At 35.6% G+C, this 144,179-nt stretch overlaps 3 protein-coding genes across 3 annotated transcripts; 2 read left to right on the forward strand and 1 right to left on the reverse strand.

Moving 5' to 3' along the window:
• Positions 1–15,837: 15,837 nt before the first annotated feature.
• Positions 15,838–17,373, reverse strand: LOC133304643 (dof zinc finger protein DOF5.1-like). The gene is made up of 2 exons (XM_061504689.1): positions 17,255–17,373; positions 15,838–17,052 (listed from the first exon to the last, which is right to left on the reverse strand). Exons 1-2 carry the CDS (start codon positions 17,309–17,311, stop codon positions 16,111–16,113), a joined length of 999 nt encoding a protein of 332 aa, XP_061360673.1. The 5' UTR covers positions 17,312–17,373; the 3' UTR covers positions 15,838–16,110.
• Positions 17,374–27,588: 10,215 nt separating this feature from the next.
• LOC133304636 (sterol 3-beta-glucosyltransferase UGT80A2) lies at positions 27,589–83,375 on the forward strand. Its single transcript, XM_061504680.1, has 14 exons — positions 27,589–27,916; positions 32,945–33,156; positions 45,268–45,504; positions 53,021–53,132; positions 65,904–66,074; positions 66,713–66,776; positions 66,931–66,988; positions 67,081–67,258; positions 72,736–72,866; positions 75,987–76,089; positions 76,172–76,248; positions 80,858–80,905; positions 81,018–81,167; positions 82,880–83,375. Exons 1-14 carry the CDS (start codon positions 27,730–27,732, stop codon positions 83,045–83,047), a joined length of 1,896 nt encoding a protein of 631 aa, XP_061360664.1. The 5' UTR covers positions 27,589–27,729; the 3' UTR covers positions 83,048–83,375.
• Positions 83,376–126,300: 42,925 nt separating this feature from the next.
• Positions 126,301–134,553, forward strand: LOC133304641 (beta-glucuronosyltransferase GlcAT14C). The gene is made up of 4 exons (XM_061504688.1): positions 126,301–127,048; positions 132,495–132,570; positions 132,682–132,797; positions 133,978–134,553. The coding sequence occupies exons 1-4, from the start codon at positions 126,514–126,516 to the stop codon at positions 134,490–134,492; spliced, it is 1,242 nt and encodes a 413-aa protein (XP_061360672.1). The 5' UTR covers positions 126,301–126,513; the 3' UTR covers positions 134,493–134,553.
• The last annotated feature ends 9,626 nt before the right edge of the window (positions 134,554–144,179 follow it).

Here is a 144,179-nt window from a genome sequence, read left to right on the forward strand (position 1 = left end):
CCACAGACGGCGCCAATGTTTTGCCTGAGGCAGATATGTTCGACCGAAGGTCGGGTGTTTGATGTTGGATCTAGGGCTTTCTCTCTATATACCTATGAACTAGGTATCTTGGGGACAGCTGATCACTACACACTATATGATGGCGTTAGCCAGAAGGGGTGTGTGTGTGCACTGTCGTGTCTTAATGAAATAGGGTTAGAGAGATCTGTCATACCTGTGGTCCTTAGTCCCTATTTATAGAGATTACCTCTGGCCTGATTCGGGTTGGGCTTCTCGCTATCGTGGGCCTTCCTCTGATCCATAACAAAAAGTAGAAGCATTTAAAATATTGATAAAATAATTTTATGAAAAAAAAATCGTAAAAGAGACCCGAAATAGTGAAATACAAAATAAAAGAATAATTTCATTTAACAGAATAATTTCAAGTATAAAAAAAGATCAAGTAACAAGTTAAATAAAAAAGAATGATTTAAACCAATAATTTCATTTAACATAGCTACACAAATAATATCTTAAGATTAATTTATAATTTTAGTAGACATCAAACATATAAATATTTGCAAAAGAACACATCATTACATCGTAACTAGAATTTCATAAGCATTAATTTGATTTGTATAGATACTAGCATGTAAATTCAAAAACAAACTTAATTTTTTTTTTGTCAATCTAAATCACAAGTGAATGAAAAATAACATTTGCAGTAATATAATAAAATTATGACCCTAAAAGAAAATATTTTGTCTCACGTAATAGCCATTCATATAAAGTAATCAAGCTATAATTTAATATTTAATAATATGTAAAAAAATTTAAATATTATATATTTTTTAAAAATTACATGTGGGTTGACATGTCTCGTCCCGTATAAGGCGGGTTATTCGGGTTGGTAGGTTAAAATACACAAACCAACAAGCCTTGTTTTGGTAGGTTGACCCGTTAGGTTCAACCCAAGGAACAAAAATTGAAAAGAAAAAGAAACAAATATTTTTCTTCATTAATGGACATATTATTTAGAGTAAAATACTTTTTGAGTCCTCAAAAAAAATCATGAGGCCCATTTTAATCCCCTAAAAAAATTGAACTGTAGTTCCTCTGAAATTCAAAATAGACTTAATTAGTCGAAATCATGATCCCTCTGAAATTCAAAGAAGACCCACGTTAGTTTCTCAAAAGAACTAACATGGGTCTATTTTGAATTTCAAGGAGACTACGAGTCATTTTTTATTTTCCTTAAGGAATTAAATTGGCCCCCTTGATATTTGTTGAGGACTCAAAAGATGCTTTACTCTATTATTTATTAAGTATACATAATAAAACACATTTTTCTATTCAAACTTTTTCGCTAAACACAGAAATGAAAAAAATACTTCAGAAACAAGGCCATAAAACAAAATGGTTCTCATACACATCATTAAATCTTTGAATAAATGATGAATTGCTGAAATCAATAATTAATTATTCATTGAAGGGAATCTTTTTGGTATTCGGGTGGATTTAATAATTGATTACACAATGCAACAAAAAAACTAATTTTTTTTTATAAATAACATTGATGTGGATGTGCATAACCCCCCAAATAATAATACCAAAATGTGTAACTTATATGGATTTATGAGAATGAATCATGTAACTCCTATGAGTTATTATATGCAATTCGGGGGATTAAATTTTGTCATTCTTCAGTATTTATAGGTGAAAGGATCCTTAAAGGTGCTGTCTTGGCCATTGATTTAATCAATGGTGCAGATATCGTCAGTGCTCCCACCAATCAGTGACGTCGTTCCTGACAGATCAACGCTACAACCTTTTTTTTTGCTGAATTTTGGTGATGTAGTGCTGCAAAAAATGTTCCCTGCCTTCCCTTTCTGCAATCGCTGATATTTCCTCTTCTAGTTAGTTGTTTTCTGCTCCAAGGACGCTGGTACATTGCTGTTGTCTGCTACTTTTTGCTTTTTCTGCTCTCTTTTTCTTTATTGTCTCCCTTTTCTCTTTCTTCTTTCTCTCCAAGTTTGCTTTATTTATGAGTTGGGCCTCTTTTAAATGGACATTAGGCCTCCTGAAAATGCAAAATAATTCCTTAAGCCCAAAAGTTATAAAAATAAATCATTTTACATTCAGTTGCTCCCTAATTTTCAGAACTACGTTTTGCTCCAGCCCTATTTTTAATAAACTGCTCCGGGGAATGAACTTGGAGTAAAGCAATAATTTTATAGTAAAAATTTGGATTTAAGGAGCAATTAAACAATCAATGGTTCTCAATTTTTTAGGACCATCAATTCCCCAGTTAGATACTCCATAGTTGGGATATTTTCTAAGCAGATCTTTGTGTCACTCCTATGCTTCATATAAATTCTCTACATCATGCATGTGAAATGAAGCGATGTCAGATCTGGATTGAGCTTGTTTTGCATAAGAGGAGAACCTTGCAACAAATTGCTACGTGAGTTTCTCTCAGTTCATAATTGAATTTGGGGGCAAGGTCCTTAACCATTCTTTAGCTTTTCATTCCAAAGAAAAGGAAAATAATCTCATTCGCATATTTTCATTAGAAATGCTTTCAACTCTAAAGTTATCAACCATGTCAGTAAAGTTTTCCAAATGATCATGGGGGTCCTCTAATGGCAATCCATGAAACTGTCCAACATTCATGATCATCTGAAACATCACAGGTTTAATCTTAAAATTTGGTACACCAAGAGGAGGTGGAACGTATCCTCTGTTTGGACCATTTCTAAATGATAAGGCCATGTCATTTAAATTTGGTCCTCTGTTATCATTTGGTCTGTCATTCCCTTCAATGTTATTGTTATTGTCATTCTCATTCTCACCATTGTTTAAAACCTCAGCCATTATGTTTCTCCTATGTCTTAGGACTCTTAATCTATCTCTATATGTCTTCTCGGGTTCTGGATCAAACAATATCAGTTCTAATCCAAGATCATCAGGTTCAATGTTGATATAATGATGGTGAAATAGGGTCAATATAGCATCAACAAGATAAAAATATAAATGCAAACTTCACAAAAGAAAATAAGAAAACACTTCTTTTCAAACGTCTCTTTTGCCATATGATCCCCGACAACAACGCCAATTACTTGTTGATCCGAGATGTGCTCAGTTAAATGTGGGAGCAAAAGTAGTGTGGATCAAATATTCTTTTTGAGGAACAATTATTCATATAAAAAGAAAATCTATCGAAACTAAGCAAGTGTACACATCAAGTAATATAGGGTTTCATGTCAGCCCCAGATTATCGTTCTCAAGGAACAAAGTGTAAAAGTAACGTTTAAAGAGATGTTGATAAAAATATTAACTAACTACAAATACCAATTGCATTCTAAACTAAGGTCAACCAATGAGCACTTGTCATCAGCTAATTGAACAAAGTCAAGAAATCTGAAATGACAACATATTAGGTTATCCTTTTTGTTTCATCGAACTTGATCTTGATAGAAAACTCTAAAGTAATTAGTAACAGCAAATTAAATCAGCAAATAATAAAAATAAAGTAAAAGCAGTATCAGAACAGAAGTTCAAATATGGAATTAATTGTGACATCTTTTTATCATCAAATTCTAACAAGAGATAGATAAAAAATAACGTAATTCAAATGGAGAGAACCGTATGCATTGGGATTGATATTTTCACCCTATTGATCATTCCTACAATGTCATAAGTTTGAATTAAAAAAATGCTCTCAGCAGCTACACTATGTATGTGGTCCTTAGATAACTTGAAGTAAAATGGCCACATCTATTCCAATTTATCCTTAAAGATTCGGTTAAAAAGGATTCAAGAGAGGTTGTGTTTTCCTCCTTCGAAGAAGTATGGCTAAAGGGATCACTAGCAAAAGTGATTTACACACAACTGTCCTCCTCCTTTCGAGTATTCCTCTATCTCGGAGCAAATACCCTAAGACTTCTAAATTGCTCCATACTTTCTTGTGAAGGTCTCATCTTACCAAGTGGTCCCAGGATGAAGTTATAAACCAAGAGATATTGCAATATTAGAACATTAGTTCAAGAAACACACAAGTTCAATATAAGACAAAGAGGGCTAGTTTTATCTCACCCTTAGCCTACCAAAGAAACTTAGCTCATGCTTGGAACCATGATAAAAACAAAAGGAAAAATGAAGAAATACAGAAAGCTTAAAGTGTGAAAATGGCATCTAGTACAACAGAATGTCTCTACAGAAGGGTCTGCTCTCTTTTAATTGCAGGTGCTTTAGCCTTTTGATGGTTGCTTACTATTGTTGATTCAATCAAAGGCTCTCAATCCTTCAAATCCTCTTTAAGAGTTCTCCTTTCTGCCAAGTCAGCCTTATATATTGCAGCAATTGTTATTACACTAACGTTGAGGTACTGCTACATTCTTTCCCTGCTACCGGTGACGTGGCGCTTCAGGATTGGTTCACGTCTGCTCCAAAGACACTGCAACAATTGCTTTTGTCTTTTTCTAATTGCTTCACTCCCAAGTTTTCCTTTAACAATTGTTGGGTTTTCTTCTAATGGAAAATGGGTTCCTGCAAAGAGAAATTTTAGCCCATTAAGCCCAATGATAAAAATTAAGCTAAAATGCTCTAAGTACTACTCAAATTCCATATTTGCAATTGCTCCAACCCAATCTAATCATAAATTGCTCCTGAAGACAGACTTGGAATAAAACACTAAAAGTTAATAGTAAAGAGAATAAATTCAGAACATATAAACACTAAATGGATCTCAATTTTTGAGAACCATCAGAGATATCTTATAAAAAACCATTAATGGGCATTCATTTCTCAGCTTGAGCTATTGGTTGAGATGGTTGTTTTACATGGTTAGTAATCATGAGGTCTTGAGTTCGATCTTCACCTCCCTCCAACTTTATAGTGGAATTATGTCAACACAAGCCCAACCCTAAATTTTGAATTATTTTGTTATATATATAATGGTATTTTGGTAATGTTAATAGGTTAAAAGGAAACCCCACTTTTAAACTAATTTTTTTTAAGGAAAACCCTATCCCCACCCAACTACCCATTGTTTCTTTCATTCTCTGGCTTTTGTTTCTTTCTTTTTTTCCTTTAAATAAAAGTGTGGTAGAAATATTATTTCCTTTGCTTAAGAAACCGATTTCTCTTGGTCGTTGCATCATAAAGCTTGTACTCTATAGCGGCACAAGCTAAAAAGTTTTAGCTATGTTCTAATCTTAAATTATTCTATTAGAAATTAAAGGAAAACAATTTCCGTCTTGAAAAAAAACAAAATGATAGAAAAATATATATCTTGATATTTTTCAATCATTTGGCGTCGTCATGAATGGATTCATAGCTTCTTAATGTGAAATAGTAATGCAATAATTTGAATTCATAACTACTTGGTAATCATAACTTTAATGCTTTGTAATACAGTAACTATTTAAACTCATTCTCCCAGGTTATAATGCAATTACTAAAAGAGCTTTCTCGACCATTAAGAGAATCAAGAGAAAATTTCAAAAATCGAATGGAAGACGAATTTCTTGATAATTCTTTGATTATATATATCAACAAAGAAATTTTTTAAAATTTCAACATAAATTCAATTATAAAAGAGTTTAACAATATGAAAAAACATAGAACAAGAGTTACGTGAAATTACCTTGATTTCTGTAATAAAATGCTTTTAAGTTTTTTTATATTAGATTTATATTTTATTGTAATTACTTTTATTTATAATATAAAAAAATTTATTTTCGCCCTCCACCGTAAAAAAATCCTAGGTACGCCATCTATACAGCTTTGAGTCAATTCTCATTTCTGTTTTTGTCCGTAGTGCTAACAGACATTAAAAAAAGTCCGTCGATAAACTTAATTTTTTAGTAGCGAATTAGTGTTTTAGTGGCGAAAGGACTTTTTAGTTAGGGGTCTAGAGGCTTCACACGGTACCACATTCTCACATAAAAAGGGAAAACGTGACAAATAATCTCTTTGGTCAATAATTTCTCCCTCTTTTTGGTGTACATGTCGATTTCTCTATCAACACAGTACCTAAGGCCAATTAAACACAATGGAAATGTATATGGTTGTGATTGAAAACAATGGATTCGAATTAAAGCTATAAAATAGTATTATTTACTATATTATGCTTATATTTCAATCCGAAATTCATAAACTATATTAATATAGTTTCGTTAAATTAGTATTGACAATGGAAGACCTAAGCCAATTCTTTTTCCCTATATAAAATATGATAAGACGTAATTATATCGGAGGTTATAAGAGTGTTGTTGTAGCAATGTTGGGAGATATATAGAAAGCACCAATGTTAGGAACATAATTACAGATATAGAGAGATATATAGGAGATAGAAAAGATTTAGAGAACAATAAAACTAGCGAGGGTATAGAAATATTGAGAGAGAAGCTTAAACTTTTTTTTCCCTCTTCCCTTGTGTGATTTTCCCTATTTTTTATTAACGAAATTGGTTTACATAACTGATCAGACCAATACTATACGGCAGGGCAATATGTATCGGGCCTAATCACACACGGTGGATGAGAAAAGATTTTGGGTTGGGTTATCTACTTCTTGGGCTATTGATGGCCGTTGATGGAGAGATTGATATGATTCTTCTTTGGCGCGATGACTCCAATTGGAGTGGGTACCTACAATGACACTCCGACGCTCAAGTCGGTATCAAAGTTAGGCTTATGTTGTATTTTTACTGAATTAGATAATCATACATGGATATGTACCCTTTGTTTATATAGTGAATCGGATGCCGCCTTTGGGAGGCGGTATGTCTTCTGATTGGTTGTTTATGGGCTGCAGGTTTAGCTGGTGCCTTTCTGGCCTTATCTCTTTATGTCAAGCTATCTTGGTAGAGTGAAGGCAAGCTGGAGTTGTCCTTCATGTATTGGTTCTATGACGTGGTTGCTCCTTATTCGTATTTTTGATCAGTTCCAAAACTCTGAAGTCATGTTAAAGGCGGTTTAGGCGCGATGAAGCCATCGCGCCCCTAATTCTTTATGCGCATCGATGGAGATATCACGCATTGTTCGGGCCCTATGTTTTTTAGCCTTATCTTTGAGTTTTAGCTCTTGGTGGGCCTATTGTATTCTATCCAGATCAATAACTGATTTCAATTAAAATCTTAATTTGTATTAAAAACTATTAATAAAATAACGTAATTAACTTTATATATTTAAGATAAAGATAAATTAATTTATATACGACAATAAAATAATGATGAATTACGATTGCTACAATTATGCTAAGACATTTTGTTCAGACAATTTTTTTATTTCGGGTATTTTTCCTTATCCTATCTTCTTTTTTCTTCTAAGTAGGGCTTACTCTAGGAAAGTAACAAGAAATTGAGTAGGGGACCTTATGCTGAACCATCAAGAAAAGCAACCTATAAGGAGGTGGTAGTGGCATATATATGTTACTTCTCAGTGGATATGGGGTCCAGTACAGTGGGGTCATCTTGCCAATTATTATTTTCTTTCGTATAGGATAGGAAATGAATAAACTCAATTTAATTTATTAATAAGAATGGGGGAATCTAAATTGTAGCGATATGGGCATGATTGAGAACACGTGGGAGAACGTGAGGACTTAAAACAGCTTGGTAATCTCAGTTTCTTTCCTTCTTTCTCCATCTTTTCTTTAAGATCACCACACAGATCACACACACAAGGAGAGAGAGAGAGAGAAGCATTTATAACAAAGACGCAATAAAAGTGAAAGCTGCTGTACATAATGTAGTGAGAAAATGAAAGAGAAAGAGCATCATATCTAGTCATGCCCAAACTTGTGCATGTGGGTATCAAACGAGTAAAAATAAGAAAAATTGCGCCTAAACGAGTAAAAACAAGAAAAACTACGCGCACACACACGAATATAAGAAGGGAGAGAGAGAGCAATGATAGATTTGTGGCTTGGAATTCCGAGCCCTTGGAATTCCATCCAATGCTTTTTCCTCTGGTACAAATTTTTTTTTTTTTTTTTGCCTCTTGGTTTATGGTCCAAATACTTTCAGCATATGAGAATGTGAAAAGAGAATGATACCCGAATTTCAAAATCGAAAATTTCGGGATCAACTGTGCAAGTTCTAACACCATATTCCCATTGATTGCTCAATGAAATTCCCATACACTCGAGAGCTAAATAATAGAATTGAAAAATATTATTGCTCAAGGAAATATATATTTATACTATAACGTGCTGATTCAAGGACCGACCAACCATGAGTGAGGGTGAGATATTATCTCGTCCCGGGTTTTGAATATGCTTTATTCATTCTTGGTTACTTATCCTTGGGTCTAGCAAAAGCAAATCCAAAACACCCTAACAAAGATTCCTTTCTTCCAACACGGTAAATCCCATTTTAAATTTTTAAGCCTAAAAAGTATATTTTTTATTTTAAATCGATATATACTCGCAGTACTATATGTCTTTTGGCATTATTTACAACATGGGTGGATCAAGAGGAACTATCTAAGAGATTGAGATTCTCCTGCAGCCACCATTTTATACTTCAGCATATTATTCTTGAGTATTAATGTTTCTAGTACTTCGATACTATAATAGAATACAAATATTCAACGGTTGATTATATATATGGGGTTAATGGTTTTTATGTTGTAAGAGATAATTTTATCTCATACGTACACATAAAAGTGTGTGGGTCTCATGTTATCTTTTTCTCTCTTTTCTCTTCATATGGCTTCACATCGCCTCCACACATGTGTAGGAGATAGAATTATCTCTTACAACATAAAAATAATAATAACTATATATCTATATATGTGTGTGTGTGATTTATGAATTCTGCACTGCAATCTTCTTGTAAAAATAATGGAGCAACCGAATACATAATTACAACTAATTATTTAAACATTTACTCACATAGAGGTTATTTCCTTGCATTTATTTCAAAATATATAACCACAATGTGAGTGAGTTATAATACAATCTAGTGAGCAAATAACAATAACTATAACAATCAAAATTTAGCAACATATAAAAATATATTTAAATCAAACAATAAAGTTGATGAATCTCTCAGATCATGATTTGTACAAAATTAATTTATATGTATGACACAACAACTATTTTTTTTATCAAAATAATAGTATATGAAATCAAATAGTAAATATGAGAAATAAACTTCCAATTTCAAATCAATTTATATGCACAAATCATAAATTAATACTTTACTAAAATAATATAAGTATTTAAGAGGGGTATGCTCTGACATAACTACAACGTATAAATCCCAGGCTCCGTACTTGTAAATATAATGTGATCTCAATACGAGGCTCCTTGCCTAAAAATATAATCATAACAATGTCAGGCTTTGTGCTTGCAATAAATCAATAGTAGGCTTGCTACCTATACAGAAGTCATGGTTCACTCAGGCTAAAACCTAATGTTGTCAGCTTATTTGAATAAGTCATTCCTCCAAAACTGATTTCAAAAACATAAACCATAATATATGCATTCCTTAAGGCAAAACCAATCATAGATACATCATAGTTTCATATTCATCAATATTGCTATATTTCTCAAGTATTCAAACACAAAATTATAATTAATTCACAAGATCTATACTATCATTCTATAGCATATTTCAATACCATCAAAACCAAGATATTTATGAAATATGATCATAACTAATATAATTGTTATAAAAACCATTAAATAAAGCAAGTCTCCTAACCAGTGGCGTAGCCACGATCTCCTTAGATGGGGCCTGGGCCCCTACTATTTTTAAAAAAAAAAACATTATTATTATATATAATTTTATAATTAATTATTATTTGATCCCTTCTAAAGTTAAAATTTGGCTCCATCTATGCTCTCTCTCAGCTAATAGCCTAGTACATTCTGAGTGGAGTTGGAAACCCCAACAGTGTCTTCGTATTTGCTTGTTGTTCTCTGAAAGTTAGAAATCCCAACGGTATTTGCTCTTAAATTGGTGCTTTTTTATTATGAAATTTTTTCAGTTTTCCCTGTGATTGATTTTATTTTGTGAAGATATGCTTGTTAGAGTGGAGTGCCTTTGAGTGTTTTGGTCTTTTATGTTTCCTTAAATATTTGAATTGTCTTTATGACTTTATACACTCTCTCTTGATAAATTATGAAATTATGCAGCACCTCCATAGCTTTTTTCAGAGCGACAAAGCCTATTGCATTTTATGTCGTTGCTCTTTAAAACAAAATATTAATTTCCTTTTTTTTTCTTTCTCACAATAACTATTTTATAACTAATTAGGAAATCGCAAGCAATTACTTAATACTTATACGATCTAGCGTGCAATTGTATAAATTAATTCATGATAGCTTAGTGACTTACAACATGACCTTTATTTTAATATCAAGTAAAAGTAAAAAATGTGAATTCTAAAGATATATGCAACTTGATATTGGTTTATGATTTTCAAAGACCAGTATAGAGATCCCTCATATATGAAATAAATAAATAATAACTTTCATCTCAAAGACCATTACTTATTATGCCGTGGGAAAAGTGTGATTCTTTTGTTTGGAATGCTTGCCGGAAAGGTTAGTGTTTTTTTATATGTTTGCTTTGATATATAATAGTTGGCTATTATTTAGTAAATAATTTAGATAAATATGCTAGAATTCATGGTAAATTATTTTCCTAATAGGTTTGTGTAATTACAATAAATATTTTGATAATTTGATGTGTCAAATTTTTTGACCCCGGCTAAAATAAAATCTTGGCTCCGGCACTGCTCCTAACTTCATTTCGTGTTACCTCATCTCTTTAAAATGGATAAGTACATATCTTTGCACCTTTTCATTCGTAAAACCATTGGATAAGAAAAAAATTTAAAATAAATATTCATAATAGAATTTAAATAAAGTTTAGACTTATTACTATAATCCCCACCATTCACTCACCTAAATATTGAGTCAAAGTAAGTGTCAAGACTAACAATTTATGTGAAGATGATAAATACTTATTTGCTAAGATATTGTTTCCATTGTCATAAGTGTCCTTCTTTTTCTATCCTTTTATTTATGCCCACTCTTACCATTTTCTAACCTAGTATTTAAAACGAAGAAAAAGGAAAGCCGTAATATTTGCTAAACAATGAAGTGCATTGAGATCCTTCGTTCTTTTTTTTTGAATACATACTTCGCTCTTTTATCAGACCCAAACCAGTAAAAAAGGAACAGTATCACACCCCCATGCGAATAAAAGGCATGCATATCTGAATTTAGAATGTTCAAAGCTACAAATTCCAATGCTGCATCGAAGCGCGTGCAGGAAGGATCCAATTACTGGGACCGAGGTGCTGCGCCAATGGTCCAACATATACACTGACAAAGCACTGGCTTGTCTTCTTTTGCGAGTAGCAAACTGAGACGCGCTTACGCGCGTGACACCTGCGAAATGGTCAGAGTCTAAGACAGACATTCTATTATATAGCTAGCATTGCAGTTTGTGTCCCTGTTTTGTGGCAGTAACACTGTTAACTGATAGATTGCTAAAATCTCTGTGCTTTGACTATGTTGCCAGTGACAAACATTCTTTGACAAAGTTAGGAAACCAATCATTCTTTGTTTTTGTACTTTATATATTCTTCGGAAATTATGTATCAAGAAATCTTGCATTTGCACATGGGATTTTGTACACACTTGAAGTTCATTTAGGCCGTCACTAGATTAAGGATGAGTTTCCTTGAACAAATATACAACTAGTTTGATTGTTTAATTTAAATAATTAATAAAAGAAAAAAGTGTTTGTCATTTTAAATGGCAGAAAGTTATGTCATTTTAAAAGAGATACAGGCACAGAAAATTTGAATTTTAAATTAAAAAAAATCACTAACTTTCTTTTTCCCATGATTTCCTTTTTTCTGTGTCTATCTCTCTCCTAAAATGACATAACTTATGTCATTTAAAATGACAAACACCAAACCCTTAATAAAATTAAGGACTAAATCTCATACTTAAGTGAAAAACTTAAATCTGTTAAAAGTTTAACTCTTCCTAGAAAATCCCACATTAATACGAAAAAGGAAGAGAAACTTAACGATTAAGAAATGACAATAAATTATTTAAAATATAGTAGAAATATGAAACTCTTTTAAAATAAATTTGTATTGAACAATAGTCAAATTATTGAGCACACAACAATTATTTTTTCTGCTGAGCAGAAACTCTTATGATCTGGAGCTTTTGAAAATGATAGTCGTTTAGCTATAAGAGCATGATAGTTCAAAGGGTTTAACCCTATCATATATAGACCGAATAAATGCCGAAAGTCCAATTGATCATAATAACAATGGGCTCATCATAAATTAATTAAAATGAAATATTTATTGACTTGATTAATTTAAAATTCAAAACTCTTAAATAATATTACCCGCGTATAAGAATATTTCTAACATATACTTATGTGAATGCCTGAAGGGGGGGAAAATGACATAATTTCACACATTATGTAGAGATTAAATAAGTACGTGAAAGATGTAATAAAATACAGCACCTCACTAGCTAGCATTATAAAACTATAGTACTTACTATATTGGATACGATAAATAGTTGGATATTATTGCATAACCAAACAATTTAGTGATGCGCGCTGTCGTAAGAAATTATTGCACTTAAAATTTTTTGTTTTACCATTCTGTACTTACATTTCACTACTATTAATATTACCCATATTTTGTATTTGTTGCTATGCATAAATTCTTTAACGTATAAATAACTTTGTTTATTATTCAAATTAGAAAAAAAATTAGAGTGGCATGTAATACCGGTGAAATTAGGAGTTCTCTTTATTGGGTTTAGCATCCAATTTCGAAAATTTTGACAACCAAAAGACTATCTCACTATCCAAGCCATCATGTACATGATGATGATGATGCTAATCTCGAAGATTACTATGATCTTTAGTTTTCTATTTCTATGGATTGGGGTGGCCATTTTGTCTTCTTTTGATGCTTTTTCTCCACCAAAATTTGGCAAAGTCTTCAGAGTTCCTTGTAGTCTTACATAACAAAAAGTACATTGACATATTATTACTATATCATTCTTTCTTTCTCTCTCTCACACACACACAGAGACACTCACACACCAGTGTGTCATTGGTAAGACCAGTTACTCCTTTTTCAATTTTTGAGATATTTTAATCGGTTCATCACTTCGACATTAGTCTGATTCGGGGGGTGTCTCGGTATAAAGACTTTAAACCTGTATTAGGAGGATTGAACACATGCTCTCACCCTCACCTGCTCAGTTTTCTAACGCTAACTGAGCTATCATTATTTGGTAACCAATTACTCCTTTTAAAGAACAGACTTTGCTCCAATGCAAAAAACCAGGATCAATATTTACAATGATATTAACAACTAATTTACATTTTCTATGGGGAGTTAAAAGTCACTAAAGTCAAGGTGGATATGTTTTCTAAGCTTATAATATTTAAAATTTCGCAAATGATGGTAGTTCAGTTGGTAACAAGGGAGTCAAGTACGTGAAAAGGAAAAGGTCTCTATTCGATCCCCACATGCCACCTTTGGGAGAGGTTTAAATATCTTCATCCTGACCCACCCGCATTTCGGATTAGTCTCATAGTTGACTCAAAGAGTTGAAGTTTGTTGGGATATCGACGGAAGCCAACTCGCCTTAAAGAGGTAATTATGGTTGGGTTAACTCCAAAAAAAAAATATTTACAATTTTAAACATAAAATTGGAAGTGAAATTTGTATCTTCATTGGCATTATATATTTAATCAATGTGAATAATATAACAACTAGAATTTATTGAGGTACGACAATTTTCTCAGTGAAGCTATCTCTAGCGAGGTTTGGCTGCGCAAGATGCAACTTAACAATATATTTTTTTTGACAAAAAACAACATCCTGCTCGTAGAGCTATAGGAATTGTCCTCTAATTTGTTCGTTAATAGAATTGAAAAAGGTCGTAGTTTTTTTATCACATTCGTAACAATATAGCAATCACAACCTTTTTAAGTGGTAGCTAGACTTTGTCCTCTGCTGGGGTCGCTCTATACAGTTCTATCACTTATAGTTCAAGAAATTGGCTGTGGCTAATTGCCTCTTAATAAGTAATCGTTAAACCAAGCAACATCTAATTTAAACTGGATTTTTGGTTATTGAAAGAAGACCATATTATAGGTTTACCATCTAAAATTACTATTTTAATCCCTCGCTCTCACTCCAAATGAAGTAAAATGATGCAATCACTTATATGTGTTCCATTTCAAGAATACATTTGCATTAGTCAACGTAGTTTACATTCGGTTGCTGTAAGAAAATATGTTAAATAGTTGAGTACAAGCTTCACTGATTAACATCCAAAGATTTTTGTTGTGGAAAGGTAATTAAGGTTATATATATATATATATATATATATATATATATATATATATATATATATATATATATATAGGACATGTTATATTTACAAACTTTTTTGTTTATAAACTCTTACAAACTACACTATGTTCTCCCGGGAGAACACTTGTTATACTATGTTCTCCCGAGAGAACATAGTGTAATTTGTAAAAAATTTCAAAAAAAGTTTGTAAACGGAACCGTCCCATAGTATCCATGGTAACTTATATATATATATATATATATATATATATATATATATATATATATATATATATATATAGGGATAGTATCCAGGTAACTTATATATATATATATCGGGATAGTATCGATGGTAACTTCTAAACAATGTCCGTAGTTGCCAAAGGAAAACAAAAAAAACTCAGTCTAAGACTAGGTATTGTATAATGAGAAATTAAGGTGGTTTTGCAAATTAATAATTTTGATTAAAATAACTGTTAACTTGTAAGGCAGATTTTTTTAGAGCCGAATATAAAAGATGGCATAATGGTATTAACGTCGAGTAAAAGACTCTCCGGTCAGTGGCGGAGTCAGGGAGAAGATCCAGCTAGTGCCAAAAGATTCAATTAGTAAAATCTAGCTAGTATTAATGTTGTATTATTTTTAAAAACCTAACCAATATTAAGGCTATATCATAATTTTTTTTAAAAAATATGTAGCATTTTTTAAAATTAGCCAGTGCCAAGGCACCACCTAAAAGCCAAGTGGCTCCGCCACTGTCTACAGTTGTTAGATTATCTTTATACAAGGAAAAAAAACACAGAAAATTTAATTTTTTTTTTTTTGGATATTATCTATTGGTTAATCAAATACTCAATTAGTCTATTTCGAACCGAGTAGAATCACATGAGTGGCAAAGCTCTCCGTATCAAATTTTTTTTTCCATATCAAATTTTAAAGCAGCTAAGTTCTTATGAACTCAAGCTCGAGATCACTGATTAAACTTAAACAATTCCATATTAGTTGATCCACGTGCTTAGTGATAAAAAAAAATCTAATTTTTAACGGCAGAAAATCACATTTTTCCAGTAGTTATACTTAAGAATTTATACCATAAGAAAGACGTTTACTAAGCTCTCTTTAACACCAACTTGCTTTACTCTTTGTCCAAGCGGGAATTCCTGAAACTCTTAAAAAACAGTTAATCAAAGCTGAATTTGACTGAAAACTGAACTCTTTATAGCAAGTGATTTATGCAGATATCACATCCCACGACAAAACTTGATAAAAAAAGGTGCATTGAAATCAGTTGTTCAGAATCTATTATCTTGGGAGATTGTGATTATCAGTGCAGCACATATCGTCCAAATTATTGTGTGAAACCTTCCACCAAATAAAGTGCAAACAACCTTTACCATAAGTAAAGAGTTTCTATTACAAATGTATGGTAACCATTGAAGAGACATATAGATAATATTCATTCTATTGAACTCATAATGTTCCTATTTTCAACATTCTCATACAAAGCAACCTAAACCTATTAAAAGGAAAATAAAGAAAAAACATTGAAGAACTTATAACGATTAAAAGAAAAAGAGCTAACATATCCTAGGGTTTTCATTTGATTTTTTTTAAAAAAAAAAAAACAAAGCACTCATCCATCCTCAACGCTCTTTATATTGGGCTAATTAAGGAGTTGGATTAAAGTTTATCAGATAGGTTAATGTAATAGAAGCCACACTAACCAAAACCTGAAACTTCTTCACATGATCTGAAATTTCTATGGCTGGTTACTAGTAGTGGAAGATGAACTAAAACCCGAAATATCTGTCCATAATTGAGGATTACCAGTAGTCCAATATTGTTCACTTGCTTGATTATTGCTTCCCAAGAACTGGTTTGACAAATTATGTTGCTTACTATCTTCCATTTTCACTGAAGCAAGCTGAGATATAACCGCAGAAGTTGAAACCTTTGGCCTGAGATGACTCAACCCACCAACACCATATCCATTAGCACTATCTTCAAAAGGGTACAAACCAGCTTGTGAACTTTCCAAACCAGCCAAGAAGGGAAATTGTTGTGTTTGCGCCATCCTCCATTGCTCAAAACCATTTGGTCCACCTAAAGCATTTCCTATATGGAAACTTAAGTCCCCTACTCCTCCCATTGAACCTGAAATAGTGCTGTAATTTGGGCCATAGTTTAAGCCCATATCTCCAACTCCAAAATCAGTGAATTGATGCATTGGAGTCATAAACCTCGGTGGTGGCATCTGGGGTGCAAAGCCTATTATATCAGCTGCAGTAGCAGAAGAGATTGAGTTGGTAGAACAAGCACTTCCAGTTTGACGATCCGAACTCGCCGGGGACTTGGAGCTGCTGCTTCCTTTACTTCTCTTGTTCCTCCGGCAGCCGCCGCCCACGGGGACGCTCCTTAGGGCACCGCCTCTAGTCCAGTACCTTCTACAGGTCTTGCAGAAGTGGCGTGGCTGAGAGAGACTGTAGTTGTTGAAATAGCAAAATTTGGTGTTGGATGATTCACATCGTGGACACTTCAGTGCAGCCTCCGGCATAGGTATGTTGGCCATCCTTGCCCTATCAGCCATTGACCCCGGCCTGATCGAGCTGGAGCCGCCGGCTGCATGAGGCTGAGCTGGTGGCGGCGGCGGAAGCACCTGCTGAGAGGTTGAACCACCGTTTCCCGGTTGATGATTTTGTTGCTACAATAAATTTAGAAAGGAAACAAATGAGAAGTGAAAAAGAAAAGAAATCAAATATCTGGTATATTCAAGAAGATCTACAAGCAAAAGTAACAAGAATATTTTTATCTTTTGATTTATTTAATCATTTATTCATTTTTGCCTTTTGCATAAAGAAACAATAGGAAGAACAAAAAAAATTGAAGAAACCCTTATTAATTACCTGTTGCTGCCAGTTGGCTGCATCCAGATAAGTTGCTGGTATGGATGTAAAAACCATGGTTCCGTCTTGGAGCTTTCTCTTTTGTAAAGGTTTTGGTAGATAATAGTGGAGAGAATCACATCAACAAGCTATAAAGAGAGAGTGTGTGTGTATTGCGGGAGAGCTGTGGATAGAGGAGAGAAAGCAAGAAAGAAAGAAGAGGGCGAAGGTTGGGAAGTGGAAATGAGAGCAAAAATAAAGGAAGGGCCTTTTAAGTATATATAAGGACTTTTGACCGAAACAATGAAAAAAAAAACATATTGTCATTTAATTCTTTTCGACAAACTATTTACTTATATATTGCGATTGAAATGCGCACGGAGAATGTGCGAGTTTAAGTCGCGCATCACCGCTGTATACGACTTATGCAAAAAAAATTACACATACAATACTCGTATCCTGGCAATGTGTGTTCAAGTCACACACACTTTCCATGCGCGTCTTGTAGAATGGGACACGTGACATGTACATTTTGACTTTTGTACAAGTCGCGCATGAAAGTGATGAGCAACTTGAATGCACATACTATACATATCACTAGCATAATGGAGAAAATATTTTTTCAGCTACATTTATATAAAAGTGAATGAATCTCATTATGAAGTAAAAAGAGAAAAAATAATTAATAGAATCCCTTCATTTTTACGAGTGTCTAATAAAAATAAAAATATTAAATCTATATATAATTTAAGTATCTTGTTTATTCACTCTATAACACAATTTTTATTTTATTTTTTTGCTTTCTAGGTTTTTGAGAAGGTGATGTTCCTTAACTCATAAGCTTCTTTTTTATGCTCTGAAAGACTGTAGGTACAGCGCTAGGAGCCTGGGACAGACACATCAGTGCTGCTGAGCAGATTAAATATGTTGGCAACTAATTTCCTGTGGATATTGGCCATCTCAAACTTTAATTATGAAGTGATTATATTCTAAAATTATTTATTTAATGAATGATGGATTAAGGTAAAGAATGTGATGGATGTGTATGTATTAATGTTTTATATTGAATAAAAAAGTTGTCTATCGATGCTTTAGTTATGGACAATGGTAGAACTATACCGACCGAATGAAACTTTTCTTGGTCCGGTCTGTTCCCTTCCCCACTATTCTTTCTTTTTGCAACGGAATATCTATGGCTGCCACTCTCACGCGCTATTACATGATTCTAGCGGCCGAGTCAAATTCATATATGCTAGCAACTATATATATATATATATATATATATATATATATATATATATATATATATACATGAGACAGGATCCTTTGACACCGGTGTCAAAAAAAGAGTTTGACACCTCATCTGAGAGCTGTTAGATTACAAAAAATCAACGATTCTGATTTGTAAGCATGTGACACCATTGATTTTTTTTAATCTAACGGCTCTCAGATGAGGTGTCAAACTTTTCCTTTGACACCGGTGTCAAAGGATCCTGCCTCTATATATATATATATAAAATGTTTGTCATTTTAAATGACACAAAGTTATGTCATTTTTAATGAAACTACGTCGTTTTGGTGTATTTTTACATTCTCTCTCCTCCATTTTCTTTTTATTTCTAATTTTATAAAAAGGGTTGAAACTTGTGACGTAAAGAGACCATTTGATGTTTAAATGGCTTTGGAACTGGGGACTATTGTAATTGATGCATGGATTAATGATTATGCATGATGGAAGGGCCTAGAGTCTACATTAATTCTTGTGTAAGTTGTGTAATTAGTATTGGAGAGTTAGGAGTAGATTACATGTTCCTTTTTATAAAGAAAATGTTGTCATCTGTCATTTTTGCAGTAGGGTAATCGATTACCTTAAGTGTATGTTAATTGATTACTTGAAACAGGGGACGCAAAAATTGAGTCACTGTGATCTTAGTAATCGATTACTTTTGCATAGGTAATCGATTACCTAGTTCAGTAATCGATTACCTGTGTCAAGGTAATCGATTACCCAAAACAGGGGAGCCCAAATTGAGCTACTGCCTCATTCTGGAACTTTTGGTAATCGATTACCTCAAGAATAGTAATCGATTACCACTGTGTAAATTTTGAAAATAAGTGATTTTATAACCTAGAGTTAATGGTATTGCTTGGTAGAGTTATAATAAGTAAGTTTTATGCTTCCGCAAGTTTTGCATTTACAATTACGGTGTTGTCTTAATTAGTTACGGAAAGGGTTAATGTTTAACAATAAGGATTTAATAAAAGAAAAAATTTACCCGTAATTTAATTAACTCAATTATTGTGATTGTAACTGCGCTTAATACCATATGTAATGATAACAGTACCGGTACGTAACGGGCTGTTACATTGCCAAAAGGGGGAGAAATATGTTGAGATTGAGAAATGGTCTCTTTGTTTTTAAAATTGATTAAAAATGGAGAAATATGATTTCCTAAAAATGTATATGATGAATCACGTATTAAGGGGGAGAACACATTTTTAGGGGGAGCATATTGTTAATGGGAGTTTAATTCTGATTTCATGTGCAACTAACCTCATTTCTCAATGAAGTATTTGTCATCATCAAAAAAGGGGAGATTGTTGAATCATAGGTCACTAAGACCAAGATGTATAGTTTTGATGATTAACAAAGCATCAACTAGCTCAACAAGCTTTCACAACAAGAAAGACAGTGCAACAAATCCTAAGTGAAGCTAGAAGGCCAACACAACATGCAAAAGCGAAGAAATAAATTCAAAGTGAAAAGTCAACTCTAAAGTCAAAGATTCAAGTTTTGAAAGGAGCTAGAAGACTTAAAACATGAAGACCAAAGAAAATTTCTAAAGACTCAAGCTTATACAGTTTATAAAGTCATTTTAGAGTCTATAAAGTTTAGAGAGTTGAGTTTATTGAGTATATCTCATGGATGCATTATAAAAGCCTTAAACTCATGCATTAAATGAACCCTACATACATGATCTATACATACATGACTCACACACATGGAACATTATAAGATCAATGCTAAAAGCATTAGTACATGTGTGAGAAGTGAGTAAAAATCAATTGGATCAAAATCTGGATTGTTGTGTTCAAATATTCGGATATGGATATTTGAATATCTGGATATGGGATATCTGGATGTTGAAACCCAGAATATTCGAATATGTGCCCAATAAATATTCGGATATTGCATTAGTCACGTGAGTTATTTTAAAATAAGTGGTGTAACAGCTATAAATGTCTATCTAATCTTTTCTACACTTATATAAACGACCAATGTGGGTTCACAAATAAGGATTAATACAAAAATGCATCAGAACTCAGAATTTGAGAGAATTAACACCAATTTGGCTATGTAGTGACATCATAAGGGAAAAGCTCAATATCTCTTTCATCTTTCGATCTTTTTCAGATCTTTCTTTTTATGTTGAACAAGGAGAGATTTCTCTTTTACTGTTTGAACGATTTGGATTAATGTAATTCGTTCTTGATTGATTATAGAGACCCTATAGGTAATAGGTTGAGAGTGATCAAATGTTAGATCATAATTCTTGTAAAAACTCTTTGTAGAATGGTTTTTCTGGCACCGGTTAGAAGCTAAAACATAGTGGAGTGGTTAGAGAGTAAACCAGGATAAATCGTGGTGTGATTCTTCCTTTCCCTTCATCTCTTTCAATACCGTTGGATAATCTTTGTTATTGGACATCATTTGGTATATTTTAATTATGTTTTTACATAAGGGAAGGTTTGATTTCTATTTAATTTCATTTTGGGTTGATTTCTTGGAAAATAAGTTATTGCACAATTCAACCCCCTTGTGCTTGTGCATTAGCCATCTATTCTTTACACTTTTCTCTTCTTTTTCTTTTTTCTATATATGTATTTTTTTCAACATTTTTTTTATAATAATAATTCAACAATTAACTATTTATGCAAACACAATGACCAAACCCAATGCAATGCCTCACCTCACACATAAAATGTTGCACGTCCCGGGCAACCCCTACACTTAAACACAATACTAAGGTGAAACTATTGCCCAATAAATTTCCAGAGTGCGGGATCAAATGTATTTACATTTGGGCTTGTAATGTGGTCAAGACAAAAATAATATAAAAAGGCACAAAAGGGCTAACCAATGGAAATATAATGCAAGGGATGACTATCTGGCCAAAGTGGAAAAATACAACGAAGAAGGCCTATATCATGTTTATGCATGCAAGTGAAAAATAAAGCTTCAAAAAGAAAAGGAGCAAGTTCTAGAGAGCAAAAATCCGGAACAGAAGCACACAAGAAAGAAACAATGGAAGATAAATTTTATTCATACAGGCCCAAAAATCTCACAAGGGTTAATGCCAAATCACGCAATTAGCATAATAAATTCAACTAACAAGTCAAATAATCCAAGAACAAAGATTTTTCCTGTAACACCCCAATTTGAAAATTGGATTGTTGACTAACATATGGTAATAAGAACGCATAGAACTTGATTATAGTAGCGGAAGACTTAATGAAAATTTCACAATTAAGCAATGTAATTTCATGAGATGACTTTTTTATTATTTCCTACACATTGCTATATCTATATTATATGACTTGTTTCGATAAACTATACAATCTCATACTTGTACAAAATCATAGAAACTTGAATAAAGTTAGGTTTTCTTACCATAAAACTCAAGAGAGTGATGAGAAAAACACTTTACAACCTTCAAAGAGTTGTATCTCTCGTACAACACCAAAAACCAAAAACCTCAAAACTTTGAAATAGAATTTCTTCCTCTACAAATCCTCTCAATAGAAACCAATTAGTTAGTTTTTCTCCTAGTGAAAATCTAAGCAACTTTCATCAAAGAAGCTAAGCATTTCCTTCACTTTAGCTCAATTAAATTTTCAAGCTCTCTAACAATGGCCAAAATCGGTTTTGGAGAAGACAATGCCGATGGAGATGGAAATTTGTAACTTAAAGGTGGTGTTTAATTCACTTAAGTCTTGGTTGACAAAAGTCAACATTTTCAACATGGTTGATTACTTAATTAACCTTCCTTTCATACTTCTTTTTCTAGCCAAAGACTTAACCTCTTTATCATGTGTTCTAACTCATCCACATCATAAATTAGTCTTTCACTAATTAATTCATAAGTTTCAGGTAACTTTTGCATATTTGTATTTTTACCTTAAAGCTTTCACTAATTGCTCTTTTACCCCGAAAAGTGACTTAAATCTCATAATTAGATTTTTTATCTAATTAATCTCTTTTAAATATAGAAAATTCCTAATTTCTCATTATACTGGTTCAGGTTATTATAGAAATCCTAATTACAAACATAAAAACTAAGAAGAAGAACGAAATACAGAGTTGAACACTAAAGAAGGTGATGAGTTCTTGCCAAAAGATTGTGAGAGTGATGTCTTCTACTCTATTTATAAGTGACACATCCTCTCTAGGGTTGATCTTGGCCATTGGGTTGAATTCAACGGTCCAGATTACTCTTTGACTATCTGATAATGGACTCAATCTAGTTTATTTTCGTAGCTTTTCATTGTTAATGGTTAGTTTCTAATGGCAGATAAATGACAATCTAAGAGACTCGTTTCAGAGAGGCGTACGAAGAACCACCATGATGGATCCTCATCGTCTAGGTTGATTGATCCTGACCCGGTGGACATGCGATATGGGTATTTGTTCGAAAATAATGAGACTTAGAATACTCATTTTTTATTAGGTTATCTTCCAAGAAACACAGTGAAGGAGAAGTCTTTGGATTCAACATTTTCCATGGTACAAGATTGTTTTATGTTTATATTGTCATTTTATCGGGTTGATGTATTTTGATTTAGACATTGTATGGTTTGTGCCTATGTCTATGTACTTAACTTAAGTCCCTTAGGATCACTCCAATTGTCTCACCAACAATTATAGCAATACAAAACATCCAAACAGATGTAGGGCAACCTCCCTACGTTCAAAATTATCAAAAAAATTAGAAAAAGATTAAGAAACGAGAGAGTGATTGAGATTCTCTTCAAGGATATGCAGAACTAGCTTAAATAGGGTTAATTTTTGAATTCTACATGTTCTGATGTTTTCCAATGTCAATTCTTATTCAGAAACCCTTGTAATATGTTTATATAGGTGTTTTATCAAATTAATAGTTATTTATAGCCGCTGGACATCTAAAAATTCGAATTACTTAAGCTTTAAATCACTTATGACAGGGAGTAATCGATTACTTTTCGTGGGGTAATCGATTACTTCTTCAAAGAACCCCGGTCATCGATTACTTTCAAAAAGCATTCGATTACTTCATATCAAAAACTTAGTTTTCATCTGATTTTTCGAATTTAGTGAATCTAACTAACTTCTAAATGATTCCTAGGGACATCTAGTATATGTATGATCATGTTCCACACTTATATAACAACTCTTGATGTGTGTGTGATCTTGTATGCATGATCAAAGTGTATGTGTCACTAATGCATAAGTTTATGACCTATTAATGCAATCTTCAAGATAAAACTCAATAAACTCATTTTTATAAGTTCTAAGACTTTAAGATAACAATTACAAACAAAAATGACTAACTCTTATTTGGTCTTCACTTTGTCTTCAATCTTTAAGCCTTCATGTCCTTGCATAAGCTTTAGAACTTTGACTCCAAGTTGACTTTGCACATTTAAGTATCGTTATTAATTTTGCACTTTGCTTTGGTCTTCTAGTACCATTTGTGACTTGTTGCCATGCCTTCCATTGAGTGCATCCATGTTGAGGTATCTTGGTCCTTTGTAGGTGCTTTGTAATCATCAAAACTTCAATATCATAGTCTTTATAACCTATGGTTCAACATTCTACCCCCTAACTTCTCCTTCCTTCTTCTTATCTTATCTTATATTTGATTATTTAATTATTACTTTTTACCATAGTTATATTATGTCAAATGCCTAATATGTAAAAATGTAGGATCAAAAATATAATTTCTAACTCTATTGGGGACAATATATAATTTCTTCATTATGCTTCTATTCTGGAATTGGAAAAATATAATAGGATTATCTTGAAACTCCTATTAATATTACACATCCGAATTAATGGTATACTTCGTAAATCCATCAAAATTAAATTGATGGCCAACTTTGGGATATTATAGTTCCTGCATGTGTTACATTGCTATGGATGGTGAGAATAGTTCCAAGCTTATAGGGTAGTGTTATTTCAATGATGAGAGTCTAGGTGTATTGAATAACTGGTTTAGAGAAGGGAGGAGAAAAGATATAATGGACAGATTTATGAAGTTTTAACTTAATTAAGTTAAAATATTTTAGGCTAAATTTCATAAAATCATCTTGTAGTTAGGGTCATTTTTAAAACACCACCTTACACTTTCAATTTAAACAATTAACCCCCATATAATATTAAATTAGAACAATTAAACATATTTAATAATCATATGACGAAAATATCCTTCTCCTACACCATCCCATCACCAATATAGTCAAAGAAACTTGATTAATTTGTATTACATAAATCTTCTTTTAAAGGAAATATATGCAACTTGAGTTTGGCTTAGAAACAATGGCACGATTAATGTGTTTGGAATAAGAAGGTTGGCGAGCTATGATGAATCTTCAGTTTGCCCCTTCATTTTGAAGCAAGTTCTCTGTGTTCATTTAAAAGGGTTTGGAAGAAATCACGATGTCAGAATTTTGAGTAAAATGTATGATTTTGTTTCTTTCCTTTGGTATATTTCGTTATAGCAAAATGCCCACATTTGCAATGGCTTACTTTGGGACAGGATCCAAAACCATTCTAATTAATGCAACACAAGAAAAGACTGAGGTCATAGGAAATGTTAATTCAATATATGAAACAATTTTTTTTTTTTGGTAATCAATATATGAAACAATTTAGTTCCTCTCCAAGATGCAACATGTTCAGTGTACTTTCTCCGAAACAAATTAAAGATATCTTATCATCTTTCTAGTTTGCAATAGTTATCAATCGCAGTATTTTGCAGCACTATTGTGCCGTCATATTGCCCAGCGTAGAAGGCGCTGGTTGATTACAGGGAACTGTGGTTAAAGCAAGAGGGGATGGTGTTGGGATGGGAGCTATGTAGCACCGATACTGACATGGGATACGTGACACGATACGACACGACACTCCGACACGTTAATTCTAAAAAATATTAGATTTCGACACGTTAGGACACGTTTTGATATTAAATAATATTTTTAATTTATGTAGTATATAATTTTTAATATTCAATAATTAAACAAAAAAATGAATCTAAACTTATAATATTCATAAATTTTGCAAAAAAATATAAGATATCCCAAATATTTATATTAAACTCAATAAAATGGTAATCGTAATCCAACGATCTAATAGTTGGAACTAAAAACTCAACGCAACATAATCTTTGAACCTTTTTTTGAATTTTTATAACGCGTGTTGGAGTGTCGGGAGTGTCGGAGTGTCCGAGAGTGTCGGGAAGTGTCAGACACGACACGTCAAGATTTTTGAAGTGTCGGTGCTTCATAGGATGGGAGTAAGGGTATTTTTATCTTAAATTTATTAAATATGTTTATTTGTTATCATTTAATAGTTAAAGGGAGTTAATTGTTGGAATTGAAAATGTAAGGTGGTTTTCTAAAAATCACCCTAAGTAGAAGGTGGTTCAATGTAATTTGTCCAATTTTTTATGGGTTTAATGTATCTCTGGTCAATGCATATAACTTATCTCCAGTGAGCCTAAAACGATGTCATTTTGAGGTTGAGAAAAATATGTTTTTGTAATTTTAATTTATTCTAAGGTTATATTAGTCTTTGTCATTATAATTTGTTAATTTTTTAACTCTAAAACGACTTCATTTTGAGTTTACCGAAGATAACTTTAATTCCAGTGACTATAGAAACATTAAACCCTATTTTATTTTAAAATTTTAAATAATGCTGTGCAAAATGTTAAAAATCTTTTTCATAATTATCCAAAGGAAGTATTTTGGCATGAAACATTTTAAATACTCTTTAACTCCTTTAAAATTATTTATTCAAACATAGTTTGAAAGATGTCATTCATAAAAAAAATCCAAACATGAAAAAAATAAAAATAAAAACGAAATAAAATGAATTACAAAAGTATAAACTCTTACCCTTTCATTGTATGTAATTAAATAGAAAAAGAAAATGTATGCCTAACATTTCGTTAGTTTTTACGATGCTTAATTTTGTCTATTATGAGCATTTATTCAATTGATTTTTTAAATACACTCCTAAGTGCTTGTTTATGAGATCTTTATTTTAGCTTCTATTCTCTTTATAAGTTGAAGCTAGACCAGCACATATTTGAATAGAAGCTTTTATAATAAAAAAACTTTTTTCTAATAAAAAAGCCAAAACCCAAAATTTCCTAGAAAAATCTTTTTTTTAATTGTATCAGTTTTTTTTTTAAATATTTTTTTTTTGAAATGAATAGCTTTTAAATAATTTTTAAGCTAAAAGTTTATATAATCATCAAATACCTTGTAACTTTGTTTTTAAAGCTATTACTTTTAGTTTAAAAAAGAAAGGTTCAATACAGGCTCTAAATGGTATAAAAATTGAATGGCTTAAGCCTTAGTCTATTAGGATTGGTCTAATGATAAAAAATTTGAGTAATTTATATTAAGTTGTGTATTCAATTTCTATTGTATGATTGTATCTCAAAAAAAAAAAAATTGAATGATTTTTAAAAAAAAAATTAAAAAACAAATCCAAATGACAAAGAAAACGAATTTCTAGATTTTTTCCCCACTTTGCGCGCACTTATTTCTCCGGAAAGTTGTCCAAAAAGAGAAAAATATCCAAATTGGAATCGAATGCCGCAGCCTGTAAAGATGGGTCTAAATAAAGAAATTAAAGAGTAAATATTTTTTTTAGTCTCTAATAAAAAATACGGTTCTTACTTTAGTTTTTTATAAAAATAAATTAGTCAGTTAGTCTCTAACAAATTCAAAGTAGATCCATTTAGTTGAAATTGTGGTTTCTCACAAATTCAAAAAGAGCCATATTAGTTCCTCGAAAGGACTAAAATGGGTCCACCTTGAATTTGTTAAGGACTAACTGACTAATTTATTTTTGTAATGAACTAAAGCGGGATCATATTTTTATTAGAGATTAAAAATGGTGTTTATTCAAAAATAAAATTTCCTTGCACCGCAACGACGCTCGGGTACACGTGTCCCTTTCGCCTCTTAGCTCCTTACAAACGCAAGGTTTCTGAAACCGGTTCAAGAAGCGATCCGATTCGGTCCGGTTCTACTTTTACAATTGATTGATTCATTACAGCGTTGGCACCTTCTTAGCCCAACTCTATTCCTACGCTCCCTCGCTCTCTCTGTTTCTCAATTCTCGTTTATTCAATTCATTTCAATTTCTACTCTTTCTCTCTCTTAACCGTGCGGCGGATCTAGGTCACCGCCGTCGCGATCTCGAGTTGGATACGGTGGCGGCAATGGCGGAGTTGCCGGAAAATCGCCGGCACTCTTCTTCCAGTTCATCCAGTTCGAGCAATCTCTCTGTCGGAGTGGATCGTGAATTAGATGCCGGAAACAGAAGCACTGGCAAGCACGTGGAGGACAGTACAGATGCTGTTGCCAATGGAGGCTCCCTTGATAACGGTGGTAGCTCTTCAGCCTCAGGTTACTGCTACTCTCTCTCTCTCTCTCTCTCTCTGTCGAGTATTCTCTTTTATTCTTCTATTGAGCTCATGTTTTTGTAGACTAAGCAACTGTTATACGAAACAGAGAAAAAGAAGTTGAAACATAAAGGATACAAAAAAAAGAAAAGAAAAAAGAAAAAGAAAGGAGAGAAAATCAATTTATGGAGTTTAGTTTTTGTGGGAGTGGGATTGCGAGAATCATCTTTTCTTTGGAAGTTGATTTTTTTTTTTTTTTTTTTCTTGATTTGGCTTTAGCTTTGGGTGTTTTGTGCAGTTTGTTCGTTCGCTCGTTTTTTATTTATTTTTTTCCCGGGAAATAAAGTGAACTGAAAATATGGACCAAAAAACTAATCATTAGGATTTCGAGTAGGACTAATGTATTTGAGCCCATAAAGTCGCGTATGCACCGTAGCGTGTAAGTTACTATGGAAGGTGAGAATTTGGCATGGGTACGAGGTGTAGTGATCTAATTCTGACATGACGTGGCACCCTTTGACAAGAGCAACCAACACAACCAAAACCGCAAATTGATGCAGCGTTGGGCATTCTTGGCTTCATTCTGCACAAGTCCATACCTTTGCAAAGCGCAGCAATGCATGGATGAACTCTCCACCTCACATTCCTACGTTACCTGACCATATGGTTTTTCAAAGTGTAACACTATTTTCAGTATTATAACATGCACCCAGACTATCGATTGCTGCTGACTGCAATGCAGCTTGATGCACCTGAAGCCTGGCAGCCTTTCCTTGTCCGATCCCTTGAAAGACAACTTCTTATCAAATGCTTTAACTTTGATGAGAAGTTCATCAACGGGTATCGATGCAAAAGCCCGGCTACGTGGAGGACGACTCACTACTGCCTAAGCCCATCAAATTGGATCTACCTGAGTCATTCATATGCCTTGTCTCGAGTTGAGGACAAGCCTTGTCTCAATTGAGGAAGGAATTTTACGTACCAAGGTCTTTGTGTGATATCAGTTAGCATTTACTTGCTTCCAATATTAGAAAGATGATATCAATTAGTCTTGATTAGTATCTATTAACATTAACATTTGTTCTCTTTTACCTTTTTAGTATGCATTAGAATTTATTGGGTTTACATTTTAGTATTTCAATTCCTTGCTATAAAGGTCACAATGGCTGAATGGAATAAACAAAATTAATTCCTTCCAATCATTCTCTCAATCTTTTATCTCTCTCCCAATCAATCTCTCACTCCTGTCTTTCTTGCCCTTCTCTGTCATTTATCTGCAATTTTGTCCCCCGTTTAGAAATTCACTTAACACTTGCCATAAACGTTGTTGAAGAGAACCCTAACACATTTGATGGTCCTGGTGCATGCTAGCCCCTTCAGCTTGAAGAAAATGAGATTGCTTCTCTCTGATCTTTGCTTTTATTGTGCCTTGTTTCTCCACTCTCTGGTTGCTCTGGTACCTTGTTCTGATTTGCAAAACAAGACTGGGGTGTGCAACTTATCTTTTGCTTTCGCTTTGTTCTAGTGTGTCCCATCTTCTGCTGTTGTTGTAGCACTTCTTTGTTTCTTTTTAGCAACGTGCTAGACCACCCTGCACTAGAGTATACTCTAGGAGGGGGCACACAACACACTTTAGCATGACCAAAGAAGAGGTGGGAAAATCAGTTGAGGCAACAAACGAAAGGCACGAAGTATTTAAGAAAAGGGAGGAAAAAAGGAAGGTTAAGAAAGGATTGAGTAATAGTGAATATAGGAGAGTCCAGGTCTCTCCAGCGCTTGCATTATCATGTCCATTTCTATTTTTGCATACTATTTCCTTTCTCTATATTTTGCTATACCCAATGACTTGTGTTTACTACTGCTAGCCGAAGTTTAATACCAAAACTCCCTTTTTCCTCTTAATTTTACTGTTTCAGTGCTTGAGACCTTCCATAACGTTTCTGTTGTAGCAACGTTTTTGTTTCTCTGCTTTTCTCTGTTTGGATGGCTTGTAGCACTATTATCTGTTGAAGAAAAAGTTTCTGGTTTTTGAAAAAAATGTCTCTGTTCTATGTTTGTGTTTGGATGGACAATAGTAACCCGATAATTAAGGCAGACTAGATGACGTGCAGGATTTATGAAACGAGGAATATAGGAGAGTTGGCACCAGTTAATATGAATTAAAACTGCTTCAAATTGGTGAGTTAGCACCAACTAATATGAACCAAAGCCAGAGAAAATACCTGCAAATGTCAAGGCTTATGTTATGGCATTGTTTCTGGAATTAAAAATAAATAAATATAATGGCTGGTTGAGTGTGTGGGTAAGATGAGGGAATAAACTTGTTAGTTTTGGATCTGTGTGAGGAGAAATTCATCTATCTATCTGTTTTTTTGTTTCTTCTGGTGTGTTATTTGTAATATTAGAATACCTCTCTCCATTAGAGATTATTCTATTCAGTAAAGCAACATTGTTCAGTGTGAGACTCTTGGGGAATTCTATCTTGAGGGAGAGCTTGCCCAATCAGCGTCGGTGTAATCGCAAATTTCTACATGCCCTTTTTTTTTATATATATAAAAGTCCTTTGCCAGGAGTTCCTTTGATGTATGGGAGAATCATGATAGCTGCATCTCAATGAGAGTCACATGGGGAATCAAGAAATTGGTTCAGTATGTTCATTACAAATGAAATATCTAATCTTGTTACGTTACGGTAAAATAATTTAACTTCCCAATTAGCTTGAGGTCGGGGCTTTGCCTTGTCAAATACCCACTTTTGACACTAAGGGGCAACCTTTCTACCATAGTTATCAAATGCGGATTGTGGCATGTCGCGGCCAACTCCGAAAAACGCTATAGCGTTATAGCGGGTTGCGGTTGTGGAAACAGCGAAATAGATATATGACAGAAATAATGACAAAAAGAAACATTTTTAAAGGCACAGATAGTAGAAGTGACAGAGAGACGCGAATAGACTAAAAAACCCTTAAATTTTTGTTACACATTTAAATTTAGAACAAAATTGACATTTTGCCTTATGACAACAATATGGCAGCAAATGCGATCGCAATGGCCGCTATTGCGTTCCGGTGTGGCGCGACGCGTTTCTTGCGGCGAGGCACCGCAACGCCCATACAACGCGGCGCTATTACGGCGCAATTAACTACTATGCTTTCTACGCACTCCTCACTACTCTCACCACCAGAACTTCCCCCACAACTCATTCTCAAAAGAAAAAGCAAGAAGCAATTGAACGGAAATGGAGGTACCTTGCAGATGAAATCATCAAAGAAAAGGAGGACGAGATGGTGGCAGGGAAGTCGCAAAACTTGAGACACCTGTGGAAAGAGGATCAAAGAAGGGAATATGCATGATAATATCGATATCAGAGACCTGTGTGGCTGAAGCAGAGAAAGGTTGATCAACAAATGTGACATAATCAGATACAATATAACATTGGAGGTTTGGAGAGTAGCAACAATATCCCTTCTAAAGATGAGCATAACCAGCAAAGAGGAACTTGAAAGCTTTAGCCGTAAGCTTGCCTTTCCCTGGAGTAAGATCATGAACAAAAAGTGTATAACCAAAGACACGAGGAGGCACCAGATTCATAGTAGCATCAGGGGTCTAGATATGGGAGGAACTTCTTTATTTAACACAGAGGAAGACACGTGGTTTGTAAGATAACATGATGTAAACATAGCTTCTCCCCAAAAGTGAAGAGGAACATTTATATGCAGGAGTAGAGTTTTTGTTGTTTCAACTAGTTGCCAATTTTTACGTTCAACATTGCTATTCTATTACAGAGTATGAGGGAAAGTAGTTTGATGTAAGGTACCCTATTGAGACAAGAATTCCTACAGGTCAGAGGCATATATTCCAACGCATTGTCGCTATGCATAACATGAATCTTGGTTCTAAATTGGCTATGAACTTCAACATAAAATTTCTGATAAATAGAGAACAATTCAGAATGATTTTTCATCAAGAAGACCTGTAGGAAAAGTAGTCATCAATAAAGGTCTCAAATATAGGAATCCTATACTGAACCTAACCCGACTTGGATCCCAAATATCTGAGTGAGAAAGACAAAAAGGAGCCTCTACCCTTTTGTTGTCACGACGTGCAAAGGAAGAGCGTGTGTGTTTGCCCTTATTAACCAAACTCACAATCAAATGATTGTAAACGAGACAGATGATAGACCATCTTCTAAAGTTTGGATAGACTTGGATGTTCAAGATTGTGAATGAGGTCAGGAGCATCTCTCATCGTATGTGTCATTTAGGGACTAGGTACAATATGATGGTAAAGGCCGCATGACTCACTATCAAATTCAATTGTCATCCCTAAACTCGAATCTTGTCACAGAAATTTTGTAGAAAAGATTACGGAACAATGAAGAGAACAAATGAGTCAACTGACAGATATTAAATTGGAAGGGAAACCAGGAACATGAAGAACTGAGGTCAAAGGTAAAAAGGAACACGGTTGTGCTTGTCCAATGCCAACAACTATCTTGGAACCTTCAGCAAGGGTAGTTGGAAGTAAATTGTCTGAATAGATAAGAGATGTGAGAAGATCCTTATAACCACAATGATGATTATGATGATCATGACTTGAATTATTTGCTTGATTATTGTTGTACTGTTCACACACACACACATGTTTGAAGCTTTGAATATAATTTTGTATCTTAGTTAGGATCTTACTACCTGCATTACAATCTCACGATTTACGAGTTTCCTCCCCCTTCCAATCCAAGGTAGGATCTCAAATTTGACTACCTTTGATAAGATATCCTCCTAAAGAAACCAATGAAAAATAGAAACCAATGAAACCAGAAAAACTTGTTAAGTAAGCAAGGCTTGTTAGTGTCGTGTATATTTGACAAGAAAACCCTCTTATCTTCTTAATGTTGATTCTGTGTAGGATTTCATAACATTTTGAAATAGTACATCTATTTTCTCTGAACCTTCTATTAAGTACATTATTTGTTTAGTTTTATTGCTCATTTAGCTATATCTTTCATTTGTCTTGTTTTCCTCTTTATTCAGGCTTTCCTGGCGGGGAGTTGTCTAAAGCGACCACACTGCCAGCGGACATATCACTTGGAGATAAATTGGAGTTGGACATATCACATGGAGATAAATTGGAGTCAAGTTCAAGTAAGTTTAAATTGGAAAGGTCTAAAACAGAGAGACAAAAACATCTAAGGCCTGAAGATGCAGCACAGATTTTTGATGACAAAATTCCTGTCCAGGAGAAGGTATGTCATTGTGATCTATAATGTTTTTTGCATTTTCCGTTTCCCCTTATGTCAGAGGCAGCATATCTATTTTGTGGCATTGGTTCTCCAGAAGTTGATAAATATTTTCATGTATATGGGTAAAAGAGAAACTTTTTTGTCCGCAAAAGAAAGAAGAAACTCTCATGCTATGTTTGGATGGAGGATTTGGTAAGAAAAATGAGGGCGGGAAAGATTTCAAGTAAATCTCACTCTTGCCTGAGTTTCTTAAATTAAGGGAAAATAGGGGATTATAATGTAATGCCCAAAACTCTTCCTTTTTAATTTTTATGAACATTTTAAAGTAATCGAATTTGGAGGATTTTAAACCTCCAAAATAGGAGAAAAAACTTATTAGCCACCATTCTCGTATGTTCCGTTCCCCTTTATTTCCTTTGGATCACCTCCCCTCCTAACTTTCATGCATAGCCATAGAGACAGTTTGATATCCCTTGAAGACTGGGGTAAAATAATAAGGGATGGGGTTTTACTACAATTTTTCTTATAAAGCTCACCGTGGAAATTTCCACCCTCATTTTTTAAGTAGATACTACTAGGATTCTTAAATACCTATATTAGTAGTAACCAAAGTATAAGTGTTTTATTTTAGAGTTTAGTAGTTAAAACCATTCAATATCAATATCAACATCAACAATACCTTTATTCCAAACTAGTTGGCATTGGCAGTAGATAAACCCAAATAAAAAGTAAGAAAAGATTGAGGGAAAAGAAGGGAAAATCAACATCAACAACACCTTTATCTTAATCTAGTTGGGGTCGGTGGTAGATGAACACAAATGAAATATACGAAAAATTTGAGAACAAGATAAAAAAAATAAATAAAAAAATTAAGTGTATATATATATATATATATATATATATAACATCCATAAAAAGTAGTAGACACTTAGAAGGAAAAATAAACTAAAATAAACTAAAAATAAAGATATATAGGAAGACAAAAAAGAATAAGAGTAAGAAATAAAAAAAATGAAAATAAAAGGAATATAGGGAAAAAAAGAAAAAGAAAAAGAAAAACACATAAGTAAATAAATAAGAGAAAGTAGATTGAAAGGAAAAATGAAATAAAATAAAAAGAAGGAAAAAAGAAAGAAAGAGAGGTAGATGAAGAGGAAAAGGACTAGAAATGGATCATCTGAAACATAGCAATAAAAACGGATGTAATCCTCCACTATGCTTATAGTTTTTCTTCAATCCGTCATAAGACACACCTTTCGCCAATCTATCCTACTCGATTAAATCTTGTTTTACTACCTTCCCTCAAGTAAGTTTTGGTCTACCTCTACCTCTCTTTGTATCAAACTCTTGGTAACACACTTTTGTTCTTACGGGAGCATCTATGGGTCTTCTCATTACGTGCCCAAACCACCTCAGTTTATATTCTCTCATTTTTTCAGCTACCGTTACTACTCCTATCTTTCGTCTAATATCTTCATTTCTTATTTTATCCATCCTCGTATAACCACATATCCATCTTCACATCCTCATTTTCGCTACTCCCATTTTATGCTCATGTTGCCTATGTGCTGACCAACATTCAGCTCCATATAATATTGCAGGCTTTACTGTTGTTTTATAGAATTTTCTTTTTAGCCTTAGGAGGATTTTGCGGTCACACAAAAATCAGATGCACCACGCTATTTCATCCATTCTGCTCTGATTTTATGAAGCTAGTGCAAAATTGATCTCTCCACTTTTTGCAAAATTTATCTCGGATATCTAAAAGCATTTTTCTTGAGTACCTCTTATCCAAGCAGATGCATGAAATCTTGATCTCTGTCTTTTACCAGAGAGAACTCATACTTCATATATTCAATCTTGCTCCGGTTTAATGTAAATCCTTTAGACTCCAAGGCGAAAAGCACAATATCATCTGCAAAAAGTATACACCAAGGAACTTCTTTTGAATATCTTTTGTTGGTTCATCCATAACTAGGGCAAAAAGATAAGGACTTAGAGCAGAATCTTGGTGTACACTTACCGTGATAGGAAAATAACTTGATATTCCATTACAAGCTTTCACACATGTCGTAACACCATCATACATATCATTGATTGCATCTATTTGATGGTACTTTTTCTTACCAAGAACCCACCATAAAACTTTTCTTGGAAGTCTATTCTATGCCTGCTCAAGATCATATAAGTCCTTTTTCTTTTCTCGATATCTTTTTATTAATTGTCGCATCAAGAAAATGGCTTCCATGGTACATTTTCCTAGCATAAACCCAAATTGATTTACATAGACCTTGGTCTCTCTTCTCAAGCGATGTTTAATGACTCTCTCTCACAACTTCATAGTATGGCTCATAAACTTAATGCCTCTATAGTTAAAACAATTTGAATATCTCCTTTGTTTTGGTAAATAGGCACAAGAATACTTTCCTCCATACATCAAGCATCTTATTTATTTGAAGAATCTTATTGAAAAGATTGGTCAACCATTTTATTGCCACATCCCCCAAGTCTCTCCACACTTCAATAGGGACACTATTGGGTCCCAAAGCTTTACTAGTCTTCATCTTCTTTAAAGCCTCCTTAACTTCCTGTGCTTTGATTCTGCGCACAAATCTTCTATTCAAATCATCATATGCGTCCTCCAAGTCCACCTTGCTTTTATCTCCATCCCCATTAAAAAACTTATTAATGTAGTTCATCCACCTTTCTCTTATCTCTATATCTCTTACCAAAAGTTTTTGATTTCATCCTTGATGCATCTAACCTGGGTGAGGTCTTTATTTTTCTTATCTCTCATTTGTGCAAGCTTATATATACTTTTTTCACCACTCTTGCTCCCAAAATTTTTATACAAATTGGCGAAAACCTTGCCTCTAGTTTCTCGCACTACTTTCTTGGCATTTTTTCTAGCCAATCTAACCTTTTGCAAGTTCTCATCATCAAGAATTTTATGCAAACATCTGAAGCATTCCTTCTTCTGTTTAATTGCCTCATGCACCTTTTCATTCCACCACCACATTTCCTTTGTTTGAAATCCATTCTCTTTGCTTTCTCCTAACACCCTCCTTCCCACATTTTGGATACACAAAGCCATCTTATTTCACATCTCATTTGCTGCTCCATCAAACTCCCATGGTCTTTTATGAAACATTATTTCCTTGAACTCTTTCGGTTTTTCCTCTTTTAGCTTCCAGAATCTTATCCTTGGGTTTTGAGCACTCTTCCTCATTTTATATACTTTGTTTAACTGAACCTCTAGGACAACCAATTAAAAAATTGATAAATAAATAAAAATTATAATTTAAAAAAAGAATAAACAAAAAGGGGAAAATGTAGATAGATAAGAAAAAAATAAGTAAGAGGAAAAAATAGTAAAATTAAAATAGATAAATAAAAGCAAAAAATAAGTTATAGTGGAAAATAATTAAATAAATAAATAAAGCAATGAAGGGAATGTAGGGCAAAAAAGGACTAATGCAAGGTGTTTTGGGAAAATTCATGTTGCAAGGAAAAAGCCAAATTTCCAAAATGCACTATATTTCTTCCCAAACCCTAATATGAATTCGTTTTGGGGTTGCAGGAGATTATTTATTTCTTGTGACAGAAGAAATACTTTTCATAATCATTGAAGTATTAGTTGCAAGTCTGTTGATGTATATCTAGAAAATATTTCGTACTTCTTTTCATTATTTCTTAAAAAGAAGAAGATTAAAGCTAGATATTAATGTCCTTTTAAATTTTAATTTTCTTTTTATGGTCGTCTACATCAAAATTTGTTACATCCTTAAGTTTCACAATTTTAAGTGTAGGGTTTATCAACATATAGTTATTTCAATGATATATATTTTGAGTTTCTTAATTACAATAGCTTTGGTTAAATATCTGGACTAGAGAGGTATTTATTTGAATCTGGGGGTCTTAATTACGCAGCGGAGGCTTTATTAATAAATGAATAAAAAAGAATTACAAAGGAATAATACAAAATGTGAGACTTTGTCACTTGTGCTAAACTATTCTATTTACAATATTCTGAATGCTCCTCTTCAAGATGGAATGCAGTCATATGTGCCAATTTTGTTACATATGTTATCTATTCGAGGACCTCTCAAAGACTTAGTGAAATCATCTATCAATTAATCATTTGAGTTAACAAAACGAGCGATGATCTTTCTTGAGAGGACCTTTTCTTTGATGAAGTGACAATTTATTTCAATGTGCTTCGTCCTTTCATAAAACATTGGGTTAGAAGCAATATACAAAGCAACTTGATTATCGCAAATTAGTGTTGTTGGTCCAACGTATCCAAACTTGAGTTCTTTAAGCATGTTTTAGTCAGATGAGTTCCTAAATGGCTATGGGCAACTCAATCTAGAAACAACACTTTTTCTTACTTTTTCAGAAAATCAAGTTATCCCGACTCTTTTAACAGAGTTGTTTCCTCAAGAATATTCTTAACATATATTCTCTGGATATTGTTAATACTATCTTTGGATTGATTCACCTTTATACCTAAAATTTGTTGAAGTTCTCCAAGACTCTTAGTGTGAAGTGACTGTAGAGATGTTTTACCTGAGTCATGCCATGATGATCATTACTTGTAATGATCATATTATCATCGATCAACATATGCAACCAAATAAATGCTTCTCACAATTCAATGGTGATAAAGCTCGAGTGATCAACTTCACTCTAAGGTAGCCAAATTGTTGGATTGTCATACTAAATCTTCCAAATCAAGCTTGTTGAGATTGTTTGAGTCCATAAAGAGTCTTGGGGAAACGATAAACTGGGATAGAATACTCCCCTTGCACAATGAATCTAAGATGTTGCTCCATATAGACTTACTCATATAGATCACCATGAAAAAAAAAAAAATTCTTGATTTTGACAAAGTGAACAATGATGAATTATATCTTTAGACAAAAAGATATTAACCAATGCCATTTTGGCCGCGAGAGTTATTTCTCCATAACTCGTCTCCTTTGTGATGCGACCTACTCCAAACATTTGTTGGCCCTTAACTGAACGTACATTTATCTTTCCACTACTACCATGCGGTGATCTCATCTCTTTCTCCATGTCCCTAGCCAAATCCATTGCTTCTATGATTGTACAATGCTCATCTCCTTTTGCAACCTGCCTTCCGTGATACCACCAATTGGACAAACATCTCTTTTCAACAACAAAGACTCACTCAATCTTGTTGCATTTCCACTTTTTTCCTCCGCCGCAAACTTCTCAATCTCTTCGGTCCCAAGCATCTCTACCACTGTGTCAAGCTTTGGTTTAGTTTCTTCATGCTTTGGCTTTTGGTGTATTTCTCTTTTCAAATTCTCAATCATATTTATTCTGCCTTCAATCTCATTTTCCTTTTTCTCACATGTTCTTTGATCTTTCCATTCCTTCTTTGGTTAAGTGTTTTGTTTTTGGACCGCAAGCATCCATAACAACCAAAACCTCCTTCTCTTCCAAAGATTTCACCTTGTTTTCAAAAGGTAACTCTCTAGCCTTTTAATTGAAAGAAATATTTCTGTATTATGAAATTGTGAATTATCTGTACAAGAGTTCTCTATTTAAAGAGAATAAAGAAACCTAATGGGTTAGGCCCAAATACTGACTATTACAGAATTACAAAATAATAAAAAATAATTCTATATAATTCTAGAATTTACAATACTCCCCCTCAAGTTGAGGAATGGATATTTATCATTCCTAGCTTGCTAGTAAGCTCTTGAAACCTATCATTAGGAAGACCCTTAGTCAAGACATCAGCCAATTGACAACTAGATGGAATATATGGAGTAGTGATCAGTCCACTATCCAGTTTCTCCTCGATGAAGTGGCGATCAATCTCAATATGTTTGGTGCGGTCATGTTGGACTGGATTGTGGGCTATACAGATGGCTGACTTGTTATCACAGAGTAACTTCATAGGCCCTTCACACCTCACATTTAGATCATCTAGAATGATTTTCAGCCATAATAACTCACAAATACCTTGAGCCATGGCTCGAAATTCTGCTTCTGCACTCGACCTAGCAACCACATTTTGCTTTTTACTTCTCCATGTTATGAGATTTCCACAGAGAAACATACAATAGCCTGAGGTAGATGATGCTCTCTGGCAAGTATACCGATCGCACAAGTAATATAGAAAGTAAGTAGAGTATCGTCTCCACAAGGATTGGGTCGAATATCAATTAATATTCCTTTTAAGAATGGAAAAGTTCACAAGAGTTTGTTTGTGACAAATATTGTCGAGTTGTGTAAAATTGAGAACTGAAATAAAGACTTGTTTTTGTAATTTTGTTTATGAAAAATAGAACAATAAATTGAGAATTGATTTTTGTAAATGTGAGAAAAGCATTGTAGCTAGAGCGCACTCACCTTATGATCCCCACTTATTACTTTGGATTGATTTAAAAATATTCAATTATATAAATACTCAGATAATTATCATCTAAAATTAATTAGTTAAATTCCAATCCCTTGGCAATTTAACCCTTTAATCTCAATTGGAATCCTAATTCCTTAGCAACCCCTCATGAGAATTAAGCAATGAACACGATAATTCAAACATCTGCAATTCAATACACATCTATTCCTAGCATGCATACGAACCGTTATCCTACCCCCTTTCAGGATGAAAACCCCAATATTCCTATCTAGGGTTCTAACCTTCAAACTATCCTCAACTATCAGATTGATCAATTCTAATAAAGAGAATATAAATTTCGCACACGGTAAAGATAAAGAATTTTATATAAACGAGTAGAAATAAACCAATCCGTCGTAACAAGGGTTCACATAGGGTTTGTGACCCTAACTACAATAAAAAGTAAACTAGCCAAACATAATCATGGCTAAAAATTCAATATTCATAAAAACAATAAGTAAAAGAGAAAGAAGAAGAAGAAGAACAAGAATTTCTCTCCGGAGCTCTCCTTCTGACGCACGACGGTCTCCTTAGATCCAAAATACCTAATTCTGTGCTGAGCCTCCTTTTTATAATCTTCTTTTTCATCTTCCAAAATTGCCCTCTTGAAAAGCACGGGCTGTGATTTCCGCAAACTGGCGCTCTTAGCGTCAATTTCACGCTAAGAGCGTGGCTGCCTCTGAATGCTGACGCCACTAGCGTGGGTTCCACGCTATCAGCGTGGGAGCAAGAATGGTTTCACGCCATCAGCGTGAGTTCCACGCTATGAATGTGGAGGTCTCTGATTCTTCACACCATCAGCGTGACATCCACGCTATGAGCATGGATCTTCATTTTGGCAAATCTCCATTTGGCTCCAGTTTTATCTGCTTTTCCTACAGAATTAGGAGGAAATCAGTTGCACAATCTTTGATTGAGATTTATCAAATTTAATAGTAATTCTAGCCCTTTTTCTCCAAGATTAATCAAGATTTCTTTCTCATTCTGGCTAAAAATCATATATATGCTAGAGGCATATCAAATAATTCCCAGATTTAAACGTTGCTGTCCCCAGCAATGTACAAGACTCAATTCAGGACATATTCAATTAATCCAACATAACAATCCATAGACACTCTCAGACACAATATGCCATGCATGCCTGACCCAATATCATAAACTCCCAACAATGTCATCAGCTTCTTTAAAGATACAAGTCTACATTGATTACCCCTCACACAGATAAATAATGTCCACTCAACACTCAGTGTTTAAGGGTATCATGAGCACTCAATCAATCACAGCTATAACACTACCATAGGCTTGATCATATTCTCAACAGTGAGGTCTCTCAACAAGAAAATTCAGTGTTTAAGCTCAAACCTCACAGCTATGGTATCAATATAGACTCAAGAAAATTGACCTCAGACATTATCAGAATTTCACAACATCAGTTCAGACAAACGAGCAATCATGTAATCTAATTATACCTATGCAATGTTATGCCAGAAAGTCATACAATATACTTCCAAGAATTTAGTCAAGCACATTAACTAGATAAACACATTTAAACCTGAGAATTACTTGAAAAACAGATCATTTTTTTTTTTAAATCAAGGGCATACAAAATACTACAAAAATAACTAAGAAAATTAAAAGAGTTAGAATATCTCCCCTGATAGAAGAATTGCAGTAGTTCTAAGATGCAAGCCTATCATTCCCAGATTTAGAGAATTGCTGTCCTTAGCAATAATTAAACCACAAGAAAGAAGAAAAACCTGCACAATGGAACAAACAGTGGCATATAGGATAAACTATAATGCGCACATTAAAACATTAGAAAGAGATATACCAACACAAAATAACCAAAAAAAATACGAAACAAAAAAATAAACTAATATACAAAATCTCCGTCAGCAAGGAGATATAATCAACCCTCCATGTCATCCCCTTCAGCAGCGTGGGATGACTCAGCAAATGGAGGATCTGGTGGTACTGGATGCCTTGGTGTATGAGACCACTATTCCCAGATTTGATTCAGACCATGAATCCATGTGAGGAACTCTTTGAAGCATTGATTTTTCCGAGAGATAGAGTCTCGGTGTCTCTTGTCAAACTTCAGCTCCCGGTGTCTCTTCCAACTCGTATCAAAGAGTTTCACCACTTCCTTTCTCATTGCCTTCTTCTTTGTAGGATTACGCCTCCTTTGAAGCGTCCTCACCTCTTTGACATCATCTTTTAGAGTTTGAGGAAGATCCTTCAATTTCACTTTTGAGGTACCATCTTCTTTGTAATCATCTGCTTTTTCAGGAACTTGAAACACTATATTCTTTTTTTCCTTAGCAGGAACAATCTTATGCGCCTCAAGTTCTTCATTAAGTTCTTGACTAGAAGATTTTTCTTCCTTCCCCAGTTGCTCGAGTCTAAAACAATCGCCTTTGCCAGAAGATTGTTTCATAGAGTCAAAGACATTGATGGTAATGACTCATGATTCATCCTTAACTCTAGCTTCCCATTCTCAACGTCAATCATGGCACGAGATGTAGCTAAGAAAGGTCTACCCAGCAAAAGAGGCATCTCAGCTCCCCCTTCCATGTCCAGCACCACAAAATCAGCAGGGAAGATGAACTTGTCCATCTTCACAAGAACATCTTCTATTATTCCACTAGGCTTCCTTACAGACTTATCAGCAAGTTAAAGAGATGCCAAAGTAGGCTTCAACTCGGTGATCCCCAAGGAATTACAAACAGAAAGGGGCATCAAATTAATGCTAGCCCCTAGATCACATAATGCCCTGCCAATTTTGGTGTTACCAATTTCAACAGAAATATTGAAGCTCCCTGGATCATGACGCTTAGGAGGAAACTTCTTTGTAATGATAGCGCTACACTCCTCAGTGAGTGTCACCGTTTGGCATTCCTGCAGCTTGTGTTTTCTTGACAACAGGTCCTTCATAAACTTGGCATAATTGGGCATATTAGCCAAGGCTTCAACCAATGAAAGATTGACATGCAACTTATTGAATATATCAAGAAACCTTCCATACTGTTGCTTCTGATCGTCCTTCTTGAATCTTTCAGGATAAGGTGCCATGGCTCTCACATATTCGGGACTCTGCTCAAATTTCTTCTTTTCAGCAACAATAGGTGGCTCTTTTTCTTCACCTTTCTGAAGAGGTGTCTTAACATCAGAAGGAATCACCTCCTCTTTTTCTGGCTCCTCAACCGCCTTAAGCTTCTCATTAGCTTTCACCTTTGTGCTCAGCTTTTCTGGAGCTGCTACCACCTTACCACTTCTAGTTGTGACAAACATACAATCCTCCTTGGGATTTGTAACTGTGTTACTAGGGAAAGTGCCTGGAGTTCTATCAGCAACTTGCTTAGCCAGCTGGCCAATTTGATTCTCCAAATTTTTGATAGAAGCACTCATGTTTTTAGTATTGGCCTTAGTCTCTTCCATGAAGGCATTGGAGTGTTAAGCCATTTGTCCAACTAACCTCTCCAAATCAGAAGGTTCCTTGGGTTGGATTGGTGGAGGCTGCAGGTAATTGTTAGAACTATAATCAAGACCACCTCCTTGACCTCTCCTCTAAAAATTGCTACTTCTAGAAGGAAAATTCTGATTTCTTGGAGTATTTTGTGGCGGAGGTCTTTGATCATACCAAACGCCATTCACCTGTACTTGTTGAGGTGAATCAGAAGGCATCAAAGGACATTTATTAGACTCATGATTGTCCTGGCAATATTCACACACACAACAGCAGCTTTAGTCTGAACACTAGCAAGCTGCATCTTGTCAAGCCTTGATGTTAAGTTTGCTACTTGCTGAGATAACAAATTGTTTTCAGCCAGCACCGCATCATTACCTTCCAGTTGAAGGATATCTCTCTTAGGCTTTGTTGACAACACTTGGTTTTCGTTGACAGCCATCCTCTCAATCAGCTCAAAAGTCTCGTTTGCTCTCAGAGTTTTTAATCTTCATCCTTTTTTGCAACATTTCTTTAATTTCTAAGTAGTGGATATGCATTGGTCATATTCACTGGTCTTGTTCTTCAAGATTATTGTAGAATTCTCCAAAGCTCCAAAAACTGGTGTCCATGGAAGCCTCGTTCAAGATCTGGTGGTTGGCAATTCCTCCAGAAGGTGAGCCAGTCATTAGCATTTTGACCCATTTTGGATTATCCACAATTTTATAAGATCACGTGTCTTATCCAACCCTTTCAAAATTTTGGGTATTGAAGCAATGTTTGCGCTGTTTTTTTGCCGCAACAGTTCCAATGATTTTTCCACATCGCCTTCCTTTAAGTGCTCCATGAGATCTAGCAAGTTAAACCAATTTGATACGATTCTAATCTAGGAATTCAAGAATTGACCTCTGGAATTAAGAAAAATAAGAGGAAGGGAGATTTTCTTTATTATAGTAAATAAAGGATACAAGAGCACACTCTTGCCAAGGGACTAGCCCTTAAATCTGAGAAAGATTCTCAGCCAAACACTCACAAAACAAATTGCCTGCCTATCTTCTAAGAGGTTCCTCCTTATATCTTTAGATATATTTCATAACAGCTGCCATAACTCAACTCTCACTGCCTCTTTTTTATTTCATAAAGGCTGCCATAACTCTAATAACCTCTCTTTAATTGCTGTTGGGATAACTTCCTACAGGAGTAGACCTTCCATATGACTGGTTCTGTGACAGTTTCAGCAAGAATTTAATAAGCTAAGCCTTAGATTAATATTGGTTTATGTCTTTAAAGTATGGCTTTTGAGAATGATGAATAAGTCTTAGGTTGTGATTACTTTGAGTTTTGAGCATTATATTTGTGTATCAGCTTTAATACAGGTTATTTTTCTTTTGATCTATCTTTTCAATATTTTATTCTTAATAGGCTGCTTTAACTGTATATCGTGTTATGTACGACTTTGCATTGAGGCAATCTTTGTGTGATCTTACTTATCCTTTAAGAAATAAAAAAAAAAAAGTGCAAAAAGAAAAAAAAATGGAAAATCTTTCAAGACTAAAATGCTAAACAAGACTCGATGTTAGTGTATTTGGAATACATTCCCATGTATTTCTTGATTGTAGTTTATGCTTATCGATTTCTGGATGAAAAGTTAAATAAAATTATACCTTTGTACTCTCACCATTTGATAATTTTGTTTTTCTGTCTCATTGTTTTGTCAAAATCATCCGTTTTGTTGTCTTCCACTATATGTTCAAGCTGCTTCTAACCTGTTAAAGTTACCCATTGAAAGAAAATATCATTCCTGACTTATTATATAACTTTTGTGCGAAACTTTGTGATTATATGTTTTGGGTGGTTATTGATCTATGTAATTAGTAAGAAGCTGTAATTAGGTGATCTTATATTTCAAATAGATTGTAAGTAGAGTATTATGTTACCATAAGTTATATTAAATCATGTTAGAAAAATTAAGAAATAATCTCTTTTGATGAGTGTCCCTTTGTAGATACTAGTAAAAGAAGAACAGGAGCAATGTGTAAAAGGTGGAGGTAGGGTCCTCCAACCACATATCTTGTGGAATTGCCTTATTAAGTAGGACTAAATCATGGTTCCTGTATTATATTCAATCATGCATTATTTTGCTTCTTCTGATCATCATTGACATCGTTTTTTATTTCTTTTTGTTTTTAATCATATATGGCTTGCACTTCAGTTGATTTTTGCCATTGTTCAGCTAAAATTGTTGAACAGAATAGCTACTGTAAAAGATGATGGAACTGTAGAATTTGAAGTTCCAGGAGATGTTGAACCTGAAGCTCTTGGTGCTCGATCTAAATATGTAAATAATGTAGTTGATGATTCACTTGACGCAACGGACTTTCATTACATTCCACCGTTGAATATAGTGATGCTTATTGTTGGTACTCGAGGAGATGTGCAACCATTTGTTGCAATAGGCAAACGCTTGCAGGTATAGAGGCATTTTCTCATTCTCAAATTTCTCTTTCATTGCCTTTATATCATATATATCTGTATATATATATATATCTATATGTGTGTATGTGTGTATGATACTAATCGTTGGTACATTTGGATATGTGCAGTCTTTTGTTAGGTATAAAACCTTAGCTTTTGGGTGAGTTGGTCCTTAAAATTTTGATGTGTCATCTTACTGGCTTCCTTCTCTCAGTTTTCCACTACTGCTTCCCGTTTTTCATTCTAGCTGTCTCGCAGATCTCCTCTGCCCCCTGTGATGGGATCTCCTTTCTACATTAGTAAATCAGCAATTGCTTTGATCCTGAGTAGATATTTAGGGATCGTTCTTCCACCTTTCTTCATGCTTCATAACTCTGATTGAAGTTGTCTCAACTTCACTCGCAATGTTGGTGGAAGTAATTGCGTACCTCGGCCCAAACTTGTCATGAGTGAACACAGCCAACTACTCTGCTAAGTATCAACTCTGAGAGGGAAGAGTGGAGCCTGGAAAACAACATTTGATCCTTCTGTTCCCATTCCCTATAATCATCCTTGATTCTTCCCATAGCTCGATCATCTTCAGACACAAAACGAAGAGGAATTTCCTGATTCACAATGAAATGATGGAGACGGTGCGCTTTGATTACTGCCTTAACCCTCTGCTTCCATAACAGGAAGCTCTTTTCATTGAAACATACTGAGATTGAGTGTGAAAACAACACTGGAGCAGAGTTTTGGTTTGTGGTGGAAGATCCTCCAATAACAGGTGAAGGAGGTTTAGAGGATTGATTCTGTTTGTGTGGAGGAGGCATTGAATCTAGGTTAGGCCCTAGATAGGGCTCTGATACCATAATAAAAACAACAAAAAGTGATAGAAAGTAGAACAGAGCAAACGAGACTGAGAGAGAAACTTGTCTTTGAAGGTTTTGATTGTTATTACTGAAAGTTACCTTGTTCTGTTACATGCATCGGTGTTTATAATGAGTGTAGAGCGTAACTGTTGTAACTAGCGCTGCAAGAGTGTAAGTACTAAACTGCAATATAACTCTTGTAATTGACGTCTAAGTAAAGAACTAATAGATTGTGTACACCAAACAAAGTACAGAATATGATTAATGTTAGAAATAATATTATTTTATTATTATTAGAATAGTCTAGAATAGTCTAGATTGTGGGCTTGGCCCATTAGGTCATCCCATTAGGTCTTTTTAGTCTCTATAAATAGAGAGCCTCCTTGTACAGACTTATACACTTGAATATACAATATATTTCAGATTCAATTTGGTATCAGAGCTCTCGATCTGAGGGCTCTGCTTCCGCATATATATTTTTTTTTCCTTTCGTTGTACTGCCGTGCATCATACCGGCAAACCTTTTTACCGCCGTGCATCATACCGGCAACCTTTTTCAACCCTCCGAACATTGTTAGACCCTTTTTCGATCTCAGATCGTCATCCTCCTTCATTATTTGACCAGAAAACACTGTTCACATCGCAAGAAACACTGTTCCGTCACTGTTCATCACTGTTCCGGCCACCTTTCCGGCGAGAAACCACGCGATCAGGATCCCCTCACGCCGGCGACCATTTCTGTCCAAGACCCGTCCCAAACGGCCGCCGCACGCGCCTCCACGCGCCACCACAGCTGTCTGCGCGTGGGCCTCACGCGCCACCTCTCTTCGGCGCGTGTGCACTGTTCCGGCCACCTTTTCCGACCAAACCAAGGCAGACAGGCTCGCCTCTGCCTCCTCCTTCCAGATCCAGTGACCGATCGTTGTGGGTCTCTTCCGTTCGAGGGTTTCTAGTGCAAAAGTCGCTACTTTGTTCCTTTTTCGCGTAATTTTTACAGTTTTTTGGTTGTCTGATCGCTGTTCCTGATGGAAGGAACCAGTAAACATTCTTCCGGCATCATTTCAAGTGCTATTCCATCTATCACAACTCTGAAATTGACCGGATCTGCCACTTACAAGACCTGGTCTACCTCCGTTAAGATCTGGTTTACCGGTCAAGGCCATGACAAACATCTCACCACTAAGAAGACTGATATTTCCCAAGATCAGATGACTGAATGGGAGAAAGTTGATGCTCAGCTCCTCAGTATTCTTTGGCAATCCATTGATTCATCTCTTCTCAATATTTTCATTCCTTTTGAGACCTGCTATGTTGTGTGGACGGAAGCCAAAAACCTCTACACCAATGATATTCAACAACTTTATTCCATTGTCTCCCAGATGATGGATTTGCGCAAATCACCCGAAGCTCGTATGGAAGTTTATGTTGGTAAGATTCGTTCTTTGATGCAGGAATTTTTGGCTATGTTACCTCATGCTGCGGATGCTACAGTGTACAGGACGCAAGTGGAGCGTCTCTTTACGGTTGTGACTCTCTCTGGTCTCCCTGACGGATTAGAAAGTGTTCGTGATAACATTCTAACCAGTACTGCGATTCCCAGCATATCCCAGACCTTTCAGCGCCTTCTGAACCTTCAAGATAAGGTGGCTCCCGCACACGTCACAGCTACTGACTCTACTGCTCTCTTGTCTGATTCTGCTGCTTTAGTCTCTCGTGGTAATTGGAACAATGGTGGTCGCGGTCGTGGTCGTGGCCGCAGACAAGGCGGTCGTGGGCCCATGACTTCATATGGCCCAGGCGGGCGCGGACAGACGATGTCGTATGGACAGGGTGGCCGAGGACAAAGGCCTCGGTGTAATTATTGCCAATATCTGGGCCACATTGAAGAACGTTGTTATAGAAAGTACCCTCACTTGAAGCCACCACATATGAACTTTGCTCAAACAGATGTTGTGCCGCCCTCTACCGGATCGGTGACTATTTCCGCTGCAGACTATGAGGCCCTTCTCCAGAAGAGTTCTTCTCAGCCACCTGCTCCAGATACTGGTAATCATGTTGCTTGTTTTTCTCAATCGTCTCTTGGACCCTGGATAATAGACTCAGGTGCTACTGATCATCTTTGTGGTAATAAGGATCTTTTTACTTCCCTTACCTTTTCTAATAATCTTCCCTCTGTTACTCTTGCTGATGGCACCAAGGCTCCTGCTCGTGGCATTGGGCAAGCCAAACCAACTCCCTTCTTGACTTTAACCTTTGTTTATTACATCCCTGGCATTCCTTTTAATTTAATTTCTGTTAGTCAATTGACCCATTCTCTTTCTTGCTCTATCACCTTTTCTAAACAGTCTTTTTCTATGCCAGATTCGAGTACGGGGAAGACGATTGGAGCGGGCGGTGAGTCACGAGGTCTCTACTATCTGCATGCACCCTCTGCTCCAGTTGCATGCTCTCTCACAGAGTCTCCTGAGCTTCTCCATAGCCGTCTGGGTCATCCAAGTCTCTCGAAGCTTCAGCATATGGTTCCTTTTTTGTCAGGTCTTAAGTCTTTGAATTGTCAGTCTTGTCAGTCTTGTCAGCAGGGAAAGCATACTCGTTCTTCCTTTGCTAGTAGAGTCAATAAAAGAGCTGCTGCTCCCTTTTCTATTGTTCATTCTGATATTTGGGGTCCGAGTCGGACTATGTCAGTTTTGGGTTTTCAGTATTTTGTAACCTTTATTGATGATTTCTCCCGTTGCACTTGGGTTTATTTAATGAAAAATCGTTCTGAGTTATTTTCAATTTATCAAAAGTTTTGTGCAGAAATAAAAACTCAATTTGGTGCTTCTATTCAAATCTTGCGCAGTGATAATGCAAAAGAGTATGTGTCTCTTGAATTTTCTAAATTTTTGGATACACATGGGACTATACACCAGACTACTTGTCCCCACACTCCACAACAAAATGGAGTCGCTGAACGTAAAAATAGACATCTAGTTGAAACTGCACGTACTCTTTTCATTCATATGAACGTCCCACTTCGTTTTTGGGCAGATGCTATTATCATCTCATGTTTCCTTATCAACCGCATGCCCTCTTCTGTGCTAAATAATGATGTTCCCCACAGTATTTTGTTTTCCGGAGCACCTTCTTATCCTCTGCCTTTACATAATTTTGGCTGTACTTGTTTTGTTCATGATCTTACTCCAGGTAAAGACAAGTTGACATCCAAGGCCTTCAAATGTATTTTCCTTGGGTATATCCGTTTTCAAAAAGGGTATCGTTGCTATTCACCTGATCTCAAGCGTTATATCGTTTCTGCTGATGTCACTTTCCTTGATCAGCAGCCTTTTCACTCTACTCCGTCTCCAGTGTCACAAGTTGATCAGGTCCTTCCTGTTCCTTTTCTTGACTTGTCTTTACCAGCTGCAGGTGCCCCTATTCCAGAGGAGCAACCAATTACCTCCATACCTGCAGATCTTCCTCTCCTCACATACCAGCGTCGTCAGCCTGCACCTCCTCCGACTTTGCCTCTTGATGACTCATCGCCTTTTCCCGTCGGCTCTTCTCCTCCGGATCCTCCATCAGAGACTCCTCCCATTGCCCTTCGGAAAGGTATTCGATCCACTCGAAATCCTCATCCCCTTTATTCTTTCTTGAGTTATGACAGACTTGCTTCACAACAGTTTACTTTTGTTTCTAGTCTCTCTTCTGTTTCCATCCCTAAAACCACAGGTGAAGCACTATCTCATCCAGGGTGGCGCCAGGCGATGCTTGATGAAATGCAGGCACTTCACTCTAATGGCACTTGGGATCTTGTTCGTGCTCCTCCCGGGAAGTCTGTTGTTGGTTGTCGATGGGTGTTCACAGTTAAAGTTGGTCCTGATGGCACTGTTGATCGCCTTAAAGCTCGCTTAGTGGCCAAGGGATACACACAGATCTTTGGTCTTGATTATGGGGATACCTTTTCTCCTGTTGCTAAGATGGCTTCTGTTCGCCTGTTTCTTGCCCTTGTCGCCATTCATCACTGGCCTCTTCTCCAACTTGATATTAAGAATGCTTTTCTACATGGTGACTTGCAGGAAGAAGTTTATATGGAGCAACCACCAGGTTTTGTTGCTCAGGGGGAGAATTCTGGAATGATATGTAAACTTCGGAAATCTTTATATGGCCTGAAGCAATCTCCTCGGGCCTGGTTTAGCCGCTTTAGTTCAGTTGTTGAATCCTTTGGCTTAATCAGAAGCAAAGCCGATCATTCTGTCTTTTACCGGCATAGCTCTTCTGGCCAGTGCGTTTATCTCCTGGTCTATGTTGATGACATTATCATTACAGGCAGTGATCAGATCGGGATTGATCAGTTGAAAGAGCATTTATTCAATCAATTTCAAACCAAAGATCTTGGCAGACTTCGATATTTCTTGGGGATCGAAGTTGCACAGTCTAGGCGGGGCATTTCCATCTGTCAGAGGAAGTATGCACTGGATATCCTAGATGAGACTGGAATGTTAGGCTGTAAACCCATTGATACACCTATGGACCCCAATGTTAAGTTATTACCAGGACAGGGGGAGCCACTGCCAGATCCTAGTCGCTACCGCCGACTAGTTGGAAAATTGAATTATCTTACTGTGACAAGGCCAGATATCTCCTTCGCAGTGAGTGTTGCAAGTCAATTTCTTGATTCTCCCTGTGACTCCCATTGGGATGCAGTTATTAGAATTCTCCGATATATTAAAAAGGCGCCAGGAAGAGGTTTATTATATACAAATAAAGGGAGTTCAGAGATCTCTAGTTATTCAGATGCTGACTGGGCAGGTTCTCCTTCAGATAGACGATCCACCTTAGGGTATTGTGTTCTTTTCGGAGGAAATTTGATCTCTTGGAAGAGTAAGAAGCAAACTGTGGTCGCCAGATCCAGTGCGGAGGCAGAATATCGGGCAATGGCAAATGCAACCTGTGAGCTCATCTGGCTGAGACAATTGCTGAAGGAACTCCATCTCTGTGAACAAAGGCCTATGAAGCTCATTTGTGACAACCAAGCCGCTTTGCATATATCCTCTAACCCAGTCTTTCATGAGAGGACCAAGCATATAGAAATTGACTGTCATTTTGTTAGAGAAAAGATCCAGTCAAGGGAGATCGAGACAGCATTTGTCAATTCCAATGATCAACTTGCGGATGTATTCACTAAAGCTCTTAGAGGTCCCCGAATAGATCATATTTGTAACAAGCTGGGAGCTTTTGATATATACGCACCAGCTTGAGGGGGAGTGTTAGAAATAATATTATTTTATTATTATTAGAATAGTCTAGAATAGTCTAGATTGTGGGCTTGGCCCATTAGGTCATCCCATTAGGTCTTTTTAGTCTCTATAAATAGAGAGCCTCCTTGTACAGACTTATACACTTGAATATACAATATATTTCAGATTCAATTATTAATATACAGATAACACTGATATACATAACACTCTAATAGTCAACTCCTCGATTCACCTTGTACCGAGCATTGGCATGTTGATTCACATCTTAAATGGTGCTCAAGGAAAATGCCTTATGTATGAAGAAAAAGGTCACACTCAGATTTTTGAATATTCAAATACTGATTGGGTAGGTTCTTGTACTGATAGAAGGTACACTTTTGGTTACTGTATATTCATGGGGGTTAATCTGGTATATTGGAAATGTAAAAGGAAAAAATGTGGTTGCAAGATCGAGTGTGGCCCCAACTGCTTTCATACTTATCCAGCCAAAACAACGTATTATAGGGCTCCAGTTTGAAGAGGTTATGAAAATGTCACTAGTTTCTGATAACCATGCTGCATTACATTTCTTTTTTTTCTTTTTTTTTTTTTTTTAAAAAAAACTGGTCCTACAAAATATATAGCCAAACATAAAGCTAAAAGAAACAAAAAATAATGAGCAATCCCTAGAAACTAGGAAAAAAGGGAAAAGTTGGGTACAATTCCTATAATTTTCAGATTCTGTATATCCCATAATTTTAGAGATTGTTTCCTGCTGTATATCCCGTAATTTCAGATATTGCTTTCCTGTCATATATTCTATACTTTCAGGTATTGCTTTCAGCTGTATATCCCATAACTTCAGGGATTGTTTTCCAACACAAACAAATGAAGAGAACGGAGATATTACAAACATGAGAATCCGTGTTGGGAGTAGATCCTCTCATGTGTTAGCTAATATCATCATGTCATGTGAGGGAATGTGAGGGACTCATAACTATACAAAAGTGAATCAATGGTGATGAGGGAAGAGTGGGAAAAATTATTGGGATAGGTAGTTACGAAATCATCACCGTTAATTCCTTGTATGATTATGATCCTCCCAGATGATACGATCATGTTAACTAACGCATGAGAGGATCCATTCCCATCCATGTTTGGTATTGCTTTTTCACTTGTCTTTGATATCTGGAGTTGCTGTATCTTCGGTTATATGTTTAGTTTCTTTGTGGCTTCCCGTTCCTTCGTCATACAAAAGTTCTTACTACTCACACTGTTCTGACTTCTGTAGTAAATATCATTGAATTATTACATTGTTGAGTTTGGTTATCTTAGGAGGAAAAATATATGAAATATGAACTGAGATTATTATCTGCTAATAATTTTTGTCATGTTATTATTGTCTACAGAAGTGAGTTTTTTTATATGCATTTATGTGCAGGACTATGGCCATCGTGTTAGATTAGCAACACATTCAAATTTTAAGGAGTTTGTTTTGACAGCCGGGTTGGAGTTTTATCCATTAGGCGGTGATCCAAAAGTCCTTGCTGGTTGTATGTACTATGTACCCATTTACAAATATCTTCTTCTAGTGTCTGACCTGACTTGTGCATACATTTCTAAATTTCTTCTGTCCCATAATCCCTTCCATTGTGTTTTAATTTTGGAAAGTCATAGAAGAATTTTTGGTAAAATTATTTGGAGTTTATAAATAATTTATCACTGAAGTGGTTAACTATGTCAATATTTTGCCATTATTTTCTTAACCAGTAAGTGATTGAAAATGGTTGGAAATTATTTTCTGCATAACACTTAACTCTTTATACTAATTCAAATTGTGTTTCTGGAGGTGCATTGGTGTCATGGAATCTTATGGTTTGTTATGATGGTTTTAGTGTATTTTGATAGCATTGCATGCTTGTTCAAACTTACCACCCTTTTTTTTTTTAAATTTTTATTTTTATTTTTATTTTGGGGGATGGGATGGGGGGTTCTAGTGTTTGTCTGTGTGTGCCCATTTGCATGTCTTTGTATATGCTGTGAACTCATTTTTTATTTTTGGTGAAGTATATTGTTAAACCCCAGTCCGGACTAGTTTGTTATCATGAGAATGATATTAAACGCAGTATATTTAATTAAATAAATGCGGAAGCTAAACTAATTGATTTTAACAATTAGATTTATAAAAAAACGTGAATAAATTTTTTCCTTCTTAAGATGTATTGCATTGTATCCCAAAAATAACTTGTGTGCCAAGCAACCTCTGCTAACATTGCTCGCTGAAGCGAGCATGTTAGTGAGGAAACCACTTCAGCTCGCTAAACTGCTTTCTTGTGTGATTTATTTTCTGACAGTAACAAGGGCTGTCCATTGGATTTGCTCGCTAAGCTACTCGCTTAAGCAAGCAAGCTAGCGAGCAATTTAATTTTGATGCAGTAGCTACTTCCATCTTCCAATTCTGCTCGCTTGAGCGAGCAGAGTCCAATCCAGACAGTGTCCACTGTCTCGCTCGCAGAACTGCTCCCTAGACTGAAGCGAGCAGAACCTGAATGGCAAAAAGAATAGCCTCTTGCTGGATTTTAGCATTCAAGGTGTCTTATGACACTTACTCACCTGATAGACAATTTCATATAGGTGTGATTACCACAATGCTTTCATTAAATTGACCACACATCAAGGGATAACACAACTAGCTTTCATCAACTAGCATGTGTCTTGGCACTATGCCATAATTCATATCTCACTTGATCTCCAAGCTATCAAAATTTACAATGTTTACATGTCCCATAGATTTCATACATTGCATAATCATGTTGCCTAGCAATCCATAGTTCATATCCCAAAATGACATATCCAGCATAATCATTTACATCATTACGTGTACATATTCCCATTGTCTATACAAATTACAAAAGATGCTCAATAATTTACTTTAACATAGTATTGTAAATATTAGAATTAATATTGTAATTATTTACTTATTATTTGTATTAGCTAGAATACTCTAGAAGTGTCTTTGGGCTTAGCCCATTAGGTTTTTTAATATCTTTAAATAGAGAACCCTTGTACAGATATTATACAGTTCAATAATATACAATTCTTTCCTTTCAATTTGGTATCAGATGGTGAGGGCTTTGCTTCCGCATCTATTGCCTTTAAAGAGGAATCCTTATATTTTGCATTGCCCTGCCACTAGCCGCCATCGGAAAATATTTCCGAGGACCTTTTGGATCGAGAGGACCACTGATTGACGCTCCAATCACTGTTATTGTTGAAACACCACCGTTGAACACCGTCTGGTGAGTTTTCTGGCGATCCACCCATGGTTGTGATCGCCAGGACGAGGCGACCTCTTCTATCCAAGACCCACCTCGAGATTCCTTCTGATGCTCTCTCATGTGCGTGGAGCAGATGCACTGCCTCCGGATCTGCAGAGGCGGTGAGACACCCCCTTCACGCGCTACTAGTACAGACCAGCTCACCTCCTTCTTTTGAGTTTGGATCTGTGATTATCTTGTGGTTTTGCCTCTGTTGCAGCCTTCCTATAGCCTGTTTGTTACTGTTCCGGTCTCCTTGTTACTATTCCGGTGACGTTGGACCTTTACCGTTCTGATCAAATAGTTTTTCAGTGAACTTTATGTCTGACATTGAAGATAATCCGATCAATTAGCCATCTGTTACACCGTCTATGGCTTCTCTTAGTCCAAATGATCTGCCTGCTCTCCGTCAGAATTATCGTCTTAATGGAAAAAATTATTTGCAGTGGTCTCAGCTAGTTTGTACGATTCTCAAAGGGCATCGTAAGATTGCTCATCTTGAAGGACCTGTTCCTGCCAAAGCATATCCAACTTTTGCTGATTGGGATGATGAAGACTCTCTTATTATGACGTGGCTAAAGAACTCTATGACTCCTGAGGTTAGTCAACATTGCATGTTCTTACCTACTGCTCTTGAGATATGGAATGTTCTTCTTCAGACCTATTCAATGAAACAAGATGCTGACACCTGCTATGATCTGAGGAATAGGATTTTTTCTACCAAACAGGGCTCTTTCTCTGTAACAGAGTATTATGACAATCTGAATAGATTATGGACTGAGCTAGATCAATATCAGAGTTTGAAGATGGAGTGCAGCAAGGATGCAGCCACTCTAGCCTCCTCCGTTGAACGAAATTGGATCTTTAACTTTCTTTGTGGCCTCAATTAAGAATATGACCCTATTCGGGTTCAAATCATTGGTAAGGAAAAATTACCTTCTCTTTCTGAAGTTTTTCATACTGTCAGGGTTGAAGAAATTCGTAGGAGTGTCATGATGGATACTAAGTTGTCTGAAGGATTTGTCATAATCTCGTCTAAAGTCATTACTTCAACTCTTTCTGACGAGTCTGCTATGATGTCGGCTAAGCCACCTCAGGGGTCTCCTTTTATTAAGTGACCTCAAGGGTCCTCTTCCTTTAAGCCCAACAAAGAGGGATGTTGGTGCAATTATTGTAAAAGACCAGGTCATACAAAAGAGGTTTGCTACCATCTTCATAGGAGGCAGTAAGTTCTGGAGAAGCTTGGTAAGTCACCTTCACGTGGTCAATCTTTTTTGGCCCCTTCAAACAATCCTCCTGTGAATGAGACCTCACAAATACCTGGTGAGTTTACTACTATTCGTTGTGAGGAATTGGAACGACTTAGGTCAGTATTTGAATCTCTCAATAAGCCTTATGGTATTGGTACTTTGGCTGTGACTGGTAAGAACTCATGCACTCATTCTTTCTCAGTTTATGTTAATCAACATCTTTCTCAGTTTATTAAAGACAAAGGAATGATTCATGAACTCACACGCGTGGATACCCCTCACAAAATGGGGTTGCTGAAAGAAAAAAACATTTGCTTGAAGTCACCAGAGCATTATTGTTTCAGACATCTGTACCCAACTCTTACTGAGGAGAAGCTGTATTAACTGCAACCTATTTGATTAACCGTTTACCTTCCAGAATCCTTGGCCATGTAAGTCCTGTTGATCTCATGATCTCTTTTTTGCCTTCTGTTCCAATTATACAGAGTCTTCAGTCTCGTGTCTTTGGATGCGTTGTCTTTGTCCATGTCCATAAACAACATCGGAGTAAATTAGAGCCTCGAGCCCTTAAGTGTGTCTTCCTTGGTTATGCTCCCAACAAGAAAGGATACAAATGTTATCACCCTCCGAGTCGTAAATTCTTTATGTCTATGGATGTTAGCTTCCATGAATATGAGTCCTACTTTCTACCTCCTCAGCTTTAGGGGGAGAACAATATTGAAGCTCCTTCCATTTTCTTTGAGTCTGAGTCTCCCCTTTCGTTTCCTACATCATCTCCTACCCCAGTAGTTACACTACATGACAATGAGAAGGAAGACTTTGTTGATGAAGCTGAAAATTCATCTGATTCCTCTTGTGACATGCCTCTAATTGATCGACAAAAAGTACGCAAAGCTGGGACACCTGAACTATTTTACGAAAGGAAGAGACAATCCACACTGCCCCACCAGCAGCTGCAATAGCCTGAACCGTTGGTAAGTACTGAATACACTACCTTTTTTATTCCTGAGCCTGATAATAATTCTGTTGACTTACCCATTGCTGTAAGAAAAGGGAAAAAGTCTTGTATCTGACACCCTATTTCTCATTTTGTCTCCTCTAAGAATCTCTCTATGCAACATAAAAGTTTTATTACAGCACTTGACTCCATTTCAATCCTGACATCAGTACATGAAGCATTAAAGGATGACAATTGGGTTCAAGCCATGCATGACGAGATGAATGCATTGGAGAAAAATAATACATGAGAAGTCGTTGACAGGCCAAATGGAAAATGGGCAGTAGGATGCTGATGGGTTTATACTTCGAAATATAATTCTGATGGGACTCTTGAAAGGTATAAAGCTCGACTGGTTGCCAAGGGGTACACACAGACCTATGACATTGATTACGAAGAAAAGTTTGCTCCAATGGCCAAAATGAACACTGTAAGAGTTCTATTGTCCCTTGGTGCTCATTTTAATTGGGATTTGAGACAATTTGATGTGAAAAATGCCTTCCTCTATGGCGAATTGAAGAAGAGGTTACATGGAGATCCCACCAGGATTTAACTCTACAAATGGAGAAAACAAAGTTTGCAGGTTAAAGAAGACATTGTATGGTTTGAAGCAACCCCCGCGTGCTTGATTTGGAAGATTTACAAAAGTTATGCTTTCATTGGGGTACAAACAAAGTCAAGGATCGTACACTTTTCTTTAAACATTCTCAGGAAGGTAAGCTCACTATCCTTCTAGTTTATGTTGATGACATTATTATAAAGGGGATGATATAAATGAGAAGCATGCTCTGCAAGAAATATTGATTGCTGAATTTGAAGTTAAAGACCTTGGAAAACTGAGATATTTTCTTGGAATAGAAGTTGCTTATTCAAAGCAAGGGGGATCTTTATTTTTCAACAGAAGTATGTTCTTGATCTTCTTAATGAAGCAGGAAAACTTGGGTGTAAACTAAACCTTCCAGTACTCCAATTGAGCAGAATCACAAACTAGGAAGTGAAAATGAGAGTTCTCCAGTTGACAAAGGACAATATCAACGAATTGTGGGAAGATTGATATTCGTGGCTCATGCTAGACCTGATCTAGCTTATGCAGTTGGTATTGTTAGTCAATTCATGCATGATCCGAGGGAAAAACACCTGCGAGCTGTGGATAGGATTCTCCAATATCTAAAAGGCACACTAGGCAGAGGACTAAGAGAGGAGGAAACTTATCCTTAGAAGATGATCTCCAGGTGAGATGTGAAGGGTCTATGAAGTTACTCTGTGATAACAAGTCAGCCATCTGTATAGCCCTTAATCCAGTCCAACACGACCGAACCAAACATATTGAGATTGATCGTCACTTCATCAAAGAGAAACTAGATAGCGAACTGATCACTACGCCATATATTTTGTCTAGTTGTCAATTGGCTGATGTCTTGACTAAGAGTCTTCCTAATGATAGGTTTCAAGAGCTTACTAGCAAGCTGGCCTCAGCTTGGAGGGGAGTATTGTAAATATTAGAAATAATGTTGTAATTATTTACTTATTATTTGTATTAGCTAGAATACTCTAGAAGTGTCTTTGGGCTTAGCCCATTAGGTTTTTTAATATCTTTAAATAGAGAACCCTTGTACAGATATTATACAATTCTTTCCTTTCAATTCATAGAATTACACATGACCATCAAATATACAATCCTTGTACAATTGTTCCAAAATAATCATATCATGTGAATCTCTATCCAAAATGGCTAAAGCATCATGCAATAGATATTCGTCCCTATTCAGGCCTCTTGTCAAGGGAGGGTCCAACTCCATCAGTACCTATACCTGAATATGGTCCCCACATGGGGTTAGATAACAATCTCAGTAAACTAAGGGACCTTGGAGGATTCCTCCACCCCTAAGTTCACTTCAGGTGTAAAAGCAGTAACATAGAGATAATACATCATATACATATCCATGCAATGTATCATGATCTCGATATCAATCAATCAATCAATTCTACTGGCCAGAGAACACATAAAGTATGCATTACGCAAGGAAATCATCTTGCAACAAAGTATAAGGAAACCATCTTATGCCTCACACAAGGAAACCACCTTGTGTGGCACACAAAGCAAAAACATATACCATGCATTATATCACATTCTAGTGCAATTACATATACCACATATAAACCACTACTCTCTCGGAGCATGATGGAACAAACAGGCGATTAACCCTAAGGACCAAAAGCTTACCTCTTGAAGCTTCCTAGCCAAAGATTCCTTATGTCAATAGAATTGATGAGCAGAATATTTGGCATTATTTGTGCAGATTTGTAATTATATCCTTAATTAATTAGCCAGCTGCAGGTTATGATTTGTAATTATATCCTTAATTAATTAGCCAGCTGTAGGTTATGATTGTGTAATTATATCCTTAATTAATTAGCTAGCTGTAGGTTATGATTGTATAGTTATGATTGTGTAATTATATCATACTATTTAAATGAGAATTCTCCAAAGGAGAACATAAGGTTTTATCCCAATTTCTCTAAGTTTAACATGGTATCAGTCTAGGTTTCGTTACTAAATTTTTCGCTGTGCTCACAGTCTCTGAGTTCCCAAGTTCTAGTCTTTTGCGCGTACTGTTCACGTCGCGTTTCTTGTTTTTTTTTTTCCTCTCGCGACTTTTCTCAGCATCATGTCTACTGAAAAATATGATGTTCTTTTTGTTCGTCTTAATGGAAAGAACTACTCCACCTGGGCATTTCAGTTCCAGATCTTTGTCAAAGGCAAGGAGCTTTGGGGTCATGTTGACGGAACTAATTCTGCTCCTGACAAAACTACGCACCAAGCGGCACATGCCCATTGGGAGGCCAAAGATGCACAGGTAATGACTTGGATCATAGGCTCTGTTGAGCCTAGTATTGTCCTCAATCTCAGTCCCTTCACAATGGCAGCAAAGATGTGGGACTATTTGAAGAAAATTTATAACCAAACAAACACTGCTCGCAGGTTCCAGCTTGAACATGAAATTTCTCTTTTTCAACAGGATAGTCTCTCAATTTCTGAATTCTATTCTCATTTCATGAATCTTTGGGCTGAATATACTGACATTGTCTATAAAGATTTGTCGACTGAAGGACAAACTGCAGTCCAAAATGTTCATGACACCACAAAACGAGATCAATTTCTTATGAAATTGAGATCTACTTTTGAGGGCATTATGCACCAACCTAATGAACAGGGCTCCTGTTCCCTCCTTGGATGAATGTCTAAATGAATTGCTTCGTGAAGAACAACGTCTCCTTACTCAGACAAACATGGAACACCAGAAATCTGCCTCCCTTCCTGTAGCGTATGCAGTACAAGCCAAACCACGAGGTCGAGACATGAGTACTGTCCAATGTTTCTGCTGCAAAGGCCATGGACATTTTGCTTCAAACTGTCCTTAAAAGTTCTGTAATTACTGCAAAAAAGGTCACATCATCAAAGAATGTCAAATCAGACCACCACGGAGAAATGCAACAGCCTTCACTGCCACTGTTGGCTCTTCTACTACTCCTGTTTTTGTGGATCAGAATCCGCCTGTTTCTGTGCCAACTTTAACCCCTGAAATGGTTCAACAAATGATTGTTTCTGCATTTTCTGCTTTGGGTCTTTCAGGTAAAGTTTCTTTATCCAGCTCTCCTTGGTACTTTGACTCTGGCGCATCCAATCATATGACCAACAATGTTGCTTCTCTTACCAATGTTACAAATTACTCTGGTAATTTACAAATACACACTGCGGATGGAAACAATTTACCTATCACAGCAATTGGTGATATTTCTTCATCTCTTACCAATGTTTATGTTTCCCCTGATCTCACCAGTAACATTATTTCAGTTGGTCAATTAGTTGACAGTGATTGCAAAGTTGAATTCTCAAAGTCTGGTTGTCATGTGCAGGATCAACACTCAGGGAAGGTGATCGCGAAGGGGCCTAAAGTTGGACGTCTTTTTCCTCTTTATTCATTGTTGTCACCATGTTCTTTTCAGCCTTTTATTTCTTGTAATTCTGCAACTGTTAATTTTCAATTATGGCATAAGCGTCTTGGTCACCCAAATTCGAATGTACTTCATGCCTTAATGAAATCTGGAGTTCTTGGCAATAAACATTTCCCATCTTTTAGTGCTGTTCAATTTGATTGCAATTCTTGTAAACTTGGTAAAAGTAAAATTCTACCATTTCCAGTTCATCAATCAAATGTAAATCAGCCTTTTGACATAATTCACAGTGATTTATGGGGCATCACACCTGTAATATCTCATGCACATTACAAATATTTTATCACTTTTATTGATGACTATAGTCGTTTCACATGGGTCTATTTTTTGCGATCTAAAGCTGAAGCTTTCTCTGCATTCCAATTTTTTCATTCCTATGTTCAAACTCAGTTTGCATCAAAAATTAAAACTCTGCGTTCTGACAATGGGGGGGAATACACATCTCATTTGTTTCAAGAGTTCTTGCAGAAAAATCGTATATTATCTCAAAGGTCGTGTCCTTCCACACCCCAACAAAATGGGATAGCTGAAAGAAAAAACCGTCATCTTCTTGATGTTGTCCGTACCTTAATGTTGGACTCTTTAGTACCCTCCCATTTTTGGTGTGAAGCTCTCTCAACTGCTGTCCACCTTATTAATCGGCTGCCTTCTCCAGTCTTGCACAATGATTCCCTTTCTTAAGGTTATTTGGTAAGCAACCCAATTATTCAACTCTTTGCACCTTTGGTTGTGTCTGTTATGTTCATCTTCAGCCACCAGAACGCACCAAACTCACAGCTCAATCTGTTAAATGTGCTTTTCTTGGTTACTCAGCCCATCAAAAAGGTTTTTTATGCTATGATCCTCACTTACATAGGATTCGGGTTTCTAGAAATGTCATCTTTCAAGAAGATACATATTTTTTTGCTACTAACCAAGACACTCAATCTTCTACATCCAAATCTGTCTTGCCATTGTTTCCTAACAGTTTTGCAGAAGACCAAGCTCGTCCTCCTGTCATTGTCTACCAAAGACGTCCGACTGTTCCACCAATTCAGACTTCAATCCCTTCAAGGCCCCCTTCTGATCATTCTCTGGCTGCTGATCCAGTGCATGCACTAGAACCTGCCCCTTTACGTCGCAGTACTCGCATTCGTAAACCACCAGAAAAGTATGGTGTTTCTGAATCTTTATCTTTGACAGCAACTTTAACATCTATTCCTATTCCTTCTTCATATAAACACGCAATGGAGCATAAATGTTGGCAGGATGCTATAGAGACTGAACTTCTTGCACTAGAGGAAAATCAAACATGGGACATTGTTCCATGTCCTTCATCGGTTAAACCTCTTGGCAGTAAATTTGTATTCACTATAAAGTTGCGTTCAGATGGATCCATCGATCGATACAAGGCTAGATTGGTTGTTCTTGGAAATAAGCAAGAATATGGCCTAGACTATGAAGAGACCTTTGCGCCGGTGGCCAAGATGACTACTGTGCGGACTATTATTGCCATTGCTGCATCTGAATCTTGGCCAATTCACCAGCTAGATGTCAAAAATGCCTTCCTTCATGGTGACCTCAAAGAAGAAGTTTACATCAAACTTCCTACGGGTATGCCCTCACTATTACCTAATACTGTTTGTAAGCTAAAACGTTCTTTGTATGGATTAAAACAGGCACCAAGAGTGTGGTTTGAAAAGTGTAGCACAACATTACTTGGTTTTTCCTTCATCCAAAGTAGCTATGATCCATCTCTTTTTCTACAAAGGACCTCCAAAGGAATTGTGATTCTCCTTGTTTATGTGGATGACATTATCGTCACCGGCTCAGATCAATAGACTATCACTACAATCAAACAATTGATGCATACAACTTTCCACATGAAAGATCTTGGACAGCTCACTTATTTCTTGGGATTAGAAGTACAATTCCAACAAAAAGGCATCTTTGTCACTCAGCACAAATATACTCTGGATCTAATTTAGCTAGCTGGTCTCACCACTGCAACTATGGTTGACATTCCCATGGAAGTTAATGTAAAGTTAAGACGGGATGAAGGTGACCTTCTATAAGACCCAACTTTATATCGAAAGTTGGTAGGAAGTCTCATCTACCTCACCATCACAAGACCTGATATCTCTTTTGCTGTCCACACAGTCATCAAATTCATGCAAAATCCTAGACACTTGCATCTTACAGCAGTACAACGAATCATTAAATATTTGTTGGCCACTCCCAGCCGTGGTATCTTCTTTCCGACAAATGCAACAATACAACTTCAAGCATACAGCGATGCTGATTGGGCTGGATGTCCCGACACAAGGAAGTCTACTACTGGCTGGTGTATGTTTTTAGGAGATGCCCCTATCTCCTGGAAATGCAAGAAACAAGAATCTGTCTCTAAATCCTCCACTGAAGCAGAATATCGGTCTATGTCTGCAGCATGCTCTGAGATTATTTGGTTACGGGGCCTTCTTTCAGAACTTGGTTATTCACAAGCAACACCAACTCCGTTGTATGCTGATAATACAAGTGCCATACAGATTGCAGCAAATCCTGTATACCATGAAAGAACAAAGCACATAGAGGTCGATTGTCATTCAATCAGGGAAGCTTATGGCCGTAGAATTATCACTCTACCTCATGTCTCAACATCTGTTCAACTAGCTGACATCCTCACCAAGTCTTTGACACGTCAACGACATAATTTCCTCGTCAGCAAATTGATGCTTGTAGATTCACCAGCATCAATTTGAGGGGGGATGTCAATAGAATTGATGAGCAGAATATTTGGCATTATTTGTGCAGATTTGTAATTATATCCTTAATTAATTAGCCAGCTGTAGGTTATGATTTGTAATTATATCCTTAATTAATTAGCCAGCTGTAGGTTATGATTGTGTAATTATATCCTTAATTAATTAGCTAGCTGTAGGTTATGATTGTATAGTTATGATTGTGTAATTATATCATACTATTTAAATGAGAATTCTCCAAAGGAGAACATAAGGTTTTATCCCAATTTCTCTAAGTTTAACACCTTCAAACACAAGAAATCTAAGCAATACTTGCTTTATGTTTAAAGCACCAACAAAATAGCTTTGCTAATATGAGCACCTATTTCCAAGGTGAAAATACAATCACTTGCACATATATACAAACATAGCAAACTAGGCAATTTCCATTCCTAAGTCACAAGGTTAGAAATTTACCTAAATCTTGATTCATTTAAGATTCCAAATCAAGATCCATTGATTCACCCAATGCTTGGTCTTTCACCAATAACTCCCTTGATTCAACCCTATAAATCAAATGAATACAATCACCATCAATATCCCAACGCACTTTACTTGTAATACAAGAAACCTATAGTTGTTCATAGGCAAAATTCCAAAGTGTGCCAAATGATGTTTTAATTATTTTTTCACCGTTTATTTCATCTCCTAAACACTTCTTCCAACATAACCGATGTCAAATAACATACTCAAAATCCCACAACATACAACATTTTTCCAAAGAACCTTGGTTACTCAATCATCATGAAACTTCCAATAAAGTTAGGATTTCATACCACCAAAGTCTCCAAGCTCTAATGTAACCAAACACCTCTCCTAGCTTCAAGACACCAAAAATGGCGCCACCTTCCAAGAGAGTTTTCTCTCAACTCCAAGCTTTTCTAAGGGATTTGTGTGGAAGGTTTTGAGCACCAAGTGATTCTAAACATCTTTCATGCCTAAGCTTTTATGATTTAGTGGCTAAATCAAAGTTGATGTTTTAAGCTCTATCAATGGCTTCCTCTCGGTTTTAGGGAGAAAAATCAAAGAGAAGATGAGATAATGAAGGCTTAAGTGTGTTTAACTCTTTTAATGAAAGTTTGACTTTAGTCAATTGTCCCAAAATATCTAACTTTGCATATTACACATTTAACCCTCATGTTAAATCCTTTATGATTCATAACTTATCCAATTTTACATTATTCTACCATCCACCAAAATGATTTAATAGTTTCACACTACATTATTTTCAAATTTCGGAAATTTTAACTATTTGCACTTTTGCCCAATAGTGACTTTATTTTATTTAATTAGTTATCTTTCTAATTAATCTATAGTAATTATGATTAAATTCTTAATTAACTTACAAATTCACAATTCATAAGTTAGGGTTATTATATATATGTTGTGAACTTAAGTTATAAAATATTGGAGTCTTTTCCGTTAAACCTTCATTAGAAAATATATGTGAATTTGGTTCCATGGGCATGGCTTAAATTGTGTTTGAGGCCTTTATTATTGTTCTTCTTTTGATAGAAAGTGCATGAGAGCATGTTAATATTTGTTTAACACATAAGCCATTGGGACAATTTCTCCAGCTTAGAATGTTTGGTCAAGCAATTCGAATCGCGGTGCTAGCTTTAGATTATTTGTTCAGTTTTCTCCCCACCTTTTACCTGTCCTGCTTTATGTTGTGTCTTTGTGTCTTATGAATTGGGCATACGTTTTGAATATATTAATCCTGCTGTCATGTATTTTTCGATATGATTTTGCGACAATGTGAAAGTTATTTGTTATGCATACATGAATAAAGACACTTACACATACACTTAACACATAAGATGATCCAAAAAATATAGCATATTGATTTGATTCGTGTCATGAATGAAGTGTTTACCAAGTTCAGATCATGAAATTTTATAACTGTCTTCTTTACGGTTGTGTTATATTATCTTACTTTATACTTTTAAATTCTTTTCTGGAGCAGATATGGTTAAAAATAAGGGCTTTCTTCCATCGGGACCTTCTGAGATACCTATTCAGCGAAATCAAATGAAGGATATTATTAATTCTCTCCTTCCAGCTTGTAAAGAACCTGATATTGATTCCGGTGTCCCCTTTAAAGCAGATGCAATCATTGCCAATCCCCCAGCATATGGTATAGTTCATTATCAGTTGCAATTTGATGAAATGGTTGATTTTGTGAATTTATGGTACTGGGACCACCATATTCAAGCATTATGGCTACTTGACACACACGTGACATATTTTTGAGCTAAAATGTTATCGTTTATTTTACAAAGTATCAACGAATTGAAGGGGAGAAGTATTGGGAGATACTAGAGCCTCTCAAATGTTCTAGACTATATTTTCTTTTCCATTTTATTTTCTGTAATACATACATCATCCCGACAATCAATTGATATCAGAGTTATAGTGAATATATACCCGATTTTATCTTCTTTGTGTTTCTGTTCTTGCTCTGTTCCTTACAGAATATCATAACAGATTGCGTAAATATGTTTAAGAGTATCATAGATGATTATGGTAAGATATTATGTATTTACTATAGAATCAATGAGGATTATGTATATATGGAAAGTAAGTAATTGTAAATAATACCCTCACCAATATATATTGAGTGTGTGTGGTCTGTTTTGGACATGGAGAATTCACTCAATCAGATGTTCATGTTTAGTTAATCCTTTCTACCTTTCTGATCAGATTAGCATATCCTACTGTTTGATTCATATCTTTGTTATACTTTTCGACTGACATTGTAATATAAATCTTTAGGGCATACCCATGTGGCAGAGGCACTTAAAATTCCAATTCATATTTTTTTCACAATGCCATGGACGTAAGTTTCATCTTGGTAATCTTAATCTTAGCATATTTTTCTAAGTTATATTCTCGTTTACTATTTTTTCATTTTAGTTCTTTAACAATTGTTTGTGTTTTAGTCTTCCTAGAGATTGAAATCTGCATTTTATGTACTTTGCCTTTTCCCCCAGGCCAACCAGTGAATTTCCACATCCTTTGTCCCGTGTAAAGCAACAGGCTGGATATAGGGTGAGTTCTCTGATTCATGCTGGTCCATCTTCCCTCCTAAATTTGTTGCCTCCGTGATTAACTAATTATTGGTCATTTATAACTCTCCTCAGCTTTCATATCAAATAGTTGACTCATTGATATGGCTGGGAATAAGAGACATGATTAATGATCTTAGGAAGAAAAAGTTGAAGCTACGACCGGTCACATATTTAAGTGGCTCACAAGGTTCTGATACTGATGTTCCACATGCATATATATGGAGTCCTCATCTTGTTCCTAAACCAAAAGGTGCTTTCTTTAGATCCCAATCTTAAGATTTTGTATTTATAGTCACTGTTACATTTGGCTCACTTGTGTTGTTCTCATAATATATCGGAGTACTTTACCTTGATTTTTATATTCTGTGCTTTGTCCTCATGTGCTTGCCCTTTTTAGTAAGAACTAATAACTCTTGTCTATACTCGTTATTTTTCATTGATCTCTGTGGATAATGAAAATAATAATAAATTATTTCATTCATCAAATAAAATCTTGGGGGAAAAATCTTATCAGTTCTGGAACAGCTCTCCTCCTTTTCCTTTTAGAGAAGAAAGGTTCTAAACTTTCTTGACTCATGGTAGTTTAATCAATGTGTAATTGTTATTGGTCTGGATACAAGCTTATGTTCTCTTTTCACAATTTCTTTTTGGATTGTTAAGGGTGTGCATGACAATCTTCCCGGAATTAATTTTTTTTTTTCATTTCTGTTCCCGAGAACAGAAATGGATAGAAAACTCGTTTGGTAAAACTGGTTTATTTTTTTGTTCCCGGGATGAACCGATTTAATTTTTGTGTTGGGGAACAGAAAAAAGAACAAAATTATTTTTGCTTTTTTGTTCCCGGGCACAAAATGAGAAACACTTGTCTCTCTCCATCACTTTCCACCACTACCATCATCATCACCACGACCACCATCATCCCGACACGACCATCACCACCATCATCGCCGTACCACCAGTGCCGTCGTCACCACCACCACCACGATGCCACACCACAATCACCACCATCATCTCGACACGACTACCGCCACCATCGTTGTCGCCGTACCACCAGTGCCGTCGTCACCACAATGACGATGTCACGACCTCCATCCACTGCCATCACCACCACCATTACCATCACCGTCACCACCACAACCATTACCATCACCGTCACCAGCACCATCATTATCGCAATCACTGTTGTCACCATCACCACGCCATTGCCATCGCCACGCCACCACCATCGTCGCTGCTACCGACGTCACCACCGCCACGCCACCACCGCCACCAACCACCAACACCGTCGCAACCACCGCCACCATTGCCACCACTACCACCGCCGCCACCGCCACCATCATTGTCACTATTACCACCACCATCGTTGCAGCCACTGTCGTCACCACCGCCGCCGCCGCCACCACCACCACCACACCATACCATATGAAAAGGAAAGTGATGATCCGAAATTTTTTTATGCTTAACAGGAATTATTTTTTATTGTATTATTTGTTGTGTTATCAGACGCAATTTTCATTCTCGGAATAAAAATAGAACATATTATCAAACACATTTTTTTCTCAAAAACTATTCCAAGGCACATAAATAGAAAAGAACAGTGTCAGGGAACAGAATGGTTGTCATGCACACCCTAACTATGACAGAATTGGATCAATGCGTAATTACTATTGAAAGAAAAATGAGAAATACAACTTAGATTGATTCAAAAACAAATTGCCGAAATGAAAATACAGGGACACTTCTAATTACAAAAGAAATGACTCTAAAAAACGAAACTATAATTCAGTACATTCGAAAGGTACTGATTTCTTCCAACCCAAGATTCCCAAAGTCCAAAGCCCTTACCATTCTTTGCCTTCTTCTATTTCTACTATCGTTTCTTTTCCTCTAACAGAATTATCCTTCCACCCATTGCAAAATATTATCCCTCTAACTAACTTGGTGACTTAGCATGAGTTCCTTGAGTGGTTCTGGTCCAATGTCAGGATAACGGCTCTTGTCAGGTGCCCTCGATAAGGACTTTGATCTAGAACCAAAATACCAAATAATTGGAAGAGGAAACACGATATATTGTATTAATGTGATTGAATTCTCAAAACCCAGCCAAAATTACTGAATAGATTAAGGGAAAACTCTCATTACATTGATAAAAGAGGAAGTAAAAACAAGGAATGAAAAGCAAAATACAAGAAACTCCTAGAAGAATAAAGTGCTCCTCGTCTCTCCCAAATTGCCTAAATCCAGTCCCAAGGTGTCTTTCTTGCTCTACAGACCCTCCTCATATACCAAGTACCATATGCTCTCCCCTAAACGTTTCCTTGAACAGAATTGTCCTCATTAACTGAATCTGCCATTAAGTGTGATTCCCTACATCTCTTCATATGGTACACCTGCATCTTAGGAGGAGTTGGATCAATATTCCCTCCCAATATAAGCACCTTGTCCCTGTGGTGGAAGGAGGGGAATTGCTAATCTAGCATGTAAGAGTCTTCCCATGAGTTTTCAAAAGGGGTAGATTCTTCCACTTGATCAAGACCTCAACTGAACCAATCACTGGCTTTCTCCACTTGCAACATCTTCAGGTTCCACTCTCAGCTCAAGGTCTTCCGTTAGCATTGGCGATAAAGGTTGAACAAAATCTTTGGCAAAAATAAAAATACATGGACCCTAAAAGTTAAAAAAGAAATTATTATGAAAGAATAAACTGAAGTTCAATACATTCGAGAGGTATTGATCTCTCCCAACCCAAATTCCCAAATTTCAGCCTCCTCATTCTTTGCCTTATTCTATTTATACAATCATTTCCTTGCCTTTAACAGGATTTCCTTTCCACTCATTGCAGAATATTCTTCTTCTAATTGCCTTGGTGACTAACATGAATGTCCTAAGTGGCTGATTCTCTGCATCTGTTCCTAGAATGCACCTTAAGAGGTGGTTTCCTATCAATACTCCCCCCCCCCCCCCCCTCCAAAAAAAAAAAAAAAATTCACTTCGTCCTCAAGGTGAATGTCAATTCTCGGACACCATCCTTTAGGATCCCATTGCTTGTGGTGTCGGGGTCCATTTATGCAAAAACCAAAAAGCATAATAACTACAAAATAAAATAAAAAATAATAACTTCCCCTGAAATCCCAATTTTCTTCTTCTACTTCCACTGGTTGAAGATTATAATTTTGCAACATTGAGATTGTCTAAGTAGAAGCCTATATGCATGTCTCATAAAGCCAAGCATCTTGATTTTCACCATCACTCTCTTCTTCATTGACCTGTACTGTGAACTACTCCTAGAAGGATTCGTAGCATGTTGAACGTAATCAAACATTGGAAACATGGCAAACTTATATTCTGTTTCCCATAAGGGTAGTGAAAAGAGATGGCCATGGTTGTGTAAGGTTTCAAATTGAACTTAACATGTTTTTCCTGTTCACGGGTCTTGGGTCAAAACTAAGCTCAAATATACCTCATCATCCACCGTTGTAGTGACTCCCATGAACATATTCCAACATGATTAGGCATTGTTGACATGGGATAAAACCATTTGGGCAAGACCTCTGATAATTAGTTCTCTTTTTACTACTGCAGTACTCTTTCTCACAACAATGACAAAAAACTTCATCAATTCAATTTGAAAATTATAATTAACCAACTCTTCTCACTCCAGCAATTTCGTTGACGACTTATGCCAAGGGATGAAATTGTGTCAGAGAAACAGGATATCCTTCGGAGGAGTAGCATTTAGAGATGAAAAGCCATAATCATCATAATATGAAACGGGATTTAAATGCGAATAATGGTAATAGTTGGCATGAGATTGGGTTGCTGCTACTGATCACCTTGCTTTGGTCTTTAAGTTCACTTGATGGAAGGCATATAGCATTTGGTGAAAACAAAACTATATGAATTTATTCTCCAACACAAACTTGAGTATCTCTAAACATTCACCACATTTCAGCTGATGACATTTTCTTTCAAGAAGGAGAAATTCCTCAGGCAGCTGCAACAACTTAACCATTTATGACAAGTGAAAATAGTAACGATACCAGCTACTGGTTTGCAATGTTGCAGGTTTTGTTTCTCCCTCAAATATTTCCTTGTTGGGGAGGCATATGCCTCTGATCATCAGCTTTTGTTTTACGGTGATTGGGATTAGGTTTTCTTGGTCAATTTAGTTTGGGACTAATTGTGAATTTCCATGTCCGTTCTTCATACATAACATAATTAATATTAGGTAGAGCTTGGAACTTTTTGCCCTGATTCAGCACTAACCCAATTTCTCTAATCCTAACCTATAATGTTCCTCTCCCCTTTTCTAAGATTTTCACGGCAGTTGTTGCCTCTCATAGTTGCACTGCAATTTGTCTTCCTTTTTCTCGATCAACTTCAAGTCTGGTGGCTTGGATAATGGAGGTGGGTCGACACCCTCTGCTGGCGATGATAACCACACTGGCATTCGTGCAACCTTCAACAACTTTTCTGCCTCCTTCAGTTTTCCCAGAGGTTTCTTTTGTGTATCTGAAACATCTCCTGCCATATGCATTCTTTCCATGACTTTATCCTTTATAGTTTTCCCTTTCTTTCTCGTGAATTCCATCCTTTGGGTTTCTAACTCTTCCTCTACTACCATGAGCTTCCTCTCTTGCAATTCAGATTCTGATTTTGGGGCGTCCTATTCTGCATCATTGTCTACCAAACAAATCTCAAGTAGGTATTTCTATATCAACACCTTAGTAAAGTTCCACCAGCTTGCCTTAGGTTTGTGCCAACTACAACATTTATACCACTTAAGCACAGGTCCTCAAAGCCCCCTTTCAACCTCTATCAACTTCTAATCATTATGGGTTCTCTTTGCCTGAAAATATTGTTCTAGATGAATTAGCCATCCCCAAACGTCATCTGTGTCTCCATAAAATTTTGGAATCAACATTTTTTTAACTAATACCATAACGTCTAGATCTGAGCTCTGATATCAATTGATAGAACTGGATCAGATTTAATCAAAGAAAATAACTCGGGGACTTTTTGCCGAAAAGAGATGTGGATTTTCCGTATTACTATTGAAAGGAAAATGGAAAATACAACTCAGATTGATTCAAAGACAAATTGCAGATGTGAAAATACATGGATACTTCTAATTACAAAAGAAATGACTTTGAAAGAAGAAACAATAATTCAGTACATTCAAGAGGTATCAATCTCTCCCAATCCAAGATTCCTAACTTCCAGCCTCCTCCCCATTCATTGCCTTCTATTTATTCTAACATTTTATTGCCTCTAACAGAATTTCCCTTCTACCCATTGCACAATATTCTCCCTCTAACTGTCTTGGTGATTCAACATGAGTGTCTTGAGCGGCTGATTTTCTACTTTTCTTTCTAGAATGCACCTTAATAGGTGGTATCCTATCAAATTGTTGTAGATAATGCTATGCCGAGTGCTTAAATTAACCACCTATGCTATCTTATCTTATGTTTCATATAACCCTTTTTTCGTCCTTCTTCCCTATATTTATTTTTTATTTAATTGTTCTATTTACTTTTCTCTTTAATTTACTTTTTATTTATTTATTGTTGTCACTTATTTTTTTTTTTTATTTACTATTATTATTATTATTATTTTTCTTCTTTTTCCTAATTCTTTTTTGCTTTTTATTTGGGTTTATTATCGACCACCTATGTCAACTAATTTGGGATAAAAGTGTTATTGATGTTGGAATGTTGATATTTGCAGATTGGGGACCAAAAATTGATGTAGTAGGGTTTTGCTTTCTTGATCTTGCATCAAACTATGAACCTCCAGAATCCCTTGTAAAATGGCTCAAAGATGGTGACAAGCCTATTTACATTGGATTTGGTAGCCTTGTGAGTGTATTTATTTCCTTTATTCGATTGTTATTGATATGTGATTTTTGTGCGCTAAAGCTTGCTGTAGTAACTTTGCTTTGACTCTTTGGCCTGGCAATTTTACACTGCACAACTAAATAATTATTGATGACGTGGTAATTGCATGAAGGATATTTTATGTATTCTCAAACTTTCATCTTTCGTGGCTTAGATCAAGGTTCTATAAGATTTATCTTTCCCCTATGCAATATCTGAAAAACCTTTTATTGATAATGTAAATTAGAATCAAGTGATTGGTTAGTTCATATCTATGTTGACCTCTTAATGACAATGTAAATGAGAATCAAATGATTGGTTAGTTTGTATCTATGGTTATAGCTGTTTCATATAGAACTACTATGAGCACGGATGTCAAGATCAATCTTACCTAAGATGAGAAGGGGGTGACAGGATTGTAAGTTGTGATATTGACACAGATTGTAAGATCTTACATTCTTAATTTTAATTATAAAAAATAATATTTATATCTATAAAATAACATTTAATCACAACTTCAATCATAAAAGATAGCAAATATAAAAGGAAAAATAAAGATAACTAGAAAAATTCAAACAAAACAAAAATGGACATTAACTTTTCAACGTCAAGGACCAAAAGAGTGAAAAACAATTATGACCATATAATTGAAAGCATAAAGCAACTTTAGTGGAATAACAAATCTAACAAAAATGTAAATGCATCAACACAAAAAACCACTCCCCGTTAAACCCGACTAGCGAGTGTGGGGTGGAGGAAATCCTTGTACGCAGCCTTACCCTTGCATCAACACACCAACAATAAAAATAAAATAAAATTTACTAAGGGGAAGTTTGATGCCTTGTACATATTGGATATCCATATTACTTGGTTCCACTTTATTGTCCAATACTAACCGGTCGTAAAAATGTAGTGGTTGATGCCTTATAACGACAGATGCAATATTCTTCAATTTCTATGTTCCTGTTGCCTTTATTGATGGAGATTCAAGAGAAACAACAAACTAATTCACAGGTGAAAAGTGTAATTCAGGACCTGTTAATAGACCCAGCCAAACACCATGGGTTCCACTTGCAAGGGGGAAGTTACGAGAGGGATATGTGATATCAAAAGAGCTGCTGCAGCAGTTACTTATGGCACAGAACAGGATGATCTGTAAAGAATCTTGGGATACACCACCCCAAAAGCTAGCTCTAAGGATGGGAGTGCCCAAGACCTTATAAACTCCACATTAGTTGCACATACAACCAATGTGGGACTATATATCTCAACACGCCCCTCACACGAGAGCCCATTGGGCTTGAAGAGTGGACAATGCAACAGGCCCAGCCTACCTGTGCTAAGAAACTCCACAAGAAAAAGTGGGGGACGGCGAGGCTCTGATACTATGTAAAGAACCTTGGGATACACCACTCCAAAAGCTAGCTCTAAGGGTGGGAGTGCCCAAGACCTTATAAACTCCATATTAGTTGCACATACAACCAATGTGGGACTATATATCTCAACATGATCAACACAGAAGGAATATTCATTTTAGTGTCAATGATACAGTGTATTTAAGTATTCAACCTTAGAGATTATGATCTTTAGCTAGGAAGGTTAACAAAAAACTTAGCCCTTGTTTTTATGGTCCATACGAAGTTTTAGAGAAGATTGGAGCATCTACATATGGTTTGGTTCTACCACAGCCGTGCTTAATATATTCAGTCTTCCATATTTCTGTGCATTAAAAGTCCATTGCAGCCTCCAAAAAATGTCCAACCTTTGCCCCCAATGCTGATTGAAGAATTAGAATTGGCAGTGGAGCCAAAAGAGGTCTTGAAGTGGAGGACGACGCTGCAGGTTTTGTTGAAGTCTCAATTAAATGGAGATACCTGTTCACTTTTGTAAATACTTGGGAGGACTTTTAAATCCTAGGGAATATTGATACCAATCAAGTTGAAGGCTATGTTGCACTGACACTTCAAAAAATTTGAATTGTTGTGTCCGACACTCTCCGATACTCCGACACTCCCTGTCACTCTGACACGCTCCGACATTTATAATATTTAAAATTTCGTTACATATTATGAAAATATTGATCGATGTTTACTAAACTGATATAATAAAAATTAAAAATGGATACCGAATAAATTTTACTCGAGTGTATAAGAGATTTTCAATGTTAAAATATAATAGTATGTATTTACATCTTATGTTTCTTTGCAAAATTGATGGGTATTATAAGTTTAGTTTCATTTTTTTGTTAAATTATTGAATATTAAATATAATATACATTACATAAATTAAAAATATTATTTGATATCAAAACGTGTTGAAATCTAATATTTTTTAGAATTAACATGTTGTCATGTCGTGTCCCATGTCGGCGTCGGTGCAATATAGGTTGAAGGTATATGGTAGGAAGTGTTTGAGGGAATCATCCACTTTGGTTACGTAAACAGTTAGGAGAGGATGGTGGCCGGAGTGTGGAGTAGCATTGTTATACTTTAAATCGAGAAACTGTGTGTATTGTGACCACACAGGGATTATATTATATCAATAATTATATGGGCTTGTTTAGTCAAAATATCTGTTTCTGTCAAATACCAGACATGTTTGTAATTCCTTTTGGGTTAATTTTAGTCCTGATATTCAATAACATTTGCTAAGTTCCTTCACAAGACTTGATTATTGTGGTTGGTTGTTACACCCTACAAAAAAAGGTTCAAAGGATTTGGAAAAAGAAAAGAAGTCAAGATTGTGTAGAACTATTTTTCGCTATTGTGTTGCATCTGGTTAGAGAGGAGTGCTTGGATTTTTCAAGATGTCCTGTTGTCTTTGGCAATTTTCTGGGAATTAAAAAGGTTTTTGGCTTCTCTTTGGTGCTCAGCTAATGCTCTTTTTAATGGGATGTGCATAGAAATTGGATTGCCATTTGCATTTTCTTGAGTTTTTTATGGTTCTTTTTAATTTTTTCTTTCAGTAGTTTTCTTGTATTCTTCTATATTTGTGTATCTCGTCTTTCTCATTGAATTTTTTTTCTATAAAATAAATAATATTGTCTATACTACTAGTCTTACTGCTTTCTCTCTCTCTCTCTCTCTCATATTCCTATTACAGCCTGTTCAAGAACCAAAAAAGATGACACAAATAATTGTAGAAGCACTGGAGAAAACTGGACAGAGGGGCATCATCAATAAAGGATGGGGAGGTCTGGGGCATTGTAAGAATATTGCTTATTCTTGCCTTTCTATTGTAGAAGTTTATTAGTTTTATGCTTTTTAACTAAATACGCTTCTTTCCAGTGGCAGAACCAAAGGACTCTATATACTTGTTGGATAATATCCCTCATGATTGGCTATTCTTACATTGCAAGGCCGTGGTGAGATCATCTAGTTCAATACTCTTGGTTTTGCAGTTTGTGTAACATTCACTTTGAAAAATCACTATAAAATTTCATAATTCTATCAAATTTGTAAATTCTGTAAATTGAAGTGGCAGCCTAGTAGGACTGTCATGGCCAGCCAGCTAAAGCTTGCTGGTTAAAATATGGCAAGAGTATTCCGGTACATGGCTCAAACAGCCTTGCAGTTCACTGGACTTTATTATGGGCTAATATCATGCTTCAATGTCATTGGAGAGCGTCATTTGATGCTTTGTTAAGAGGAGAAAACAAGAGACATATGATGAAATTCATGTTTGAATTATACAGCAGGTGTCTTTAGACTAAACCAAAACGGTGACAAATGGGTGAGCTGGGTTCAATTTTTTTATGATACGATCTACCGTATCTGTACGCACATTACCTCTATTATAAGCTCAATATAGGCATGATCTCCCTATGTTACCTAAAGGGAAATACAATTCCATCAGTAGTAGGAGGGCTCAATAAAATGTAGTCAAAAGGGTTGCTATCTTGGAAGAGTTGAAATCAGATTTAAATCATGCTCAGGATGGAATTTGGGCCCAATTTGATAAGTACAGGGGGTGATATGAACCCAAATGATGTGAATCTCTGCTGGTCACCTACACGACACCCACACGAAACTCGTACGAATAAGATCTACCAAGTCAGATCTACCAAATCATATGGGAGTTAACATTTCTATCTTAGACTGAATTTTCTCTCGAACAAAAGGGCAACCAATCTCAATGTATGTGGGAAGTTGAACCAATTGTATCATAGAAAATTGTATCATAAAATATATAGTGGAGCACTAGTAATAATTTGGTATAGTGGATACAACAACCTAGATAGTGGGTCTTGTAAATAGAACCTCAATTAAATTCTGTATGTATAAATAATAACATTCAGCTGAGTGCAATTCACTCAGACACAAAACACATAATAGCTTCTTATTTTCTCACAATAACAGTACTAATATGGGACTGCTCTGACCACCGCCTCTGCAGCCCTTTTAGTTTTTGCACTATCTACTAAACCTTTGATAGATTCTCTCCAGCTTATAAAGCCTATCTACTACATCTCTCCATAACCATTCCTGCCAAAGTATTAGAAGCTTTACCTCGAGAAATGGCGACATGCCATGAATGCCGAAATGGAAGCATTAGAGAATAATATAACATGGGAGCTTGTAACTCCTTTGAAAGGGAAGAAAATTGTTTGCTACAAGTGGGTCTACAATGTGAAGTATAAAGCAAACAGGTCCATTGAAAGGTATAAGGCTAGGTTATTAGTTAAGGTACACCCAAACTTATGGTATTGACTATCAAGAAACATTTGCTCCAGTCTCGAAAATGAATATTATCAAAGTGTTGTTAACACTTACAGCAAGTTATGGATGGGATTTGCAACATTTTGATGTTAAAAATGCCTTCTTACATTGAGATCTGTAGTATAAGTTTATATCATGTGCCACCTGGATACGAGGACAAGTTTCGAAAAAGCAAAGTTTGCAAGTAGAAATTGTACTCTATGAGCTACAACAATCTCCAAAGGCCTGGTTTGTAAGGTTCATAAAAGCAATTTTGGAGAAAGGATATTGTTAGAGCCAAAGAGATCACACCTTGTTTATCAAAGAGTTACGGTCCTATTAGTGTACATTGATGATATATAATTGTGAATGGGATGATAATAAAGAAAGACAAGCCTTGAGCAAACACTCTGCCAAAGAGTTTGATATTAAAACCTTGGGAAAATTGAAGTACTTTCTAGTGAAGTTGCGCACTTCAAACTAGGAATTTTCATTTCTCAGCAAAAGTATAGTATGTTAGAGATATATAAAACCATTAAAGTAACCTCACCCAACAACTTAAGTTTTTGGGTTGAATTGGTTCTTTACATGGTATCAGATTCTCGGTGTCACGGGTTCGATCTTCATCGCCCCTATTTAATTAATAATTAATTACGTCTTGTAGAGTTTCTTAGCACAAGTAGGCTGGACCTGATGTATCATCCACCCTTCAAGTCCAGTGGGCTCTCGTGTGAAGAGTCGTGTTAGAGATATATAAAACCATTAAAATAACTTCGCCCAACAACTTAAGCTTTTGGTTTAAATTGGTTCTTTACATAATATATTACTAACCTTCTTAGGGAGACATGAAACAATGCATGTAAACCAGCCAATACTCCAATTGATCCAAATTTGAAGATAGGCCTTGCCAATACCCACTAATTGTTTATATAGATCATCATAATTTTCCTCTAAATCCACCTGACTTTTGTCACTATCCTCATTAAAATGCTTGTTAAAGTTGTTCATCTGCTTTTCTTTGACTTTTGTATTTCTTACCAAAAGGTTTTTATTTTCGTCCTTGATGCATCCAACTTAGGTCAAGTATTTAACTTTTAATATCACTCATCTTTGTAAGTCTATAGATACCTTTTTCACTTTCTTTAATCGCAAGGTTTGTGCAAATCTGAGAAAACTTTGCTTTTAGCCTCTCGCACTGTTTTCTTACCATTTTTTCTAGCCAATCTAAAATTTTGCTAGTTCTCCTCACTAGGACATTTAAGCAAATATCTAAAACAGTTCTTCTTTTTAAAACTCTAATGCACCTCTTCATTCCACCCATAGTAGTTAATTGCGTCGCAATAGTGTCGCGAGCCGCGCCGTATGGGCGTTGCGGTGCCTCGCCTCAAGAAACCGCGTCGCGCCGCACCGGAATGCAATAGCGGCCATTGCGATTGTATTTGCAGCCATATTGTTGTCGTAAGGCAAAATGTCAATTTTGTCCTAAATTTAAATGTGTAACAGACAAAATTTAAGGGTTTTTAGTCTATCCGCGTCTCTCTTTGTCACTTTTGCTATCTCTGCCTTTAAAAAATGTTTCATTTTGTCATTATTTCTGTCATATATCTATTCTGTTATTTTCGCAATCGCAACCCGCTATAATGCTATTTTGTTTTTCGGGGTTGGCCGCAACATGCCGCAATCCGCATTTGATAACTATGATTCCACCACCAAGTTTCTTTTATTTGAAATCTTTTCCCTTTACTTTCTCCCAAGACTTTCTTTCCCACTTTTTGGATACAATTAGTCATCTTGTTCCTCATTTCTTTTGTTTTTCCATCTAACTGCCATGATTTTTCTTGAAGCATTCTTTCCTTCAACTATGTTTGTTTATCCTCCTTTAGCTTCCATCATCTTATTCGTGGGTTCTCAGCATTCTTATGCATTTTTTGTACTTTGTTTAACCTAATCTCTAAAACCACCAACTTATGTTACGTAGTTACATATTTTCCAGGGTAAACGTTACGGTCTACACTTGAGGTTTTATCTTTTCTTCTAGCCAGAACGAAATCAATCTGGCTATAATTTTGGTTGTTGTGATAAATGATTAAATATTACTCTTTTTTATAAAAAAATGTTTTCACTAGCATCAAATCATAAGCTAGTGCAAGGTTCAGGATATCTTCTCCAGCATTATTTCTAGTTCCGTAACCAATATCTCCACTACTCTGTTCAACATGCCCATTTAGATATACTCCTATAAAAATATTGCCCTTGCATGGTATGACTTGTAAAACTCCCTCCAAATCTTCCCAAATTTGGTTCTTATTGGATACTTGTAGTGCAACTTGGGGGGCATACACTCAAGATATTGAAAGTTAAATCACCTACTAAAAGCTTAACCAAAACAATCCCGCCACATTTTCTTCTGACATTAGCAACCCTATCTCCTAAACTTTTATCGATCATAATCCCCATCCCATTTTTACTCGTCTATACTTGTGTACCACAATATAAAACTGGTTCTTTCCACTTCCTTAGCCTTTATCCAAACCACTTAGTTTCTTGCAAACAAGCAATATTCACTCTCTTAGCAAAAGCATTTGCTAACTCCCTCAACTTACCCGTTACGGTTCCTACGTTCCAGCTTCCCAATCGCATCTCTATCCCTTGGGCATTTCTTGTTCGTCACCCTCAACCATAAATGTGTTGGGACCCAGGCATATTTGTCACCAAATCCATGTGAAGATGTGGCGCCTTGTCTTAGAGTAAGGACCCTAGCCCATTTTTCACTACACCCGAGGTCCAATGCAAAGTGTGGCTAAGAAAGGTATACTCCAATGAAAAATCATGAGGGATCATCTTATATAGGTTGTTGTTTTCTTTTATGACCAACTCGTTACGCCTGATGCCATCCCTCCTCCTTTATCTTAGCTTGGGACAAGCTATACATGCATGCATACATACATACATAAACGGAGTTAATAAGAATAAACAGTAATTAAATTTAAAAAAACACAGCATACTTGAAAGATAACTGCATTGTTTCCTACAAAACAAATACATAGGAGCTTATTTATTTTGCTTTTGATATGGTCATGAAGTTGACGTCTAGTGGGAGAGTATCTTTCATTGAACTAGTGTTTGGATTAGGATTAATTTAGTTTGTGATTTTTGGAAAAACTCATCAATATTTTGAGTACTACCTTCTTTTAGTCTTGCGTTTGAATAAAAGTTTCATTCATCGATCACTTTTTTGCAATTTTTTATACTTTTTCTTTTACCCGTGGTTTGCAGGTGCATCATGGAGGTGCAGGAACGACAGCTGCTGGGCTGAAAGCTGCTGTAAGAAGTTTGCAGTTTTTTTTTCCTCTAATTTAAATTTGTAGCTTTTGAATCCTTAATAATTATTATATCATCTGGTTCTGCTTTTAATGATTGGTATTTTTTGTTGTAGTGCCCAACGACCGTAGTTCCATTTTTTGGTGATCAACCATTTTGGGGTGAGAGAATACATGCTAGAGGAGTTGGTCCCCCACCTATCCCTGTTGATGAGTTTACGCTTCCCAAGTTGGTTTATGCAATAAATTTTATGCTAGATCCCAAGGTAAATATAATTTTCCTGATATATTTATAATTTATATAAAAGCCAGGAGAGAGGAGCTTACTTCTTTCAGAAGTAAATAATGAGGCTAGATTCTTTGTGTAGTCAATATGGATCTGCAAATCGTCACTGCATCTTATTAAATATGTTGAATGTTCCTGCTAAAGCTAAGCTTATGAGTAACATACACAACTATGTTATCTTACTTAAACTTGAGTAATTTCTCCACCCTAAATACATGTTTGACAGGGTTTAACGGACTGTTTTACTATGTTCTTTTGGTCATAATGAACAACATACAAGCTGGGGTTTGAACCTACATTTCCAGCTTTGGTGGGGACTCACACGGCACTGAACCAAAGATCAAGTGGTGACACTTGAACCTGTTACCTTACAACTTACATGTGTGGTTAATAATAACTCCAAAACCTTGTACTGACAGCAAATGGATCATGGTTTCCTAATGTCCTGGTTTTGTGCAATGTGCTAACCATGTTCAAGAGTAAGGGAACTTAGATCTTGATGAAGAAAACTATTATTTTAGTAGTTGATATTATATTCACTAGACTCATAGTTTTATGCATAGATAAAAAATAGGGAGGGCGGATCGGACTGGAAAACAGGTGAAGTGGCTGGTATCTGATTAATTCAGCCCGCAAAACAGTATGAGCTAAGAACGGTGAAAAACTGGTCCATAAACAGTGAACTGATTTGATCCTATTAGAATATATGAAAAATATGTCATGATATCTTGAGTATATGTTAGTATAGTTTTGAAGATCTTAGATGGATTTTCTTATTTAATTAGGTTTTGGATTCTAATTTATTATAAATAGGAATTAGTGCTTTGTAGTTTGCGTTACATTATAACACATGAAATCAATACCCATTTCAGATTATTTAGTCTTTTTTATCCTTTTCTTTCTTCCCTATCTAATTCTGTCTCATCAAGACTCCGCTGTTGTGTTTCCTAAAATCAGAAACTCAATTGGAACGATGTCATTACCTCCATGATTTTTCTCAGCAATCGTACACAAATTTGTTCATTCATTGGTTGCCGGCGCCACCGGGCAGCAGCTAACCGTGGCGGAAAATCAAAGGAAATCGATGGATATTTAATAAAGGAAAACCAAAGGGCAGTTGGTTGAAAACTTAGGGATGACAAATATACAAAATTGTCTTAGTTTTGTCCTTGCTTGGTCATTAAACAGAGTATGTACCAGAGTTGTTTGAGACTGAGGTGCTTACCTACATTCCCAAGGAGTGTTGACCTAATGTAGGCACTTGCTGTTGTCACTTTACTTTTCTGTCTCCTTTAAAATCACTTCGAATGGCAGAGAGACACCAGGGAAAACATGGGTTGTTATATGTAAGGTTTCATGAGCTGCCAGAGAGACTCTAGGAGTTTTAGTTAATATGCTTTCATGGACATGTTGAAGGTGCAATATATTGGACCATTATGAGTTTCTGACATTCAGTTTCATGCTCAACTTATTTTCTGGTTTATATTTGTTGGATGGGCTGATGGGGAGATGGGTTATATCATATTATGTATATTGACTGTACCTATTAAAAGATAGTCAGCCCCCTGACGAGGTAAACTCCGCGTTAAATTTTTGAAGTGTAGTGAAAAGCAATCCAATTTTTGTGGAATTCTTTTGGGTGTGTTCTATTTAAAATAACCATTACATTTAATTGCTTAAATACAATTCCAGGTAAAGGAGCGTGCAATTGAACTTGCCAAGGCCATGGAAAATGAGGATGGAGTGACAGGAGCTGTGAAAGCATTTTTAAAGCAGCTTCCTCAAAAGAAAACAGAACCTGATTCAGAGCCGCTGCCGTCTAGCATTTTCTCTATAAGTAGATGCTTTGGTTGTTCGTGATTCAATGCAAGTAGGTCAAACCTCACCTTTTGTCAATCTATTGTGTAAATCACGAAATTGTTACTGCGTCTATGAGATGCGCTCGACTTAACCCTGTCCATGTGGTTACATATTTCCGTGGATCATACTATTCAGCTTCAATATGTATGTAAGTTCTGTTTGTATTTAATTCATATTCATTAAGATCAAGTGAGGCTAATGGCTTTTTGTTCTTTACTTTTGTTTTTCACTACAGTATATCCGTTTGTGACCATGACCCGATATTTTTTCTCATTTTTGTCCAAATTCTTCTCTATTGTATAAAATTAACTGTACGCTATATGAAATAGCATTATTTACAATTGTGTGGCAGGTATCATTTGTCTATAGTTCAGTTGCCCAGAAAAATTAAGGGTGTACAACTAAAGTGTTATATCACAACTCAATTAGCTTTTATTATACTTGTTTTTATTATTTGTCGTCAGTTTTTTATTTTTTATTTTTTATTTTTTATTTTTTTTGGTGTTACTCTATTCGTAAAGTAGTTGTGTCTGACATTTGCAGTTTATTTACTGGTCAAGTACATAATACACATCCACATCTCTTCTATCAAGAGGAGCATGGCATGATTATTTATATGATTTATGAAAATAAAAATTACAAAATAATACCGGAATTATTTGGGCCATTAAAAAAGTTCTAATGGGATATTGTTTTCCAATGGTTAACTAAGGATTATGCGAAAATTATGAATTTTTTTAGTACCATGCTAGTTTTCAATTTTCCCTACCCTACTGTGTTTTTCCTGAGGATAAATATTTTTACTTGTGTGGTGTTGTTTCTAAGGGAAATATAAAATGTGTATTATTTTGTTCACTATAATTATGAAAATTAGAGAGAGAGAAGAAGGGGGGGTGTTGTTTACTTAAGGTTATCATTAGTCTTTAAGATACTTTACTTAAGTTTTGTTGTTTTACATTATTTCAGGTGGATAATTGAGAGATTTTTGTGAACATTATGCTACTTCCATTGTCATTTGGGTGGAACAGTATTAAGTGCGTGTATAATAAATGCTTTTTTGGTAAAAGAATATTGTTTTTTTTTACTTTTTAAGAACCTTTTGATTAAAAACTTGTTTAACTTTAAAACATTCTATTTAAAACACACTAATCATAAAGCTTAAATTATATTGCTTATACAAATATTTTCCACATTTAACATCTAGGATTGTGGAAGTATGATTCTTAAGGATAATGCAATGAAAATTTGCAATAAAATTAAAATGTTATCAATGGTGTAGATTATTGACATTTACTAATAACTCTTAGGTAGTGTTTGTTTCAGAAGTTTTGTAGATATTTCTAGGAAAGTGATTCTGACTTTATCATTTTTTCGTGTTTGGTTCACGGTATCATGATTTTTGCCCATCAGTATTAGATGCATAGCTATCTCAAATTGCACTTAAGAAAGGAAGAAAAGACTCTTCAAGAATCCAACAAATCAGGTAGGATTGCATCTAAAAATCAGATAAGTTAACACGGTACAAAACAGTGACACTACTATCCCTTAATGCAGTGGGACAATTGGTTGTATAATTTTGTAAAGGATAATTTTGTAATTTCAATAAGTTTTCCCATCAATATTTTATATTCAACCAAACACACATTCAAGAATTTCACTCAATTTTTCTAGTAAAATTTTGCCCAACCAAACAACTTTTTAAAATTTTCCTATCTAACTCACTTTCCCTGCAAATCCCTAGTATTTACATTTCCCTAATATTACAAAATTTCTCCTCAACCAAATACTACCTTAGGTGCTGTTTAAGAGGATAAAAAATATTTAAAAAAGTAAAATATTGTCTATGTTTCAAGATAACGGTCGTCTAAAACTTTTGTAAAATTATTAAAAAAATAAATACACTTTTGTAAAAGAACCAAGAAAGTCATTAAATATCTCTTATTTTAAAAAATTAGAATATTTTTTTAAAATTTTTGTCTCACTCCGTTAATGCTCTGTATTTTCCATTTTTTTTTGTGTGTTGGTAAACATCTGTATTTCCCACTTAATAAGACAATAACAAGTAAAGAAGAAGTTCATAAAAAATAATTATTGTCTTTAGTTTTTTAAAGTGATAGATTAAATGAAAAAATATTTCTTCTCTAAAATGAGTGACACTTTGGAAGATAGAGAGTATTAAACATATTGAAAACTTAAAAACTCTAGAATAATTATTTCTAAAGTGAGTTTTGTTTATATATATATATATATATATATATATATATATATATATATATATATAACAGGTTATATTTACAAACTTTTTTGTTTACAAACTACACTATCTTCTCCCGGGAGAACACTGGTTACACTATGTTCTCCCGGGAGCACATAGTGTAATTTGTAAAAAATTTCAAAAAAAGTTTGTAAACGGAAACTTTCCTATATATATATGTGTGTGTGTGAGAAATATTATACTTACAATTTATTTTCATTTACAACCTTATAATCATATTTTAATCGACGATTTTCGTCAATCAACGGTTATTATTTTTGTAAATCAAACTCATTAACTAATTATTAATTCACAATAAATGATAATTATTGATTGACGTAAGTCAACTGTTAAGATATGGTTGTAAGAGGAGAGAAAAAATTAAAGGTGGGGCCCACCATTCTTTTTTGTGTGTAAAAAATTTGTTTCTCTTATGCAACATAAGAGAAATATAACCCTATATATGTATATTTGGTGACAAAGGAGTGCTAAGCGCAAAGCAAAAGAAAATAGAGAACATCAAAGCAAAAAGAAACAAGACCAAGACGAAATCATCTCAAAGTAAAATCTCTAAGTCTGGAGACCCCTGCTACATCAACATGCAAGAGCAAAGCAAGAGCTGCAGGCAGTCTGATGAATTCCCAAAAATTATCCAACTCTGAGTGATCCAAGAGGTAATTAGCCTACCAGGCCGCACAGTAGTTTGCTTCCTGGAAGGCATGCACCAGACGAATCTTCCAGTCACGCTCCAACCATTCATGTACCCAAGTCAACAAATGCGACTCACAGGCATAATCATTAGGCTTGGTGAGCAAGGAAATAATCGTTACCGCATCATATTCAATAATCAGTCTTTTCCACCACATGTTCCAGGCAAATTCCAAAACTCTTAACCCCCCTCCAGTTCTACTTGTATCACTGAACACTATCCTATTCTGTAGGAGAAACCACCTTGCTAACTTCCTTACGAGTCCCGCAAGATCACCACAAGCTACAGTAACTGGATTTCCTCTCGTAGCACCATCTTTATTAAGTTTCACCACATCAACTCCCGGTGGCTGCCAACAGATTGCCCTGCTCAAGACTCTTCCCCTCACAATCCTTCGATTAACCAATTGTAAAGTATCACGTATCTTCATAACCTTGCCTCTTACCGTCTGTGCAGAATTGAAATTCAGCATTGTCCTACTATTATGAATCATATCATTCCTGCAACCCCAGATCATTCAGCAGGTGATCATAAAGGTAGAATACCTTGGAATGTCCCTACCAACTAATTGCTGGCAATGCATATTCATAACTAGCCAATCTTCCAAAGAAGCGGAGAAGAAGTCCGCCCCCCATGCAGAGGGCCAAAGATCTTTCCAGACTTGTTGGCCAAGAGAGAAGTCACGCAAAGCATGCAACAACTTTTCATTCTCAATCCCACAAATAGGACAAAGTGGACTACCTTCATCCCACTCCACAGTTATTGCCTTCGTCGGAAGATCATGCACCACCTTCCACATGAATAATTTGATTCTTTGTGACCCCTTCCACTTCCAAAGTAACTTCCAAATTTTCTCCTTCACCTTCAAAGATGCAATCTCCTTGTTCGCTGTAAAAGATTGATACAGAGCTTTAACCAAAACTTGAGAACCACCTTCTAATAGCCATAATTTCCTATCCAATACATCACCTGTTTTTGGAGGAAGTATGCTCTAGATGCACTAGATAACCTCTTCAGGAAGAACATCTCTCAACAAACCCAATTTCCAATTGCCATTTCCATCAACAAACCTATCTAGTTTGTCATCAAACGTATCTATAGGAATAGAGCAAAAAGTAAGCTGAATAAGAGGTGGTAATCCTCCTACCTAACTGTCCAACTAAAAGAAAACATATCTCCCATCTCCTATTTCCCACACTAACTTGTCCACCAATTCACGCCACACCTTACATAAAGCTGCCCAAAGCCTTGAGCAACCTGCCTTTACCGGCAAAGGCTTATTATCACTAACCAACCCACCATACTTACCCCTTAGCACTTGAGCCCAAAGACTTTTCTTGTCATTCTCTAGTCTTCATTTCGCTTTTGCCATGAAAGTATAATTCATCTCCACCAGTTTTTTGATTCCAGTCCTCCGTTTTCTTCAGGGAGTGTCGTGTATTCCAGCCAGTGGCATGCTACTGCCATTGCCCCTCTTTGTCACCCTAAATGAACTTTCGTTGAATCTGCTCGATTTCTGCACAAACTGTGAGTGGAATTCGATCATGCTGCAAATAGAAGAAAGGAATAAATGAAATAACATATTGTGCAAGAGTGATACGACCAGCTTGTGAGAGGCACTGCTCTTGAAAACCAGAAAGCTTATCTCGGATTCTATCAATAATGTATTATTCTGCTTTGTTGCACGACCATGAATAATTCAAGCACCTAGATAGCGCCCCACATTTCAAACTAGTAGAAATTTAGTATCACATGTAAAAGAGAAATATCAAGGAGTTATTATCACATAATATGAGGATCCTCAAGAAATTAAAGATCCACCATCTAACCCATTCCGGGATCTACATATAAATACACAAGATCTAGTGCAGTATATTCGTGGTGGGAGAGAATCTTGTTAACCGTCAAGTTATCTCTTGTTGAGTGACATTGATCCCACTAGTTACGATAATGCACTAGAAGATGTTGTTGATCAAGTGTTCCTCAAAGCTATGAACCATAAAATGGGATACTTATATTTCAACTATGTTCGGTCCCTAGTAAAGGCATCAAGGGGTGTAAGACCCACTAGGTGTATATGGATCTACAAGGCAAAGAGAGGATAGACAGGAAGGTGAAAACTTCAAAACTAGTTTGGAGGAAAAATTTTGCTAGACGTCATGCTTGAGTCTATCCAGATTCTCCTAGGTGCTGCCACAAGTCTCAATCATGATATTTTATTTTGGGAGATGGATGTCATATTAACCTTTTTGAATGAAAATTTAGAAAAGAATATCTACTTGCAACAACCAAAAAGGTTTATAGCTAATGTGCAGGAACACACACTATGCAAGTTATGAAAGTCCATTCTATGGACTTAAACAAGCATCCAGGTCATGAAACATCAGGTTTGATAAGGTTATCAAAAAAATTGATTTTGAGAAAACCTTGATGAATGGTGTGTATTTGTATGTAAAGGATCCAATGGGAGACAGTAGCTTTTTTGAAAAATTATGTAGATGATATGCTCTTTATTGGAAATAATATGGAGGTAATATCAAGCATAAAGAGTTGGCTAAGTAAGCGTTTTGATATAAAAATCCTAGGAAAGCCAATTATATTCTTGGTATAAAAATCTTATGAGACTGCAAGAATAAGTTATTGGAATCACCTTAGGATATTCACATTGACAAAACTCTTGCCAAAATCTGACATGAGAATTCTAAGAGTGGAATCATAACTTTCAGATGTGAAATTCTTCTTCCTAAGGAGTAAACCTCTAAAGAATCTTGAGAAGGAAGAATGCATGAGTAGGATACCTTATGCTTAGGCAATAGGTAGTCTCATGTATACAATGTTGGACATTAAACTAAACATCTGTCACACAGTGAGAGTAGTAAGACGGTACCATTCTGATCCTAGAGGAATACTAGATTGTTGCGGGAGTCTTGAAAAGCTGAGCTTTTACAGATTCAATTTTTTAAGTGGATATTGACTCAAGAAAATTGACCTTGATCTATGAGCTTTTCACTAAACTAAGATAGCATTAGAAGATCCAGCTCTTAAGAGTTTGTGTGAACTTGTGTTTGAGAGGCAAGTTACTTCTTTGGGTCTTGCGAGGATCTCAAACTCGCATTAAGCGAGTGAGAGATATAGTGTTCATTGTGCTCTTAGAGTAAGACATGAAACAATGTAATCATTTCTGAATTTTATAAATGAGGTATTATTCATTGTTTTGTGCACACAATCTACAAACATTAAGGTTCAGATCAATTTTAGAGTATACGTTCGTGGAGGACATAATCATAGGTTCTCACGATTGATGAATTAGTTCACAACTATTAAATAAAATTGAGTGTTTTATTTAGGCTGCAATATTTTATGAAATGGTTTTGTCTAAATCATTGTAAAATATTAGTGTGAATTAACATTCACATTGAAAGGATCAAGGAGAGATTTGATTAAGGTTATTTTTTTTGTCATAAGGTATCAAATTTGCAGTTAACTATAATTATGTAATTGCTCTCAATCCTGAAATAGGTAATTGAAAAGTTTTCATTCTTTGATTTACCAAAAGGTGAGGTCCAATCTTTTGATGGCCAATAACTCAGTATTTTGAGAATGAGATTATTTGATTATCAATATTTATGAGATAAACAACATGAAATTTGTAGGATATGTCCTATTGATATGTTTCGATACTTGGATATTGAAAACACTTACCAATGTATGTAATCCATTAGAGAAACTATCATAGTCAAGGGAATAATTAATTAATTGAGTAATAAAAAACTCATCAATCAATTATTGACATTCTACAAAAGAACGATGCATATTCATGATATAAATGTGTTATTAATCTTGGAATTCAAGTTTGGGCTTTTAGTAGAGTAGCACCGAATTAGATACTCGTTCATTGATTATAGGAGCCTTGATTAATAACATATGGTAGATCCCCAAACTAGCTTGAGATAAGAGATGTGGTGGTTTTTAGTTAACGATGACTTGTGGGTTACATTATAACACCTCGCAATTCTAAATTATATATATTAAAATATTAAATGAGGATTAAAGGGAAGGATTAGTGAAAATTCTGAAAATTAGGCCAAAATACAAAGAAAGGGCAAAACGGTAAATTAGCTATGCACACAACCCTAGGAAGGAAATTGAGTAAGAGGTTTCAAATGATAAAAATAACCCTAGAAATGGATTCAGAACGAAAAATTAAGTGGATAGACAAGTTTCAGAAAATTCAGTGAATAGTGTTTTTACCAGGTAAAAATATCACTGTACGATTGCACCGTAAAACGTGCTGATTGAGTTTTGAGCTCTAGGTTTTGAATACAAGTTATAATAAATGGTTTATATAACTAGGGAATATGATTTTTGATGAAATTTGACGGAAATTAGTAAGTTTGGGGAAGCGTGCCTACGGCGCGCGTAACAGCTTAAAACAACATTTTCTCCGAACGGCAGGAAAACTCAGGATTCATCTGATCAAGGGTAATTAAAGGACAATGGTTAATATTAAAAATTAGAGTTTCTAAATAGGTTGTGAATTTATGGACGTTTAGCGAAATCGGAGAGAAAATTCAAGTTATTTTGAAATCGCGTGAGGTGGCGGTGGGGCCCACCTCACTTAAAAATCCTTTAAGCCACCTAAGCTAAACACTAGTCACCATTTTCTCTCTCCTTTCCCCTTGCCCAAACCGTGCAGCCCCCCTGGACTCCATTGTTGAGTTTGATTTTCTTCATCTCATAACTTCCTCAAATCTTAACTGAATCGAGTGATTCTTGTCTTGAAATTCGATGGAAATCATCACCCGAACCCGTTCCACCGATTAGTTTCCCTTGAAACCCTCTCTATTGTGAGAAAAAGGGCATATACAGCCACAAAATTATTGGAAGTTTTGTGATTTTGGGGTTGATTTCTTAAGTCATTGCTTGTGGAGTTCTAGGAGGAGTCTTGTGACGTAATTGTGGGTAAGTTTCAACACCTCCCATGGATTTATTTGAGGATTTATTTTCATGAACCCTAAAGGGGCTTTTGTTGAATTGTGTTGTTAGAGAGCTCAAATGGAAAATGTGTATTAGATGATAATGTCTTAGAATGATGTGTTAGAGCTATAAATGCAATAAAAATTATTGATGAAAAATGTGATTTTAACTTAGGCATTTTTGGATGATGCCATGACTTTGTGTTTTGGAATTGTGTTAGGATTGTGTAATTGGATTGTTGTATAGTTGTTTGATGTTATAATAGGATTGTATGGGGTGTGGAATGATTAAATTGGATTGAAAGTCCCTTGGAGTACAGCTATGTTGATTTCGGCCATTTAGGGAGAATTAGGGATTTGATGTTGTTGACATTGCTTGGATGATGTATTATGTGTTAAATGATAATTAGATGGGTTGTGTGATGGTTGGAAGGTTAGAAAACCAATGGAAAAATATTTGGTAATGTTGAGTGGTTAATTGGACCTAGAGCGAAATATTAGGCAAAACGACGTTTAGATGACGCAAAATGAAAAGTGGCGCTTGATATGGCCTTTTGGTAACCTAAGGATTCCTAATAAAATGATAAAGAAAATTTAGAAAAATAAATTGTAAAATAAGCCTACCTTGGCCGAACCTACATGGTGTAGGGGAGGTTTTTGACGTTTTTCGTATTCTGATAGAATTGTCGTGTATTGATGATTCATACATGGTTGTTGTAGGTTGTCGTACGTTGATTTGAACCCCGAAACGTGACTTCGGTGGATCGCCCTTGGTCCTAGACCAAGTGGGATTGAGGTAAGTGATTGGAACCATGCTTGTGTAATTGATGACTTGCATGTGTTGTATGAATTTTAAGTAATTGAGAATGGCCTCTGTGTAGGCATTTCTGCTGTATAAAGAGCTCAGAGAATATTTCATTGGGAGCTAAGTGAAGAGGACTAAACAGGTAACCTCTTGGTACTGGGGCTTGATCCCCATGTGTGTTCCATCATGCCCGTTGAGGGTAATGGTAGGAAGTGTATGTAAGTAATGTAGAATAACATGATCATGCATTTATTATGTATGTTAGTGGTACACTGGATGTACCGAGTCTCTAGCCACTAGACAGTTTTGCCTTCGGGCGTTTCGGACTTCCACTGGATAGGTCTCCGAGAGGGAGTTCCAGTTGACCTAAGGTCGTGGTGTGTGATCCGGATAGGAGCACACTAGGAAGTCTAGGGTGTATATGGATGGGAGGGGTGCCTTGGTTGGATGTTCTAGGAACACGCCTTGGTTGAGACCCATAGGCTTATATGCCGAGCCATTAGGCAGGACATTGCGTGGTAATGGTAGCTATCATTCCAGCTTCGTCGTATTTTGTATCCCTATGTTCCCCAATTTCTCTAAATTCCTTGCTATATCCTATTTTTTCAAGATGTTATTTTATATTATTTATATGCATCGAAGTGAGCCATTGGACAGAGTTTTCTCCGAAACCTCTGGGTTACTGAGATATATTCATATATCTCACCCCGTCTTGGGGGCTTTATTTCAGGAGGTAGCAGTGGTGCAGGAGCGGCGGGAAAGAAGCCCGTAGGATGAGTCATTGGAGGACTTTATACTTTTTGCATTTTGATGGTCATTGGGCCTAGGCTAGACTTAGGGCATGAACATTGTATATGTTGTTAGGATGAGATTTATGTCATATTTGTTCATGCTATTTTGCCTAAGTCTAGATACATGTAGTTTATGACTTTTGGAGACTTATGAATTATGTTGTAATTTGGAGAATTGTAAATATTGTATTTGGATCTTGTGTAATGTGAAGCATATGTAATATGATGAAAGGGCAATAAGCCTATTTTAGGATTATGATTATGTGTAAGATTAGCAAATGTATACAATTGGGCCTAGGCTAGACTTAGCTCTAAATAACTCGTGTGATAGCTTCCTAGAAATGTAATTGAGTCTAGAATAACATACTAAAAGATGAGGAGCGCGCGTCATGCGATTTGTCCGCAGAAAAATAAAGACCGAACCGAACCATGTTCGGATAGGTAGAAAACATAAAATTGAGATATTAGCTAAGTGGGTTTATGGGAACCCCTTAGTGACTTGTAGTAAGTAAAATAAGTTATAAAAGTAGTCTAAATAAGTATTCCGCAAAGAGTTTACAGTTACGGTCACAACTTTTAATTATTACGCTTTTTATTGTTTTAAATACTCGCGTAATAACGGAAAAAGTTTACTCGCATTTTTATAAATGGATTGTTGTGATTGTAACTGCGCTTAATATCATAATTAATGTAAACAATACTGGTGTACAACGGGCTGTTACATACATGATCTTGGGTTTTGGACTCAAGTTTGTACCCAAAAGAGCAAATGGAAGATTATTGGGTTTGTGCTGTTTTACTTAAGCCCAATTAGGCTAAGAGTATAAGAAGAGCCCAAGAAGCCTAGCGCTCAAAGAGCTTAGGGCTAGGGTTTCTGGCACCCATATAAATACTACCACTTAAGTCATCAACCTAATAGGTCATTGATCATAAGAGGTAAGTTCAGATATGAAAAAGTGCCCACATATTTCTCCTTCTCCCTTTAGGATGTTATGTAGGTTTGCACATCAATAAGTAAATTAAAACGATGATGATCTATTACATCCTAAACCACAACGGTCTAAACACATTGCGCTTACATGAATCAAGTTTATGGATATTTATAATTGATTACAAGAATGAGTTAGTGACAAAAAATCGTAAAATTTAACCAATGAACTTAACTATTCCCTGAAATGAATATTCCAAATTATAAGTTTATACGAAAAAGTTCAGAAACCCCCCTATGATTTTGTTTTGAATTACTTATGCCTCTATGTTTTTTTTTGAATCACTTACCCCCTATGATTTTTTCCGTCCAAGTCCACTCTTAAAACATTTAGAAATTTAATTAATCTACCTGTTTTACCTTTTTAAAATAAGAGAATAAACTAATGACAAAAAAAGAAAAAATAAGATCAAATATAGTTGAAACCTACAACCCTTACAAAAGCGACTAAAGGTAAAAAAAAATATAAAAGAAAAAAAGATCAAAAAGATGATCAAATCAAAAAGAAGAAAATAGTTTACCAAAAAAAAAGAAGAAAATAGATTAAGGACAAAAAAAATAGAAGAAAAAGAAAAACGAAATGTGTTGAAAACTTATAACCGTGATAGAAAAGAATAAAATTGAAAAAATAAATAAAAATATTCTAAATCAAAAAGAAGAAAACAGACAGAAGTCAAATAAAAAATAAAAGAAAAAATAAAACCAAATATGTTGAAAACTTATAAAAGTGATAGAAAATGATAAAATAAAAAATATAGTCTAAATAAAAAAAATACAGGAAAAATAACAAAAAAAATAGAAGAAATAATAAGACCAAAAAATAAAACAAAAAAGAAATAGAAGAAAAAGAAATCTATAAGTTTCGAACATATTTAATTTTTATTTTCTTCTACTTTTTTTCTTTTTTGTCCTCATACTATTTTCTTATTTTTTATTTGATGTGTTTTTTTCTTCTTTATATATATATATATATATATATATATATATATATATATATATATATATATTATTTTTTAGCCTTTTCAATCACTGTTAAAAGAAATAGATGAAAAAAATAATATAATAAAATAAAAGAAAAAGAGATCAATTTTTAAATTTTCAAATATTTGGTGTTATTTTTTCTATTTTTTTGTCCTCAATCTATTTAGGCATATTTAATCTTATTTTTTCTTCTTTTTCCTTTCTGTCTTTAGTTTATTTTTTTTAAACTATTTTTATTTTATTTTTATTTTTAGTCTTTTCTGTTATTTTTTTTAAACTATTTTAATTTTATTTCTTTTCTATTTTCATTTTTTATTTTTAGTCTTTTTTATAAGTATTATAAGTTTTTAATATATTTGATTTTGCTTCTTCTTTTATTTTATTCTTTTGTCTTAAGTATATTCACTTATTCTAAGAAGGGTGAAATATGTAGATTAGTTAAGTTTTTAATAGAGTTAAGGAAGGATTTAGATGGAAAAAAAATTACAGGGGGTAAATAATTAAAAAAAATAAAATATGTAAGTGATTCAAAGTAAAAGCATAGGAGGATTTTTGAACTTTTCCCCAACATATATTAGAATAACAATGAAAATGCTGCGTATATCATAGATATATCGCAACTTATTAATACAAATTCCAACCAACATATATGAGAATTCCAAAATGAACAATGAAAATGCTGCATTTATACTATAGATAAATCACAGCTTATTAATACAAAAGTACTCTAAACAACATATATCGTAGAAGTCCAAAATGTATATGACATTTTAAGACTAAAACAAGTGCGAAAGAAAAATAGGGAGCGGTACGGTTAAGACAAACTGAAAAAGTTCTTAAAGCCTATCTCTGGCAATGAGAATTGTAAGCAGAAAGGCAAAGAGTCCACCCATCACGGCATGATTACTGATGCTGTTTGCATTATTTTTATAAAAAGGATCGTCAGAAATTGGTTCAGCAGCAGCCCTCACAACCAAAACAACGAAAAAAGCGACGAACACTGTGAATTCGACTAGTGAAGCCATGCTTGAAAACCCTCAGCTAATTGAATGTATATAATTCTTCAACTGCTTCTAATTGCTTGAATATAATTGGTTTAGGTGGGTTGTATATATAGTAGCATAGCTAGCTCGATATGTTGTAGGCATGCCCATGGCTCGATATATTTTCATTATTGAAATAATCTTTGACCAAGAAAAAAAACAAATAAACTACGTACATTGCATGCGTAGCATGCAATAGGTGAGAGAAGATATTCGGTCAATTTAGGTAAAAATGAATAGTTGTTTATGAATAAAAAGTTTATGGGAAAAACATTTGTTCTTTTAAAGGATCTAATCTTAAGTTATTTTAGATCCTAACTGTTGATTTCTGTCAATTAACGATTATGATTTATTGAATTTTATTGTGAATTACTAATTAATTAATAAATTTGATCCAATAAATCATAACTATTGATTGACGAAAATCAACGATTATGATCTAAAATATGACATAAGGTTAGATCTTTTAAATAGACAAATATGTTTATAAATATAACTCCTCCTTGTTTTATTTACTTCTTGCAGTTCAATCGTTCAGGTCATAGCACATCAAAATTAATGCACCGCAAAAATCTCTTTGTTATTCTGATACGAGAGCTGGTAGTAGGCCCAAAAGCAGGAGAATGGTTGGGGCCCCCTTATGGGCCAAGGATTATGTTAGCAAGTTTTAGTGAGTCCATTAGGTTTGTTAGGCATGAATGGGTTATCAGATAAGAGCTGTTTAGAAGCTAGGGATGTTAAGACACGTGTAATAAATAGTACCTTGTTGTCATTCTGATATTTCATTCTGAAAAATATACATGTTCTTCTTTGTTCTTTTGGGGTTTTTCTCTCCCAATTTCATTGTATTACTGTTGATGCTCTATTAAGGGTTCGCGTCCCTTAACACTGGTGCTTTCATTTTTTTGAGCTCCTTTTGCAATCCAAAATGCGGGTTCAAGAATTAGCTGAAGAGTTTGGATCTTTCCAACTTCGAATCGAGCGTAATTTCGAGGAGTTGCAGTCGAGGGTGGATCAGCGATTCCTCGATCATCAAAACCAATTCCTCGGCATCAACACTCAACTTCAACAGATTCATGCGGCGGTGGTTGGGACGGCGGTTCATTCGAACGGCGTCCAGGCTTCGTCTTCTACTGAGTCTGGAAGCATGCATCCACAACGTTTGGACCTCAATGATCCTCGCTCGTGGCTGAAATCCGTGAGGATGGAGCTTCCAAATTTCGCTGGTACAGATCTGAATGGGTGGATTTTTCGCACAGAGTTGTATTTTGGGTTACAGCAAGTGCCGGAGAACATCAAGGTTCGTTTGGCGGGGATGAAAATGGAGGGATTGGCTAGTCCTTGGTTCCAATGGCTTTTCAATGGGGGATCCATTCAGTCTTGGGACGATTTGAAGGTCGCGGTTCGTCAACGATTTGGGGGTACTGCCTATCAGGATTTACGAGGAGTTCTTTCGAAGTTGACTCAGGAGGGGACATTGAGTGAGTATATCAGAAACTTTGAGGCTTTGATTAATCAAGTCACTGAGTTTTCTGATGAGGTGTTGATGTGCTTTTTCGTCTCTGGTTTGTTGCCTGACTTGAGAAGAGCCATCCAACTTCACTCTCCTACTTCACTCCATCAGGCTATGCAACTAGCCATTACCTATGATGCACACTTCGTGGAGTTGCGTTCGTCATTTTCTTCGGGTAGTAAGAAAGGTTTTGTGAAACATGCTTATAATGTGGAACAGCCAAACCCGACTACTACTGTGTTACCTAACCAGAAGCCTGTGGTTCCTGCTCTACCTTCTTCTTCTGTGCCTTATCGCAAATTGTCTCATGAGGAGATGCAAAAGAAGCGAGACTTGGGACTTTGTTACACTTGCGATGAAAAATGGAATTCTCGACATAGATGTAAGGGCAAGCTATTTTTGTTACTTGGTGATTCTGAGGAATTGGACACTGAGACAGACGAACAGATTGTATGGCAAGCTGAACCTGTGCAAGGGGAGTCTCATGAAGCAGCCTTACATTCCCTGGCAGGGGAAAGACATCCTAGGGCACTTCAATTCCATGTGGAGTTCAAAGGGAGGTTAGTACCTGTTCTTGTGGATACTGGTAGCTCTCATTGTTTTATCCAGAAACGGTTAATTGAGGTTAATGGCTTACTTACTGTCAAAGTACCCAAGATGCGTGTTTTTCTAGGAAATGGAGAGTTTATGACATGTGATAGAAAATGTATGGGTGTGCCATTAAATATCCAAGGGTATGAGTTTTCTGTGGATTTGTGGGTGCTGGAGTTAGCTAATTTGGGCATTATATTGGGAATTTCCTGGTTGAGTACTCTTGGCCGAGTACTCCATGACTACACGGAGATGTCTATGGAGTTTATGTTTAAAGACAGCAGGGTAGTGTTACAGGGTGAACATTCTGGTCTGTCCAGTAAGGTATTGGATACAAAATGTTTCCATTTGGAAGGAACAACTGTGTCAGATCTCTCTCCCGAGTTAAGGGAACTGCAATCCAGAATTCCTGCGGCTATATGGGAAATATTGGTGCAATTTCACACTGTGTTTCAGCTTCCATCTGGGTTGCCACCACCTAGAGGTTGTGACCATGCTATCCATTTGGAGGAGGGTGTGAAGCCTGTTAATGTGAGGCCTTACCGATATGCACACCATCAGAAAGGGGAGATAGAAAAGCAGGTCTCAGATTTATTGGCTTCGGGCTTCATTAAGGAGAGTAGGAGTCCATTCAGTTCACCCGTTTTGCTTGTGAGAAAACAAGACAATTCTTGGCGGATGTGTATCGACTATCGGGCTTTGAATAACATCACTATAAAGGATCGCTTTCCTATTCCCACAATTGATGAGTTACTTGATGAACTCAATGGTGCTAAGGTTTTCTCCAAGTTAGATTTGCGAAGCGGATATCATCAAATCCTTGTGGTTCCGGAGGATACATCCAAGACTGCCTTTAGAACGCATGAAGGACACTATGAGTTTTTGGTAATGCCTTTTGGCTTGACCAATGCTCCATCAACCTTCCAAGCAGCCATGAACCACATGTTTCGCCCTTATCTTCGCCGGTTCATCATAGTTTTTTTCGATGATATCTTAGTCTACAGTGGCTCTCTTGAGGAACATATTCAGCATCTTAGTATCAACTTGGGCTGTCTAAAGCAGAATCAATTTATGGTTAAACTAAGTAAATGTGGATTTGCTTTGGCTGAAATTGATTACTTGGGTCATGTGGTTTCCGGAAATGGAGTTAAGGCTGACCATAAGAAGATTATTGCCATGTTGCAGTGGCCTCAACCTAAGTCTTTAAAACAATTGAGAGGTTTCATTGGCCTCACGGGATACTATAGACGATTTGTCAAGGATTATGCTGCCATAGCTTCCCCTTTGACAGATTTGTTGAAGTCTGGTGCATTTCAGTGGTGTGAGAAGGCTGCAAGGTCATTTGAGTTGTTAAAGGAAACCATGTCAAAGACACCAGTTCTGTTTCTACCTGATTTCACTAAGCCATTTATTGTGGAAACTGATGCTTCATCAGTAGGCATAGGGGCTGTACTTCAACAAGAAAATCACCCTATTGCGTTTTTCAGCAAAAAGTTAGGTCCAAGAATGAGTGTGGCCTCTACTTATGTCAGGGAATTGTATGCCGTGACTGAGGCAGTAAAGAAATGGCGTCACTATTTGTTGGGTTCCAAATTTGTTATCCGTACTGACCATAGAAGTCTAAAGGAATTGCTCACTCAAACTGTACAGACCCTTGAGCAACAAAAATATGTTTGTAAGTTGATGGGCTTTGATTTTGTTATAGAATATAAACCTGGTACAGCTAACATTGTTGCCGATTCTTTATCACGGTGCATGGAGGAAGATCCACAGGGGCTGTCCTTGTCTTTAATTTCAGAGGCCACTTTCCAGTTAGTGGAACAGATCAGATCTGAGAACATAACTGATCCTGAACTGCTTAACATCCGGGGACAGCTGCACAGGCAGGAGCTAGGTAATAATGACATCACCGAAAGAGATGGCATTCTATATCATAGGGGTCGTTTTCTGTTGGGACACAATTCTGATTTGAGGGAAATGGTCCTGCGAGAGGCACACTCCACACCCGTGGGTGGACATGCGGGTGTCACTCGAACCTTCTTGCGTCTTACAGCTTTTTTCTATTGGGTGGGAATGAGGAAGGATGTTAAGGAATTTGTACAAAGGTGTCATACTTGCCAAGTGATAAAAACATCAACTTCTCCTCCAATGGGCTTACTGCAGCCGTTACCAATACCTAATGAGGTCTTTGAGGATTTAAGCATGGATTTCATAGTTGGTTTACCAAATTCCAAGGGATACAATGTCATCTTGGTGGTTGTTGATCGTCTCACAAAATTTGCACATTTTGGGGCTTTGGCTCATCCATACACGGCTGCCAAAGTAGCTTCTCTGTTTTGTGAAATTGTGGTGAAATTGCATGGGTTTCCTAGAACTATTGTGTCTGACCGTGATGCCATATTCGTGAGCAAATTCTGGTCCAAACTCTTTAAATGCAGTGGTACAACATTGAGGACAAGCACTGCCTATCATCCTCAATCGGATGGGCAAACGGAGGTAACCAACCGTTATTTGGAGCAATACATTAGAGCTTTTTGTCATGATGAAAATCATAAGTGGGCTGGAGTTCTTGGATGGGCTGAATACCATTATAATACAGCCACCCACTCTTCTATTGGGATGACACCATTCCAAGCTCTCTATGGCAAGCTACCTACCATGATTCCACCCTATCCCAAGGGTTCTGTACGTGTGGAGGCTGTGGATACCACCCTGGTTCATAGGGATGAGTTACTTAGGCGCTTGAAGGCTCACTTGCAAGGTGCTCAGAACAGGATGAAAGCACAAGCAGATAAACACAGACGTGATGCTAGCTTTGTTGTAGGAGATCTGGTATTAGTGAAGTTACAGCCATTTAGACAGATTTCAGTGGCAACCCGCAAGAATCAGAAGCTGGCCAAGAGGTATTTTGGGCCATTTCCTGTGGTCAGGGTATTAAGTCCTGTTGCTTATCAAATTGGACTACCAGAAGGGTGTAGAGTCCATTCTTCTTTCCATATTTCGGTGTTGAAGCCTTACAAAGGTGAAGGGTCAGTTGTGACTTTACCTTTACCAGATGACAGCCACGACAACCATCCTATACAGAAACCATTGGCTGCACTGTTGCATCGGGTTTCTCCAGATGACCAGGGCAGTGTGCAGTGGCTCATTCAATGGTCACACGCTCTTCCGGAGGATGCCACTTGGGAAAATGAAAGTGATCTCATTGTGAATTACCCTGAGTTTTGTCTGCCTAAATCAAACCTTGAGGACAAGGTTTCTATTGCACCAGGGGATAATGATACGAGAGCTGGTAGTAGGCCCAAAAGCAGGAGAATGGTTGGGGCCCCCTTATGGGCCAAGGATTATGTTAGCAAGTTTTAGTGAGTCCATTAGGTTTGTTAGGCATGAATGGGTTATCAGATAAGAGCTGTTTAGAAGCTAGGGATGTTAAGACACGTGTAATAAATAGTACCTTGTTGTCATTCTGATATTTCATTCTGAAAAATATACATGTTCTTCTTTGTTCTTTTGGGGTTTTTCTCTCCCAATTTCATTGTATTACTGTTGATGCTCTATTAAGGGTTCGCGTCCCTTAACATATTCTTCTTATAAAAATTAGTTCTTCGATTGTAACTGTTAAATTTAAACGAACAGAAGAAAAATTTCAAAAGAAAAAAGATAGCAGAGGAAAGAAAACGAAAAAATGGGACAAGTTAAATAACAAAATAGAAAAACGATTAATTAATTTATGGGAATAGTGTGTGTATTTTAAATGATGTAAAGTTGTGTCATTTTAAGTGAGAGAAAGAGATAGATAAAGGAAGAAAAAAAGTAGACAAAAAAATATAAAGGTGTGGGTCCTACTTTTTGTGAGAGTAAAATGACACAAGTTGTGCCATTTAAAAGGATAAACAATTCTCCCTTAATTTATTCTAACTATGTCAAGAGTAGTACTGATTCACGATAGTTTGAACTAATTTATATATAAAAAAATTGATTGAAAATTATAAAGCAAAATAAACTAATCCAGCTCAGGATTAATTAATTTATTCTCCCTAGGTCAAGATGAGATCCATCATTCACGCGTGCTTGGAATGATTTATATAAATATATAATTGATTGAAAATTATGTAGCAAAATAAACTAATTCCGCTCTTACAATATTATATATATATTCGTTAAAATTATATGCTGAATTCTGCCTACATATTTTGACGAACTAAATTCTTAGCTGTAAAACCTCATACTGCAATAATATATCTTGCTGAATATATTATCAATGCAATGCACTTGAATTTTGCCTTTTTCAAGCAATTTAGAAAAATTAAAAGAAAAGAATTAAAAGAAAGCTAATATGTTTCATATAAGGAATTGAATGCACCTTTCAGCACAAAGTAAGAACAGGAAATCAGGTGAATTCCTTTTAGAGGTGTTCATCAATCGATTCAAACCACGGTGACCGAACCGAAAAATCGATAATCGAAGAAGTCAAAAACTGAAAAATCGAAAACAGAAAAAAAAAATCGCAAATTTTAATTGGATTGGATCGGGTTTCGGTTTGATTAATGAAAACCGATCCAATCCAAACCGATCCAATATATTAATTTTCCTCTACCTACTTGGTTTTTTCCCAATCATAGCCCAAAAATTCTAAACCCAAGACTCATTAACCCATCAACTAAATCCATGAAAAAACTTAGTCACATCTCATTAGCAAAATTTCATTTGTGTAGAGCTTTATATCTCATTGCTAAAAAAAAACTATAATATCGTTTACTAATGCTTTTGTATTTCAAAAAATAAATAAATTTACAAAGTCAATATATAAAAAAGATACGTTATTTTCACAATAATCATTAAACGAATTTTAGGCTTCTCTAAAAATTGAAAACTAATCCAATCCAAACCGAAAAAAATTGGATTGGATTCCAAACCGAATGGATGATTACATGATCAAACCGAATGGATTGGATCAGATGATTTTTGCTTCCAAAATCGATCTAATCCGGACCGCGAACACCCCTAATTCCTTTCATAGTTCGTAATGTACATACAGGAGCCTGCAAGTTGTACAATGTAAGCCTACTCTTGTATGGATTATGGAAGCAAAGGGTTCTCTACCGTAGCTCTGACCTCCATAGATAAATTTGGTAAGTAATTGGTTTTCCTATTTGGTGCATAATGTGGTTAATTGTTAGAGAGAAATAATATAAAAATCATTGAAGACCCATCACTTACCAATTTGAATTGGTAATTTAGATGGTTGTTTATCATAGTATTAAAGCCAAGGTGATAGGTTACAAGTTTGATATCCTCATCGCCCCTACTTTCTAGTGAAATCAAGTCAACACAAATTAGAAAAAAAAAGGGCATGTGAGGGGTTGTTAGAGAAATATAATATAAATATAATATAAAAACCATTGATTGAACCTTTACTTATCAACTTATGTTTCTAGGTTGAAATTGTTCATTCATGGTATTAGAGCTCTCGTGATCAGGAAGTCACAAATTTCTAGACTATGTTAGAGAGATATAATATAAAAATTATTGAAAACTCATCACTTACCACAATTTTTTAGGAGAGAACTCAAATGAACAATGGGTTAGACGCGTAGATCCACACGCGCGATTTTTCTTGATCTGCTAGGGTTTTTTGGTGTGATTTTCTTTTCTTTTCTAATTTTGAGCTAATGGACGTTGAGACGATGTTGAAGCAGTCTTCATCGGAGGAAGACGGAGGGAAGGGAGTGAGAGAGAGGTTGCTGCTGGAAGAAGATGGGTCTCTTCGATGTGGGAAGAAACCGAAATGAGATGTGGTGGAAGATTCAAGCATGGATGAACATATGCTGGAAAAAAGTGAGGGAGAGGATGATTCACCCTCTGCTACCCTCATGCATGCAGAGAAGAGAGCTCCGGAGATAGTTAATGGCTCGCGCAGCAAAATGGTGTCATACAAGGACAAACTGTTGAAGCTGAATGGAGGAGGTAACTCGGATAGCGAGGAGGAGGACTGGATGACTAGACAAAAGAGGGAAGAAGAAGAGGATGACCTCATGGATGAGATCCCCCAAGATTCGTCAGATGATCCTCTTTGTCTGATTTATCAAATCTCTAAGGCCCAACACAAAGAAGATTTCAAGCAATGGCAAAAAGCACTTATTATTAAGTTGTTAGGAAAACGAATTTCCACAAGATTCTTGATGGCCAGGCTCCAGAGGTTGTGGAATATGGTGAGCTCTTTTGAACTAATTGATCTGGATAATGGTTATCTATTGCTGAGATTCCAAGATGACAACGATTATCGCCATGTGCTAGGAGAAGGTCCTTGGATTGCGAACGACCATTATGTAGTGGTCCAGAGATGGAGGCCATTCTTTGACCTATACGATGAAAAAGTCAAGAAGCTGGCAGTGTGGATTAGAATCCTTAGTCTACCGATAGAGCTATACACAGCTCATCACTTTTAGAAGATTGGGAACATTTTTGGGAGGAATCTCAAGGTAGATAGGAATTCCCTGCGTAAAAGTGACTCTGGGTTAGATGTAACTACTGAGAGAGCTCGTTTTGCTTGTATTTATGTGGAAGTGGACCTAAGGCAGAGCTTTCTATCCAAGTTCAAAATAGAGGACAGAGTCTTCCAGGTGGGATACGAAGGTCTTCACTTAATCTGTTTCAAATGTGGAGTATACGATCATAGAAAAGACCAATGCTCTGATAGTCAAACTTAGGGTGACCATAAAGAAGGGGAAGGAGAGTATCAAGTGAATGCTAGTAGAAGTAGTCACAAGCAAGCCAAAGTAGAGAGGAAGCATGATGAGGCGTTTGGAGACTGGATGGTTATCCAAAGACAAGCTAGAGGAAGGAAGTTGAAGGTTGTTCCAGCTAAGGCCACAAGTGAAGGTAAGGGAGGGGAAAATACCAAGGGAAAAACCGATAGCTCACTCTGAGGAGAGTATGGTTAAAGTGGGAAGAGAGGACATTGTGGCCCTTATGGAGACTGAACAGGCTACTACTACTGTCCCAAAACCAGAATCTATGTAGATAGGTGCTCAATCTAGGAAGAATGGCAAAATCCAAAGTCCCATGGTGGAGATAGCGCATTTGAGTAATCTCAGTACTCAGAGAAAGACTAAATTGTCAGAGAGTAAGACTAGAAGAACTCCAACTAAGGAACGGAAAGAAAAAGGCAGGGGCTCTACTAATCCTGTGCAGAAGAAATCTGGGATTGAGAAGAAATCTCCCAATACTGTTTTGGAGGGTCCATACAAGTCAGCTAGCAGAATTAGGGAGAAAGGGAGACCAAGTTCTGAATCTAGGGACAGAACTGATAGATTGCTTAACTAATAGGGGAAAAGGAGAAATGAGTCAATGTTCTTGAGCTGTTAGGTACATCTCCTCAGGCTCATAATGAGCAAGCTGTTGATATGACCGTGCCTCACTTAGGGAGGACTTACTCCCATTCAAACTTAAAGTAAGATCTTTTAGGGGATTTACCCTTTCTCCTTTATTTACTTTTGCTTTTTTTTCTGTCTGTACTTGCAATTGTAGAGGGGTAGGTAAAAAGGGGTTCACTACCCTCATTAGAGATTTAAAGTTTCGTTTCAGAATTGATATTCTGGCTCTTTTGGTTTAAGTTGATTATGGCCCAAAAAGTCTTATTACTAACACAATTTGAATAATAACAATTAATGGGCTTTATTGTTTCTTTTAGGAAATTTAAAGGCCAAAGTTCAAGTTCTAGCAACCAATACTATGGTCCAAGGGTAGAACAAGGAAGAATACAAATAAGCAAGGACAAAGTGGTAAGTGGGAAAAAAAGAAGAAGAAGAAGAAGCCCTAGATTTTAATCATCTTATTAGCCTTTAGATCCTGATCGCAAACCCTAACCTCTCTTTTGCTCTTGTGCACCCCACGTCTCCCATCTCCATTCACAAGACACATCTACATACCCACCTCTTCATCCAATTTCTTCAGCCTACAACAAAATAGATCCAAAAGCTCTGCACACCAAAAGATTTCCATAACCCATCATATTCTCACCATCTCTTTGCAAACCCAATCCTTTTCTTAACCAGATTCTCAAAAAGAACACAAAAGAAACCAGATCCCAATCATTACATTAGGATATGGCTAAGGAGGGGATCATATGAACAAAGTTACAGTGCACACATGAATTTTGGCTGTCCAAAAAGGCAACAGAGTAGAAAAGTCCACGAGATTTGTGAAGATCTAAAGCAGGTGTGAGCAGATCCAGTGGCTAAGAAGGAAAACATGTCGATCGTGTGAAGGAACAACTTTGAATCATTTAAGGAAAAGTGAGAGCAAGTCATGCATCTAAGAGAGGAGGGGTATAAGAAGAGAAAATGGGTAATGGTTTTGGATCCTCTCCTTACATCTTTCATTTTTCTAAAAGTTGTTTTAAGTTCCTTTATTTTATGTCATGAATTCATTCTTATTTTCTGTATCAGTAAAGTTCATCCTATGATGTTACTTATGCAATGTTTATGGTAGTTTGTATTTTATTTTTTTATTTTTTTATCTCTAAATCTGTAATTTTTAAGTTTCATTTGCGGTTTTTGATGTTTAACCCAAAGTGAGTATGAGCTAAGTCACTGGTTGGGTTGGGTGAATTTTCCCCAAATTTTCTCTCTGTTTTTAACAACTGATTTTCATGGCATGATTGTCTATTCTATTATGCTTTATTAGTTAAAATTTGATTTATGATTTTCCTCCAAATGGCCAAGTAGTATAAAATGGAAAAAATGGCCTCTATTGTAGAACAGAATACTTGGACTCTTATCAAGCATATGTCCCTTGAATAAGAAATTATTCAAGTAGTTCTTTACTTCAAGCATGAAGAAGGAAGCACGTGTGAATATCTGAGTACATATTTTAAAGTTCTTCTGCTTAATCTCTTCATAGACATATGCAAGGGATAGAATATGAAGATACAATGCTTCTATTGAAAAATACAAGGCGCAGTACAATTCGAGTCACACTAGAATTCTCATTCAAAACCCAACTTGGATTTTTCACAGTTTAGAAACATAAAATAGGAGGGACATTGGATACCCAAACTCTCTTGGTAACAATCTTAAAGTACAGTTGCATATTGATTAGTCTTAACTAACTTTTTAAAATTTTCAGTTTTCTTAATTTAGATTTTTATCATTTTTTTTACTACACATCTTATTTATCCATTACCCACTATTCTCATTATCATTTTTTTAATTCCAAAAATTCGAATACAAAACTTGTTTGACTTCAGTAGTATAGGTAAATTTTGTTTTAGTTTTAATTTTATTTTCTTTAATCTATTTAGCAATTACAAAGTTGAAACAACTCAAAACAAATGCCATGATCTCCTTGGGAAGATATTTGGGTCTTAAAAATATGCCTTATACTACTTGTTGATGTGTATACTTGAGCAAGTCTTGCATAATCATTATCACTCAACAATTATGCAATTGCTTTTCTGGCCCTAAGAACATGTAATTTTCAAATTGGAATAAAAAAAATTCTATGTATGAATTTTCAATTCTATGATCTTTCTACGGGTAAACTTGTATGAGTTACAAAACATCATTTGTTGTGTACAAGGAGAAAATCTTCCAACTTACCAACTTGGTTATCGATGTATAATGTCAATTCTGAATCTTTTATAATCTGTTTCTTTTTGGTCTATGATATATCTTTTTATCGAATGCAGTATATATACAGCAGTTGTGTACTCGTTATTACGATCATTAACTTCATGATACAAAATGTCATTATTTGAACCATCATTCCTTTTGGAAGCATACATTATATATTAGTTAATTTCTTCTCAAGAAAGTCTAACATCGACATATAAACACTTTTGAGTGTTTCTTTTGTAATTTATACAGGATGCGAAGTCCAATATATCTATTGGACAAGTGATGCAGATTATTTTATAGACACTGAATCATGTTTAGTTTTCAACGGGATGCTCTAAATTAATATGCCATGGCAGGCAGTCAAGCAAAGGTATTGGTCGTATGTGAACACATATTCCTTATGCTTCTTATAAAGTTATTAAGATGTGCATGAAACCATAAAAAAAGGAAATAAACATATGAACTCTCGCTCTATCCAGGTATATCCAAGGCCTCCAAAAAAAGAATACTACAATGGAGAAAGACACTACATTCTGGTGGTTGCGAATGAACCTATTCCTAGGAAAATGTCAGTATCTGTACACAAATGTATATAACAAGACCATAGATAAGAAAACATGGTGAATTGACCCTAATAAAACAACACATTTGATCAGTTATGCATCAGGCTCAAACTTGATGTTGACACGAGTGAAACCATTGCCATCAGCTACTTCCTTTGTAGGAGGAGGAACCAGATCATGGCCATGATGGTCAACCTAATCTTTAACATTGACTTGACCAAACATTGCTGCAAATTTATTTCCTGCAACTTCAGAAGAAACGGGAACTAGAGTGAGTTCATCATTTACCTTTCGCAAAGGGAGATTTTCGTGTCGAATTCTAGTGTTGAGTTTCTTTCTTCTTTGAGCTTTGGTTTCATACTTGTAGTGAGTGCAAACCACATGACATACATAAAAGTGCAAGCAAATTGTCCTCACCTCACAGTTCTTTGCAAGTCATATGGTTTCTAGTCACTACAAGTATGACACAAAGCTCAAAGAAGGAAGAGACTCAATGCTAGAATCTGAAGCAGAAATCTCCAATTGCAAAATGTAAATGACGAACTCGCTCTAGTTCCTATTTCTTCTGAGGATGCAGGAAACAACTTTGCAGGAGCGTTTGGTCAAGTAAATGTTAAAGCTGAGGCTGACCATCAAGGCAATGATGAGGTTCCTCCTCCTGCAAAGGAAGTAGCTAATGGCAATGGCTTCACTCATGTCAACATTAAGTTCGAGCCTAATGGATACCTGATCAAATGTGTTATTTTATTAGGGTCATTTTACCGTGTTTTCTTATCTATGGTCTTATTTTTGGGTTTTAGTCATGTTTATGGAGTTGTGTTCTATCACCCTGCTTTGGTTATGTTAATTAGTTCTTGTCTGGCCTTTGGTGTTTTTGAGTTTTGAGCTCTTAATTATCAATCTTTTTAATTTTCAGTATTTTTGGGTTTTTTTGTTCCTTCATTAAATTATACCGAATTTTAAGTTGATGTGAATTACAATTTCGTTGACCTTTCGGTGTTTATGTCATTAATTAAATGATTCACCCATAATAACTCACAAATGACTTGTGTTTGTATCTTTCTAGAGGATTCCATGCATTGGAGCTTTTCTTATATTATCAAAAAAAAAATTATAGATTCTTATTTTTTTCATTTTAAAACAAATAAAGCGCACATAATTCAACAATATACATTTTGATTTTACTAAAGGATTTATAGAAAATGAAAACCTAATATCTTGAGGCATTTAAAGTACTTTAACCATTGTTGATGGCATTGTTTGCAAACCAGTCAACTTGTCCATTATCATCGTCACAGATATTGCTAAAATTTAATAGCTCCAATATATTGCAATCAATCTATGCTCGAATTATAGTCATTAAATGAGACTCCGAGCTTTATTATCAATATTTTTTAAACATGGAGATCACTCTCATAGAATCCCCTTCAACACTAACATTTTTCTCATACCCAAGGACCAAGGATATCGTATGCCAATCAGAACTCTTAATACAAGAAAAAAATTGAAAATAATTTAAGTAGAGTATTAAAAAGTTATGAAAGTAATAATTTAATAGCCTTATTTAGGAGACAACTACTAGATTTTGCTGCAAGTTGAGGACTTTAATAGAATACCCATGTCAGCAAGTCAAATAAAAATATAATAGCATAAAGAAAGCAACTATTAGTAGCATAATGAAGCACCGATACGTTAAAAAAATTTCTCCAACGTATCCAATACGCGTCCCAAACAGGTACACTTCTGACACCGCTTTTGCAGTATAGGATGGGTCTACGGCTTCGATACGGTTAAATGGAAGTTTTGAGAATTTAAAAAAAATGAAGGTCGTTTTCTACGACAATTTTGGCCCAGAAATACCTAAATCAAAATCTCACTTCTATACTCATCTCATTTGAAGAAGTTGTCTCTGTTCTTCCTCTTTGGACGTCATTGCTATTCATCCTTCTTTGCTTGGGCGATCTCTTTCGGTCTTCCTCTTTGGCTTCATGCATCAAGGAAAACTTATTCATTCCCAAGATGTTGACCAATAGCGCAAGTGCACACATCAAGTAATAAATGAGAGTGTTACGCCTAGATTATTGTTCCCTCGAGGAAAGTATTTCTAATATGAATTTTAAGTTGTATTAAAGAATAAAAAGAATGGGTTAACAGTATTGAACTGTTCTGCCTACTCGTTCCCAGTTATCACAAGGGTGTTCCCACTATGACAAAAGGTTCACATTAACAACCTTCCCATTACGAGTTACTAAGTAATGACTTACACTCTACCTATAGCCACATTTTATAAATAAAAAAATGATGCACACGTCCCAAATAATAATTTATCACATTTAATAATGGTATAAATTGTGCTTGCATCTTAAAAATTAACCGACCATATTATCAGCCTATTCTTATAAAAAAAAAATTAACAGTTAATGGTAACTCACAAAAGAAAATTTCTAACATTCTCTCACTTGGGAAATATTAATTGTATAATTTTGAAAATAATCTTATTAAAATGATTCTTTGGCTAATAAACTAAATTTAGAACGTGGCCACAATTTAAATAAAAAATGGTCCAAGAGACAACATCAAATACAACTACATCCAATAATATCTATAATACCGAACCATGAGAGTCTTCGCATTCTTAACTCAATACAAGACTTATCCATGATCACAAGTATCATAAATAATATCAACATGAGTTAGAGTGTGGTAGTGCAGCAAGAAAATAGCAACCAACATTTGCTCTAAAATATGCTATTTGCATTGCAAGTCCTTGATTTCTCTTGAAAATACTCAGTTCAATAGGAGCAAGAGAAATTCATAATCCTCTCTTAGAAGTGCTCTATACAATAGAAGCAAGAGAAATTTCCACTCTCTTATATTAAAAGTTCTCTTTACAATAGGAGCAAGATAAATTTTTACAATATTCGCTTAGAAATGCTCTTTTACAACTGGAACAAGAGAGATTTCACTTCTTCACAAAGAATTTTATTTTCTTATATCCAAAAAAAAAATGATATCAATAAAAAGATTGTAAAACTTGGCCAATGAAATTCCGTGGTACAAAAGTGAATGACAATAATAGGTGTATCAAAAGTATTTAAATAATCTATTCAAAATATGGAGTTCGGGATTTCATATTAATGGATAAATGTAGGAATTATTATCACAACTCCCACTAACCTAATACATCAAAAGAACTTAAAACCGTGTAGTAGAAACATGCCCTATAAAGACAACAGGTCAAAGTCTTTTGAGTACGGGATTAGCTAACATCAAGCTACAGTATATATGCTTAATTGCTATGTCTCCTTTCTTCACAAGTTCTCTATTAGTCAAATATTTCAACTCTAGATGCTTAGATCCAATAGAAATTTTATTGTTATAGAAAATAACATAATAACAATATTATGACAAAAATCTCAGAGGCCTAGATGTAGAGTCAATAATGCGAAACTCATAGACAAAAAAAAACGTCAAGCGCACAACTGGAGTAACAACATTAAAATAGACAATGAATTGAACATTCAAGGTGGAAGAAGTGGTCATTGTTTGCTTAACACTTTTATAACAAGACACCTCCAACACATATGACAATATATCCCAATGTAAACTTAAGGTCATCTGCATATCCAGCTAAAACAAAATCTAAGTATCCAATAAACCAAGACCATCCATGTGCATATAAGTAAGCTCATATTTGTTTGTTTTCTTTAAGTACCTCATAAACTTTTTTGCTACTACACTATATTCGTGTCTTGTGTTGGTAAGATATCTGTCAAGAACCGCAATAATAATGGATATGTCAGATCTAGTAATATACTAAAGTTTCTCCATCATAGTTATGCTTGTCAACATTCCCAACCTTACTACCATACCCTAGGACCATCAGACCATACCAAGCATATCAATGATAAAACTTGATTATTTCTTGCATCCTGACTCGCTGATTTGATTGTGAACAAAATTGATTTAATATTGCTTAACCTTTATCCTTATAACTTCTAGTGTACTTTGGAACTTTGAAAGATGTATCAATGATAAAACTTGACGTTGCAGTTATAAAACTTTGATGATACTGGATGAATGATACGTTGATCTGTTAGAGTCGTAAGTAATGGTTTTTAATGAATTTCAAGGATTGGTTTCTACTGGATGAAAGTGCATGTAAAAAGTGAAAATGCTTGATGTTTATGCACGCTGTGAATTTTGGTAATGACTTTTATTGCTTGAGCACAAGTAAGAACCAAATTTTGGGGGTGTGTTGAGGCTATGAAAAGGGATTCTATGATGAATTGGTCCTAGTTATTTGTTATGGATTAAGTTGATTATGGCCCAATAAGTCTTATTCCAAACACATTTTGAGTAATAATAGTTAATGGGCTTTATTGTTTATTTTAGGAAATTTAAAGTCCGAAGTTCAAATTCTAGCAACCAATACTATGGTCCAAGGGTAGAACAATGAAAAATATGAATAAGCAAGGACAAAGTGGGAAGTGGGAAAAAAAGATAAGCAAAGAAGAAGAAGCCCTAGATTTTAATCATCTCATTAGCCTTTAGATCCTGGCCGCAAACCCTAACCTCTCTCTTTCTCTTGTGCACCCCATGTCTCCCATCTCCATTCACAAGACACATCTACATACCCACCTCTTCGTACAATTTCTTCAGCCTACGACAAAATAAATCCAAAAGCTCTCTACACCAAAAGATTTTCACAACCCATATAACATTCTCACCATCTCTTTGCAATCCCATTCCTTTTCTTAACCAGTTTCTCAAAAAGAAATAGAAAAAAAAAAACCAGATCCCAATCAATGCATAAAGATGTGGTTAAGGAGGGGATCGTGTGAACAAAGTTATAGTGCACGCGTGAATTTTGGCGATCCAAATAAGGCAACAAAGTAGAAAAGGCCGCAAGATTTGTGAAGATCTAAAACAGGTGTGAGCAGATCCAGTGGGCCAAGAAGGAAAATGTGTCGATCGTGTGAAGGAACAACTTTGAATCATTTAAGGAAAAGCAAGAACAAGTCATGCATCTAAGAGAGGAGGGGTATAAGAAGAGAAAGGGGTAATGGTTTTTAATCCTCTCCTTACATCTTTCATTTTTCTAAAAGTTGTTTTATGTTCCTTTATTTTATGTCATGGATGCATTCTTATTTTCTGTATCAGCGAAGTTCATCCTATGATGTTACTTATGCAATGTTTATGGTAGTTTGTATTTTATTTTTTCCTTTTTTTATCTCAGAATCTGTAATTTTTAAGTTTCATTTGTTGTTTTTGATGTTTAACCCAAAGTGAGTATGAGTTAAATCACTGGTTGGGTTGGGTGAATTTTCCCCAAATTTACTCTATGTTTTTAAAAATTGATTTTTTTGTCATGATTGTCTATTCTAGTATGCTTTATTAGTTAAAATTTGATTTATGATTTTCTTGCAAATGACCAAGCAGTATAAAATGAAAAAAATGACCTTTGTTGTAGAACATAATACTTTCTTGCCAAGTATATGTCCCTTGAATAAGAAATTATTCAAGTAGTTCTTTACTTCAAACATGAAGAAGGAAGCACATGAGAATATCTGAGCACATATTTCAAAGTTCTTCTGCTTAATCTCTTCATAGACATATGCAAGGGATAGAATATAAAGATACAATGCTTCTATTTGAAAATACAAGGCGCACTGCAATTCGAGTCACACTGGAATTCTCATTCAAAACCCAACTTGGATTTTCACGGTTTAGAAACATAACATAGGGGGGACATTGGATACCCAAACTCTCTTGGTAATAATCTTAAAGTACAATTTCACATTGATTAGTTTTAATTAACTTCTTAAAATTTTCAGTTTCCTTAATTTAGATTTTTATCATTTTTCTACTACACATCTTATTTATCCATTACCCACTATTCTCATTGTCATCTTTTTAATTCCAAAAATTCGAAAACAAAATTTGTTTGACTTCAGTAGTATACGTAAATTGGTTTTAGTTTTAATTTTATTTTCTTTAATCTATTTAGCAATTACAAAGTTGAAACAACTGAAAACAAATGTCATGATCTCCATGGGAAGATATTTGGTTCTTAAAAATATGCCTTATACTACTTGTTGATGTGTATACTTGAGAAAGTCTTGCATAACCATTATCACTCAACAATTATGCAATTGCTTTTCTAGCCCCAAGAAATTTCTATGTATAAATTTTCAATTCTATGATCTTTCTACGGGTAAACCTGTATGAGTTAGAAAACATCATTTGTTGTGTACAGGGAGAAAATCTTTCAACTTACCAACTTGATTAGTGATGTATAATGCCAATTCTTAGTCTTTTATAATCTGTTTCTTTTTGGTCTATGATATGTCTTTTTATCGAATGCAGTATATATACAACATTTGTGTACTCGTTATTACGATCATTAACTTCATGATACAAAATGTCATTATTTGAACCATCATTCCTTTTGGAAGCATACATTATATATTAGTTAATTTCTTCTCAAGAAAGTCTAACATCGACATATAAACACTTTTGAGTGTTTCTTTTGTAATTTATACAGGATGCGAAGTCCAATATATCCATTGCACAAGTGATGCAGATTATTTTATAGACACTGTATCATGTTTAGTTTTCAACGGGATGCTCTAAATTAATATGCCATGGCAGGCAGTCAAGCAAAGGTATTGGTCGTATGTGAACACATATTCCTTATGCTTCTTATAAAGTTATTAAGATGTGCATGAAACCATAAAAAAAGGAAATAAACATATGAACTCTCGCTCTATCCAGGTATATCCAAGGCCTCCAAAAAAAGAATACTACAATGGAGAAAGACACTACATTCTGGTGGTTGCGAATGAACCTATTCCCAGGAAAATGTCAGTATCTGTACACAAATGTATATAAAAAGACCATGGATAAGAAGACCTGGTTGATTGACCCTAATAAAACAACACATTTGATCAGTTATGCATCAGGCTCGAACTTGATGTTGACATGAGTGAAACCATTGCCATCAGCTACTTCCTTTGCAGGAGGAGGAACCTGATCAAGGCCATGGTGGTCAACCTCATCTTTAACATTGACTTGACCAAACGTTGCTGTAAAGTTATTTCCTGCAACTTCAAAAGAAACAGGAACTAGAGTGAGTTCATCATTTACCTTTTGCAAAGGAAGATTTTCGCATCGAATTCTAGCGTTTAGTCTCTTTCTTCTTTGAGCTTTGGTTTCATACTTGTAATGAGTGCAAACCCCATGACATACATAAAAGTGCAAGCAAGTGTTCCTCACCTCACAGTTCTTTGCAAATCAAAGAAGAAAGCTCACAGTTCTTTGGTTTCTTGTCACTACAAGTATGAAACAAAGCTCAGAGAAGAAAGAGACTCAATGCTAGAATCTGAAGCAAAAATCTCCAATTGCAAAATGTAAATGATGAACTCACTCTAGTTCCTATTTCTTCTGAGGATGCAGGAAACAACTTTGCAGGAATGTTTGGTCAAGTCAATGTTAATGCTGAGGCTGACTATCAAGGCAATGATCAGGTGCCTCCTCCTGCAAAGGAAGTAGCTGATGGCAAGGGCTTCACTCATGTCAACATCAAGTTCAAGCCTAATGGATAACTGATCAAATGTGTTATTTTATTCGGGTCATTTTACAATGTTTTCTTATCTGTGATCTTGTTTTGGGGCTTTAGTCTTGTTTATGGAGTTATGTTCTATCACCCTGCGTTGGTTATATTAATTAGTTCTTGTTTGGCCTTTCGTGCTTTTGAGTTTTGAGCACTTAATTATCAATCTTTTTAATTTTAAGTATTTTTTGGGCGTTTTTGTTCCCTCATTAAATTATACCGAAGTTGATGTGAATTACAGTTTCATTGAACTTTCAGTGTTTATGTCATTAATTAAATAATTCACCTAACTCACAAATGACTTGTGCTTGTATCTTTCTAGAGGATTTCATGCGTTGGAGCTTTTCTTGTTTTTTCAAAAAAATTATAGATTCTTATTTTTTTTCATTTTTAAACAAATAAAGTGCACATAATTCAACAATATACATTTAGATTTTACTAAAGTATTTACAGAAAATGAAAATCTAAAATCTTGATGCATTTAAAGTACTTAAAACATTATTGATGGCATTGTTTGTAAACCAATCAACGTGTCCATTGTCATCGCCACAAATATTGCTAAAATTTAATAGCTCCAATATATTGCAATCAATCTATGCTCGAGTTCTAGTCACTAAATGAGACTCCGAGCTTTATTATCAATATTTGTTAAACATGGATGTCACTCTCATAGAATCCCCTTCAACACTAAACTTTTCTCAGACCCAAGGACCAAGGATATCGTATGCCAATCAGAACTCCCCATAAAAGAAAAAAATGAAAATAATTTAAGTAGAGGATTAAAATGTTGTGAAATTACTAATTTAATAGCCTTATTTAGGAGACAACTACTAGATTTTGCTGCAAGTTGAGGACTTTAATAAAATGCCCATGTCAGCAAGTCAAATAAAAATATAATAGCATAAAGAAAGCAACTATTAGTAGCATCTATGAAGGACCGATTCGTTAAAAAAATGTCTCCAACGTATCCGATACGCGTCCCAGACGGGTACACTTCTGACACCGCTTTTGCAGTATCGGATAGGTCAATGGCTTCGATACGGTCAAATTGCAGTTTTGAGAATTTCTAAAAAATGAAGGTCATTTCCTAACAGACGATTTTTGTAACACCCAGTGTATTCCCAGTTTGTTATCATATCATCATATTAAGCTGCGCTTAATTAAAAATCCGGAATAACTTTTTCTTTTCAATTATGACGTCATTAATATTATCCAAGTTGCTTACTTAGTTCCTTTTCAAAATATTGCTTGTATGTAATTGCAAATAAACAGCTATCTACACTGAATAACCTCATAATATAAATATATGAGTATCTAAGTCACAGATCTACAACACGTAGTCCGGACATAATCCTGATACAGTTATACGACTCGAATCTACATAAGACATAGTCAATCAATGTGGCATGGACAACCCACATGCTCACCAAATAAGGCAACAAAGCCTAACAGAGTCTCAACAATAATAGCATGATAATAAATATAAAGCATGTCAGCATCCAAGCATATCATCATAACAACATAAATCTAACTCAGCTCCGGCCTCCTGCCGCCCGAGGTCTCAACCCCTGAGTTACCTGAACCTGAAATATGTGCCCCAGACGTGGGATGAGATCTCTAAACAGAAATCTAAGTAAGACAAGGGGTCCTCAAGGATTTCTCCCCCCAAGCTCACTTACATAGTCAATATATAAGTTCCAAAAACAGGTATATAATATAAGTTTCAAAACCAGTGCAATGCAGCAGAATAATCATGTCATGTGTGTCAACTATTCTACTGGCCAGAAAAATGCAGGATTTACATACATCTATTACCTACATTTAGTGCAAGTCACTACTTACACCCACCTACAGAATCACCCTATGGTATGTCTCCGACATACACAGGCTTACCGTCTAGGTGGAACAACACATGCATATTATAAGCACTTGCACAAAACAGCTTAACAGCATTTCAGATATAAATACATGAAAACACATCATGCATATAAACCATTTCCCCATGGGGTATAATGGAACCAACAATGGCTAAACCGAGGACACGAAAGCTTACCTCTAAGCTAACTATCCAATCCAAGGTCCACACCAGCTCAAAGTCCACAAACAGCAGATTCACAATCTATTTTAGACCAGCAATATCATCAATAACCATACTCTACAAGCATATGACATAAAGACAACGCTTTCCTTTTACATTTCATGTCTTTTAGCTTCTCACAAAGCCATAAGTCCTAAATCACTTAGATTCTGACTTAGTTTAATTCTTACAGAGGTCCACATTAACCAAACATGGGTCCATAAACCCGAAATATCATTCTGTATGAACAGTACACTTACACTTTTTTTGTAGTTCATAATGAATGAAATGAACCCCCGGATGAAGAGACATTCTCCCCTCCCTATTACCCCATTAAAAGCACATTAATTAGTTAATGCTTAACACTACAGCTAAGGGGAAAAAAAGTTCATCCAGGGGAACGGATCACTCATTCTTCCATTGGGGACAGGTGCACGAACGACAACTCCAAACGTCACACATCCGTCGCCTACTTACCTTTTTAAATGTCTCGATTGTGTTGGTGTTCAGTGTACCGCAGTCTGATTATGAGCCTTTCTTGAAGTATTCGTAGGAAGAAACCAAACGTAGCAGCAAGTAAAGAAGTGGAGACGGTTTTCCAATATCCGGATATATTTCGGGGCCATATCCGGATATCCATATCCGGATATCACAAGTTCCATATCCGGATATTTCCAACCCCATATTCGGATATCATATCTGGATATTTCGCGACAGAATGCAGTTTCTGCATTTCGCGAGATATCACTCCAAAGGTTCCGTTTTTAAGACTTCAAAACGTTAAAACATGCATCTTTAAGCCCCTTTAGACCAGTTATCACGTTGGTTACTTGTTCATCTTATTAACATGTCAAGACTCAACCTTTAAACCAAGAAAAATCATGATCAAGGTTGGTGAACCTTACCCAAGGTTCAAAACTCGGAAAAAGTTGCTCTTGGAGCTCACCAATCAGCTCCAAAGGTTCTGACTTAGAAAGTGCACGAAAATAGCACACCACGATGGTTCTTTCTCACCAAAGGTAGCTTCTTGAAGCTCAAAATGCCATTACAATGGCTCCCAAGACTCCCACCAAGAAGTCATCCCCAAAGACCTCATTAACCAGATACTAAACTCAAAAAAGGAGGCCCCTTACACTCTCCCAAGCCCAAAGCACACTCACCCTAAGAGATTTGGTGAAGAAACCAAGAGGAAAGGTGACCTCTTGGCTCACAAAGTGGAGAGGAAGGTGAAGATGGCAAGGTGGCTGCTCAAGTTTCTGAAGTTTACGTAGAGAATGAAGGAGATCAGCCTAGGTTAATGTGCAAGGGTCTATTTAAAGGCCACTTAAGTTTTAATCGCACTGTATTAGCGCTAATAGCTACGCTTAGCATTTTAATCCCAAACTTAGGATTCTGAACCTAGTCATTTTTTTAATATTTATCATATTTTCATTTTATTTTTCACAGTACTTTTTCGGTACGCGCTTTTACATAGCCAGTGTCAGTTCTGATACCAGTTCTCATTATTTTGACCTGAAACTTGTTATGCTAGTCCTATATATTATTCTAGTGACATATACACACTTTTTCATAATTTTCTGATATACTTCATCGGTACGCATTTATACCGTGAGGCAGAACCAGTATCTGCGCTTTTCGTCAGAAAAGCGATTTTCAACATTATTAATCACTTACCATAATTATATAAGCCTTATCATAAATATTAGGGTCAATTATGGAATTATCTCATTAATCTCATAATTATTTAATTAAATTTCTAAATTAACGGTGCAGGTTCTTACAATTTTTGCCCAGAAATACCTAAATCGAAATCTCACTTCTATACTAATCTCATTCGAAGAAGTTGTCTCTGTTCTTCCTCTTTGGACGTCATTGCTATTCCTCCTTATTTTCTCCGACGATCTCTTTCGGTCCTCCTCCTTATAAGTCTCAATGGTGCGTTCTATTCTATACTTACCGCATTTTCCACTATTATGGTATAGGACGCTTTTCGCACTACGTCCCGACCAACGCCCTTATCATACAACCCACTCGGGCTTCTCCCCCTCGTTAACTGAGTATGTTTCTCTTTCCTCTAAGAGTTTTGATTTGATCACGCCCGCACCCTTCTAATTTAATTAATCTCAAGTTCCAGGATATATAAGGTGTCATTCTAGGATTCCATTTCCTAGTACCGTGGCCAAAATGAACTCCTACTTCCATCATCTCTTCAAAAGTTATGTTCCAATATCTTTTTGGAAAAATATTATCTAGACGTGTGAATAGATTGACCTTAAAACAACAACGATTAATTACGATTGCTATAAAACAAGCTCGTATTTTATCTTCGTTACCTTTTCTTAATAATGAAAAACAATTTGAAAAAAGCGAGTCGACCGCTAGAATTACTACTACCGCTCTTAAAAAAAAATATAGAGTGACTCTTCAATTGAATTACCATTTAAAGCTAAACTCAAATCGGCTTCGTACATCTGCCTGAACACTGAATCGTTCATTTTTTTCCTCTTTCCTCCAATACCCACATCCAAAGACTTCTTCAGTAGATACTTCTCTACTACTCAATCGTTATTTTACTACTTTCTCTTCTTTTTTTGTATCGTTTTCCAATTTTACTACTTTCTCTGACTCTGAGCTAATACCTCTCTCTATTTGCATGTGCTGATGTGCATTTGGGCTTTGTCTCTATCAGTTTGTCTTTATCCTTTGTCTATGTCAGTTATCCTCAACTCATTTATTCTTTTTTCTTTAATATCGTATATGAAAGAGCAAAGCATTAATAATATTGTATATCGTTATTTTTATTTTTTTTTGGAAACATTGTCTTTATCCTTTGTCTCTGTCAGTTTCTCTTTTTTATGTGTTATTGTTGTTGTTATTATTGTTGTTATTGTTCAATAATTTTTATTTTTATTTTGTATTATGTTAATTATTTATGCTTCTGTCTTGATTTTTTTAATTGTATGGATAATCTATTATATATTAATTGTGCTTATAATTTTTTATTATATTTTGTTAATGTGAAATATACTTTATATTAAAAATATTATTTAATACTATGACGTATCGGAACGTATCAAAATATTAGTATTTTTTAAGTAATGTATCGATGTCGCGTGTTGGGAACGTATCAGAAATGCCATATGATGCTTGATAAAGTAGCATAACAAATTTCATAAAGAAACATAGATTGCGTCATGTTAATTTAATTATGACAACATTGCGATAAAAACTAAATATGTTTTTAATACATTTATTTAAAGGAAAGTAATTCTCGTATCGGGTATGAGGAATGATGATTAAGAGTGTGACTAACGCAAATTGTAATTATAGAAAAACTAAGTTCACTACCAGCCGCATTGGAAGAATGTAAACCTTTTAGGTGTTTGCTCGCTACCTTACTGCAGCCAAAAATAGTGTAAGCATTTATAGATATTTTGGTTAGCCCATAACTTTGTTTTCCTTGTTTTGTGTAAGGGGGTAATATTATTGGAATGGAAAATGCTCCCCTCTCCAATGACAAAGTTAGTGAGTTTATTGTTATGTTGTCATGAAACTTTAAGGAGCCACACAATGCTCTTCATACGAAAAGAAGTGCAGAACCAACAAAAATCATTGTATGTGTAATCATTTTTTTTAATTTAAATTTTATTTGATAGAATGAATGACTCAAGTTTTTCTTTTCCTTTTTACCATCGAGAAGTTAAATGTCTTTTGTAGTGTTTTCCACCTATTTTGAGTTACCCATGATTTGTTGGTTTTATCTATTTTTCCTTTTATTCAACATTAAATACATTATTGTGCAGAGGATTCTATAAGCTCCCAGTCTCTGGAGTCACAACAAGTTATCCAAAATTCTATGGATCAGACACGTGTTTTTCCAACAAATGTGCATGATGATATGATAACTATGCTAAATGCTTGTGATGATATAGACCAAACAATGTTTTCCTTGGAGAACATTAGAGCGTTTGAAGCTAAATACGAACAAGCACTGCTTGATACTGACTTGATAAGGAATCCATCAAACGCTTCCAATAATAGAATAGGATCTTCACAAGGACAACTTCAGGAACTAAGAGACAATATTCAATTAGACAATCTTCAAATCCTACTTTGTTATTACCTCAAAACTCTTCAATTATGATGAGCACAACAGTTCAATTAGGGAATGTTAATCAATGGGATCCATAAGTACCACATGGTGTTTCATTTGGCAATTCCATGTTTCCAAACGTGATGGGGGGATTCACTCAATATTCAGTTTCAACCATACTCATCAACACGCCTCCCAATGTTTCCTGATGCTAGTGCTAGTAGTAGTCAACATAATGTTGGAGGACCAAGTGGAAGTTTTTTAGAGCAAACTACGAATTTTGAAAAATATGTATAGACATGGGAGGTAAACTTCATTAGTTTTAATATTTGATGAAACACCAACATCATATGATAATTGCAAAATCTGGAAATTATCCATGTCCTCTATTTATCTATTTATATATAAGAAAATATAACTCTCCTTTCACATGAGGTAACTTCTCTCATATTCTTTAACTTCGATTTGCACACTCTACCTTTTTTTTTCTTGTAATGGTAAGATCAATCCATTTTTTCTCTACAGCATAAGATAACTATCTTATGTGAAAAGAGAGCAGTAAAGCCATATATATATATATATATATATATATATATATATATATATATATATTAATATATATATAAGTTTGCATAATAATTGGCCATATGTTACTTTATTTGCTAACCAATGGCTTCCTAGTTGCTAGATTAAAAAAAACACAACTTCGAATTTCTTATGAAGTAGAAATACCTTATGCATCCTTGCATAAGTCTTCGTAACGACATCTTTACATTGTTTACATTAATTACATATCACTTTTAAATTATTTTTATTTTAGTTTTAGGGGAAAATATATGGTTGGCAGAAATTGGGTTAGTCAAAAAAAAAAAAATATATATATATATATATATATAGGGCAGGATATTTTAACATCAGTATCAAAATTTAATTTTGACACCAAATCTTGACCCTTCATTTTAATAATATCTAGCAGCTTTTAATAGTTCAGGTTTAACTATCACGTGACTTCACTCTTTTGATTTTTATTTTCTTCTTTCATCTTCTTCGTCGTCTGCTGCGCGTCTTTCCCTCTTCTTTTCTTATTTTTTTTTCTCTTACTTCTTCTCCCTCATCTGTAGTTGTTGTTCACCTCAACCTTCTTGGAGCCCCATTTCAAATTTTGTTTTTACCCTCATGTGTGCACACCATGGTAAGACCAAGGTGCTTCCCTTAACTTTCAGCTTGTATATAAGATGTTGATGCGTAAACTCAGAGATATTAAATAAGGGATAGGTTATTCTACCTACTCCCTTCTTGCCTACCTTTTGCCTACCCCTTTCATCACCGTTGGATCACAATCTAATCCAACGATTCATAATTGCGAAATAAAATAACCCTTTTTTTTCCTTCTCTCTCCTCACTTCCTCCCACATCCTTTCTCTCTCCTTCCCTTTCTCTCTTCCTCAACGCTGTCCTTTTTTTTTCCTTCATCGCTGGTGAATTTGATTTAGTTTCAGTTTGTTCTATGTTGCTATCACTAGAGAGATCAGACGAAATTGTGGAAGATTGTGGATCAGAGGATGGTTTATTATCAACAAGATCTAAACTTTTATTCAACCGACCTTCATGTGTAGAAGTAGGAGAGACTGAAAAGTCGAACTTCTGCGAACTACCCATACCATAAAAATATCCATGAACCGTGGCACCAATTGGAGATGATACAAGAACCCAGGAAGCATAGAATCTTAATATAATCAACAAATTCAGCAACCAGGAAATAAATTCAAAGAAAATAAACTCAGAAAAGGGTATTTAAAAAAAGAGTTAGATTTTGTTGGTTTACCTCTATTGGAACCGAATTTGAAGGGCTTTATGATATTTTTAAAAAAAAGTGTTGGGTTTGGTCATGGCGCTCTATGGTTCCCAAAACGAACCCATGAAACAAAAACGCAGGGATTACGCAGGGATTCTTCAAGCAAAATTGAAAGAAATTAGATGAATTGTTGTAAGATAGTGGAAAAATTTTAGAACTGAAAAAGATTGGGAATTGGAGCAGAAAAAGTTGGGAATTTGTACACTGAAGAAGATAAACAACTGTTTGAGAATGAGTTTGTTCGTACAAAAATCGTGGATATCTCCGAAAATAAAAATGGAAGCGTGTCGATTTTGTTCACATGACCTCTCTGCCTTTCTCTTTTTCCTTTTCTTTCACGGTCCTACTGTATAGATAGCTCAAGTGCACGCACGCCGAACAAGCATGTTCTTATTATTTAATGATTCATTTGCCTATGTTTATAATTTCAAATGTTGTGGTCGATAAATCGCATAATGCTTCCGCGCGCGTTCACTTCGGCAGAGATCAGAGATAAAGGAAAAAAAAAGGTATCGAGAGATCAAAAGGATGTGTCCGGATCACAGAGGAAGAGAGAAAGGGGAGGAGAGAGAAAATGTGTGGGAGGAAGTGAGGAGAGAGAAAGAAAAAAAGGGTTATTTTATTTCGCAATTATGAATCGTTGGATTAGATTGTGATCCAACGGTGATGAAAGGGGTAGGCAAAAGGTAGGCAAGAAGGGTGTAGGTAGAATAACCTATCCCATTTAAATAATGCTATTGTGACGGGAAATGATCTTTTTTCTTTTATCAATGTTTTATCCCATTGGGTTTTCCTGGTTAGTTTCTTAATGAGACAACTTCTAATACATATTACTATAGTAAAAATATGTGTCATTTTAATAGATGTAAAGTTGTCATCCTAAGTGAGAGAAAGAGATAGATCATAAGGGAAAGAGTGTGGAAAAAAAAAATATAAAGGTGTGGATCCCACCTCTTTATGAGAGTAAAGTGAAATAAGTTAGGTCATTAAAGGAGAAATTTTCCTAATTACTATGAGTAAATCCTATTTCCTCCTTATTACTATGAGTAAATCCTATTTCCTTTCAATAGGATTTTTTTTTTTTTTTGGATAACATTAAGGGGCGAAGCCCCAAACAAAAACAAACAAACAACCAGAAACAAAAAATAACTATCCAGGGTCTATATCCCTACAAGAGGAGATTCCCTGAAGATCGTGATCAAATAACTGAGCAAGGTGAAACGACATAACTCTATGACTCCAGAATCCAGTATCTTTGTGAAGAGCAGACTTGGCTAACCAATCTGCACAGGAATTAGCTTCTCTTGGAATATGAGAAAGCGTTACTTCCCAATCCTGACCGATGAGTGCTTGTATCTTAGCCACTATACGAGGCTGACAAGCTGCATTGCAATCAGCAAGCAAAGAGAATACTTCAGAAGCATCTCCTTCTAGTTCCACCTTCTTAAATCCCAGTTGCCAAACCAATTCCAGACCTTTTAGAGTTCCCCAAAGCTCCGCCATTAAAGGAGTGCAAGCACCAATATGATACTCAAAGCCTCCCAACCAAGAGCCATCATCAGATCTGATAATCCCACCACAAGCAGCCACCTCAGTATTCCTTTCAACTGCCCCATCAATATTAATCTTCACCCAATTTAGCCTTGGAGGTTTCCATAAACTCATACGAGTTGGATGAATGCTAGTAGTAGCCATAGCCTTCCTACCCATGCAGTTACGAACTTCCTCTATATACATAGCAATTATGTGCGTTCCATGGGTTGGATGCTTGAAGTTAGTATCATGGACACTTTTGTTCCTCCATCCCCAAATGAACCAGCAAGAGATAAAAAAGACATCACGCCAATCATCTGAATTACTTTGATTCCAAGCTTTTGAGATATTATTTTCAACCCAATCTCTAAGATCCAAGCTGTAGAATAAGCTTTGCCGATTAGCTGAAACCAGAGAATTCCAAACACTTCTAGCATGCTTACAATCTCTTAGAACATGGAGATTTGTTTCCAACTCACCAGGACACATTTTACAATGACCAGATTCCCCACTCCATCTAGATGTGCGGTCTTTAGTAAGAAGACGACCATGCATTATGATCCACATACAAGATTTAACACGTTGAGGCCCATGCCATTTCCATATGGTAGTCCAAGAATTTTTCAACGGCATGAGAGGGAAACCAAACATGTTATAATACGCGGTTTTAACTAAAGAGCAGCCAACATTTTGATTTCTCCAAATAATGCGGTCATTTCCATCCGATGCGCTAGGAATGAGAGCAGCTTGGATCCTTGCAACATATAACAACAAGTAACATTATTGGACTATCTAAAGGAAGTAATTCTAAATTGTAACTCCTGAAGAGAAGTAATTCTGATCATTAACCTTGTCTTGAGAGACTATAAACAAAAACATGTACAAAGCTTCACAACATATTACAATACAAAAAGAAGTTATTCCTCTATCTTTCCTTGTGTCCCTGTTTTTCTTCCTGTTATTCTTTTCTAGTTAGTTACTTTATTTTTTGTTTATTTTCTTCTTGTAACCTTTTATTTTAGAAGAATTCAAGGTTTTGTTCTTTTTTGTAAAAAATACGAAAACAAAAACAATGGAATGTGAGTGAGAGTTTATACACGAAGCTTATTGGCCTGCTATATTTATATTACATTTTTTTTTTATCTTTATCTGAATTTTCTAGTTCAACTACAACACTCCAATTGAACCCCTTGACACAATTGACCAAATCTTTTGAGAGACACAAACACCATTGTTATCCCATCACATTAACCTCCGCGAAAGCAGTTAGCTGGTCTCAATCAAACTGTTTTTTCAATTTAAAATCAGAGAAGGTGGTATTTCCCTCTCGACCTTCAATGCGTAGATTCACAACTTCACATTCACACACCAAAAACACATAACCCAACAAATCTCAAGTACAAACCTTTTACACTCTCGAACCTCAAAAACCCAAAACGTTACATATCCCAAAACTCCGATGAAACGAAACTACAGTTCCCACCACAACCCACCTCGCAAATGGATCATCATTCCCACCCTCACAATCTTCCTCCTCTCAATCTTTCTCCTCCTCCTTCATCACACCAACCCCACTTCCTCTTTTTCTTCTTCTTCTTCTATGGAACACTCCAATTTCACCACCCATTTGGAACTGGGTCTTCCGAAACTGCCCAGATTCGCGTATTTGATGACAGGCACCAAAGGGGAAGGACTGCAACTCAAGAGGCTCGTTCAAGCATCGTACCACCCAAGGAACTACTACCTTCTGCACCTCGATCTCGAAGCTTCCGATGCTGAGAGACTCGAGCTTGCAAAGTATGTTAAGTCAGAGAGTGTGTTTGGGGCGTTTGGGAATGTTATGGTGGTTGGTAAGGCTGATTTGGTGACTTACAAGGGCCCTACCATGATCGCTTCAACACTTCACGGGGTTGCCTTGTTGCTGAAAAAGGCTAAGGACTGGGACTGGTTTGTTAATCTCAGTGCCTCTGATTATCCTCTCGTGTCACAGGACGGTGAGTGGAATTAGCATGTTTGTTTTGTTTTGTTTTGTTTTGTTTTATGTGTTTGTGGATGTTAGGAATGTGTTACGATCCAATTGCAAGGCATGAGGCTTGAAGTCCCATTCGGAAATGTAAGGTTCCGTATGGGGTTTAAATAGACTTTGGACTGTCCTATCTCACAAGCTAGCTTTTGAGGGGAGACTCTTCCAAGTTGTATCAGAGTGCCCTAGTAATGAATGATGATCTGATTATGTTTGGACTTTTTTGGAAATGGATTCTCACGTGTGATTTTATATGACCAAGTAATGTAAAAGATTTTTATCTGTTAGACAGAAAAATTATGGGTTATCTATTTTTCCATTTTGTATTTCAATATTTTTTAATATTTTGTGTCTTATCACCAGTGATTTGTTTATTAAAGGTCAAGAATCTTTTACATGACCTGCTCATGTGAAATCACACATTAGAGCATTCAAAGTTCTAACTAAATTTCGTGTCTATTCACATATTTGAATAGTTTTCTAACTAAATTAATAAATATTAGAGCTAGAACTAGTTAAAATGGCCTGCAATTCCCTTTTTGCTATGCCCGGGAATGCGAGGATGCTACAGCCAACTTATATACTATATACTCTCACTTTTTAAAATTGTTTTGTTTTTGTTAGAGACTTCACTACTCTTAAAGGGCAAAAAAGAAATGGGGTTCTAACAACCTTGCCTATGTGGCAAGGATAGTGGAGACGAAGGGAAAACAGCTAGAAGCAAAAGATAAAATATAAAATGGTTGGAAAGGAATGGGAGAGGGGATCTAGAAATTAAGTTTTGGGGTCTTTTAGCATGGAGGTTGCAGACCCTCAAAGTTCTATAGTATTCAGTCTTTGTTTTATCTTGTTTGGAGTAATTTGGTCCATTGTACTTGGGATTAATCTATATTTACTCGTAATATAATTTTCAGTTCATATCAATTAGTATTAGAACTCTTGATTTGGGAGTTGTGGTATCAGATTTAAAAATTATTACAGAATTTGGAAGGGAATAAACCTATTGGTGGCTGATCAACATTGAGTAGCATTTCAAAGTGGAAGGAACATATGAAGCTGAAAAGATCTTAGAAGTTACAAAGGCCCTGAAGGGGCGCTCGGATTTCGTACGACATTTGTTGTTTCTACCTGAACACTACGTGGTGGGACTTTTCCAACGGGTTGGGAATTATATCATTGCGATGATGAGACAGAAGTTGATCATTCTGAGTCAGAACCGAAGATGTAGAAGAATCCTTTATGGATGAGATGAAGACCATGGAGGTGCAATAGGTCTCGAAGATTGATGAGAATCTATTGGCTATAAAGCATGATAGCAGAGGGGAGAAGGTTGGAACAAAGAAGGTGAGAAAAATGCAAGGGAAGGTCATGGTTGTAGATGGAGACCAGCCACGAGGTCATGTGGGGAAAGAGTGGAAGAAACATGGGATCCCAATGAGAGAGCTAGGAGAAGAGCCTATGAATGCAAAGGAGGCATTTATGAAGGATACATGGGTATCAAGAACGCCACAACCACCGGGGATGGTGGCCAATATCACCACCATTTGTGGTGCCACCAGACAGGGACCTTCAAGGAGATGAATTGTAGATGTATCAAGGATGGAATTGGGTCAACTTACACAGCAGGCCGAAATTATCATCAAGTGGATGCATGTCCAACTCAATGGTGTTTTTTTTGTGTGTGAATGATGGGCTCACAAAACCATGATTACACTCAAGGAATCTGAAATGAAATCAAAGTTTGAACTCAATGCATTTAGGGAGCATGGACAAGGAATGACCATTAGCATTCCTCTTATGAGCTCCAATGCAGCAGTGCGAGGACAAGGACTCTAATGTCGGCGAATTGACGGTGGACAAAGAGTGAATTGCAGAGTCACGGTGTTCCCTCTTTTCCAAGACGAGGTAGAATGAAGGGTAATGATGCGAACCACGCTTAGAACAATGAGACTAGTTAACGGATTAAGGAGCTCAAGGATCATTTCTATATTTAGATTTTGGATGGGAAAATTGCGACCCGTTACCTATAGCAAGGTAAGAAACTTGGTATATTTATTTAGATTTTAGATCGTTTGGGCATATTGTTATGTCCTTCACTCGACATTGAGTCTTGCCTTTTCATGGATTTGTTTAACAAATTTAGCCTTCTTTCCAACATCTAAATTGACACCCTTAGACAAGGGTAAAAGAGATAAATCTAATGGAGTTAAGGGATTAAATCCATTCGTAATTTCAAAGGGTGAAAATTTAGTAGTAGGATGAATAGTACGAGTATAAACAAATTCAAGATGTGATAAACACTCCTCCCATATTTTTTGTTGTTTTTCCTAATGATAACCCTCAGCAAGGTTGACAAGGTCCTATTTACCCCTTTAGTATGATCATCAGTTTGTGAATGATAAGTAGTAGAAAATAACAATTTAGTTCCTAACTTACACCACAAGGTCTTCCGAAAATAATTCATGAAGAATTTTTCGTTCTGTCGTTACTGCCATATCCCATCAACAGTAATTGAAGCCAGAATAAGGGTCCCTCCTGGCACCAACAAGCTTTCACAACTTTACCTTAGGCGTCACTGCAGAGCAGAACAAGTTATCATACAGCAATTGATTTACTAGGTGCATAGTATTTAAATACTTGAACCAGGTGATGATGATCAATCCATTGAGGGCGATGTTAAATACTATTTACTCCACATACAACTGCTATTCCTTAATATCAAGGTGTGATTCATGATCCCATTGTCACATCACCCTATGATAATCAATTACACGTGGCTGATGGGAATGTTGTTTTTGATATTCATCATCTTTGCAAGGTGAATGCTGTTCAAAGGGAGTTTCACAAACCTGAGTTTAGGGACTGTCATAATATACAAAACTGGAGACCATGTGGGTGTTTATACTGAAGAAGCTGCGAAATTTATTGGGTCAGAATTTAGATTTGTTGTTTTCTCTTCACACTGAGAGTGAGGATGGCACTGCCTAGGTGGTTCTCTACTACCTATTTTCCCTGGTCTATGCATGCTGCACATTACATTAGCACGTTATGCACATAACTTGAACTCCCCACAAAAGGCTGCTTTAGTTGAATTAGCCACTCATGCTTCTGAACCTAGCAAGCAAAAGGTTTAAAGTTCCTTTCATCTCCTCAGGGGAAGGATGAGCACTCCAAAGTGGTGGTTGGAAGCTAGAGAAGTCTCCTTAAGGTGATGACTGAGTTTCCATTGGCGTCCAGCAGCAGAAATCACATAGGAGTATGATCAACATCTATGAAGAATGTTATTTCCTTATAGAAAAGTCGTGACTATAGATAGGTTCCTAAATTTATTAGGTCATCGGATTTTCAGCTACCAATTGATCATGTGATTCCTATTTTTATGATTGGACCCAGTACTGGTTTGGCACCTTTTAGGAGGGGGTTTTCACGAAAGATTTTCCCTCAAAGAGGATGGTGTTATTGAAATTTCTAGTGATATTTGAAGCTGATCTTTCTATTCCTCATGCTTTAGGGGAGTTTGTTGTCTCTGTTTTGGCAAATACTCTACAATGTAGTACTGAATTCAACTTGAAAGTTCTTGTTGCTGTTTTAATAAGATTGCTTCAGTCTAACTTGTAGATCACTATTATCAGTGCATTACATGTGTTGGAAAGTGATGCTGGAACTATTGAAGAAGAGCAATGGGATATTGATGGAAGTTCCTATGCTTCTTGCATAAGTTGACCCCTATATTTCAAGCAATGGGACCTCGGGGAAGGGTTTTTGCAGGCTGCTCCTCACCTTGAGTACAAGTTGAATGTTGCAGGGGGAGTATTGCTTGACACTCCATTACTCTTAAGGGGAAGAAAAGGAATAGGGGTTGTAACAACCTTGTCTATGTGGCAAAGATAGTGGAAAGGAAGGGAAAATAATTAGAGCAAAAGATAAGAAGGGAAAGGTACAATGAAGAGAATACAAAAATTTAGTAAGTTTTGATGCCTTTGGATAGGGAAGTTGCAGACCCTCGAAGTTTTGTCGTATTTAGTCTTTGTTTTATCTTGTTTTAAGTGATTCAATCCATTGTGCTTGGGGTTAATCCTGAGTTCTTTGTAATATAATTTCCAGTTCCTCTCAGTTTTCAAAGCAGAACTTTACAAAAACGAATTAACAGAAAAGTCAACCTTAAAAGAAGTGAGCCTTCGATTCCATACATATAGGTTCAAAATATCATTGTCACAATGCTAAAATTTAAGCCCAAAATTACGTCGTTTTGAGGTTATAAGATTAAAACATTATAATAATAAAAACTAATATAACCCTGCAATAAATTATAATTACAAAAAATACCTTGATTTCCGCCATAAAACGATATCGTTTTGGGCTCATCAGAGATAACTTATCTCCGTTGACTGGAGAATCATTTACCCTTTGTTAATATGCTTCTATAAAGTAAAAGGGAAACCTGTTACTATAAGGGGGTGTTTGGTTCAAGTTTTTGGAGCTGATTACCGGTAATCCTTCTTTGGTAAATGTAATTACCACGTTTGGTAGAAGGAATAAATTGCGATTCCCGGATATCCAAGGATTACCGGTAATTTGATTTATAAAGAAAAGTCACTATTCAGATTACCAAAAATAATATGGTAATTCGGAATACCAATCAGAATACCAAGTAAAGGGAAAGTACAACAATAAATTTTGAGACAAAAATACTCCAATACACATAAAAATCTAGACTCAATCTATCAATTACAAAAATAAAAATTGTTTGGGGTTATTTTTGTAAAATAACCTCATATTCCAAGTCATATTTCGTTCTAAACCCAATATGGAATAAGTAATTTTTACCTAATATTCCCGGTAATATTTTGGCGAACCAAACACATCTTTCGTAAGATTCCAAGTAAACTCAATTTCTACTGAATTCCCATTAATCATGATTCCCGGTCACCAAAAAATTTCTCTTGTACCAAACACACCCTAAAGCTAATGTTATGCGCAGGGTTCAAGAAAGGGTCAGACACATAATGTGAATCTATGATAGGCAAACTTACCTTGCATTTGCAATATGCTGATTACATGATTAAAACCCATAACCTTCAGGTCACATGTCAATACCAACAATCATTGTGCCAAGGCTCCCCTTCTAGTATGCTTCTAAAAAGTAGAATCTATTTTCTTTCTTTGGGAGTAGGATTACATTATAATCCTATAGGAGAAATTTATAGCTCATTGTTTTCTATATATGGATACTAAAGAAGAGAAGTATTTTTTAGTTCTCATTTGATGATTCTATTTGACTTTGTGTTTGTATGTCAAATATATCAAATGATTACTTGAGTTTTATGGCTCTTGATAAATAAACTCAAGTCTGTTATTTCACAAATATAAATTTTGTTTATTTTGCTGACTATTTGCCATATAACTTCTTGCTACAGATCTCTTGCATATCTTTGCATTCATGCCCAGGGATATGAACTTCATTGAGCATACAAGTAATATTGGTTGGAAAGAGTGAGTATATTATTTATCCATTGATGTTATCTCAGTTTTTTACTTAGCTTTCGTAAATTCCTATATATATGTTTATGTTTTGTATACTTGTAATTTTGACTGTAATATCAGGTATCAAAGAGCGAGGCCTATCATTATAGATCCGGGCTTATATCATTCAAAGAAATCTGGTGTTTACTGGGCTAAAGAGAAAAGATCTGTTCCATCTTCATTCAAGTTATTCGCTGGTATTGCTTTTAAGATTTCTATAGCTTTGTTTTTCTCATTTACTCCCAAGTTCTAACATGTCCCTATTTTTTCTCTTTTTCTTTTTTTTAATAATATATGCTGCATAAGTTTCTCCTAATATAAATCCAATTCTGTCATATATGTTTCTCCGTTCCCTGTCATAAACATCAGTATCATATGATCATAATATGGCTCTTCACTGTGTGTTAGGTTCAGCGCATGCTGTTGTAATTTCACATTAATAGTAGCTATACAATACAACAATAGTGGATTTGGGATTGGTAATCTAATTAAATGTGCCACTGCATTTATACTACTTAATGGTCTAACACTCTAACTAACCGAAGTGATCTAAAACTTTATTGGGAAAGTTGTTGAAATATTGGTAGGGTCTTGCTACAAAGTTCTCAAGCGCTTAAGGGCTCAACCATTTCATTTACCAAATAAATAAGGTCGTTATTAGTTTTAAACATAAATTTGTCCCATATAATTTTACTTGACAGCCAATAGGAAGGCTAAGCGTTCAAACGCTCAACTGTTGCGTAGAAACAACACCCATATTTTTATTGCTTATTCAGATCATTTCGATCCATTTCACTGCTGACTTTCAAACATATCAACATTTTTTGTTCTTGGAGATTTATCCCCAAAAAAGATAATAATAAAAAAAAAGGTATTGTAGTCTACTTTCAGAGGGTACATAAAATCTTAAAAATTGTTTTTTAATTTTCTTTGAAAGATTGTAATGGAATTCTAAAGGGGGCGAACTGGAACAGTGGTAAAGTTGTTCCTTCATGACTGAAAGGTCATGTATTCAAATCCAGGAAATAGTCTCTTTGCAATTATGCAAGGGTAAGGCTGCATACAAGGATTGCCTCCACCCCACACTCGCTAGTCGGGTTTAACGGGAAGTGGTTTGTTTTGGTTTTTTTATTGTAATGGAATTCTCTGTTTAGCCATGGCTATATTTCTGGAAAACTGGACAACAGGTCTAGTTCTTGTTTGTAAATTATGTTTATTGTATAAACATAGGAAACATGCATGCTATACAGCATACTTAATGAGGAATTAAAAGTCCCATTAAAGTGTTCAACATGGATTTGTGCTCGGTCATTACTTACATGTAAAAATTTTAAATGCTTCTTAAATCGTTTAGCTAACAGTATTTTTGGTTTCCAGGCTCTCCATGGGTTGTGCTAACAAAATCGTTTCTTGAGTTCTGTGTTTGGGGTTGGGATAATCTTCCACGCACTCTCCTTATGTATTACACAAATTTTCTTTCATCCCCTGAGGGCTACTTTCACACGGTCATGTGCAATCACAAGGACTATCAAAACACTACTATAAACCATGATTTACGTTATATGAGGTGGGACAACCCACCAAAGCAGCATCCAGTGTTCTTGAACTTGGAGCATTTTGATGACATGGTCGAAAGTGGTGCACCTTTTGCTCGAAAGTTTACCAAGGATGATCCAGTTCTCAACAAAATTGACAAGGAACTCCTAAGAAGATCAGATGGTCACTTTACACCTGGTGGTTGGTGTGTTGGCAATCCTCTTTTGGGAAAAGATCCTTGTGCAGTTTATGGAAATCCAAATGTAGTTAAACCAACTTTAAGGTCAAAGAGGCTAGAGACACTAGTAGTTAAACTATTAGATTCTGAAAATTTTAGGCCGAAACAGTGTAAATAGCCTTCTTGCTTATACATAGTCTAATTGGCACTTTGTGCATCTATTCTAATTTAAAATTATAAACAGCTATAAGAAAGTTTCTGCAATGGTAATTTAAGTAGATCTTATCATGCTACGTTTGGAATGTAGAATTTCTTGAACGAACCTTTTTGTTTTCATGAGCTCTTGAAACTGTTTAATTTAGTTCCGTGTAATTAATTAATTTAAAAGGGGAAAAAAAAAAAATCAAACCTTAACCTAGAGAGGTGCCATTGCTAGCTATAGTCTGTACTCTCTGCTAGCTAGAAGTCCATTAACTTGGGTTGGTCAGATGATCAAGGATATAAAACAGAGAAAATAGGGTTAGAATAACAATATACACGTTATTGTTTTGGGGTTGGGAGAAAAAAAAAATTATAATAATAAAGATTAATATAATTCCAGAATAAATTAGAATTGTAAAATATATTTTTCCTAATTTCAAAATGATGTTGTTTTGGGGTCATATAAGATAAGTTATCTCCTCTCCTGTAACAAGAAAAATATTAAATTACACACACATATATACAGGGCAGGATCATTTGACACTGGTATCAAACTTTGAAATTTGACATCAAATCCTAATCATTGATTTTCTTCAATCAACGGTTATAATTTCTGTCAATCAAATTTATTAATTAATTATTAATTCTCAATAAATGATAACCGTTAATTGGCGAAAATTAACAGTTAAGATTTGGTGTCAAATTTCAAAATTTGACAGGTATCAAAAGATCCTCCCTATATGTTAACAACATTGTTTTAAACCCTTTAATTAAATTTTCTTTTTTCTTTTTCTACCAGCAAACCACCATGACACACCCACCACCACCACTACTGTGCAGCACTACCATCACTCCCCACCACAACCATTTGGCAGGAACCCAATCCCACTGCGCCATACCCACCATTGTCTCACCCCACCACCGCCGCGCTCCACCACATCCATTTGGCAAGAACACAAACCCACCGAGCCACTGCGTAAGTTCAAGTGGTTGGTTATTTTTGGTATATGACTTTGTTGAGCTTATCATGCCAATAATTGAGGATTTTAAGAGATTCTAGCAACTGCTTTGCATTCCCATTTAGTTAATTTTTAAAATTTTATTGTTACCCTTGAATTATAATATTTTACAGATTTAAAATTCTTCTTTCTGGGCACTCCCAATTTGTAATTATTGAAGACAATGATATGAGTTGAAGTTTAGAATATATAGATAGTATTGTTGATTTGGAGAAGGACACAAATGAATTTGGAAAAGATGATTTATGTGAAATATTGGCAAACAAAGATGGTGAATGCGAGGAATATAATATAGATGAAATTATGGGAGATGTTGATAGTGGATTAAGCTAGATCCTTATTTTAATTAGAGTTTTTGAGATATTAGAAGCCGCCTAATGCATGAATGTACTATTTACCATTCCTATCATACAACACATCTTTCAACCATTCTTCCTCAGAGAGTATGGTGAAACACACAAGGGGATTAACCTCAAAGACCATAAGTTTACCTTAAGTAGACTTCCTCCTTGCCTAGCTTTCTTGTCCAACAAGTAAGCCAACAAATCGCACTTTTTAAACAAAGATACCTACACAAAGGTCATGCATGTTTATAAATATCATGCATTCCACAATAAACAATCATCATAGCTATACAATACACACTAGAACATAAGCTTAAATCTCACCTTATTCTTGATTTAACAAGAACCAAGGTCTCCAACCAGCACCTAGGCCAATGTTTGACCTTCCATTAAGCAATCACCTTGCTTCAAGCTATACAACCAACCAAACAATAATCAACAATCAATTGGACCATCCAAATCTCACAAATAAATGAAATTTCAACACTTTCCATGTGTATTTTCGGCCAAAACCAAAAGTGACTAAACATATACATTTGTGATCCTTCCTTTGATATGATTCGCAAAATTTAACTCTACTTCTAAACGAGATCCAGCTTGAGTGCGTTCCTTTCACACTAAACATATACAAATATAATTCTGGGGATTGAAAAAGATTGTAGGCCTTGCAGACCATCTCGTATACCCTGATAAAACCCCAAGCATTCAGAGTCAATTATGATGGCGCCACGTTGATATGCGCTAGCAACTTACAAACAAAGGATGAAAATGGTAGACGAACTCCTAATGACAGAAAAAAAATGGGCATACATCATTATAAAGTGTATGGTCGATCCCTCCGCGCGCGATGAACTAACGCGTTCATTTAAGGGGACGACATCTATCTCCCACTTGTCATCATGAGCTTTCTCAGGGGTGATGTGGATGGCAACCTTTAATTGTGCCAATTCTTCTAGAGAGCTATATATGGAGGCGGTATCCAAAACAGTATCCGCCACCCAGCTCAGGGATTCTTCATCCTGAAGATTACGCTTGGCTGGGGATTCTTCAGGATCTATCTGTAGTGCTTTTTTCTTCATATTAGGATTCGGCTTTTGCTTCTTCTTATCACCAGCACCGCGCCTTGGCATGATTTCCTTAATTTTAGGCAAAACAAAATCTGATTCAGAAGAAGAGGAATCACTAGAGGAAGACGAGTTAGAAGAAGACGAGTTAGAAGAAGACGAGACAACAAATGTAGATTTATAATTGTCAAAATTCCTCTTCTTATAGGGATATCCCGTTGGGTATGTCACATTTAAGGGCAGGGGACTTGGACTCCTTTGACCACAAGGACTTCGCGCGATGGGAGAAGAAGTATCGTGCGATGAAATTGAAGGGGACGATTCAGGGTTTACTGTATTAACAGACTTATAACTACAATCAGAACTTGAATCAGAGTCACTCGAAATCAAAATGGGACTAGTCATTTTAAGAAAACTTTTGGAAAAAGTGATGAACTTTGTTGAGAAAGAGTTTTTGCATTTTCACGATTAGGTATTTGCGAAGACGAACCAAATTCAAACCGTCGAACAGAAGGCATACGGTTGTCATTAACGACTACTTTCTTCCGAGGAGTGGCACACTAGTCAGTAAACCATGCTTCCCCAGTTCCAAACAACCTCGACCTAGGTAACGACCTGGATGGGAAACTGGATGAGCCAGACCGCTCGGATAATCTGATAAAATTCACAAAATTGCGATTATCAGACATATCTTAAGCTCAAAGTACAAAAATAAAACAGATGGAGTAGCAAAACAGGACGAAGAGAATACCTGAGATTTATACTTCAGATGAACCAAACCAAGAGCAGGACGTGTTGCTGAGGAAAAAAGGATCTCTTACAGTCACGATGAAGTGTTTTCCCTCCAAACTGAATAGATCAGTACAAATATAAAACCTTTACCAAACGGATACTCAAAAGTTTAAAAACGTGTTGAGTAAAACAGATTAACAGGGACACGTGGGGGGAAGGTAAAACATTTACACTTCAAAACAGCCCACGGTTGCCATTAAACACCCACGTAATTGTGGTAGCATTAAATGCTTCTAACAGTTAACATCTAATCAATCATTTTTAAGCAGATAAGTCATGATGACTCTTCGATATGGTTATCGCGGCATTAAAATAATCGCGCTCAAGAAGATATATCGCGCAGAAATACATGTATATACCTCACAGCTTTGCCACATAACAAAACTGCGAGCTAGGGGGCAACTGATCTGGATAAAATATAGTAGGCCCGTTAGAGGCCCAAAGACATACGAACGAAGCCCAATCTCACGAAGGCCCAGAGATAGGCGCGATGTAGCCATCGCGCATAAAACGACGCGATGTACCCATCGCGCATGAAACCGCCCAATAGCATAACTTCAGAAGTAAGGAAGCTATCTCGAGAACTAATACGAACCCACCGCGCCTTTGTACTAATAAACAGAGGACAACACCAGCTCGCCGCTACTCTATCAAAGTAGCCTGGTTGTAAGAGATAAGGCTATTAAGGCTTCAGCCAAACCTGCAGCCCAGAAACGGCCAATCAGAGGCCATACCGCCTTCTGAAGGCGGCATCAGAACCACTATATAAACAGAGGGTACATGCCCAGGTATGATTATATAATTCAGTAAGAATACATATACACCTACAACTGATACTAACTTATGCATCAGAGTGTCATTGCAGGTAACCCCCATCCAGTCTCAACGATCGCGCCAACAAGGGACCGGAGTTCATATATCATCATTAACAAACATCCAATCCAAGAAGAAGAGCATCTTCATTATTTCAACCGTGTGTGATTAGGCCCGATATACTTTGGCCAGCCCATATTGTATTTGGTCTGATCAAAACTTTTAGTGAACGAGGTGGCTTTTTAATGCTACCAAGATCACATGGATCCCATTTTCGTTTATTTTTTTTTCATTTCCTGCCCATGCTAATAATGTTATCTTCTGAATTTTTCCCTGTTGTGATGCTTTTGAATGATGGATATAGGAGCAGTCATGGTTTGTCTCTCTGCTGGATTCGTTCATTCAAAAAGTAATAATAATAATAATAATAATAATAATAATAATAATAATAAGATATGCAATTTACAATTACTATTATTATTATTTTTAAATGTGCTTGATGAAAATATGATAGTTACAACGGGAGAAACATCTGCAGGTGGGTAAAAGGGGAGCTAATGGCGAAGGACCACCACCATTGGACTAATCTACACCAATCATAGCAAATGGGTCTGACACAATGTCTCAAGCCAAAATTCTAGGGCATTAGGTTCATGGATTCTCCTACTTATATGAACTTCACTTAGCCTATTATCAACCAATATGGGACTCCATTTTATGTGAATGTCCCAATAATCTCTCCCTCAAGGGTGAAACCTCACATTGGGAATCCTTAGTTATTTACACCGAAGTGGTGGTAAGGGATCTAGCTGCAAATATAATAATTTACATAGTAACCCTCCCATTACGAGTTACTTAGTAATGACTTACACTCTACCTATAGCCACATTTTATAAATAAAAAAATGATGCACAAGTCTCAAATAAATAATTTGATCACATTTAATAATGGTATAAATTGTGCTTACATCTTAAACATTAATTGACCATATTATTAGCCTATTTTTATAAATAAAAAATTAATAGTTAATGGTAGCCCACAAAAGAAAATTTCTAACATTCTCCCACTTGGGCAACATTAATTGTATAATTTTGAAAAATAATCATATTAAAATGACTCTTTGGCTAATAAACTAAATTTTGAATGTGGCCAAAATTTAAATAAAAAATGGTCCAAGAGACAACATCAAATACAACTCCATCCAATCATATCTACAATACTGAACCATGAAAGTCTTCGCATTCTTAACTTAACACAAAACTTATCCATGATCACAAGTATAATAAATAATATCAACAAGAGTTAGAGTGTGGTAGTGCAGGAACAAAATAGCAACCAACATTTGATCTAAAATATGCTATTTTCATTGCAAGTCCTTGATTCCTCTTGAAAATACTCAGTTCATTAGGAACAAGAGCAATTCATAATCCTCTCTTAGAAACGCTCTATACAATAGAAGCAAGAGAAATTTTCACTCTCTTATCTTAAAAGTTCTCTTTACAATAGGAGCAAGATAAATTTTTACAATCTTCTCTTAGAAATGCTCTTTACAACTGGAACAAAAGAGATTTCACTTCTTCACAAAGAATTTTATTTTCTTATATCCAAAAAAAAAATGGCATCAATAATGAGATTGTAAAACTTGGCCAATGAAATTCCATGGTACAAAAATGAATGACAAAAATAGGTGTATCAAAAGTATATAAATAATCTATTCAACATAAGAAGTTCAGGATTTCATATAAATGGATAAATGTAGGAATTATTATCACAACTCCCACTAACCTAATACATCAAAAGAACTTAAAACCCTGTAGTAGAAACATGCCCTACAAAGACAACAGGTCAAAGTCTTTTGAGTACGGGATTAGCTAACATCAAGCTAGGGTCTATATGCTTAATTGCTATGTCTCCTTTCTTCACAAGTTCTCCATTAGTCAAATATTTCAACTGTAGATGCTTAGATCCAATAGAAATTTTATTGTTATAGAAAATAACATAATAACAATATTATGACAAAAATCTCAGAGGCCTAGATGTAGAGTCAATAATGCGAAACTCATAGACAAAAAAAAACGTCAAGCGCACAACTGGAGTAACAACATTAAAATAGACAATGAATTGAACATTCAAGGTGGAAGAAGTGGTCATTGTTTGCTTAACACTTTTATAACAAGACACCTCCAACACATATGACAATATATCCCAATGTAAACTTAAGGTCATCTGCATATCCAGCTAAAACAAAATCTAAGTATCCAATAAACCAAGACCATCCATGTGCATATAAGTAAGCTCATATTTGTTTGTTTTCTTTAAGTACCTCATAAACTTTTTTGCTACTACCCTATATTCGTGTCTTGTGTTGGTAAGATATCTATCAAGAACCGCAAAAATAATGGATATGTCAGATCTAGTAATATACTAAAGTTTCTCTATCATAGTTATGCTTGTCAACATTCCCAACCTTACTACCATACCCTAGGACCATCAGAACATACCAAGCATATCAATGATAAAACTTGATTATTTCTTACATCCTGACTCACTGATTTGGTTGTGAACAAAATTGATTTAATATTGCTTAACCTTTATCCTTATGACTTCTAGTGTACTTTGGAACTTTGAAAGATGTATCAATGATAAAACTTGACGTTGCAGTTATAAAACTTTGATGATACTGAATGAATGATGCGTTGATTTGTTAGAGTCATAAGTAATGGTTTTTAATGAATTTCAGGGATTGGTTTCTAATCAGTTGTTGATGAGAGTTCTTGTAAAAAGTGAAAATGCTTGATGTTTATGCACGCTGTGCATTTTGGTAATGACTTTTATTGCTTGAGGACAAGTAAGAACCAAATTTTAAGGGTGTGTTGAGGCTATGAAAAGGGATTCTATGATGAATTGGTCCTACTTATTTGTTATGGATTAAGTTGATTATGGCTCAATAAGTCTTATTCCAAACACATTTTGAGTAATAATAGTTAATGAGCTTTATTGTTTATTTTAGGAAATTTAAAGGCCGAAGTTCAAATTCTAGCAACCAATACTATGGTCCAAGGGTAGAACAAGGAAAAATATGAATAAGCAAGGACAATGTGGGAAGTGGGAAAAAAATATAAGAAAAGAAGAAGAAGCCCTAGATTTTAATCATCTCATTAGCCTTTAGATCCTGGCCGCAAACCCTAACCTCTCTCTTTCTCTTGTGCACCCCACGTCTCCCATCTCCATTCACAAGACACATCTACATACCCACCTCTTCATACAATTTCTTCAGCCTACGACAAAATAGATCCAAAAGCTCTCTACACCAAAAGATTTTCACAACCCATATAACATTCTCACCATCTCTTTGCAAACCCATTCCTTTTCTTAACCAGTTTCTCAAAAAGAAATAGAAAAGAAACCAAATCCCAATCATTGCATAAAGATGTGGCTAAGGGGATCGCGTGAACAAAGTTATAGTACGCGCGTGAATTTTTGGCGGTCCAAATAAAGCAGGTGTGAGCAGATCCAGTGGGCCAAGAAGGAAAACGTGTTGATCATGTGAAGGAACAACTTTGAATCATTTAAGGAAAAGCGAGAACAGGTCATGCATCTACGAGAGGAGGGGTATAAGAAGAGGAAGGGGGTAATGGTTTTGGATCCTCTCCTTACATCTTTCATTTTTCTAAAAGTTGTTTTATGTTCCTTTATTTTATGCCATGGATGCATTCTTATTTTTCTATCAGCGAAGTTCATCCTATGATGTTACTTATGCAATGTTTATGTTAGTTTGTATTTTATTTTTTCCTTTTTTTTATCTCTGAATCTGTAATTTTTAAGTTTCATTTGTTGTTTTTTATGTTTAACCCAAAGTGAGTATGAGCTAAATCACTCGTTAGGTTGGGTGAATTTTCCCCAAATTTTCTCTATGTTTTTAAAAACTGATTTTCTTATCACGATTGTCTATTCTAGTATGCTTTATAGTTAAAATTTGATTTATGATTTTCTTGCAAATGGCCAAGCAGTATAAAATGGAAAAAAATGGCCTCTATTGTAGAACATAATACTTTCTTGTCAAGCATATGTCCCTTGAATAAGAAATTATTCAAGTAGTTCTTTACTTCAAACATGAAGAAGGAAGCACATGTGAATATCTGAGCACATATTTCAAAGTTCTTCTGCTTAATCTCTTCATAGACATATGCAAGGGATAGAATTTGAAGATATAATGCTTCTATTTGAAAATACAAGGCGCACTGCAATTCGAGTCACACTGGAATTCTCATTCAAAACCCAACTTGGATTTTTCACAGTTTAGAAACATAACATAGGAGGGACATTGGATACCCAAACTCTCTTGGTAACAATCTTAAAGTACAATTGCACATTGATTAGTTTTAATTAACTTCTTAAAATTTTCAGTTTTCTTAATTTAGATTTTTATCATTTTTCTACTACACATCTTATTTATCCATTACCCACTATTCTCATTATCATTTTTTTAATTCCAAAAATTTGAAAACAAAATTTGTTTGACTTCAGTAGTATACGTAAATTTGTTTTAGTTTTAATTTTATTTTCTTTAATCTATTTAGCAATTACAAAGTTGAAAAAACTGAAAACAAATGCCATGATCTCCTTGGAAATATATTTGGGTCTTAAAAATATGCCTTGTACTACTTGTTGATGTGTATACTTGAGCAAGTCTTGCATAATCATTATCACTCAACAATTATGCAATTGATTTTCTGGCCCCAAGAACAGGTAATTTTCAAACTGGAATCAAAAAATTTCTATGTAGAAATTTTCAATTTTATGATCTTTCTACAGGTAAACTTGTATGAGTTACAAAACATCATTTGTTGTGTACAGGGAGAAAATCTTCCAACTTACCAACTTGGTTAGTGATGTATAATGTCAATTCTGAGTCTTTTATAATCTGTTTCTTTTTGGTCTATGATATGTCTTTTTACCAAATGTAGTAGTATATATAGCAGTTGTGTCCTCGTTATTGCGGTCATTAACTTCATGATACAAAATGTCATTATTTGAACCATCATTCTTTTTGGAAGCCTACATTATATATTAGTTAATTTCTTCTCAAGAAAGTCCAACCTCAACATATAAACACTTTTGAGTGTTTCTTTTGTTATTTATGCAGGATGTGAAGTCCAATATATCCATTGGACAAGTGATGCAGATTATTTTATAGACATTGTATCATGTTTAGTTTTCAACGGGGATGCTCTAAATCAATATGCCATGGCAGGCAGTCTAGCTAAGGTACTAGTCGTATGTGAACACATATTCCTTATGCTTCTTATAAAGTTATTAAGATGCACATGAAACCATAAAAAAGGAAATAAACATATGAACTCTCGCTCTATCCAGGTATATCCAAGGCCTCCAAAAAAAGAATACTACAATGGAGAAAGACACTACATTCTGGTGGTTGCGAATGAACTTATTCCTAGGAAAATGTCAGTATCTGTACACAAATGTATATAACAAGACCATGGATAAGAAAACCTGGTGAATTGACCCTAATAAAACAACACATTTGATCAGTTATGCATCGGGCTCGAACTTGATGTTGACATAAGTGAAACCATTGCCATCAGCTACTTTCTTTGCAGGAGGAGGAACC

This window comes from Gastrolobium bilobum, unplaced genomic scaffold (genome assembly GCF_033153095.1).
Source record: "Gastrolobium bilobum isolate Gb01-03AN ecotype WA unplaced genomic scaffold, APGP_CSIRO_Gbil_v1 utg3506, whole genome shotgun sequence".
In the NCBI taxonomy this organism is placed as follows: domain Eukaryota; kingdom Viridiplantae; phylum Streptophyta; class Magnoliopsida; order Fabales; family Fabaceae; genus Gastrolobium; species Gastrolobium bilobum.

Coding starts and splice junctions, on each gene's coding strand:
- LOC133304643 (XM_061504689.1), bottom strand. CDS start 17,311: ATGGTTTTTACATCCATACCAGCAACTTATCTGGATGCAGCCAACTGG. Junction 17,053..17,254: donor CAGCCAACTGGCAGCAACAG/GTAATTAATAAG, acceptor AATTTATTGTAG/CAACAAAATCATCAACCGGG.
- LOC133304636 (XM_061504680.1), top strand. CDS start 27,730: ATGGCGGAGTTGCCGGAAAATCGCCGGCACTCTTCTTCCAGTTCATCC. Junction 66,075..66,712: donor TGCCAATCCCCCAGCATATG/GTATAGTTCATT, acceptor ATAAATCTTTAG/GGCATACCCATGTGGCAGAG. Junction 80,906..81,017: donor CTGCTGGGCTGAAAGCTGCT/GTAAGAAGTTTG, acceptor TTTTTGTTGTAG/TGCCCAACGACCGTAGTTCC.
- LOC133304641 (XM_061504688.1), top strand. CDS start 126,514: ATGAAACGAAACTACAGTTCCCACCACAACCCACCTCGCAAATGGATC. Junction 127,049..132,494: donor TCCTCTCGTGTCACAGGACG/GTGAGTGGAATT, acceptor TTCTTGCTACAG/ATCTCTTGCATATCTTTGCA. Junction 132,798..133,977: donor TTCATTCAAGTTATTCGCTG/GTATTGCTTTTA, acceptor TTTGGTTTCCAG/GCTCTCCATGGGTTGTGCTA.